The sequence below is a fragment of the Dendrobates tinctorius genome, unplaced genomic scaffold, assembly GCF_039654945.1.
Source record: "Dendrobates tinctorius isolate UK_male_01 unplaced genomic scaffold, ASM3965494v1 ptg000028l, whole genome shotgun sequence".
Lineage (NCBI taxonomy): Eukaryota > Metazoa > Chordata > Amphibia > Anura > Dendrobatidae > Dendrobates > Dendrobates tinctorius.
Genome location: NW_027361696.1, coordinates 66,546,456 through 66,690,634, shown reverse-complemented (window position 1 = coordinate 66,690,634; position 144,179 = coordinate 66,546,456). Strand labels below are relative to the sequence as shown.

Genomic DNA, 144,179 nt, shown 5'->3' with positions numbered 1-144,179 from the left:
AAACCAATCAATTTGAAATACCCCTGTCTGGCATCCAGTTCAATCCTAAATAGCATCTGGACCACTGTTTATTTTTGCACTGGTAATCCTCTGTTTTGTGACTTGGACATGGGTCGCCCTCCCAGGGCCGTGGGGTACTCGGTACCGGGCCGGTAACAGGGGAATGTGTCACAGCCGCCGTGACCCGGTCCGTGGCCCTGGGCGCCCAAGTAATGGAAGTATATGTAGTTAATGGTGAATAGTTCGTGACGCCACCTGTGGTGTTCGGCAAGGGAGATGTTAAGCCGACGCTGCAACAGATCCTCTGGGACTGATGGTGTGATACAGCAATGATGGTATAGCCCTCCACAGGCAGGGCTGTTGTCCCAGGGCAGTGTAGATGTGGGGACACTTTGGTGGTGTAGCGTCCGGCGCAGAGGATGTAGCAGTGTTAGGCAGACGGACGCAGGAAGGAATGGAGGACACCAGGGCATGTAGTTCCAAGGCTTTACTCACAGTCAGTAGTGCCCGCTTCTGTGCCGTGTCCTCCGGGTCAGAGAATCAGCCAACCTCCAGGCAAGATAGAAAGCTCCCCTCCAACACTCCGCCAACTTATGTGCCTTTCCTGAACGTCTCCTCTATAGCGCCTTTTAGTGTGAAGATCTCCAGTACCGTGGTACTCTGAAGTTCCTCTTTACAGATGTTCCTAACAATTCTACTCGTACGGCAGACAGCTGTAGCCTGCTTCGGGGACTCCCTTATCCTGAGTCCCGGCTCTCTATTCAATTGCTGTTGTGCCCCAAGACTTAGATGGGAGTAGTGCATTTACAGCCAACTACTCCACCGGTGTCTGCTGCAGAACCATAAGTGTCCATACAACCTCGGGGACCGGGCCCCGGCCTTGCGCTGAGAACCTATAGGCAGGGTTCCTCTTCTAACCCACATCCTCTCTGTTCTCCTACTCCTTCGTTCCGTGCTTGTCTCTCCTTCATATGGAAGCTTAGGTTTCAGTTCTACATCTTTCTCCTTCTCTTCCTTTCCTGTGCCAGCTGGCTCAGATCACTGAGGCAGCTGCAGCACTCCTTCCTCCATCCCTTCTTCAAAAAGGGGAAGAAGGTGGACCCAGGCAACTATAGGCCGGTGAGTCTGACTTCTATACCAGGAAAGATCTTTGAACAAATTATTAAACAACATGTATGTCAATACCTGGATAAGAATGAAGTGATTAAGCAGAGTCAGCATGGGTTTGTAACTAATAAGTCATGTCAGACTAATTTAATTTCCTTCTATGACGGTATTACTGATTGGGTGGATCAAGGAAATGCTGTAGATATAGTATATCTTGACTTCAGCAAAGCATTTGACAAAGTCTCTCATACAATCCTTATTGAAAAAATCACTAAGTATGGAATGGACAAGGCAACTGTTAGGTGGATTCATAACTGGCTTAGTGATTGGACACAAAGAGTGGTTGTAAATGGCTGCACATCCAGTTGGAAGAATGTCTCAAGTGGGGTACCACAGGGCTCTGTCCTGGGCCCTGTATTGTTCAACATCTTTATCAACGATTTAGATGAAGGAATTGAGGGTAAACTGATTAAATTTGCTGATGACACAAAGCTAGGAGGGATAGCTAATACTAGAGAAGAGAGAGAGAGGATTCAAAAAGATTTAAATAAACTGGAGAAGTGGGCAGCAACTAACAGAATGGTTTTTAACAGGGAGAAATGCAAAGTACTACATCTGGGCAATAAAAATGAAAAAAGCATATATAGAATGGGAGGAATAGGGCTAAGTGACAGCACATGTGAAAAAGACTTGGGTATACTAATAGATCACAGACTGAATATGAGTCAACAGTGTGATGCAGCAGCAAAAAAAGGCAAATGCAATTCTAGGATGTATTAACAGAAGCATACAGTCTAGATCACGTGAAGTCATTATTTCCCTCTACTCCTCTTTGGTCAGACCTCATCTGGAATATTGTGTCCAGTTTTGGGCACCACATTTTAAAAAAGACATCAACAAACTGGAGCAAGTTCAGAAAAGAGCGACCAGAATGGTGACCGGTCTGCAAACCCTGTCTTATGAGGAAAGGTTGCAGGATTTGGGAATGTTTAGTTTGCAAAAGAGATGACTGAGAGGAGACTTAATAGCTGTCTACAAATATCTAAAGGGCTGTCACATTGTAGAAGGATCAACTTTATTCTCATTTGCACAAGGAAAGACTAGAAGCAATGGGATGAAACTGAATGGGAGGAGACACAGATTAGATATTAGAAAAAACTTTTTGACAGATAGAGTGATCAATGAGTGGAACAGGCTGCCACTAGAAGTGGTGAGTTCTCCTTCAATGGAAGTCTTCAAACAGAGGCTGGACAGACATCTGACTGGGACGATTTAGCGAATCCTGCTTTGAGCAGGGGGTTGGACCAGATGGCCCAGGAGGTCCCTTCCAACTCTACGATTCTATGATTCTATGATTCTATGATTCCAGGGATCCTCAATCCTGTCCGAGTGACTTCCTACCTGACTGACCTTCTGTCAGACTGAACCTCACTGACTGAACTCTCATCCTACACTTTCCCACTCTTTTATGTATCTTAACTCCACCCACCTCCCAGCACATCCAGTGTTCCAAGCAGGGAACCACCAAAGGTGCTCTGCTACTCTCTAAGAACTGAGCCGCAATGTGGTTGGGCAGAACTACCCTGTAGTGTGGGGTGCGAGTGTTGGAATGCGGAAAGGAGTTCCCACCTTACCTAGATGGTGGGGCACTACACCTTAGGAGAAGGTGCAGTACCTCTGTGGCGACTGAGCCTAAGGGGTGCCACAGACACATCTGCTGCTCCCGTCATGATGTTGTGGGGGCTGTCGTGCCGCAGTAGCACCGTACGCAGTGAAGAGGCAGTGACCCACAAAGTCTCTTTAATGTGTTTTCTCACAGCATTAAAAGTCCAATCCACATAAGTGCATATAACTTCAGTTCATTTAACTAGTATCCATTTCACATTTTGCAGAATATATTATACGGCATCCTTCATTTTACAGACACTAAACACGCCAGTCTTCCTCTGACTAGTTCCCGTGGGTGTCTATGCACCGTAACCAAGACTCTATTCACACAGCATTACATGTTGCAGGCACTACACACGCTAGTCCTCCTATGAGTAGTTACTGTGGGTGCCCTGCACCGCTGTAACCCAGTCTCTGTTCACACAGCATTTCGTGTTGCAGACACTACACACATGTATAAAATGAAAATATGCCAGCTCACCAGTAACCACCGCAGATCCACGTAGAGACAAATGTAGAGAGTAAACCATGAAAGAGAAATTAGTTCCAGCTGCGTAAAATGAATTTTCTTCTTTATTTCATATGATTAAAATTAGTTTAAAAAAACTCTCCAAGCAATTGCCACAATCACGGACAAGGCAACGCGTTTCGATCAGAGCGATCTTTATCTAAGCCATACAGACATATATCCATTGAAACATTATATAGCACATATTAACCAATGGTATTACTATGTCAAGTCACGTGATGCATCAAAGGTCCTTTCCAATTAAAAACAACGTATATCAGAGTATATGCATAAAAACTTTCTATACATTTAACAATAATGAAGCATTAGATCATTGCGTTTATTCAGGCCATTAGGGAATCTCGTGTTTAAATAATATATCCAAAAAGTTTCCCTGGTAAGGAGACGTCTTTTAGAATCGCCCCCAGGAAAGGATATAGTAACCAGTTCTTTTCCTTGCACCTGGAAGTTAGCGGTATTGCGAGCATGATATGTTATAAAATGTTTAGGAAGCCGCTGATACATTGCGGTTTATATTATTATATTAATTTAGTCCACAATTTTCATATATTAAAAAAATTATAGATAGATATTTACCTATCTTATATGCAGATGCAAAACTGGCTAAATTCTAGCTCCTGGCATTAATGTGGTTTCAAGGAGAGCACCCACATTGGGCAATAAGCTTTTGCCCAATGTATTTTTTCTAGATAAAAAACCCCCCAAAACATGGCTCACATGTGCCGGTTTTTTCAGATGCGGTATCACTAATTGCAAGACTTGTAGACATGCATGTGTTACAAAAAATTTCTCTAATTTCAACCACACAGCCAGCTATAAAATCAAACATTACATTAATTGAAATTCTACCAATGTAGTTTACAAGATAGAGTGTAAAATCTGCAAATTATCATATGTGGGGTGCACCTCAAGAAAGCTGAAAGTGAGAATAAGAGAGCACCTGTATGACATCATCAATAAAAATAATATAAACCGCAATGTATCAGCGGCTTCTAAACATTTTATAACATATCATGCTCGCAATACCACTAACTTCCAGGTGCAAGGAATAGAACTGGTTACTACACCCTTTCGTGGGGGGGATTCTAAAAGACGTCTCCTTACCAGGGAAGCTTTTTGGATTTATTATTTAAACACGAGATTCCCTAATGGCCTGAATAAACGCAATGATCTAATGCTTCATTATTGTTAAATGTATAGAAAGTAGGGATGGGCGAATCCTAAATTACTCGGAATCGCTAGACTCTAACGAGTCCGAGTGCAGGACTCGCTACTCGTTGCGAGTCTAGCGAGTCCAATGTTAATTAATGGGGAAGCGAGTTTGCAGCGATTCCTCTGCTGCTGGACCCGGATTGACTGTCAAAAATGATCCTACAGTGATAGCGAGTTAGCAAAACTCTGAATGCTCTCGGATTTAAACTCTGAAAGCAAAACTCGGATTTAAACTCTGAAAGCAAAACTCTGATTTAAACTCTGAAAGCAAAACTCGGATTTAAACTCTGAAAGCAGAAAGCATTGATCTGAGAATCTGAGTAGAATACAAAACGGACCAAAACTAGGATTGCCATTGATTTACTTTGGACTCGTTACTGTGCGAGTAATCGCTTGGAAACTCGCAGAGTACCGAGTCCTGCGAGTCCCCTACTACTCGCAGAGTAACGAGTCCTAACGAGTAGATTCGCCCATCCCTAATAGAAAGTTTTTATGCATATACTCTGATATACGTTGCTTTTAATTGGAAAGGACCTTTGATGCATCACGTGACTTGACATAGTAATACCATTGGTTAATATGTGCTATATAATGTTTCAATGGATATATGTCTGTATGGCTTAGATAAAGATTGCTCTGATCGAAACGCGTTGCCTTGTCCGTGATTGTGGCATTTGCTTGGATAGTTTTTTTAACCTAATTTTAATCATATGAAATAAAGAAGAAAATTAATTTTACGCAGCTGGAACTAATTTCTCTTTCATGAGACACTACACACACCAGTCTTCCTCTGACTAGTTCCTGTGGGTGTCCTGCACCGCTGCATCACAGTCTCTTTACTCAAACAGCCGTACACAGTCCAGGAAATTATTATTATTATTATTATATCCTCCGGATCGCAGCCGGGCACCATATCCACCTGTTTTGCAATCCTTACACATGCCAGTCTTCTTTTGGGCACAGAACATCCACCTCCGGTTCACCTCCTGGCACAGGACTGTCCACATCTGAGACCAGTTACTGTAGATGACTTGGATCGCTGTGTACTGCTGCGGGTGCCAGGCTATTCAGCTGCACTGGCTGCTGGCTCTGCTGGCCTGCTCTGCTTCACACACAGCCAGCACTCTGCAGGCCTCTGCTCTGCACATCAGCAAACAATATACTATGGGCATCATAGACACCCTTGCCAAAAATTGGACTGCCTATAGCATCACAGAACATGTTAACCCTGGTGATCTTGTGGCAGAAAATGAGGAGACATTGATGAAGGCCTCAATAAAAACTAGGCCCAATATTAAGGAGCGGGTCTTCCAGACTTGTAATGCTCATACACGCAGTGCATGGGCTGACAAACATTTCCCCATGGTGGGTACATTTTGACAAAATATACTATGGGCATCATAGACACCCTTGCCAAAATTTGGACTGCCTGTAGCAGCATAGAACACCTTAACCCTGGTCATCTAGTGGTGGAGAATGAGGAGACATAATGATAAATCATACTGAAATCAAACAACTAAATAAAAAATGTGAATCCACCAATGAAAGAAAATAATAAAAGGGAGGGGTGAACACAGGTTCATACATATGATGCCAGAATGTTTTCAATGAGATGTTTGTCCCTAGCAACAGCTCAGAGACAGGGATATAAATAAAAATATAATATAATAGCATTTCACTATTTTTATAGTGGAGAGGCATACACTAGGTCATAAGAGGATGTTCCACAGATAGGAAAAATGGAAAATATAAGAATAAATGAGAACAATATACGTACATCTCAATTTTATTAGATTTCCACCTGGGGGAGTAACATTTGTTTTGGCTTCAAATTAGTAACAGGCATCATAAAAACAGCCTTGCCAAAAATGGAGTGACTTTTGCATCATGGAATACGTTCACCATGTTGTTCTACTGGTTGTGAATGATGAGGATAAAACCAAACAGACCAAATCAGGAAGCAGATACCCATGTGTGATTGTGAAGAGGTGCATGAGAATCCACCCCCCCCCCAAAAAAAATTATTTGAGGTTATGTTTCGCTGTTTTCATTCGGTGGTGTACAGAAGTCTTGCCCAATCCAGCCCTTGTTCATTTTCATAAGAGTCAGCCTGTCAGCATTGTCAGTTGACAGGCGGATGCGCTTATCTGTTATAATTCCACCAGCGGCACTAAAAACCCACTCTGACAGAAAGCTAGCAGAAGGGCAGGCCAGGACCTGCAAGGCGTAGAGAGCCAGTTCATGCCACGTGTCCAGCTTGGATACTCAATGATTAAAAGGCACAGAGGAATCCCGGAAGACATTTGTACGATCTGCAAGGTACTCCCTCACCATCTTCCCAAACATTGCACTTCTTGTGACACCACCCCTTGCTTTTGTGGTAGCACGATGGGAGGGTCTGGTAAAACTGTCCCAGAACTTTGCCATTGTTCCCCTGCCTGAGCTGGATTGTACTTCTGTCTCTCTTGCTTGGACTTCTTGGCTGTACAACAAACTCTGACGTCTGCTGATAGCATTCTCACATGGGAATTTTTTCAGTAATTCCACTACAAGGGCCTTTTGGTACTGCAACATTTTTGTACACATCTCTGCCACTAGAAGAAGAGATTGAAAGTTCTCCTTATAGTGTGGGTCTAAAAGTGTCACCAACCAGTAATGAGTGTCACCAAAATTTTTTATGATGCGAGTGTCACGGGAAACGCAGCGCAACGTAAAGTCAGCCATGCGTGTCAGACTGCTAACAGGCAAGACTTCCGTGTCCTCACAAACACGATGACTGACCATGCTGTCCTCCTCCTCATAATGCTGTATTTAACCAAAACTGACAGCCAGGCCAAAAAGAGGAAAAAGCCGTAAACTGGCCAAACTTTTAGCAGGCACAGATATGAGCTGCCACGGAGATACAACACCAAAAAATGTGTGGCCTGTATTCCAATTACACCTGGGGCTAGCTATATACAGCTAATATATCCAACAGGTAGCAGCAGCAGCACCACAACACAGGAAGGGAATGGACCCTCTTGATGTATGCAATGCTCTATATACACACATACAGTGCCTGCAGGCCTTGCACTGGTGTGTATACAACGACGTACACTACTCTGCCTGCCTAACACTGGAACCTATATACTCAGGAATTAGTCCTTAGAAGGACTGTTGGTTTAGCTGGATGTGAGTATTTAGAATGGTTGACCCCACACTAACTAAGAAATCTCCAATTCTGCCCCTATCAAGGCAGCCGCACTCCCTCCACTCTCTCAATCCAGAGCTGAATGCGCAGAGCAGGGCGGCGTCCGGACTCTTATACCCCTGATGATGCTGTGCGGCCAGCCAATCACTGCACGACTACAACTACAACCATTCTCTGTAGCCGAGTCTTGGCTGGAGACGTTGTCATTGTTGGTCTGGGCCAGATGGAAAAGACATGAAAAGAGAACGATTCCATCAGAAAGAACATCAGCGGTAAGTCACCAACTATAACTGAGGTCTAAGGGGTAAGGTTTCTCCTTGTGGAGAGTGACATGCCAGCCCTGGCTTGTCAAGGTAAGGAGGCTTATTCGCCATGCAATGCTCCTCTGGGAAAATAATATGCAAATTGCCTCTTCAGAGAAAAAGAGGACTTGAACTCTATAGCACCACCTGTTGGTAGTAGCGAACCTACAAGTCACAATCCACCCTTTAACAAGTCTTGTAATATGACTTAAGATAAAAGACAAATCAGAATCTCAATTTGCAGACACGGTGTTTCGAGCTATTGGCTCTCGTCAGTGCAAAGTATGAGAACTGATTTGGCTAGGTGAGAGGCTCTGGACTGAGGTCTAAGGGGTAAGGTTTCTCCTTATGGAGAGTGACATACCAACTCTGGCTTGTCAAGGTAAGGAGGCTTATACGCCGTGCAATGCTCCTCTGGGAAAATAATATGCAAATTGCAACTTCAGAGAAAAAGAGGACTTGAACTCTATAGCGCCACCTGTTGGTAGTAGCAAACCTACAAGTCACAATCAACCCTTTAACGAGTCTTGTAATATGACTTAGGATAAAAGACAAATCAGAATCTCAATTTGCAGACACGGTGTTTCGAGCTATTGGCTCTCGTCAGTGCAACGTATGAGAACTGATTTGGCTAGGTGAGAGGCTCTGGACTGAGGTCTAAGGGTAAGGTTTCTCCTTGTGGAGAGTGACAAGGTTTCTCCATGTGGAGCATTGCACGGCGAATAAGCCTACTCACCTTGACAAGCCAGAGCTGGCATGTCACTTTCCACAAGGAGAAACCTTACCCCTTAGACGTCAGTCCAGAGCCTCTCACCTGGCCAAATCAGTTCTCATACTTTGCACTGACGAGAGCCAATAGCTCGAACCACCGTGTCTGCAAATTGAGATTCTGATTTGGCTTTTATCCTAAGTCATATTACAAGACTCGTTAAAGGGTTGATTGTGACTTGTACCGTAGGTTTGCTAATACCAACAGGTGGCGCTATAGAGATCAAGTCCTCTTTTTCTTTGAAGAGGCAATTTGCAACTATAAGTGTGCAGTAATCACTTAAATGTTTTGTAGGACTGGAATTTACCACTGACCAGATGGCGGTAATATCCATGTTGGTCTTTATATAGAGATTATTTTCAGTAACAGCGCAGTCATCTCCTACATCCATTATTAGTGCCCACATTGCAGAAATGCTGCGGAAATGTTGGCAGCATTTCCGCAACTCCCTGCTGCGGGTATAACGCATGCGGAATTCGCATGTGTTTTCCTGCAAAACACAAGCGTTTTGCAAGCGTCTTTAGCTTGCAGAATGCTTGCGCTTTTCCAAGCGATTTGAAGCATCGCTTGGAAAAGTGATTGATTGGTGTGACCAACTTTTTACTATTGATGCTGCCTATGTAGCATCAATAGTAAAAGATAGGATGTTAAAAATAATAATAAAAAATATGGTTATTCTCACCTTCTGACAGCCCCCGATGTCCTTAGCAGCGCTCCCGGTACGTTCCGTTTCCAGGGATGCTTTGCCCGAAGGACCTTTGTGACATGACGCTCGCGAGACCGCGACATCATCCCAGGTGATTCACGCAATGCATCTCTGGGAACGGAAGATGCTGGCAGCGTGGCTCAGAGGCGGGAGAACTCCGGGGGCCCTCAGAGTGGTAAGTATATCACTATTTTTTATTTTAATTCTATTTTTTACAGGAATATGGTACCCAGGCCCTGGAGGAGAGTCTCCTCTCCTCCAGACCCTGGTTGCCATTCGCACATGAAGCGCTCACTTTACGCATGGTGGGCATGGCCACATGCGTAAAGTGAGCTTCTCAATGCACTCCTATGGTGGCGGAATCGCCGCGATTCCGCAGTAAGAATGGACATGCTGCGGATCTTACTGCTATGCGATTCCGCAGCGGAAAAATCCGTAGCATGGGCACAGCAACTGCGGAATCCCATAGGATTGCATGGGAATGCAGTTTTTAAGCGTTTTTTAAGCATTTCCGCTGTGGGAAAAACGCGGCGGAAAAGCTTAAAAAACGCAACGTGGGCACAAAGCCTTAGGGTGCGTCACTGAGTTGTAATCAAAGTTACCTGGTTAGGGGCCCACTCAGAAGTTTGCCCTCCCCGAACAAAAACCCTAGCTACGCAGCAGGGATGGAGGCAACATGTATCCCTCTGCTAGTAAAGCCAGAATTGAGCCTTTCTTTTCAACTCCTTTGGCATGGTTAAAAGTTATTTTTTCATTTCTATTACTTTTGGGATATTACTAGCACTTGTTTTGTCATCCAGCTTGTCCTATTGCAAGAGGATTGTGAATACCACAGCAGGGTTTTTTATACTTTCCTTTGTTAAATAAGATTTGGTTCAGGTGATCACCTAATCAGTAGCACATTAAGTAGAATGAGGTGTACTCTGGTTGGAATTCAACAGACACTGGAATGGAATGGCTGTCAGACATGTAGAGCTGATTTTTATAAAACTGTGCAGTGGTCTCTTAGTTTTTGCCAGAGCTGTATCTCTATGCATATAAATGCCTGTTTCCTGTGTAATAAATGTGCAGGTGTAGGTACGTGGGCCGACTGGGGGGTGGTCTACTTTCCGCTGCAAACAGACTGAGACAGAGACTGAAGTGTGTCCAACAGGTCCTCTTTATTGGCCGTCCTCTCGACGACCCGCACCACACAGCAGCTGCACGACACTTCCGCACACAGGCCCGGGTACCTTTCACTTGCTTCCTTTTCCTGATTGACGTCCCTCGCGGCTCTTTCACTGTGGCTGCCCTAGGCCTACCACCACAGCGCTTCACCCGTTTGAGTCTGTCCGTTTGTGGTACCCCAGGCTGTCTCTGTTCTGCTGTTCCTCCTGTCAGGGCCACCCCCTGACTGTCTTCCTCCTCAGTCCCTGCTGGAGCTTGTTCTCTGTCCGACTCCTCCTTCCGCCTCTTCTTCCTCTAAGCTCCTCTCCCTGGACTGGCTTCCTTCTGGAACTTTCTGCAACTATTTATTCCCCTCCCTGGGAATTCCCCCTCTAGAGCTCCTGTAACCCCGCCCCCATGACTCTGCGGTTTCGTAGCCTTAAGCTGCTGTTAAGCCCTATCCTCACTACTCCCTGCTCCCATCTTGTGGACAAACTGCAGTACTACACCTTCTCTGTTTCTGCTGTCCTTGGTCATCCCCTAGTGGCCAAACCCAGTACTTCACCATCCTTCTATTTCTAGCTGTCTCCCACCTTCATATACAGCAGTCCATGTCCAGCATATTGTACATTAGACCTTCTGCTGCAGACAAGTCCATAGGTCAGTACACTTCCCCTACACAGGTGCTGAGTATGTCACCACAGGACGGAGACAGTTAAAGGGTTTATTTACAGGGGTCAAAATCTCACAGGGAGAAAACAGTGGGAGTTAAACTGGAAGGTTATAGCGATGTAGCGGTTTATGTAAACTAGACAAGTTATCAAACAGTCAAGCAGCAGAACGGTAATTAACAGGCATTCTTGCAGCTTCTGAGTCTGAAGAAATCTTGGTCGTCTTCTCCAACGTAGGCGCTGACAGCAGCGACACTTGTAGTCTCTGTAGTCTCTGTAAGTGCTATAGTCTCTGTTAGAGGGTAACCGGGGCCTCCGGGGTTAAGGAGGAAGGCTGGGGGGACACTGGGCCAAACTGGGTCTCCCCTGCTATGAATCTCTGTGTAAGAGGCTGACATTGCTATGGACAGCAGAGACACGCTGCCCCTTTAACAGACAGTACCCCCTTGGCTGATGCGATCGTACATCTTGGGTGGGATTTGCCAGTATCGTTCTCGAATTGGATGAGCGTCCCCGGTCGGTATCTCGTGTCTGATCGCTTCGGTACAGCCAAAATCTTCGGCGTGACGGGCGAATGCGGCCTGATTTTCCCACAGCATAGCTTCTATCGCCCGCACACGCTCAGGACCAAGAGCCTTCACATCCACTTCCATTTGGTCAAGGATGATCCACCCATTCCACTCTGGGGATGGCTTCTCTTTGGGCCCTGCAGCGACTGCCAGGGTCCACCCCACACCTTCGATCGGCAATAAAGATATCTCCTTCTGACTTACCATTCGCCCTTGTGTAGGTACACCCAGGCCAGATCTGTTCCCCATGGCAAGGTGACTTCCCTGGGGCCCATGTTCAAAGCTCTTATGGGGACATGTCCTCGCTGGACCACAGCTATGGTATGAGCTGTCATGACTTCTTGGTCCACTCCTCCGCCTACCACAGGCTGAACTATCACCATCACCTCCAGCCTGTCAAGGTTGCGATGAGTCTCCACTGGAAGGTGTAATATACTTTCCCGCTCGGGAGGCAGGATTACAGACTCCTTCCCAGGGGCCCTGATGACCCCTACCGTCTGATAAAACGGCACACTCTTCTGCCTACCACAGACACAGATCAATCACTGAAGGGCTTCTTGAGTAGGCTTGTGTGTGGCAGCCTTCTTCCAATAACTGGGTCCCCGTTTGGTGAACATTATCTGATCGAGTTCTTGTAGGATATTCATTCCCAGTACTACAGGCACATCTTCTTTGATGGGCTCAGGGACTAGCAGGATCCCTTTCTTTCCTACGTCTTGCCCACAGATTCGAATATTCATCCACACGACCCCTGTGACCGGGATTGGCTGCTGATTGGTAGCAAACAACTCGATCAATTTCTCCTTCTTTGGCTTAGCCAGGGCTTGAAAATGCTGTTTGAAATATGATTCTGGGATCGTTGTCACTTGTAAACCGGTATCTATCAAGCAATCCACTGGAACGCCCTCAAATTCAGCACGCAGGATAGGACTCCCAGCAATCAGGTGTTCATTAAGATAAGGAGCGGCCTCTCTTCTTGCTTCCCCCACAGAGTGCCGTGTTACTGCGGGGTTGGTAGTTTAACGGCGGCTGTTGCTGGCTTTGAGTATTATTCCGACAGTCCCTGGCAAGGTGCCCTTGTCCTTCACATTCCCAGCATTGGATGCCTCCTCTTCGCTGAGGGGCACACCGAGCCTGTCTTCGTGCCTCTGATGCCTGGCAGGGGGAAGCTTGCACCCACTGACCCCGTAAAGGTCGGGCCGAAGGATGGTTATATGAGTGCGTTGAGACAGACTGTTGTTCTCCCATTCTTTGCTCCATCTGGGTTAATTTATCTTGCATACTGACAAGAGACTGCTGCAAGTCGTGCACTACCTGGACCAGCGCCTCCTGATGATTTGGGTCTCCTCTGGTATTGGCACCTTGGACACACATCACACCAGACGCGTTAACTGTCTTCCTTGCTTCTGGCCACTGCTTCTGCCAGGGTTTGATGGAATGAAAGAGTCGGATCTACATGGACCCGTTCTGACAGTGCTCTCCTCAAGGATGTGTTGTGCAGTCCCAGAATGAATTGTTCCTGGAGTATCCGGTCTTTGGAGCTCATGCCACCGAGCCCATCCATCTCTTTCCTTTGCACTTCTGCCAACACTTCTTGCAGTGCTGTCGCATACTGAGAGATCCCTTCTTCTTCTTGCTGCAGTCTAGAGAATAATTTGTCACAGAGGTGTCCCGCGCTAGCAGTCTCGCCGTAGATCTCTTCCAGGAATTTCACTAACTCCTTCAGGGTACTACGGGTGAGTTCCGGCTGTAGACAGACATTTTTACGGGCCTATCCCTCCAAGGCAGTCAACGCAATGTCCACTTCAAGGTCTGTGCTGATGTTATAAATCTTCAGGGTGCTTTGCAGCCGGGACACTCAATCAGACAGGGGCATATTATTGCTATCAAATTTCGGAAGCACACTAAATATGGTGCCCATAGGGAGTGTCCTTGCAGGGGTTCCACCAATGCCCACAGCATCCCCACTAACACTAGCATTCTCGCCGCTGCTGCCTTCTGCCTGCATCTTGGTGATAGTCACCCTGCTCGCAGCACCACTTGAAGCGATGGCCAGGGGACCACCACAATGCAGGGAGACTACGGTACACAAGATGAGGTGCAAGCAACAAAGGGTTAATTTATTTACAGGCAAGGAATGCAGTGTTAGGAAAGTGTAAACAGGGGTATGCAATGACATAAAACAATTTACAAAAGTGATATTCTCTAGCTGGGCTGTACAAATGGCATGGTGCACCAACTATTACAGATCAGTGTATTCTTTCAAAAGGCAAAACAATACAATAAAGCACAGTATGCTGCTACTCTAACGCTAGCCTAACTGGCTACTCCAGCCGCACAGCTACCGTGCTCTGTCTATTGCAGCCTATCCTAAGTCCTAAACTTGTGTGCACACAGGGTTAACACTCACGGTAAAGTTGGTGTCTCGGTTCCTTCCCAGGGGCCCCCTGCAGTTCTCTGCAAGATGATGCGATGTACTCCTTGGAAGCTCTGTGCAACGTGGTCTTGTCCTTGTGTGAAGATCCAGAGCCTGTTCCTAGAAATGATGAACTCCCTCTTCTGAATTCCTTCCTTGTAGATCTTCATGGCTCCTCGCAGTAACACAGGAAAATCACCTTCGTTATCCCCAGAAGGGTATACACAATCCCACAAGTTCAGTCAGTTCTAAGCTGCACGCTTTTCTCCTCACGTCAGTCTTCTGCAGACTCCTAGCTCAGAACACTCACAGGGAAAACAGCCCCTCCCTTCTCCATAGCTGAAAGAGCAAACCAAAGCAGTATTTTGAAGGGTAGAATAGAATGTACCATCACATTAGCCAAGGGGGTGCTCTCTCTTAAAGGGGCAGTGTGTCTCTGCTGTCCATAGCAATGTCAGCCACTTACATCTGCTTTGAAACTAACAGTTTCTCCACCGGAACGATGCTCAGTCTTTTGTTAAGTCTTTCTGCCGGAATCAGGGGCTCAGACCAGTCACCGCGGGCACCGGGGCTGCGTGCGTGGGTCTCCGTCTCTGCACGGTCAGGAGGACGTATTCTTCTAGTCAATGGGGACTCCACGTCCACGTACTCACAGACAGCAGTATCTATGTTACGTCCTCCTGTCTTATCCCTCTGACCAGGAGCTCTCTCTTCTCTCCTGCGTGTGGCTGCGACCTGCTCTCCTTGCTGCATATGCTGCTCTGCCCTGCGTGCGCTCTTTTTTTGCGCCCTCAGCCTGCACTGCTTCCTGTCCAGCACAACTTCCCCTTCCTCACTGCTACTGACAGGCCCATGATGCAGTCGATCCAGGTCCAAAAGTCTTCCACCCGGCAACCCTGCTGCGCAGCTATATGGTTCCGGACACGGAGCAGAGGAGGTAACCCCCTTCTGATTCTTCTTGTGCTTCACCCCATTACACCTGTAAATGATACTGTACAATTTATCTGTGATAATAATCTTTCCCTGTTAAGTGAATAAAGTAGAAGTAGATTGTTAATTCCGACTGTTGTCTCCAGTGTTGCATTCAGATCACCTGCATTACACCACTATTACAAACTCTTTATCAGCTGTTAAGTAGGCGCCAGAATATTTTATCTCCAAATCAGACATTTTATTCAAATTTAATTTGGCTCATTTGGGCTATGTTTACACTTGGGATTTTTTCTTATTTGTTTTCTTTTCTTTTGCAGAAAAGCAGCTGCTTATTACAGTACCAGGAAAAGCTAGGAGATTTCAGTAATCTCCTGCACACACAGCTTTTATTTTCTTGACTGAATTTGAGAACTACACCAATTCTTTCAGCTTTTTTATGACTTTTTGCATCCACAGAAAGCACTTTGTGCTGCATTTTTTCAGAATTTTTGGTGAATAAAATTAACTTTATGTACTAATCAGCAGGAGAGAAATTAAGTTTACAAGTGCTTTATAGTAAAATATATCAAAATTTTATTAAATAGTAGAACAAAACAATCACAAAACAGAACATATTAGAGGTACAAGACAGTAGTGCTATGGGAAAAGGATCACCCTTCCATAGTAAGAAGCTTTGAAAAGAGTCATAATTTAATAACAAGTCTGCAGGCAAGACCTGATCACAAAGATACCCATAAATAGCCAAATCGCATCAATATAATGTAAAGGTGATCAAGCTTACCGGTAAAGTGCCAGAAAGGAAGGGATGACCTCTAAAAAGAGAGCCCCGCATGCGCCGCTATCGTCGCTTCTATTGGACCTGCTGTAACATGTGACTATGCAGCATCCCTATTTTAAGGTCCTCAACCTCCGGCTTCCACTATCCCCTTGAGAAAGCTGTACCCCCGACAGCAAAACGCGCGTCGGGGCTCTCTTTTTAGGGGTCATCCCTTCCTTTCTGACACTTTACCGGTAAGCTTGATCACCTTTACATTATATTGATGCGATTTGGCTATTTAATAAAATTTTGATATATTTTACTATAAAGCACTTGTAAATTTAATTTCTCTACTGCTGATTAGATTATTTGCAAGTGAGTGCAGTTACTGGGGGTATCTCTTTTTGCCACATGGCAAGTTATCCCCCAGTGGTGTTACAATGAGTCTGGATTGGTTTATATTAACTTTATGTACTGTAGACAAATAATTAATGTAATCTGCCAGCAGCAAGAAAAAAAAAATGCCACAAAAACACAGCAAAAATAAAGCTGAGTTGTTACTGTGATATTGAAGGTTTTGGTTGCAGAAAAAAATGCACGCATGATCAGATAATTAAAGTATCAGTTACTTCTCCTTTTAAAAGAATTTACAAGGCTTGAACATTCACAAGAGGTTTAATCTGTGATATTTATAGACTTCTGATTGATACATAACTTGATCACCCACCCAATCTTAGGGCAGGTGCGGACGGACGTAGATTTTCTCATGCGAGGTAATTGAGTCGATTATGCAAATAATACTTTGATCAAACTCTGATCAAAGTGTGATCCCATTCTTCCAGATGAATACTGGATAAAACTCAGGCATGCTGCAATTTTTTAATTGGACAAACTTTGTCCAAGGAAAATATCTGACACGTGCACGGCCCTATAGAATAACATTGCTCCGAGTGCGATGTGTCATTTTGTTGGATCGCACTCAACCAAAAATACAGCGATGTGCATGAGCCCTTACACACGTAATGAAAGAAAAACCCACATTGGTTACAGAAATAACTTGAATCTGAGGCCATGTGCACACGTTGCGGATTCTGCTGCGGATCTGCAGCGTTTTTGGCCCTGAGGAACCGCAGCAGATTTTGCTGCTTTGTACAGTACCATGGTATTCAATGGAAATTGAAAAATGCAGTTCACATGCTGCGGATTTTTCCGCTCGGATTTGCTGCGGTTTCAAATCCGCAGCATGTCAATTCTTTATGCGGAATCCGCATCTTTTAACCTGCGAATTTACCTGCGGATTTTTCCAAATCCGTGCGGATAAATCCGCAGCACCTTCCACTACATGTGCACATGACCTGACAAAAGTAATAATAAATAAAAAATCTATGAAAATGAACAAATGAAAGTCAGACATTGCTTTTCAACCATGCTTCCACAGAATTTTAAAAAATTAAACTCATGAAATAGGCCTGGACAGAAATGATGGTACCTCTGAAAATATTGTGACAAATGGGACTTGTTAAATCAAGGTGTGTCCATTAATTAGCATCACAGGTGTCTACAATCTTGGAATCATTGAGTGGGCCTGTATAGAGGGCTACAGATACTTACTGTGATGTTTGGTGACATGGTGTGCATCACACTCAACATGGACCAGTGTTCTGTCCCCGCATTCACATGAGGCGAATGAAGATGTGGCCGGTGAATGGGGCCTGGGAGAGATTCCTACCTTCGTTTCCTTAATGCAGGGCAGACAGGACCATGTTGCTCAGCGTCCGGAGAGATAATGCACACCAGGGATTGTGAATCCAGACTTGTTTAATTGGAAATCTGGACATACAGCGTATGATTGGTAATACAATAGGTTCTCCAGATGTGCAGAGTGTTAATGAACTGATACAGCAAAGTGGTTAACAAGGTGGTACAGCAAAGTGATAAAGCAAGGTGGTCGAAAAACTCATGCCTTTCACAGCTTGGTACAAACATGTCTCTCCCAGGTGAAAGTGAAACTAACAAATGGCCGCTAGAAGGAAGAGAAGGCGTGACCTCTGAACTGGAAGTGAAAGGCATGTACAAGAATTAATTAGCTGCAGGCTGCCAGAATTAATTAATTAATTAATTAATTAGCTGCAGGCTGACAGAAAAAAGACCAGCAGGTGGCAGCAGAGCAAATGCAAGACAACCATATATGCATAACTTAGACGGAACAGCACACTCCCTGTCTGAAATTCTGTAAGGGATTTCACTATATTAATGTTTTGTTTTTTTTAAATAAAGTTCAGAAACCTAGAAAACAAACACAAATATGCATGCAATGCAATAACTTCAAAACGAGGTAGATGATAGACAGTTCCTGAGTCAATCCAAAGATACCCATCTTCGGATCGGAGGAGCCGCACTAGGCCAAACTATCTCCGACCGAACGATAATCCAATGGACGAAGTACTAGGGCAGTGCTCTGTTCATGGTTCATCCCACCGGAATGTCCTCAATTGGTAGTTTATGGCAGATGTACCAACCGTGACAGTCTTTGTCTCCACATGAGTTGCGATAAGATGCCGCAATGTGGACTAACCTTGCTATAGTCCTGCCAAGTTTTATCCAATTGGAGAAGCGTTCGAAGCGCTGGCAATCGAGGCTGGAGGATGGTTTAGTGTTCGTGGTCAAAGCACTGACTTCTGAGCGGACTTCTGGATCGCCATCCGGATCCTGGATGCTGAAGACTTCCTGGACACGTTCACTTCCCTTCTGTTCCAACAGAAACTTAGGACCTGAAATCCAAGAAGAGTTAGCAAAGGACCTTCTAAACATAGGTCTAGTGGCATGGTCAGCTGGATTAAGTTCAGATGGGATATAGTGCCATTGTTCAGGCTTGGAAGACCTCCTTATTCTCTCGATGCGATTACTGATGTACACGTAGAAGCGCCTTGTTTGGTTGTAGATGTAACCTAAGACAACCTTACTGTCACTGTAGTATTGTACGTCGTCTATGTAGGTGTCCAGCTCATGCTGTATAAAGTCTGCGAGTTCTACTGCAAGTACGGTCCCACAGGGTTCGAGCCTGGGAATAGTGTGGTCAGGCTTGGGAGCCAACTTAGCCTTGCCGAAAACGAACCCAACGTGATCTTGATTGTCGGGTCCCGTCACCTTCAAGTAGGCGACAGCTACAATGGCTTCTGTAGATGCGTCTGAGAACACATTGAGTTCCTTTCTAGTGCTAGCTGCAAGTGAGATTCTGGCATAGCATCTTGGTATATGGATTTCATCCAAAGTACACAAAGACAACTTCCATGTTTCCTATTTTCGTCCCTTATCAGGAGGGAGTGGGGCATCCCAGTCCTTGACAGTTTCGGAATGCTGTCTCAGAAGGGATTTACCTTGTATGGTAATTGGTGCTACGAATCCCAGTGGGTCTATTCACCATTGACAGGACACCACGTTTAGTAAATGGTTTGTCTGCACAGTTGATTTGGAAACTGAAGGTGTCAACTGACAGGTTCCACCTCAAGCCTAAGCTTCTCTGCACAGGCAGACAGTCTGGTCCCAGGTCTATGTCCTTGAATCCTGGTGTGTGGTCACTTGACTCAAAGGCTCTCATGACAGCCAGGCTGTTTGAAGCAATTTTGTGCAGTCTAAGCTTGGCTCGGTACAGCATACCTTGGGTTCTCTTAAGTAGGTCGATCGCGGCTTCTTCTGTGGGTAGAGATTTTACTCCATCATCTACATAGAAGTCTTTCTCTACAAAGTCTCTGGCGTCTGTTCCATATTCGGTCTCTCCTTCTTGTGCGGTTCTCCGCAGGTCATAGGTTGCCACTGCAGGGGAAGGGCTGTTACCGAATACATGCACCCTCATGCGATACTCCACCATCACTTTGCTGAGGTCATTATCCTTGTACCATAGGAACCTGAGGAAATTCCTATGGTCCTCTCTGACTATGAAATAGTGAAACATCTGTTCAATGTTGACGGTGATGGCAATGGGCTCTTTCCGGAACCTCAACAACACTCCTACTAGGTTGTTTGTAAGATTAGGACCCATGAGGAGGACATCATTGAGAGACACACCTTGATGTTTGGCACTTGAATCGAAGACAACTCTAATTTACTTAGGTTTCCATGGGTGATATACTCCGAACAAGGGTAGGTACCAGCACTCCTCATTTCCCTTTAAGGGAGGCGCTGGCTCCGCATGGTTATTATGGAATATCTTGCTCATAAAGGTGACAATGTGTTCTTTCATCTCCGGTTTGTTGCTTAGTGTGCACTGGAGAGAGTTAAATCTGGACAAGACTTGATCACGATTGTTCAGGAGTCTTACCCTGGTAGCTTGGAAGGGTAGGGGAAAACCCAGTGATTAGTCTCGTCCTAAAGGAACTCATTGTCCATTATCCTGACGAATTCCTTGTCTTCCATTGACGGGGCTACTTTGTTGTCATCTTTAGTTGTATGAAACACTGATCTTCCAAAGTCGTCTGCATAGGGAGAAGGAATGACATCAGGCAGCTGTATGGGATCTGGAGGCTTCTCTTTCACCTGATAGTGATGAGGGCATGGTTTGCAGAAAGTAGTTCGTCCATCTCGGCGTACGTAGGTCATAAAAGGAATCGACTCTTGTTCGGTCCAAGCACACATTTCCTATGATTACCCACCCCAAGTCGAGTGTCTGTGCATAGGGGGCGTAGTCAGGACCATTGCACTGTTGACGGACCTTGTGTATCCTTAAATTGTCTCTGCCGAGCGGAAGTAGGATTTCAGCATCTATGTCCATAGGTGGGATAACGCTGACTAGGTGCCTTAGGTGTGGTTGGTGGAACGCAGCTTCTGAAGTAGGAATCTCATCCCTTTGGCTGGGTATTTGATCGCATTCGATTAGCATAGGTAGGGGTATTTCTACGCCTCTGTTGACAGGAGAAGCAATGAAACCTTGTGCCCTCCTGCCGCTAGTCTCTATGCAACCTGAGCAAGTATTCAGAGTATAGGGCATTGCTGGTCCCTTGATTCCAAAGGCTTCAAAGAACTTAGGTCCAGCTAGGGATCGATTGCTCTGATCGTCAATGATGGTATACATTTTTAATGCCTTCGCTGGTTGCTCTTCTGGATAAACTCTGATTAGGCATATCCTGGCACAGCATTTATCACTTTGGCTCTCCCCACATACCTCTGAGCATGAGCAGGAAACAGCCGTGGTAGACTTGGCATTATTCTGTGGCTTCCCGCCATGGCTTGTAGCCGGACTAGAGGTAACTGCGACTGCTGGATCGCTGGTGGCTGAGGTTGGATGAAAAGCTGATGGGTGTTTGTCACTATGACACTCTTCACACTTAATGGCGGAATTGCAGTCCTTGGAAATGTGTTCTAATGAGGCGCAGCACTTGAAACATACCCCAAGTTCGCTGAGTATTTTCTTGCGCTCCTGCATGGTTTTGGACCTAAAGCCTCTACATTTGTACAATGAGTGTGGTTTTTTTGTGAATGGGACACTCACGATTGAAAATCTTATCTCTCGATGGAATAGTGTACTGTTTATCGGAAGTTACTGCAGGTGGTGGCAGGTTAGTCAATCTGACTAAGGGATTCATAACTGGTGGATTCATAACTGGCTTAGTGATCGGACCCAAAGAGTGGTCGTAAATGGCTGCACATCCAGTTGGAAGAATGTCTCAAGTGGGGTACCACAGGGCTCTGTCCTGGGCCCTGTATTGTTCAACATCTTTATCAACGATTTAGATGAAGGAATTAAGGGTAAACTGATTAAATTTGCTGATGACACAAAGCTAGGAGGGATAGCTAATACTAGAGAAGAGAGAGAGAAGATTCAAAAAGATATAAATAAACTGGAGCAGTGGGCAGCAACTAACAGAATGGTTTTTAACAGGGAAAAATGCAAAGTACTACATCTGGGCAATAAAAATGAAAAAAGCATATACAGAATGGGAGGAATAGGGCTAAGCAACAGCACATGTGAAAAAGACTTGGGCATACTAATAGATCACAGACTGAATATGAGTCAACAGTGTGATGCAGCAGCAAAAAAGGCAAATGCAATTCTAGGATGTATTAACAGAAGCATTCAGTCTAGATCACGTGAAGTCATTATTGCCCTCTACTCCTCTTTGGTCAGACCTCATCTGGAATACTGTGTTCAGTTTGGGGCACCACATTTTAAAAAAGACATCAACAAACTGGAGCAAGTTCAGAAAAGAGCGACCAGAATGGTGACTGGTCTGCAAATCCTGTCTTATGAGGAAAGGTTGCAGGATTTGGGAATGTTTAGCCTGCAAAAGAGAAGACTGAGAGGAGACTTAATAACTGTCTACAAATATCTCAAGGGCTGTCACATTGGAGAAGGATTATCTTTATTCTCATTTGCACAAGGAAAGACTAGAAGCAATGGGATGAAACTGAATGGGAGGAGACACAGATTAGATATCAGAAAAAACTTTTTGACAGTTAGAGTGATCAGTGAGTGGGACAGGCTGCCACGAGAGGTGGTGAGTTCTCCTTCAATAGAAGTCTTCAAACAGAGGCTGGACAGATATCTGTCTGGGATGATTTAGCATATCCTGCTTTGAGCAGGGGGTTGGACCAGATGGCCCAGGAGGTCCCTTCCAACTCTACGATTCTATGATTCTATGACGGCTTACACTATTTCTCAAGTCCTTGCGTCTATGTGTGACGCTTTCATACCTTGATGACGGTGTTGCTGGAGCTGTAGTTTTAGACTCCAGGAAGTCTAGGCTAGGATCGTTCCTTACTTGGTCCTGTTCCTCGACAAACTTGCAGAACTGAATGAACGGAGGAAAGGTGATATCATGTGACCTTTTGCACCTGTAAACGCATACTGCCCACTTCTCTTGCAGACTATGTGGCAGCTTTGAGACGATTGGGTTCACCCCATGGGTGGTGTCCAGGTAGAACAATCCAGACAGACAAGGGTCTCTTTTTGCGAGTTCCAGCTCCATAAGCAGATCGCTTAAGTCCAGAAGCTAGTGGGCTTCCTTAAAGTTGATCCTTGGAATGTTCTGCAGTCTCTTGAATAGGGACTTTTCTATGGCTTCAGCGCTGCCATAGGTTCTTTCGAGTCTCAGCCAGGCAGCAGCGAGACCTGCTTCAGCTTGCCCCACGTAGACGGTCCGAAGACTCTTGATACGGTTTCTGGAGTCAGGACTCAATCATTTAACCATGACGTCGAGCTCCTGTTCCGCGGATAGGTTGAGGTCAGCAATGGCGGCCTTGAAGGTTGCTTTCCAGGCTCTGTAGTTCTCTGCACAGTTGTCAAACTTTGAGAGGCTGGTGCTGATTAGCTCTTTGCTCACCATAAACCTGGCAAACTCGGACATGTTACCGTGTTAGCTTGTGGTGCCCCTCGGGCGTATAAACTGTGTGGCGTGGAAGGGTGAATTGTCCCCGGGTAGAATGATGTTGCTGCAGGGTTGAGCTGTGGTTTAACCTCTGGAGATTTCGATGACTGCGGCTTGAACTGTGGAGATGGACTGGAATGCGTCTTGTGGTCGTCTTGTGATGATTGCTGCTCCTGAAGGGACACATTATGGCGCTGGTCTTGGGTCTCTGCAGATGCTGTGGCTAACACTGGCACCATAAGTTGGGCTGACTTGGGCATTTCCACAATGTTGGGTAGAACGTCACTGGAGAAAGTGTGTGCTGCAGATATCTGTTTCTGCACATAATCACTGGTACGGACAGCTGGGTCCTCTTTTTCCAGTGGTGGTAGGCAAATCGGGTCGAGGTTTTGCTTCAATGCTTGCTCGAGTATGTTTACTCTGCTTTCCTGCTTTCTGCCTCTGCCTCTGCTTTCTTGGCTTCTGCCTCTGCTTTCTGCCTCTGCTTTCTTGGCTTCTGCCTCTGCCTCTGCTTTCTTGCTTTCTGCCTCTGCTTTCTTCGTTTCTGCCTCTGCTTCTGCTTTATTTTCTGTGTAGGAGCGTCTTAGTTTGGATCGCTCTGCATTTAAATGGGCCTCTAGGATTCTGTCGCTGAGGGTTGAAGTCCTTGAGCAGGATGATTTGTATAACCGAGAAGAGTTTTCTGGATAAGCCTGACCTGTAGGATCTTGATTCTTGCAGATGAGCAATACGGAACTCTACTTTATCTTTGGCGTCTTGCACAGCGGCGTTACTTTCTCTGTCTGTGAAATACGCTTTGCTTAACTCTGATGAGGCGTCATCAATATTAGAGTCTTTTAGGAAGGCAACGTACCTTGCGGACAGTCTCTTGTATCTTCCGTGGGCCGCGTCTAGCCATTTTATAGTGTCCTGTAGACTCGCTGCATCATTTTTGTGGCGTTGGATGCCTGACACGAGGGAGGTGACTCATTACCATAGGTTGTCCAGGTTGTCATTGAACTCATCCTTCGTGGAACAGTAGTTCTCGAGGACCTTTAACATTAGCTTAAGGGAGCATACTGGTCGTGAGTCTTGGCCTGTTTCTGAAGCTGGCTCTGTTTCCCGCTCTTCATAATGGCAGTATCAGGTTGTATTTGCTCTGTTTCAGCAGTGGGAGACAATGTAGAGTCTTTTTTGGCCATTTTGATTTAAGGTGCGCTGTCTCTTTAAGAAACTGAACTTTTGAATTGGGGGCTGGAAATCGCAGTGCAGCTTAGTTAAGACGTCCTGACGAGATTCCCAAGCTGTTTTTGGAGAATTGTGGGGTTTTGCAGTCCGCCAATCTGCAGCAATGTGGTATAATATACAGAGAATCTCTATGCACAATACGGTCTGGGGTGACGCTGCAGACAGATTCTTAGCAGAGCAGGGCTGCAGTATGTGAGCAGGCAGATGGGTTGGGATATAAGTGTGATGGTCAACACACCGCCTCCAGCAGGGCGAATTTCTATGGCACACGTGACCCTGGATACACTGCCTCTAGTAGGGTGAACTTAAATAATATAACGTGCAGCCGGATACACCGCCTCCAGCAGGCGAATTTCAGAATTACACGTATAACTGGATACACCGCCTCCAGCATGGCGAATTTAAATAATAAAGGGAAACACCAGGGAAACTGATACAATGGAGGGCCCTGCAATAGGGAACGGGGACGTGGAGACCTCCTGTACTCCCCTGGGTCAGTATCTCTACACTCCTAATAATCCCTAGGCTGGTTCCGCACCGGGCGCCGATCAGGAACCTAAAAACCCTAGCTCGCCCTGCACCTAGCCCTTTCTAGTGAAATGGACGGTGCAGAAACTAATCCCACCACTGCACTGAAACACACAAAAGGAAAGTACAAAACAGGGGTAACACCACTTAGCTTTGCTCTGTTGCTCTTGCTCCCAGCAACAGAGTCCACCACCAGAATTCAGTTTCCACCTGAAGCTACTACACCAAAGCTCTGCCTGAGCTTCAAGGATCTCTTTCTGCAGTTCCTTCCTCCACCAGACTTGGTTGGAAATGAGCAATATCACCAACCGCAATTGCAACACCTGACACTCTTTTATAGCAGAGCCAGAGCAATCACACCTGCTTTATAATCACGTGCACTAAACTAAAGTAACCAGAGTGCAAAGACCCTAATGGCCACCGGGGGTAAAACTAGAACTGAAACCACCACAGTGCAATGACCCTAATGGCCACTGGGGGCAAAACTATCTTTAAGCACACAGCTTAAGGAAAAAAAAGGTTACTAGTGCTTTTATCTGTCATGATCCAGCATGGATCATGACAATAAGAGTGATTTTTTTTGCTGGGCGTCAAGGCAGTTTTTCAACTGTTCTGTCCCCACGAGGCGAATGAAGATGTGGTTGGTGAATAGGGGCTGGGAGAGATTCCTACCTTCGTTTCCTTAATGCAGGGCAGACAGGACCAATATGTTGCTCAGCGTCCGGAGAGATGATGCACACCAGGGATTGTAAAGTCCAGACTTGTTTAATTGGAAATCTGGACATACAGCGTATGATTGGTAATACAATAGGTTCTCCAGACGTACAGAGTGTTAACGAACTGATACAGCAAAGTGGTTAACAAGGTGGTACAGCAAACTGATAAAGCAAGGTGGTCGAAAAACTGACGCCTTTCACAGCTCAGTACAAGCATGTCTCTCCCAGGTGAAAGTGAAACTAACAAATGGCTGCTGGAAGGAAGAGAAGGTGTGACCTCTGAACCGGAAGTGAAAGGCATGTACAAGAATTAATTAGCTGCAGGCTGCCATACAGAAAAAAGACCAGCAGGTGGCAGCAGAGCAAATGCAAGACAACCATATAAGCATAACTTAGACGGAACAGCACAACCAGAGGAAGCGAAGGAAAGAGTTGTCTCAGGAGATTAGAAAGAAAATTATAGGCAAATATATTAAAGGTAAAAGTTATAAGACCATCTCCAAGCAGCTTGATGTTCCTGTGACTACAGTTGCACATATTATTCAGAAATTTAACCTCCTTGGACGTGGCCGCAGGAGGAAAATTGATGACAAATAGGGATGAGCGAGTAGTGAAATACTCGGACTCGCTGTACTCGTTACGAGTACCTCCTTATACTCGGGTACTCGTAACGAGTAGCAATTCCAATGTAAGTCAATGGGAAATGCAAGAAATGGGCTGTGTGCTGGGCTGGGTGGGGACTGTGCGAAGACTGTGCCGGGCTATGCGGGACTGTGCTGGCCTGTGCGGGACTGTGCTGGGCTGTGCAGGTACTGTGCGGGGACTATGCAGGGCTGTGCGGGACTATGCTGAGCTGTGTAGATACTGTGCGGGACTGTGCAGGGCTGTGCAGGGCTGTGCAGGACTGTGCAGGGGTGTGCGGGTACTGTGCTGGCCTGTGCGGGACTGTGCTGGGCTGTGCAGGAACTGTGCAGGGACTGTGCAGGGCTGTGCAGGACTATGCAAAGGCTGTGCGGGACTGTGCAGGGCTGTGCAGGTACTGTGCAGGACTGTGCAGGACTGTGCTGAGCTGTGCGGTGACTGTGCGGAGACTGTGTAGGGCTGTGCGGGACTATGCTGGGCTGTGCAGATACTGTGCGGGACTGTGCTGGGCTGTGCGGGGACTGTGCAGGGATGTGCGGGACTATGCTGGGCTGTGCAGATACTGTGCGGGACTGTGCAGGGCTTTGCGGGACTGTGCTGGGGTGTGCGGGTACTGTGCTGGCCAGTGCGGGACTGTGCTGGGCTGTGCAGGTACTGTGCGGGGACTGTGCAGGACTGTGCTGGGCTGTGCGGGAACTGTGCTGGCCTGTGCGGGACTGCGCTGGGCTGTGCAGGTACTGTGCAGGGCTGTGCTGGGCTGTGCGGGGACTGTGTAGGGCTGTGCGGGACTATGCTGGGCTGTGTAGATACTGTGCGGGACTGTGCAGGGCTGTGCGGGACTGTGCTGGGATGTGCGGAGACTGTGCTGGCCTGTTCGGGACTGTGCTGGCCTGTGCAGGTACTGTGTGGGGACTGTGCCGGGCTGTGCGGGACTGTGAAGGGCTGTGCGAGACTGTACTGGCCTGTGCGGGACTGTGCTGGGCTGTGCAGGTACTGTTCAAGACTGTGCAGGACTGTGTTGGGCTGTGCAGGGACTGTGCAGGGCTGTGCGGAACTGGGCTGGGCTGTACGGGACTGTGCTGGGCTGTGCAGGTACTGTGCGGGGACTGTGCCGGGCTGTGCGGGACTGTGCAGGGCTGTGCGGGACTGTGCTGGGCTGTGCAGGGACTCTGTTGGCCTGTGCGGGACTGTGCTGGGCTGTGCAGGTACTGTGCCGGGCTGTGCGGGACTGTGCAGGGCTGTGCGGGACTGTGCTGGGACTGTGCAGGGTTGTGCGGGACTGTGCTGGGCTGTGCGGGGACTGTGCAGGGCTGTGTGGGACTGTGCTGGGCTATGCGGGGACTGTGCAGGGACTGTGCTGGGCTGTGCGGAGACTGTGTGGGCTGTGTCGAATATTGCAAGGCGAGTAGTGAAATAGTCGCCAGGATTCGAGTACCGTGAGTACCGCATTACTCGCCGAGTACCGAATCCTAACGAGTATACTCGCTCATCCCTAATGACAAATCAAAGTGACGGATAATACGAATGGTAACAAAAGAGCCCAGAAAAACTTCTAAACAGATTAAAGGTGAACTTCAAGCTCAAGGAACATCAATGTCAGATTGCACCATCCGTCATTGTATGAGCCAAAGTGGACTTCATGGGAGACGACCAAGGAGGACACCAGTGTTGAAAAAAAATCATAAAAAAGCCAGACTGGAATTTGCTAAACTACATGTTGACAAGCCACAAAGCTTCTGGGAGAATGTCCTATGGACAGCTGAGACAAAAATGGAACTTTTTGGCAAGGCACATCAGCTCTAATGTTCACAGACGGAAAAATGAAGCATATCAAGAAAAGAACACTGTCCCTACTGTGAAACATGGAGGAGGCTCTGTTATCTCAAGACTATCAAGGGATTCTAGAGAGAAATGTGCTGCCCACGGTCAGAAAGCTTGGTCTCAGTCACAGGTCATGGGTCTTGCAACAGGATAATGACTCAAAACACACAGCTAAAAACACCCAAGAATGGCTAAGAGGAAAACATTGGACTATTCTGAAGTGGCCTTCTATGAGCCCTGACCTAAATCCTATTGAGCATCTTTGGAAAGAGCTGAAACATGCCATCTGGAAAAGGCAACTTTCAAACACGCGACATCTGGAGCAGTTTGCTCTTGAGGAGTGGGCCAAAATACATGTCGAGAGGTGCAGAAGTCTCATTGACAGTTACAGGAATCGTTTGACTGCAGTGATTGCCTCAAAAGGTTGTGCAACATAATATTAAGATAAGGGTACCATCATTTCTGTCCAGGCCTATTTCATGAGTTTTATTTTTTTTTTTTAAATCTATGGAAGCATGGTTGAAATGCAATGTCTGACTTTCATTTGTTCATTTTTGTAGATTTATTATTACTTTTGTCAGATTCCATTTATTTCTGTGACCATTGTGGGTTTTTCTGTCATTAAACGAGGGGTACCTACAATTTTGACCACGTGTGTATTTGAATAAATGGGAATCTTTTGTTGGTCTGACTCTGATACATAGTTTTTGGTTTGAAGTCAAAAACCCTTCAATCATCAAATACTAGATATTCAAAGCCTCTCGTATCCAATGTACTTTCTTTTTAATGTAGCCCCTTCCCTGCGGCTTCATTCTCTAACAGCTGCTTGATAGCGAAACAGACTTTCTAACCTTCGTTCTATCAATGTCCAAGTAGAATACATACAGTTGTGGCCAAAAGTATTGACACCCCTGCAATACTGTCAGATAATACTCACTTTCTTCCTATAAATGATTGCAAACACAAATTCTTTGGTATTATTATCTTCATTTAATTTGTCTTAAATGAAAAAACACAAAAAGAATTGTCCTAAAGACAAATTGGATATAATTCCACACCAAACATAAAAAAGAGGGTGGACAAAAGTATTGGCATTCTTCGAAATATCATGTGATGCTTCTCTAATTTGTGTAATTAACAGCACCTGTATCTTACCTGTGGCACCTAACAGGTGTTGGCAATAACTAAATCACACTTGCAGCCAGTTGACATGGATTAAAGTTGACTCAACCTCTGTCCTGTGTCCTTGTGTGTACCACATTGAGCATGGAGAAAAGAAAGAAGACCAAAGAACTGTCTGAGGACTTTAGAAACCAAATTGTGAGGAAGCATGAGAAATCTCAAGGCTACAAGTCCATCTCCAAAGACCTGAATGTTCCTGTGTCTACCGTGCGCAGTGTCATCAAGAAGTTTAAAGCCCATGGCACTGTGGCTAACCTCCCTAGATGTGGACGGAAAAAAAAACTCGACAAGAGATTTCAACGCAGGATTGTGCGGATGTTGGATAAAGAACCTCGACTAACATCCAAACAAATTCAAGCTGCCCTGCAGTCCGAGGGTACAACAGTGTCAACCCGTACTATCCGTCGGCGTCTGAATGAAAAGGGACTGTATGGTAGGAGACCCAGGAAGACCCCACTTCTTACCCCGAAACATAAAAAAGCCAGGCTGGAGTTTGCCAAAACTTACCTGAAAAAGCCTAAAACGTTTTAGAGGAATGTTCTCTGGTCAGATGAGACAAAAGTAGAGCTTTTTGGGCAAAGGCATCAACATAGAGTTTACAGGAGAAAAAAAGAGGCATTCAAAGAAAAGAACACGGTCCCTACAGTCAAACATGGCGGAGGTTCCCTGATGTTTTGGGGTTGCATTGCTGCCTCTGGCACTGGACTGCTTGACCATGTGCATGGCATTATGAAGTCTGAAGACTACCAACAAATTTTGCAGCATAATGTAGGGCCCAGTGTGAGAAAGCTGGGTCTCCCTCAGAGGTCATGGGTCTTCCAGCAGGACAATGACCCAAAACACACTTCAAAAAGCACTAGAAAATGGTTTGAGAGAAAGCACTGGAGACTTCTAAGGTGGCCAGCAATGAGTCCAGACCTGAATCCCATAGAACACCTGTGGAGAGATCTAAAAATGGCAGTTTGGAGAAAGCACCCTTCAAATATCAGGGACCTGGAGCAGTTTGCCAAAGAAGAATGGTCTAAAATTCCAGCAGAGCATTGTAAGAAACTCATTGATGGTTACCGGAAGCGGTTGGTCGCAGTTATTTTGGCTAAAGGTTGTGCAACCAAGTATTAGGCTGAGGGTGCCAATACTTTTGTCTGGCCCATTTTTGGTGTTTTGTGTGAAATGATCAATGTTTTGCTTTTTGCTTCATTCTTTTTTGTGTTTTTTTCATTTAAAACAAATTAAATGAAGATAATAATACCAAAGAATTTGTGTTTGCAATCATTTTCAGGAAGAAACTGAGTATTATCTGACAAAATTGCATGGGGTGTCAATACTTTTGGCCACAACTGTATTGATTAATGAGCAGTGGTAGATGACTAGGTTCACATTTTTCCTCTTCTTCCACATCTGGTCTAAATCTCAAAAAGTGGGATTGGGATGAAAACCATTATGGAGCTCTGCCAGAGACATTCATTATAAAGGGTCAGACAGAGACGGCCTTCTTTTGGAGGATGCAAAGCATGGGAGACTACGCTTTTGTGTCCACCTAAAATGATGGACTGTGCAGCGGAAGCCATATTGAGAACATAGTGACTTTGACTGTGTATTTTTAGTGAATGACATCATCAAGGCTCTATTTGAATCTCTTTTTATCTCTTTTTTGGGTTTTAGAAGGCAGCGCAGTGCTCACCATGGAGCTCAGTAAGGCTAGGGCCCACACGACTGTTTTTCTCTCATCCCAGAAAATTGGTCAGATTATGGTAATCACACTCTGATGAGAGTGTGATACAAGTTTCTCGGGGGTGGAGAAGAAAAAGTTTCTCCATTCAGTTTGTCTATGAATCTTGGACCGCACTTGGATCTCATCCGAGTGAGGTCTAAGGCTACGTGCACACACTGCGGTTTTTGCTGCGGTTCCGCTGCGGTTTTGGCCCTGCGGAACCGCAGCAGTTCCGCAGACATGGTACTTTACCATGTTAGCCTATGGGTTTTCAAAACCGCAGTGCTCACGCTGCGGTTTTTTCCGCGCGGTTTTGCTGCAGTTTTTTTTCTGCAGCATGTCAATTATTTCTGCGGATTCTGCTGCGGTTTCACACCTTTAACATAGTAGAGGTGTGAAACCGCAGGGCAAAACCGCAGGCCAAACCGCAGCAAAACCGCAGGTCACTTTACCTGCGGTTTTACATGCGGTTCCGCAGGAAAAAACCCGCAGCGGAATCCGCAGTGTGTGCACATAGCCTAATGTTTTCCACGAGCCCATAGACATGAATGGCCAAGTGCAATCCAATTAACAGAGGCAAATCATGCACGCAGCAATTTTTTTCCTTGGATCACTTAGTCCAAAAATGTGCATAGCCCCATAGATTAACATGGGGACAAGTGCTATCTGTCAAAACCACGGATGTCTGCACGTGACCTAAGAGTGTGAACCAGCTCTTTTTTATTGTAATTGCACCTTCTGAAATAGTAGAGGCGCGCCATCTAGGCAAAGAAGAGAAACTAACCATGCACGGAAAATATGGTGGAAACCTAGCCTTAAAAGTTGTAGTAAAAGTTACATTTCACTATATTTGCTACCTATTTGGCTATGATTTTTGGAAATGAAAAGGGAGATTAGCAAACCCAGCAAGGAAGGGGTCTGACTGAGCAATCGTAAAAAAATTTTTTTTACCTATGCTATAGCAATCAAAATAAACCAAAATCCTAATTACAGTATATCTTGAGTCTTTTATCGTCTGTTCCCCACCTTTCCTCGTCTGAATATAAACAATACATTCAGGAAGAAGGTTGGAATATGGGACACAGACAGACCGGGAGGATACCGAAAAAAAAATTAATGAGGTCATCATCGATGAATAAACATCTGGGTCACCACCAGACAAACTGCTCAAGAGACGCGACCCCGATGCTGATTGTTGGCAATTACTCTGTACTGGAAGACTGTATCAGTATATACAATTACATTATTGTTATTCTTTCTATAAACTGATGATTTTAATTATAAATTGAATTACTCATAATATTGTAAAATCTGTTGGCGCATACAACAGCTGCAGGCTTATACTGTAGGGCTATCTTGGATAGACAGCAGATGGCGTGGTGTTACCTGCTACTATTTGCTGATATGTATGCAGTTCCTCTCTTAACTGTACAGCGTGACGTCCTTGGCTTGTATGTGTCAGTTTTCTCCTGCAATCCTCCATGTTGGGATGATGTTGATATAATAGAGGCTGCATGTCCCAAGTAAAACAGTCCCATAACGTCTAAATGATTCTGCTGAAAGCTGAAATCTGCAACATGATCTGCACCCTGACTGTAGAATAAATGACAATAATACAAAGAACTATAAGTAAATGTATACACCAGTAACTATGGACAGCACTGACGGAGAATTTTGCTTATTTCCTGTTATGGCCACTAGATGGCAATGCAGTAACCTGTCACTCGCTAGTCGCTAGCAATACAACATTTTTAGGTCTGTGCACATTTCCTGCACACTACTCTGTACTGTTTTCGCCAGGGAAAACGATAACCCGAATATTTAATGGACATGTCCCATAGTAATTGAAAGGGATGGGGAAGGGGTGTCAATATTTCATTGCACTGACGATAACTTAATTCTAGCCATTAGGTGAAAAATATTGGCAACCCCTACATATGTAACTTGAAAAAACATGAACTGCTAAAAAGTGTATGAAACTGGATCTTTTCCTGTAATTATACCATGGTGCCCATCTCTTCTCTATATGTTGTGACTTGCCTGGCTTGGTGCTTGTAACTTTTTTCTTTTTTGGTCACAATGACGTATTTTTAAACTTCTGTTTATGTGCCTATATGTCTTCACAATTCATATAATTATATATCATTACTGTATGATGGAAGGTTTACATACATTCCTGAGCAAAACAAAAAGTTGCAGGAAAGTTCTGCAAAAACTTACTGTAAAGCTTTTTTTTCATGACATTTACTAAACATTATATATGAGTTGCTCTATTTACTGTATGTTTTTTTTTTACATCTACATATGTATCTGATATTGACTATCATAATCCAGTACTTGCTACTGAGGGTTAGATTTATGTTTTGTGTTACCGCATTGTTATTACTTTTCTATTTCTTTCACATATTTGGGATGCTTTAACTAGTTGCTGACATTTCAACAAGCTTTACATAAGTAAATAGTACATTTTTATAATATATCTTATCAAACAAATCTGCTTCTTTTTCGACTTAGGAGCCGTTTCTTTACCTTCTTCTGCGTTTTGAACTCATCTTTCACTCTGAAATACGCCTAAAATCCTTCTCGGCCAAAACAAGACACAGACTGTCGGGTTAGTGAGGTGTCAGATAAATGCTGACTATTCAGGTCTATGGAGAGAGGAAGGTGCTGTTGCTTTACAGTAAGAGTGTCGTTTTTTTATCTCACCCTAGTACTGGATTCACATCAACACTGCTCAGTATTGCTGTATATTGTCATCCGTGCTGCTGCTTCGTATCAAGTGCTGCATAGAATCAGGAGAGTAGGAATCCTTCATATCCATGTGTTCTATGTATGGGAGAAATCATAGCAGCTATTGTCCACCCACTAGCTCAGAGACAACTGAAATGAGCTATGGAGATCGCACATTTGGAAAAGTGGTGAAAATGAAGGATAAAGTGTGTTGTATTCCTTATATATACACACAGGACAGTTGATTCTGGAAAGTCACAAGAGACAGGTACTTGCTTAAATCATGGAGCATCACCTTTGGTGATGTCACTGACGGCTTCCTGATGACATCAGATGTGTACTCCCATTGATGAAGGTCAGAGGTAATAAACATTTTTAACATAAAAAAGGTCATAAGTTTCTTTAACCACTTCGTGCCAGAGCCCATTTTCATTTTTGTGTTTCTGTTTTTGCTCTCCTTCTTCCCAGAGCCATAACTTTTTTATTTTTTAGTCAATATGGCCGTGTGAGGGCTTGTTTTTTGCGGAACGATTTGTACTTTTCAATTGTATTTACCATATTGTGTACTCAAAAAGGGAAAAAAATTCCAAGCGCTGTGAAATTGCAAAAAAAGTGCAATCCCACACTTGTTTTGGGGGTTTTTTCTGCACCATGTTCACTAAATGCTAAAACTGACCTGCCACTATGATTCTCCAGGTCATTACGAGTTCATAGACAGCAAACACGTCTAGGTACTTTTTTATCTAAGTGGTGAAAAAAATTCTAAACTTTGATTAAAAATAAATGATAATTTGCGCCATTTTCTGATACGTGCAGCATCTCCACTTTTCGTGATCTCGGGTTGGGTGAGGGCTTATTTTTTGCACGCCAAGCTGTCGTTTTTAATTATACCATTTTGATGCAGATACTTTTTTTTGATCACCCGTTATTGCATCTTAACGCAATGTCGAGGCGACCAAAAAAACATAATTCTGGCATTTTTAATTTTTTTCTCGCTACACCGTTTAGCGATCAGTTTATTCCTTTTTTTATTGATAGTTTGGCCAATTCTGAACAAGGAAATACCTAATATTTCTATGTTTGATTTTTTTATTGTTTTATTTTGAATGGGATGAAAGAAGGGTGATTTAAACTTTTATTTTTTTAATATTTTTAAAACTATTTTTCCTTAACTTCTGGCATGCTTCAATAGCCTACATGGAAGGTAAGAAGCAGCCACAACTTGATTGGCTCTGCTACATATACTGTAGGCAATGCTCAGATCACCTCTATGTAGCAGAATTACTGCATTGCTTTGAGCGCCGACCACAGGGTGGCGCTCATAGCAATCCAGCATCAACAACCATAGAGGTCTCAAGGAGACCTCTGGTTGGTATGCCGATGAACCGATGACCCCCGATGACGTGACGGGGGTCAGCGGTGCGCGTATTTCCGGCCCCATTGGCCGGAAGCCCATGTTAAACGCCGCTGTCAGAGTTTGACAGTGGCATTTAACTAGTTAATAGCCGAGGGCAGATCGCGATTCCACCAGCGCCTATTGGGGCACATATCAGCTGTTCAATACAGCTGACATGTTCCGGCTTTTAGGTGGGCTTACCAAAAAGCTCTATCTTGGTCTTATCTGTTTACAAAATGCTTTCCCAGAAGGATTTTGGCATACTCTTGCACATTTTGGCAAACTGGAGTCTAGCTTTTTATGTCTCTGTGTCAGCAGTGGGGTCTTCTTGGGTCTTCTGCCATAGAGTTTCATTTCATTCAAATGTCGACAAATCAATCGCACTGACAGGACAGCTTGAATTTTTTGGGATCGTGATTGGGGCTACTTACCCACCTATCCTGCATTGCAACCTTTCATCAATTTGTCTCTGCAATCCATGTCCAGGAAGAATAGCTACAGTGCCATGGGTTGAAAACTTCTTGATTTATGTTGCACACCGTAGACAAAGTAACATGATGATCTCTGGAGATGGACTTTAGATTGTTGATAATTTTCAACAATTTTGGTACACAAGGCCTCAGGTAGTTCTCTCCTCTTGTGTTCTCCATGCTGAGTGTAGCACACACAAACACAAAATGCAAAGATTGAGTCAACTTCTCTCCCCTTTTTATCTGGTTTCAGGTGTGCTTTTCATATTGCCCACACCAGTTACTTGCCACAGGTGGGTTTGAACAAGTGATTTGGAAAGGTGCTGACGATTTTGTCCAGACCATTTATGGGGTTTTATGTGAAATTATGTCCAATTTCCGTTTTCTTCTCATGTTTTTGTGTTGTTCCAAAGTAAGCAGGTTGCTGGATGCAGTTACGGACAAAAGGCAGAGTAAGGGTTAACAATTTGTAATAAACAGGGGAATACTCCACGCAGGGAGGAAAACAGTTAAAAGAGGGAATAAACTCTTCAGTTTGCAAAGGATATTCAGAGTTCAGGAACTTTGAATCAGGTAGCAGCAGTTCTTGTGAAACACTTGTGTCAGAAGTTCCTCAAACTGTGACATTTGCTGGGAAGTCAATAGCGCCGGCAACGGCTGGTGTGGTGTCTTTTCCAATGGGGTCATGTGGGCATCAATGCCCCATCTTCTGGCGGCAGCGGTCAGTCTACGGTATCTTCCGCTGAGCCCCTAGTCCATATGCTGCAGTGGCTGACAAGGGTGCGGCAAAGTCAGGGCCCAGGTGTCCGTCCCGTACCCGGTCACTCTTATGTGGCATGTACACTGTACTCACGGACACGGAGCGTACATAGTAACATAGTATTTAACCTCTTAAGGACAAAAGCCACTTTGTAGGTTAATGACCAGGCCTTAATTTTAAAATCGGACCACTGCCACTTTATGTTGTTATAACTCTGGAACGCTTCAACGAATCCCGCTGATTCTAAGATTTTTTTTCATGACATATTATACTTCATGTTAATGATAACATTTCTTTAGTATAACTTGCGTTTATTTTTGAACATAATGGAAATTGGTCAAAAATTTTGAAAATGTAGCAATTTCCAAACTTTTAATTTTTGTACCCTTAAATCAGAGAGTGATGTCACACAAAATAGTTAATAAATAACATTTCCCACATGTCAACTTTACACCAGCAGTCAGCACAATTTTAGAAACATAATTTTTTGTTTTTAGGATGTTATAAGGGTTAAAAGTTGACCAGCGATTTCTCATTTTTCCAACAAAATTTACACAACCATTTTTTTTAGGGACCACATCACATTTGAAGTGAGTTTGGGGGGGTCAATATAACAGAAAATACCCAAAAGTGACACCATTCTAAAAACTGCACCCCTCAAGGTGTTCAAAACCACATTCAAGAAGTTTATTAACCCTTTAGGTACTTCACAAGAATTGAAGCAATGTAGAAGGAAAAAATGAACATTTAACCTTTTTCCCCAAAATTTTACTTCAGACACAATTTTTTTTATTTTATCAAGGTTATCAGGAGAAAATGAACCACAATTTTTGTTGTGCAATTTCTCCTGAGTACACTTTTTCCCCATTTGTCCCTTCGCTGTAGGGCCTGGGCTGGTTGATGTCTCCAGTCACTTTCACCAGTGTGCCACCCAACAAGTGACTAATCCTCCCAGTTTGAACCTTCCCCTATTTCAGCACTAGTGACACAGATGAATTGTGTATTTAACCCGATATGAAACTGTGCCATGCGGCCTGGACATTCTTATTGTGGGACAGTAGTCAAATTGATATGTTACTCTTGGGGTGGAGACATTATACCAGAAAGTCAGTATGCCCTTCTCATGAGTGACTACCCCTTGGTGACTGACTACCCCTTGAGCTAGGAAAAGGATAAGTGCCAGATGGATGAAGAGTGGCAGCCGCTACTGGACTCTGGATCCGGCATCTCCTTGCAGTGGGAAGCGAGGACCCATGGACTGCTGTGATAGTTGACAGGACTTGGAACAGGCTGTCATCTCTAGGTTCAAGGGTACGTCTGTTGAACCTCTTTGTGATGAGGACTCAGTCACCGGGCAGGATCTGGTGGGCTCCTATGTCCTCAGGATCTGGGATGGAAGAAAAGACTCGAAAATGCATTTTAGTCACGTTTTTAAACTTAGTCTACATATAGGCAATTATAAAGAACAAAATATAATCCTAAACTGTGAATATTTACAAGTAGGATCTTATAGGGCTGAGTTTTGTTGGACCTGCTATTATGTGTGTGTATTTGTGCATGTATGTGACCCAAGGGAAAGACTAAACTCTTATGCTATGACTCCCCTGTTTCCTGTATAGCATCAAGTATGTAGAGTTTTGTTTGAGGCCTTAAATTTTCCTTGTTCATCCTTAGGCGTATTTCATCCTGTATAACTTCATCTTAGGTCCATTTCTTCTTTTCTTCCTTGGATACTTGTTTCTGGAGTGTCAGCTAATCTTTTTCCAGGGTTATCCCTTTTCATCTGTTTCCGTGTCAACCGGTATTACTGCTGCTTCTTTTGCTGTTACTTCAGCTAATCTTTTGCCCACTGCTTCCCTTGAAGTGTCTCCAGTGTGTGTGCTTTTACTTTTACCACCGCAACTCTTCCTGGCATCAACAAGGACTCCATTAATTCTTGTATGGCTTTGTGGTGTCTGACCGGCGTTCTGTTAGCCGTGATGAAGTCTCTTTCCCTCCAGATTGATCTTGATAGCTTCATGTTGAGTGGACCTCTCGTATGCTTCAGTCAAGGCCTGCGGTCCTGCCTTTGGGTGTAGGCAGTGGCTTTGCTGGCAGCATGTATCTTCTGTAGCTACTGCTATACCAGTGTGCAAACTGCCTTCTTGGTCTGCATACCTTGGTCTATACAGAAAGAGCGTCAGGTCAGGATCTTCCAGGTGTTCTCTTGCTTCATGACAGCAAGACAATTGCGTTCAGCCATTTCAGAGTCGACTACCTCTTCCACTAATGTGTCAGAGATGTGGTTTTCATCCTCCATCTTCCTCCCCCCTTTGGCAGAGGTAGAAGAGTAGCTGGATAATGGACAGCACATCTGGAGATGGTGACGTTGTCCGGGAGCAGAGTAGGGCATTGCAGACAGGTGCTTTGGGCCAGGATCATCAACTGGTGACCCATAAAAATATCAGAAGCTTTGTCCAGCACAGGTGGGTTGCAAACACAGTTCTCATGCAGGTTTGGACTTCACGAGCCACTTGGTCAAGTCTTGGAGAGGAGACGCCAGGAGGGCATTGTCTTCCTCCGTGAAGCTGTGTTAGGACTCCATTTACATGGTTGGTCAGGCTTCTTCATGACAAACAGACAAAACAGTTCGGTATAGCCTTAGAGCTGTGAAAATGTGATTGCAATTTAGTATATAAAACGCATTGATGCCTTCTTTGGTTAACCTTAAAATAGTTATAAAAAGGTTGCATGTGTAGAAGAGCAGTATTGTCTTGGCTGTCTTCAGTCAGGGTCAGAGGTCATCCATATGTATTGTAAAAAAAGTGACTGTGGGATATATCCTCTTCCAGGGCTCCAGGACCGTGGTCATGGCTCGGGTCAACATAGAGAGGCTATACTGTGCCCCTTGAGGCATCATAGTCCAAATATATTGCTGGCACCATATGTAAAAACAAACAGGTACTGGCTTGCAGCATGTAGAAATAAACTGAAGAAAGCATTGGCCAGGTCAATCACCGTGAACCATAGAAAAATAAATAGAATTGATAAAAACAAAACATAGTGTGTGGGTTTCGCACCATAGATGTGTTCAGTACTATAACTTCACTGACAGCACACAAGTTATGTATCATCTATTACTTGATAAAAATAATTACAAATTATGAAATGGAGGGTGAATATTGCAATTTCCTTGGTAGCAGGGCTACTGGCTTTGGCCCCACCTTTACAAACTGGATTTTCAGCGTGCCAATATTGAGTCTGGGATCAGTGCCATTAGTTCAACGCCCACATGATCTACAGATGTGTCCTGTAAAAAAAGAAAAGACTACATACTTCTTCAGCAAGTAGATCAATATCCCTGATTACTCTTCTGATTGCATCGGGACCCACCAGGAATTTGAGAGGAGTATCCTCAACCTCTGTCTGGGTGGAGATGTTGTTTCTCTATTGTATTTTTGTGGGGGGGGGCTGTAAGAGTATACGTACTTTCATGGGTTGTGGAATCAGTATGCCAATACCCTATTAAAATCTGGAGCTCGATGTTGGTGGGTGTCAAGCTTCTTCCAACTGGGAACTAATTTGCATTTCAAATCTGAGATCCAGAAACTTTTTGTTACATTGGTGGAAGAAATTATCCACAGGTTCTCCTTTTCCCTGCATGACATCCTGGAGAATGGGGGTCTGGCAAGCTGCTTACTAGGGTATCTGTCTCCTGGTATTTCCAGGAGTCCTTGCGTGGAGTAGATTGTGTACAAAAGTATGAGCTTTGAGGCTTAAAAGATGATGATGATAATTATGTCCCCCCCACCATATAAGGAAAAATACTGTAGATTATCAGTCTGAGCTATTTATTTCCTGTCTTCTCCTGTTCTGTTTAATTATATACCTCCATGTCATATTCATCTTTTTCTTCATTATTCTTTTCATAAACTACATTAATTAATGGAACTATAATGGATGCTGGACAGGATGTAGCATAAGGCGTGCCGTCTATATAAATAGTTGGAAAGAAAGTATGACTCTTTGGGTTGGTCATCTGACAGTCAGAACAAGTTTCACGATATTCTGCATTCTGTGTTTGACAGCTGGCACACGTCCAGTCATTGGGAATGTATAAATGAATGTAATGCAGATATTGCAACTGACATCTTCCTGTGTAAATATTTGTTTTGCACAAAATTCAGCAATCTTGTTATAATCCTCTCCTCATGCCTTTTTTTTTCCTAACTTCCTCTGCCATCTTATCAAATGCTTCAGGGTCCTGTAACACCTCATAATACCTGAGGCTGGGACGCTGCTCTCTACTCATTAACACATTCTTCTATCCCTTCTTATCTAATGCTCCTCCCCTCGGGATCGGAGGGTTTCTTAATGTACATTTTCTTTCCTCACTCCACTATGGGTCATATCTGTCTTATAGATATCGACTGACTGCTCCCACCCATTGTATCATCTGAATTCTGAGTATATCTGAAAAACATACTGTATGTATGTGTGCGTCTTGAAACAAATTCTCACGGGGTTATAAACAGTGGGATATGTGACTGTAAAGCTGTATGTACTCCTTATGTCCGAGTAAAGGGGTCTTCAGTGAACATAGTGATGTCTAGCTATCTTGAACACAGTAATATAGGGAATTAACCAACAACTAACACCAGAGTATTTCACAAATCTTGTGTATCCAGAAACTGCGTAGTATAAAAATACCTAATAAATTGTTAAAATTTCTGTTTCCTCAAAACTTTCGCTTTAAAACATTTCAAGGAAAACATCTCACAGAGAAATGTAGTGACATTAGTAAAACAATAATAACTAAAAAGTAACAATAGACCTCGGATCTCACAGAGATACCTGTACAAATCAAAGCAATTACCATTCAAGCAATTCTCTTTCTACCTGAACAAATTTTAACAACTAACCTTATAATTATAGTATGCAGAACAAAACTAGTTTAACCAATTCTCTAATTTCACAACATATATATATATGTATACACACATAGAATGCATTCAAAAAATTTTAACCACATGCTAGTACGCCTCCTGCCGGCAAATCATACACACTACAAAAGAGAAAAGAAAATGAATTTAAAACTGGCACTGACATCAAATACTGCGAATCCTTGAACCAAAACAAATCACAATTTACCTATCCATATGCCAGCCTGATTTGTAGAGGTGAAAAATCTACACCTGGGCAAACACTTTTCAGGGAGAGCGCAATCATTCAGTCACATCAACACATTAATTGAAATTACCCTTCCACACATATAACTTATGAACCTATGCTGCAGCTAAAACACCATCACCTTAGCCAGGTGATGTCCGGTGGGAACCCAGCAAGAAGTCACCAACCACTTAAAGGTTGGAAAATCACTCAGAGTAATCAAGCCCCTACTCCCACTTGCCCACTGGGAGAGACACAGTTCAGACTTCTGCAATCATCGGTCAAGCCGAGAGCAGGACCGGAACCAGAGTGACAGTGAATTTGCTCAGTACGTCTCCCTATCTATATTTTTTCCTTTTCAGGCTGGCTGAGGTAACAATCATGTATGCAAACAACCAAAACAGCAAAGCAGAGAGGCAAAGCAGATGAGGCAGACAATTAAGGAAATCGTGACTAGGGTGGGTTTTTGGTGATAGGACTTGTAGTAAATAGTGGTAATCACCTCTAGATAGGTGGTTGATATTTCAGCAGAGGGGGAAAAATAGTAATCACCTTTTTCCTTAAAAATATATATATGCCGTGTCATTCACGTCACCGGGCCCAGTTTATACCTGGGCGTATGGCCGGACGTGAGCACCTATATGTGTATACAGTGGGGCAAATAAGTATTTAGTCAGTCAGCAATAGTGCAAGTTCCACCACTTAAAAAGATGAGAGGCGTCTGTAATTTACATCATAGGTAGACCTCAACTATGGGAGACAAACTGAGAAAAAAAAATCCAGAAAATCACATTGTCTGTTTTTGTTTCATTTTATTTGCATATTATGGTGGAAAATAAGTATTTGGTCAGAAACAAAATTTCATCTCAATACTTTGTGATATATCCTTTGTTGGCAATGACAGAGGTCAAACGTTTTCTGTAAGTCTTCACAAGGTTGCCACACACTGTTGTTGGTATGTTGGCCCATTCCTCCATGCAGATCTGCTCTAGAGCAGTGATGTTTTTGGCTTTTCGCTTGGCAACACGGACTTTCAACTCCCTCCAAAGGTTTTCTATAGGGTTGAGATCTGGAGACTGGCTAGGCCACTCCAGGACCTTGAAGTGCTTCTTACGAAGCCACTCCTTCGTTGCCCTGGCGGTGTGCTTTGGATCATTGTCATGTTGAAAGACCCAGCCACGTTTCATCTTCAATGCCCTTGCTGATGGAAGGAGGTTTGCACTCAAAATCTCACGATACATGGCCCCATTCATTCTTTCATGTACCCGGATCAGTTGTCCTGGCCCCTTTGCAGAGAAACAGCCCCAAAGCATGATGTTTCCACCACCATGCTTTACAGTAGGTATGGTGTTTGATGGATGCAACTCAGTATTCTTTTTCCTCCAAACACGACAAGTTGTGTTTCTACCAAACAGTTCCAGTTTGGTTTCATCAGACCATAGGACATTCTCCCAAAACTCCTCTGGATCATCCAAATGCTCTCTAGCAAACTTCAGACGGGCCCGGACATGTACAGGCTTAAGCAGTGGGACACGTCTGGCACTGCAGGATCTGAGTCCATGGTGGCGTAGTGTGTTACTTATGGTAGGCCTTGTTACATTGGTCCCAGCTCTCTGCAGTTCATTCACTAGGTCCCCCCGCATGGTTCTGGGATTTTTGCTCACCGTTCTTGTGATCATTCTGACCCCACGGGGTGGGATTTTGCGTGGAGCACCAGATCGAGGGAGATTATCAGTGGTCTTGTATGTCTTCCATTTTCTAATTATTGCTCCCACAGTTGATTTCTTCACTCCAAGCTGGTTGGCTATTGCAGATTCAGTCTTCCCAGCTTGGTGCAGGGCTACAATTTTGTTTCTGGTGTCCTTTGACTGCTCTTTGGTCTTCACCATAGTGGAGTTTGGAGTCAGACTGTTTGAGGGTGTGCACAGGTGTCTTTTTATACTGATAACAAGTTTAAACAGGTGCCATTACTACAGGTAATGAGTGGAGGAAAGAGGAGACTCTTAAAGAAGAAGTTACAGGTCTGTGAGAGCCAGAAATCTTGATTGCTTGTTTCTGACCAAATACTTATTTTCCACCATAATATGCAAATAAAATGAAACAAAAACAGACAATGTGATTTTCTGGATTTTTTTTTCTCAGTTTGTCTCCCATAGTTGAGGTCTATCTATGATGTAAATTACAGACGCCTCTCATCTTTTTAAGTGGTGGAACTTGCACTATTGCTGACTGACTAAATACTTTTTTGCCCCACTGTATATATAATATATATATAACTTCTTCGACCGTCTAAGGTCAGAACCAGGGTGATAACCCAGTGGAAACAGCCCCTTTGTACTCTGCTCTGTATGCTTCTAGTAGCCCTAGTGCAGTATGAAATAGTTTTTTAACAGATACTAGACAGATTCTAGACACACCCTCCGAATTGGTTAGACCGGACAATACACACAGACAATTAAGGAATTATATATCTGACCAGGTCCGTAGGCTCAGGACTTTCAAAGGTGGTCAGTTTAAGGGTTCAGAGAAGACAGCCAACTATCTCCTCCCAGCTGGACGTGAATACAGAAGGGTAGGTAAGATAATATATTTTCTCACCTGGTCTCGAGCTGCAGCCTCGTCCTGCTGGAAAGACGTCCGTCCTGGGGGAGATTTTGTTGCGGCTGTGATCATCTGGTATCGTCCTGAGCCCCACTGTTTGAGCTCCAACTGTTCATTTCTATGGATTCTGCCACACTAGGGTGTGGCCCGTCTTAATTGTCTGTGGCCGAATTGGATCTCTGGCAGAGATTTTACGTGCACGGAGAAAAGAATACACAAGACAAGGTGTATCATGTCAATATGATTCTTCTCTATCTTTAATCCAAGGTGTACAGTTTTTATAACAGAAATTGCGCTATCTCATTGTGTTACATCATGGGTGCATTTCCAAATTACTGTTTACCCCAAATAGCAAATTAGTATTGATCTCATATGATCTCATATGTTCCCATATCGCTACATAATCATTATGTACATAATTATAGTCTTCTAGCCCGATCCACCCTAGTCCACCCAGTATTACATGAAGCCTAGATGGGTTATACAATATAGAAACAATTCTCAGAAAATCAGAAGTATCTTAAAGCAACATGATCCCAATATTCAGCAAAGCGTCTATATAGTGGTACAGTTTTGATTCTTGTATATATTCATATGCTATATATTTTCCCCTTAACAGTCCCTCCTTTGGAAATATGCAAAATCAAAATCCTAATCTCTTCGAACCTATCGATCTGTCCTCCCGGCCTACCTATCTCAACAATGCTGGAACCTAACTAACTAATCTTCACCGTGTATACGAGACAACCGATCTCTAGTAGATGGACCCCCTCCTAACGGACTTTGCACAGGAGGAAGTCAGATCCTGGACTCTCCCTCGTTGGTTTGCTTCAGGCAGGCATAGTCCGGAGGTGGGACTTGCATGGTTTCATTGGGACATCTTTCATACAGGGGATCTTCAAAATCGGCATGCATAGTCATTACTGTGGTTTCCATGGTCATCGTCATCATTTTCTTAAGGCATGGAGCTATGCAGCATAGAATTAAGGAAAATATGATCAAAGGACATAAAATAACTATTGTAAGCTTCATGGGTCAATAATTGCCTTTATGACATCCCCAAGGTATTTTATAAACCGTTGTTGATTATTGTATAAATAGTTTATCCTCTTTGCATTCTTATTTACGGTGATGGTACATTTAAACACAACTCTTGTTTCGTTCTCGACTTTGAATTTGTCATGTGCTCCCTGTATGCCCCCACTGGTATCTATGCTTCTTAGCCAAAATTTACCTTTTGTGTCACCATTTTCCCTCCCAAGTTTAGTACTTGAGCCTAGTACATATAACCCTTGCTCATTCTCTGAGGGGTTCTCAATGGTGAGGTACAGAACTATGCATCCCTCCTTGGGGCAGTGAGCAGCATTGACAGGGAGTATTGAATCTGGAAGGCCACTCTGACCCTTAAAATGGGCTTTGGACAGGGTCATGCGACTTAATAGGCTTATTCACCATTTGTCCCTTCGCTGTAGGGCCTGGGCTGGTTGATATCTCCAGTCACTTTCACCAGTGTGCCACCCAACAAGTGACTAATCCTCCCAGTTTGAACCTTCCCCTATTTCAGCACTAGTGACACAGATGAATTGTGTATTTAGCCTGATATGAAACTGTGCCATGGGGCCTGGACATTCTTATTGTGGGACAGTAGTCAAATTTATATGTTACTCTTGGGGTGGAGACATTATACCAGAAAGTCAGTATGCCCTTCTCATGAGTGACTACCCCTTGGTGACTGACTACCCCTTGAGCTAGGAAAAGGATAAGTGCCAGATGGATGAAGAGTGGCAGCCGCTACTGGACTCTGGATCCGGCATCTCCTTGCAGTGGGAAGCGAGGACCCATGGACTGCTGCGATAGTTGACAGGACTTGGAACAGGCTGTCATCTCTAGGTTTAAGGGTACGTCTGTTGAACCTCTTGGTGATGAGGACTCAGTCACCGGGCAGGATCTGGTGGGCTCCTATGTCCTCAGGATCTGGGATGGATGAAAAGACTCGAAAATGCATTTTAGTCACGTTTTTAAACTTAGTCTACATATAGGCAATTATAAAGAACAAAATATAATCCTAAACTGTGAATATTTACAAGTAGGATCTTATAGGGCTGAGTTTTGTTGGACCTGCTATTATGTGTGTGTATTTGTGCGTGTATATGACCCAAGGGAAAGACTAAACTCTTATGCTATGACTCCCCTGTTTCCTGTATAGCATCAAGTATGTAGAGTTTTGTTTGAGGCCTTAAATTTTCCTTGTTCATCCTTAGGCGTATTTCATCCTGTATAACTTCATCTTAGGTCCATTTCTTCTTTTCTTCCTTGGATACTTGTTTCTGGAGTGTCAGAACATCTTTTTCCAGGGTTATCCCTTTTCATCTGTTTCCGTGTCAACCGGTATTACTGCTGCTTCTTTTGCTGTTACTTCAGCTAATCTTTTGCCCACTGCTTCCCTTGAAGTGTCTCCAGTGTGTGTGCTTTTACTTTTACCACCGCAACTCTTCCTGGCATCAACAAGGACTCCATTAATTCTTGTATGGCTTTGTGGTGTCTGACCGGCGTTCTGTTAGCCGTGATGAAGTCTCTTTCCCTCCAGATTGATCTTGATAGCTTCATGTTGAGTGGACCTCTCGTATGCTTCAGTCAAGGCCTGCGGTCCTGCCTTTGGGTGTAGGCAGTGGCTTTGCTGGCAGCATGTATCTTCTGTAGCTACTGCTATACCAGTGTGCAAACTGCCTTCTTGGTCTGCATACCTTGGTCTATACAGTAAGAGCGTCAGGTCAGGATCTTCCAGGTGTTCTCTTGCCTCATGACAGCAAGAAAATCGCGTTCAGCCATTTCAGAGTCGACTACCTCTTCCACTAATGTGTCAGAGATGTGGTTTTCATCCTCCATCTTCCTCCCCCCTTTGGCAGAGGTAGAAGAGTAGCTGGATTATGGACAGCACATCTGGAGATGGTGACGTTGTCCGGGAGCAGAGTAGGGCATTGCAGACAGGTGCTTTGGGCCAGGATCATCAACTGGTGACCCATAAAAATATCAGAAGCTTTGTCCAGCACAGGTGGGTTGCAAACACAGTTCTCATGCAGGTTTGGACTTCACGAGCCACTTGGTCAAGTCTTGGAGAGGAGACGCCAGGAGGGCATTGTCTTCCTCCGTGAAGCTGTGTTAGGACTCCATTTACATGGTTGGTCAGACTTCTTCATGACAAACGGACAAAACAGTTCGGTATAGCCTTAGAGCTGTGAAAATGTGATTGCAATTTAGTATATAAAACGCATTGATGCCTTCTTTGGTTAACCTTAAAATAGTTATAAAAAGGTTGCATGTGTAGAAGAGCAGTATTGTCTTGGCTGTCTTCAGTCAGGGTCAGAGGTCATCCATATGTATTGTAAAAAAAGTGACTGTGGGATGTATCCTCTTCCAGGGCTCCAGGACCGTGGTCATGGCTCGGGTCAACATAGAGAGGCTATACTGTGCCCCTTGAGGCATCATAGTCCAAATATATTGCTGGCACCATATGTAAAAACAAACAGGTACTGGCTTGCAGCATGTAGAAATAAACTGAAGAAAGCATTGGCCAGGTCAATCACCGTGAACCATAGAAAAATAAATAGAATTGATAAAAACAAAACATAGTGTGTAGGTTTCGCACCATAGATGTGTTCAGTACTATAACTTCACTGACAGCACACAAGTTATGTATCATCTATTACTTGATAAAAATAATTACAAATTATGAAATGGAGGGTGAATATTGCAATTTCCTTGGTAGCAGGGCTACTGGCTTTGGCCCCACCTTTACAAACTGGATTTTCAGTGTGCCAATATTGAGTCTGGGATCAGTGCCATTAGTTCAACGCCCACATGATCTACAGATGTGTCCTGTAAAAAAAGAAAAGACTACATACTTCTTCAGCAAGTAGATCAATATCCCTGATTACTCTTCTGATTGCATCGGGACCCACCAGGAATTTGAGAGGAGTATCCTCAACCTCTGTCTGGGTGGAGATGTTGTTTCTCTATTGTATTTTTGTGGGGGGGGGCTGTAAGAGTATACGTACTTTCATGGGTTGTGGAATCAGTATGCCAATACCCTATTAAAATCTGGAGCTCGATGTTGGTGGGTGTCAAGCTTCTTCCAACTGGGAACTAATTTGCATTTCAAATCTGAGATCCAGAAACTTTTTGTTACATTGGTGGAAGAAATTATCCACAGGTTCTCCTTTTCCCTGCATGACATCCTGGAGAATGGGGGTCTGGCAAGCTGCTTACTAGGGTATCTGTCTCCTGGTATTTCCAGGAGTCCTTGCGTGGAGTAGATTGTGTACAAAAGTATGAGCTTTGAGGCTTAAAGATGATGATGATAATTATGTCCCCCCACCATATAAGGAAAAATACTGTAGATTATCAATCTGAGCTATTTATTTCCTGTCTTCTCCTGTTCTGTTTAATTATATACCTCCATGTCATATTCATCTTTTTCTTCATTATTCTTTTCATAAACTACATTAATTAATGGAACTATAATGGATGCTGGACAGGATGTAGCATAAGGCGTGCCGTCTATATAAATAGTTGGAAAGAAAGTATGACTCTTTGGGTTGGTCATCTGACAGTCAGAACAAGTTTCACGATATTCTGCATTCTGCGTTTGACAGCTGGCACACGTCCAGTCATCGGGAATGTATAAATGAATGTAATGCAGATATTGCAACTGACATCTTCCTGTGTAAATATTTGTTTTGCACAAAATTCAGCAATCTTGTTATAATCCTCTCCTCATGCCTTTTTTTTTCCTAACTTCCTCTGCCATCTTATCAAATGCCTCAGGGTCCTGTAACACCTCATAATACCTGAGGCTGGTATGCTGCTCTCTACTCATTAACACATTCTTCTATCCCTTCTTATCTAATGCTCCTCCCCTCGGGATCGGAGGGTTTCTTAATGTACATTTTCTTTCCTCACTCCACTATGGGTCATATCTGTCTTATAGATATCGACTGACTGCTCCCACCCATTGTATCATCTGAATTCTGAGTATATCTGAAAAACATATGTATGTGTGCGTCTTGAAACAAATTCTCACAGGATTATAAACAGTTGGATATGTGACAGTAAAGGCTGTATGTATGTACAGTGGGGCAAATAAGTATTTAGTCAGTCAGCAATAGTGCAAGTTCCACCACTTAAAAAGATGAGAGGCATCTGTAATTTACATCATAGGTAGACCTCAACTATGGGAGACAAACTGAGAAAAAAAAATCCAGAAAATCATATTGTCTGTTTTTGTTTCATTTTATTTGCATATTATGGTGGAAAATAAGTATTTGTTCAGAAACAAAATTTCATCTCAATACTTTGTGATATATCCTTTGTTGGCAATGACAGAGGTCAAACGTTTTCTGTAAGTCTTCACAAGGTTGCCACACACTGTTGGTATGTTGGCCCATTCCTCCATGCAGATCTCCTCTAGAGCAGTGATGTTTTTGGCTTTTCGCTTGGCAACACGGACTTTCAACTCCCTCCAAAGGTTTTCTATAGGGTTGAGATCTGGAGACTGGCTAGGCCACTCCAGGACCTTGAAATGCTTCTTACGAAGCCACTCCTTCGTTGCCCTGGCGGTGTGCTTTGGATCATTGTCATGTTGAAAGACCCAGCCACGTTTCATCTTCAATGCCCTTGCTGATGGAAGGAGGTTTGCACTCAAAATCTCACGATACATGGCCCCATTCATTCTTTCATGTACCCGGATCAGTCGTCCTGGCCCCTTTGCAGAGAAACAGCCCCAAAGCATGTTTCCACCACCATGCTTTACAGTAGGTATGGTGTTTGATGGATGCAACTCAGTATTCTTTTTCCTCCAAACACGACAAGTTGTGTTTCTACCAAACAGTTCCAGTTTGGTTTCATCAGACCATAGGACATTCTCCCAAAACTCATCTGGATCATCCAAATGCTCTCTAGCAAACTTCAGACGGGCCCGGACATGTACAGGCTTAAGCAGTGGGACACGTCTGGCACTGCAGGATCTGAGTCCATGGTGGCGTAGTGTGTTACTTATGGTAGGCCTTGTTACATTGGTCCCAGCTCTCTGAAGTTCATTCACTAGGTCCCCCCGCGTGGTTCTGGGATTTTTGCTCACCGTTCTTGTGATGATTCTGACCCCACGGGGTGGGATTTTGCGTGGAGCACCAGATCGAGGGAGATTATCAGTGGTCTTGTATGTCTTCCATTTTCTAATTATTGCTCCCACAGTTGATTTCTTCACTCCAAGCTGGTTGGCTATTGCAGATTCAGTCTTCCCAGCCTGGTGCAGGGCTACAATTTTGTTTCTGGTGTCCTTTGACAGCTCTTTGGTCTTCACCATAGTGGAGTTTGGAGTCAGACTGTTTGAGGGTGTGCACAGGTGTCTTTTTATACTGATAACAAGTTTAAACAGGTGCCATTACTACAGGTAATGAGTGGAGGAAAGAGGAGACACTTAAAGAAGTTACAGGTCTGTGAGAGCCAGAAATCTTGATTGCTTGTTTCTGACGAAATACTTATTTTCCACCATAATATGCAAATAAAATGAAACAAAAACAGACAATGTGATTTTCTGGATTTTTTTTTCTCAGTTTGTCTCCCATAGTTGAGGTCTATCTATGATGTAAATTACAGATGCCTCTCATCTTTTTAAGTGGTGGAACTTGCACTATTGCTGACTGACTAAATACTTTTTTGCCCCACTGTATATACTCCTTATGTCCGAGTAAAGGGGTCTTCAGTGAACATAGTGATGTCTAGCTATCTTGAACACAGTAATATAGGGAATTAACCAACAACTAACACCAGAGTATTTCACAAATCTTGTGTATCCAGAAACTGCGTAGTATAAAAATACCTTATAAATTGTTAAAATTTCTGTTTCCTCAAAACTTTCGCTTTAAAACATTTCAAGGAAAACATCTCACAGTACTCAGTACGTCTCCCTATCTATATTTTTTCCTTTTCAGGCTGGCTGAGGTAACAATCATGTATGCAAACAACCAAAACAGCAAAGCAGAGAGGCAAAGCAGATAAGGCAGACAATTAAGGAAATCGTGACCAGGGTGGGTTTTTGGTGCTAGGACTTGTAGTAAATAGTGGTAATCACCTCTAGATAGGTGGTTGATATTTCAGCAGAGGGGGAAAAATAGTAATCACCTTTTTCCTTAAAAATATATATATGCCGTGTCATTCACGTCACCGGGCCCAGTTTATACCGTGGGCGTATGGCCGGACGTGAGCACCTATATGTGTATACAGTATATATAATATATATATAACTTCTTCGACCGTCTAAGGTCGGAACCAGGGTGATAACCCAGTGGAAACAGCCCCTTTGTACTCTGCTCTGTATGCTTCTAGTAGCCCTAGTGCAGTATGAAATAGTTTTTTAACAGATACTAGACAGATTCTAGACACACCCTCCGAATTGGTTAGACCGGACAATACACACAGACAATTAAGGAATTATATATCTGACCAGGTCCGTAGGCTCAGGACTTTCAAAGGTGGTCAGTTTAAGGGTTCAGAGAAGACAGCCAACTATCTCCTCCCAGCTGGACGTGAATACAGAAGGGTAGGTAAGATAATATATTTTCTCACCTGGTCTCGAGCTGCAGCCTCGTCCTGCTGGAAAGACGTCCGTCCTGGGGGAGATTTTGTTGCGGCTGTGATCATCTGGTATCGTCCTGAGCCCCACTGTTTGAGCGCCAACTGTTAATTTCTATGGATTCTGCCACACTAGGGTGTGGCCCGTCTTAATTGTCTGTGGCCGAATTGGATCTCTGGCAGAGATTTTACGTGCACGGAGAAAAGAATACACAAGACAAGGTGTATCATGTCAATATGATTCTTCTCTATCTTTAATCCAAGGTGTACAGTTTTTATAACAGAAATTGCGCTATCTCATTGTGTTACATCATGGGTGCATTTCCAAATTACTGTTTACCCCAAATAGCAAATTAGTATTGATCTCATATGCTCTCATATGTTCCCATATCGCTACATAATCATTATGTACATAATTATAGTCTTCTAGCCCGATCCACCCTAGTCCACCCAGTATTACATGAAGCCTAGATGGGTTATACAATATAGAAACAATTCTCAGAAAATCAGAAGTATCTTAAAGCAACATGATCCCAATATTCAGCAAAGCATCTATATAGTGGTACAGTTTTGATTCTTGTATATATTCATATGCTATATATTTTCCCCTTAACAGTCCCTCCTTTGGAAATATGCAAAATCAAAATCCTAATCTCTTCGAACCTATCGATCTGTCCTCCCGGCCTACCTATCTCAACAATGCTGGAACCTAACTAACTAATCTTCACCGTGTATACGAGACAACCCATCTCTAGTAGATGGACCCCCTCCTAACGGACTTTGCACAGGAGGAAGTCAGATCCTGGACTCTCCCTCGTTGGTTTGCTTCAGGCAGGCATATTCCGGAGGTGGGACTTGCATGGTTTCATTGGGACATCTTTCATACAGGGGATCTTCAAAATCGGCATGCATAGTCATTACTGTGGTTTCCATGGTCATCGTCATCATTTTCTTAAGGCATGGAGCTATGCAGCATAGAATTAAGGAAAATATGATCAAAGGACATAAAATAACTATTGTAAGCTTCATGGGTCAATAATTGCCTTTATGACATCCCCAAGGTATTTTATAAACCGTTGTTGATTATTGTATAAATAGTTTATCCTCTTTGCATTCTTATTTACGGTGATGGTACATTTAAACACAACTCTTGTTTCGTTCTCGACTTTGAATTTGTCATGTGCTCCCTGTATGCCCCCACTGGTATCTATGCTTCTTAGCCAAAATTTACCTTTTGTGTCACCATTTTCCCTCCCAAGTTTAGTACTTGAGCCTAGTACATATAACCCTTGCTCATTCTCTGAGGGGTTCTCAATGGTGAGGTACAGAACTATGCATCCCTCCTTGGGGCAGTGAGCAGCATTGACAGGGAGTATTGAATCTGGAAGGCCACTCTGACCCTTAAAATGGGCTTTGGACAGGGTCATGCGACTTAATAGGCTTATTCACCATTTGTCCCTTCGCTGTAGGGCCTGGGCTGGTTGATGTCTCCAGTCACTTTCACCAGTGTGCCACCCAACAAGTGACTAATCCTCCCAGTTTGAACCTTCCCCTATTTCAGCACTAGTGACACAGATGAATTGTGTATTTAGCCCGATATGAAACTGTGCCATGGGGCCTGGACATTCTTATTGTGGGACAGTAGTCAAATTGATATGTTACTCTTGGGGTGGAGACATTATACCAGAAAGTCAGTATGCCCTTCTCATGAGTGACTACCCCTTGGTGACTGACTACCCCTTGAGCTAGGAAAAGGATAAGTGCCAGATGGATGAAGAGTGGCAGCCGCTACTGGACTCTGGATCCGGCATCTCCTTGCAGTGGGAAGCGAGGACCCATGGACTGCTGCGATAGTTGACAGGACTTGGAACAGGCTGTCATCTCTAGGTTTAAGGGTACGTCTGTTGAACCTCTTGGTGATGAGGACTCAGTCACCGGGCAGGATCTGGTGGGCTCCTATGTCCTCAGGATCTGGGATGGATGAAAAGACTCGAAAATGCATTTTAGTCACATGTTTTTAAACTTAGTCTACATATAGGCAATTATAAAGAACAAAATATAATCCTAAACTGTTAATATTTACAAGTAGGATCTTATAGGGCTGAGTTTTATTGGACCTGCTATTATGTGTGTGTATTTGTGCGTGTATATGACCCAAGGGAAAGACTAAACTCTTATGCTATGACTCCCCTGTTTCCTGTATAGCATCAAGTATGTAGAGTTTTGTTTGAGGCCTTAAATTTTCCTTGTTCATCCTTAGGCGTATTTCATCCTGTATAACTTCATCTTAGGTCCATTTCTTCTTTTCTTCCTTGGATACTTGTTTCTGGAGTGTCAGAACATCTTTTTCCAGGGTTATCCCTTTTCATCTGTTTCCGTGTCAACCGGTATTACTGCTGCTTCTTTTGCTGTTTCTTCAGCTAATCTTTTGCCCACTGCTTCCCTTGAAGTGTCTCCAGTGTGTGTGCTTTTACTTTTACCACCGCAACTCTTCCTGGCATCAACAAGGACTCCATTAATTCTTGTATGGCTTTGTGGTGTCTGACCGGCGTTCTGTTAGCCGTGATGAAGTCTCTTTCCCTCCAGATTGATCTTGATAGCTTCATGTTGAGTGGACCTCTCGTATGCTTCAGTCAAGGCCTGCGGTCCTGCCTTTGGGTGTATGCAGTGGCTTTGCTGGCAGCATGTATCTTCTGTAGCTACTGCTATACCAGTGTGCAAACTGCCTTCTTGGTCTGCATACCTTGGTCTATACAGAAAGAGCGTCAGGTCAGGATCTTCCAGGTGTTCTCTTGCCTCATGACAGCAAGACAATCGCGTTCAGCCATTTCAGAGTCGACTACCTCTTCCACTAATGTGTCAGAGATGTGGTTTTCATCCTCCATCTTCCTCCCCCCTTTGGCAGAGGTAGAAGAGTAGCTGGATTATGGACAGCACATCTGGAGATGGTGACGTTGTCCGGGAGCAGAGTAGGGCATTGCAGACAGGTGCTTTGGGCCAGGATCATCAACTGGTGACCCATAAAAATATCAGAAGCTTTGTCCAGCACAGGTGGGTTGCAAACACAGTTCTCATGCAGGTTTGGACTTCACGAGCCACTTGGTCAAGTCTTGGAGAGGAGACGCCAGGAGGGCATTGTCTTCCTCCGTGAAGCTGTGTTAGGACTCCATTTACATGGTTGGTCAGACTTCTTCATGACAAACAGACAAAACAGTTCGGTATAGCCTTAGAGTTCTGAAAATGTGATTGCAATTTAGTATATAAAATGCATTGATGCCTTCTTTGGTTAACCTTAAAATAGTTATAAAAAGGTTGCATGTGTAGAAGAGCAGTATTGTCTTGGCTGTCTTCAGTCAGGGTCAGAGGTCATCCATATGTATTGTAAAAAAAGTGACTGTGGGATGTATCCTCTTCCAGGGCTCCAGGACCGTGGTCATGGCTCGGGTCAACATAGAGAGGCTATACTGTGCCCCTTGAGGCATCATAGTCCAAATATATTGCTGGCACCATATGTAAAAACAAACAGGTACTGGCTTGCAGCATGTAGAAATAAACTGAAGAAAGCATTGGCCAGGTAAATCACCGTGAACCATAGAAAAATAAATAGAATTGATAAAAACAAAACATAGTGTGTGGGTTTCGCACCATAGATGTGTTCAGTACTATAACTTCACTGACAGCACACAAGTTATGTATCATCTATTACTTGATAAAAATAATTACAAATTATGAAATGGAGGGTGAATATTGCAATTTCCTTGGTAGCAGGGCTACTGGCTTTGGCCCCACCTTTACAAACTGGATTTTCAGCGTGCCAATATTGAGTCTGGGATCAGTGCCATTAGTTCAACGCCCACATGATCTACAGATGTGTCCTGTAAAAAAAGAAAAGACTACATACTTCTTCAGCAAGTAGATCAATATCCCTGATTACTCTTCTGATTGCATCGGGACCCACCAGGAATTTGAGAGGAGTATCCTCAACCTCTGTCTGGGTGGAGATGTTGTTTCTCTATTGTAATTTTGTGGGGGGGGCTGTAAGAGTATACGTACTTTCATGGGTTGTGGAATCAGTATGCCAATACCCTATTAAAATCTGGAGCTCGATGTTGGTGGGTGTCAAGCTTCTTCCAACTGGGAACTAATTTGCATTTCAAATCTGAGATCCAGAAACTTTTTGTTACATTGGTGGAAGAAATTATCCACAGGTTCTCCTTTTTCCTGCATGACATCCTGGAGAATGGGGGTCTGGCAAGCTGCTTACTAGGGTATCTGTCTCCTGGTATTTCCAGGAGTCCTTGCGTGGAGTAGATTGTGTACAAAAGTATGAGCTTTGAGGCTTAAAAGATGATGATGATAATTATGTCCCCCCACCATATAAGGAAAAATACTGTAGATTATCAGTCTGAGCTATTTATTTCCTGTCTTCTCCTGTTCTGTTTAATTATATACCTCCATGTCATATTCATCTTTTTCTTCATTATTCTTTTCATAAACTACATTAATTAATGGAACTATAATGGATGCTGGACAGGATGTAGCATAAGGCGTGCCGTCTATATAAATAGTTGGAAAGAAAGTATGACTCTTTGGGTTGGTCATCTGACAGTCAGAACAAGTTTCACGATATTCTGCATTCTGCGTTTGACAGCTGGCACACGTCCAGTCATCGGGAATGTATAAATGAATGTAATGCAGATATTGCAACTGACATCTTCCTGTGTAAATATTTGTTTTGCACAAAATTCAGCAATCTTGTTATAATCCTCTCCTCATGCCTTTTTTTTTCCTAACTTCCTCTGCCATCTTATCAAATGCTTCAGGGTCCTGTAACACCTCATAATACCTGAGGCTGGTATGCTGCTCTCTACTCATTAACACATTCTTCTATCCCTTGTTATCTAATGCTCCTCCCCTCGGGATCGGAGGGTTTCTTAATGTACATTTTCTTTCCTCACTCCACTATGGGTCATATCTGTCTTATAGTTATCGACTGACTGCTCCCACCCATTGTATCATCTGAATTCTGAGTATATCTGAAAAACATATGTATGTGTGCGTCTTGAAACAAATTCTCATGGGGTTATAAACAGTGGGATATGTGACTGTAAAGCTGTATGTACTCCTTATGTCCGAGTAAAGGGGTCTTCAGTGAACATAGTGATGTCTAGCTATCTTGAACACAGTAATATAGGGAATTAACCAACAACTAACACCAGAGTATTTCACAAATCTTGTGTATCCAGAAACTGCGTAGTATAAAAATACCTGATAAATTGTTAAAATTTCTGTTTCCTCAAAATTTCGCTTTAAAACATTTCAAGGAAAACATCTCACAGAGAAATGTAGTGACATTAGTAAAACAATAAAAACTAAAAAGTAACAATAGACCTCGGATCTCACAGAGATACCTGTACAAATCAAAGCGATTACCATTCAAGCAATTCTCTTTCTACCTGAACAAATTTTAACAACTAACCTTATAATTATTGTATGCAGAACTAAACTAGTTTAACCAATTCTCTAATTTCACAACATATATATATATATGTATACACACATAGAATGCATTCAAAAAATTTTAACCACATGCTAGTACGCCTCCTGCCGGCAAATCATACACACTACAAAATAGAAAAGAAAATGAATTTAAAACTGGCACTGACATCAAATACTGCGAATCCTTGAACCAAAACAATTCACAATTTACCTATCCATATGCCAGCCTGATTTGTAGAGGTGAAAAATCTACACCTGGGCAAACCATACTTTTCAGGGAGAGCGCAATCACTCAGTCACATCAACACGGTAATTGAAATTACCCTTCCACCCGTATAACTTATGAACCTATGCTGCAGCTAAAACACCATCACCTTAGCCAGGTGATGTCCGGTGGGAACCCAGCAAGAAGTCACCAACCACTTAGAGGTTGGAAAATCACTCAGAGTAATCAAGCCCCTACTCCCACTTGCCCACTGGGAGAGACACAGTTCAGACTTCTGCAATCATCGGTCAAGCCGAGAGGAGGACCGGAACCAGAGTGACAGTGAATTTGCTCAGTACGTCTCCCTATCTATATTTTTTCCTTTTCAGGCTGGCTGAGGTAACAATCATGTATGCAAACAACCAAAACAGCAAAGCAGAGAGGCAAAGCAGATAAGGCAGACAATTAAGGAAATCGTGACCAGGGTGGGTTTTTGGTGCTAGGACTTGTAGTAAATAGTGGTAATCACCTCTAGATAGGTGGTTGATATTTCAGCAGAGGGGGAAAAATAGTAATCACCTTTTTCCTTAAAAATATATATATGCCGTGTCATTCACGTCACTGGGCCCAGTTTATACCGTGGGCGTATGGCCGGATGTGAGCACCTATATGTGTATATATATAATATATATATAACTTCTTCGACCGTCTAAGGTCGGAACCAGGGTGATAACCCAGTGGAAACAGCCCCTTTGTACTCTGCTCTGTATGCTTCTAGTAGCCCTAGTGCAGTATGAAATAGTTTTTTAACAGATACTAGACAGATTCTAGACACACCCTCCGAATTGGTTAGACCGGACAATACACACAGACAATTAAGGAATTATATATCTGACCAGGTCCGTAGGCTCAGGACTTTCAAACGTGGTCAGTTTAAGGGTTCAGAGAAGACAGCCAACTATCTCCTCCCAGCTGGACGTGAATACAAAATCATAGTTTTTCCACAAAAATGATCTTCTCACCCCCTATTTTTAATTTCCCAAGGGTAACAGGACCCCAAAATTGATTGTGCAATTTTTCCTGAGTACGCTGATACCCCACATGTGGAGGTAAATCACTGTTTGGGTGCATGGCAGAGCTCGGAAGGGAAGGAGCGCCATTTGACTTTTTTGGCTGGAATTGAGATCGGACACCATGTCGCATTTGGAGAGCCCCTGATGTGCCTAAACAGTGGAAACCTCCCACAAGTAACCCCATTTTGGAAACTAGACCCCACAAGGAACTTATCTAGATGTGTGGTGAGCACTTTGAACCCCCAAGGGCTTCACAGAAGTTTATAACGTAGAGCCGTGAAATTAAAAAATCATATTTTTTTCAAGAAAAATGATATTTTCATCCCCAATTTTTATTTTCCCAAGGGTAACAGGACCCCAAAAGTTATTGTGCAATTTGTTCTGAGTATGCTGATACCCCATATGTGGGGGTCAACCACTGTTTGGGCGCAAGGCAGAGCTCGGAATGCATCTGTGCAAGGCACAGCATGATCGGGCATCTCCTGCCCGATCATGCTGTGATCAGTCAGTCAGATTGACTGACTGATCACAGCGTTGTGGGTGTGGGGACCATGGGCACGGGTCCCCGCACCTATTCCCGTGCTGATAAGCTGTCTATGACAGCTGGCGGCATGGAAGTGTCACTGCATGTTTGCACGCAGTGACAGTTTAAATGCAGGACGTACATAGTCCGTCATGGTGCGGGAACTGACATCCTGTCATGACGGACTATGTCCATCCATGGACGTTAAGGAGTTAAGGTTGAAGGGAGACTTTAAGTCCATCTAGTTCAACCCATAGCCTAACATGTTGATGCAGAGGAAGGCAAAAAAAAACCCGGCAAATACTAAGCTCCACATTGGGGAAAAAAATTTATTCCCGAGCCCACATACGGCAATCAGACTAGCTCTCTGGATCAACGCCCTATCAAGGAAACTAATGTATATAAACCTGTAATATTATACTTTTCAAGAAAGGCATCCAGTCCCTTCTTAAATTTTAGTAGGGAATCACTCATGACAACATCATATGGCAGAGAGTTCCATAGTGTCACTGGCTGCTCTTACAGTAAAGAATCTGCATCTGTGGTTATGATTAAACATTCTTTGCTCCAGACATAGAGGATGCCCCCTTATCCCCATCAGAGGTCTAAGAGTAAAAAGATCATTAGAAAGGTCTTTGTATTGTCCCCGCATATATTTATACATTGTAATAGGATCACCCCTATGCCTTCATTCTTCCAAATTAAATAACCCCAAGTGTAATAACCTGTCTTGGTATTGCAGACCCCCAAGTGCTCTAATAACCTTGGTTGCTCTTCTCTGCACCCACCGTACACCGGAGACCAGAACTGTACACAGTATTCTAAGTGTGGTCGCACTAGTGACTTATATAGAGGTAAAATTATGTTCTCCTCATGAGCATCTATGCCTCTTTTAATGCCTCCCAATATTTTATTTGCCTTTGCAGCAGCTGCCTGACACTGGCCACTATATGTGAGTTTGTCGTCCACCCATACACATAGGTCTTTTTCAGTGACAGTTTTGCCCAGTGTTTTACAATTAAGCACATAACTATACATCTTGTTTGTTCTACCCAAGTGCATGACCTTACATTTATCCCCATTAAATCTCATTTGCCATTTATCAGCCCAAGCTTCTAGTTTACATAAATCTTCCTGTTACATTAAATTGTCCTCCTCTGTATTGATTGCCCTGCAGAGTTAAGTGTTATCTGCAAATATTGTAATTCTTCTCTCTATGCCCCCTACAAGGTCATTAATAAATATGTTAAAAAGAAGCGGTCCCAATACAGACCCCTGTGGTACCCCACTACTAACCATGACCCAGTCCGAGTGTGCTCCATTAATAACCACCCTTTGTTTCCTATCCCTGAGCTAGCTCTTAGTCCACTTACACATATTTTCCCCTATCCCCATTGTTCTCATTTTGTGTATCAACCTTTTGTGTGGCCCCGTATCAAAAGCTTTTGAAAAGTCCATATACACCACGTCCACTGCATTCCCTTGGTGCAGTCCAGAACTTACCTCTTCATAGAAGCTTATCAGATTAGTCTGACACGAATGGTCCCTCATAAACCCATGCTGATATTGGGTCATGAGGTTATTCTTCTTCAGATACTCCAGTATAGTATCTCTTGGAAAACCCTCCAAGGTTTTACTCACAGTAGAGGTTAAGCTCACTGGCCTATAATTTCCAAGTTCAGTTTTTGTCCCCTTTTTGAATATTGACCCGACATTTGCTATACGCCAGTTCTGTGGTACAGACCCTGTTATTATGGAATCTTTGAAGATTAAATATAATGGTCTATCAAAGACTGTACTTAATTCCTGCAGTACTCGGGGGTGTATCTCATCCGGGCCCGGGGATTTATCAACTTTAGTTATTTTTAGATGTCGCCGTACTTCCTGCTGGGTTAAGCAGGTGACATTTAATGAAGAATTTTTGCTATACTGATCATGTGATCCGTCATGGGATTTTCTTGTGTAAATACTGTAGAAAAAAAGTCATATAGTATATTGGCTATTTCCTCATCCTCATCCACCATTTCACCCAGACTATTTTTAAGGGGGCCAACACTATCATTTTTTAGTTTTTTATTATTTATGTAGTCAAACAATACTTTGGGATCATTTTTACTTTCTCTGGCAATGTGTCTCTCTATCTCAGTCTTTGCTGTCTTTATTTGCATTTTACAGAATTTATTTAATTTTCTGCATTTATTTAATGCCTCATCACTACCTACTTGCTTTAATTCTCTAAATGCTTTCTTTGTCACTTATTGCGCCCCTTACAGCTCTATTTAGCCATAGTGGTTTCCTCCTATTTCTAGCATGTTTATTCCCATACGGTATATACAGTGGTGGATTATAATGAGGTCAATCTGGGCGGTATCCCAGGGCCCAATGGTGTGGGGGGGCCCACCAGCCCAAGGAAAATTGCCCCATTATAATCTGCCATCATAGCACCACGCCCCCCATGTACCGACCCCTTCCTCCCCCTCCCAGACCCACCGGCCACCGCAACGCCAGCTAATCACTAATGAATCCCTGCTCTGTGCGCACAGGACCTGTGATGAGGTCACAGGAGGGGAGGAGTCAGGGGTTACATGATCAGGGGCCTTTCAGTGGAAGCCCCTGATCATGTGACAACTGACTCCTCCCCTCCTGTGACCTCATCACAGGTCCTGTGCACGCAGCCCTCAATGTATTGTATGTGGGACTGCTGTTCTGGTTGTCAAGGTGCTGGATGAGGGAATTATGTATGGGGTCAGGAGGGGTTTACAGGGTGAATGTAGCTGTGTGTGTGTGCGAGGTGTACAGAGCAGAGCCGCAAATGTGCGAGGTGTACGGAGCGGAGCTGAGCGTGTGCGACGTGTACGGAGCAGAGCCGCGAATGTGCGAGGTGTATGGATCAGAGCTGCGCACGTGCGATGTGTTCGGAGCAGAGCCGCGAATGTGCGAGGTGTATGGAGCAGAGCTGCGCACGTGCGACGTGTATGGAGCGGAGCCGTGTGTGTACGAGGTGTACGGAGCGGAGCTGTGCGAGTGCGAGGTGTACGGAGCGGAGCCGCGTGTGTGCGAGGTGTACGGAGCGGAGCCGTGTGTGTGCGATGTGTACGGAGCGGAGCCGTGTGTGTGCGAGGTGTACAGAGTGGAGCCACGTGTGTACGGAGCGGAGCCGCGTGTGTGTACGAGGTGTACGGAGCGAAGCTGTGTGTGTATGAGGTGTACGGAGCGAAGCCGCATGTGTGTACGAGGTGTACAGAGCAAAGCCGCGTGTGTGTACGTGGTGTACGGAGCGGAGCCGCATGTGTACGAGGTGTACGGAACGGAGCCCTGTGTGTACAAAGTGTACAGAGCTGAGCCGTGTGTTTACGGAGCGGAGCCGTGTGTGCACGAGGTGTATGGAGCAAAGCTGCATGTGTACAAGGTTTATGGAGCAGAGCCATGTGTGTACAAGGTGTACAGAGCGTGGCAGCGTGTGTATAAGGTGTACGGAGCAGAGCCGCATGTGTACAAGGTTTACGGAGTGGAACCATGTGTGTACTGAGTGGAGCCGTGTGTGTGAGGTGTACGGAGCGAAGCCGTGTGTACGAGGCATACAAAGCGGAACCGTGTGTGTATGAGGTGTGCGGAGCTATGCGTGTACAAGGTGTATGATGTGGAGCATTCATACCGCCCAACAGTCCCAGACTTTGAAAGTCTGCCCCACTGCCCCGACCGGGAGCTTACATTTCCCGCGGACACAGGAGCATACGGCAGAGCCCCGAGGAGCACTTGAAAACTCACACGTGACATTCCATCGGAAGTGACGTGCTGGAAGCTGACCAGAGGAGATTGTGACGGAACCATGGAGGCACTTCAGGGAATGCTTCAGATCATCACCATGTCCTATGTCCTCTTCCGACAGCGCGGACAGTGGGATCACCTTGGACTCGGGGATGTCGGCCATATGAGTGGATCATGATATGTCCTGCACCAGGAGGCTCAGGTGGGCACTACAATGTGAGCCGGGCTGGTATAGTATCTTTATAGAATCTTTCTTTCTTTCCCCTCTTTCCTTGTCTTTCTTTCTCTCTGTTCTTTCTTTCTTTCTTTCTTTCACTTTCTATTCTTTCTTTCCCCTCTTTCTTTCTCTCTCCCTCTCTGTTCTTTATTTCCCCTATGAGGTGTACTTTATTCCTGCCACATTTCTTTCTTGGCTGACTGAGAGAAATGTTTTGACCAGTTGAAAGTTATACAACCTGAGGATTGTGCATGTGTGCGCTGCCCGCATATATATATATATTTACTTACTCCGACCCCTATATAAACCCTGCCCCTCCGACCTCTGTCCTCTTTCCCATGCTCCTGTTCCAATCCTGGGGTCTTTTTTGGTCCCCCTTGGTCCTCCATATGCTGAACATCTGGGACATGACAAACATTGCGCAATGGGCGCTTGTTCATCACCAGATGCAGCGTCATGTCCAGTGTGTGAGGAGACAGCGACTTGTCTGTGGCATTAACCCCTCTGCTGACATGCTGGGCACAGCCTGTGATGAGGAGCGTCTCTTCCTGTGTATCCGGCCACAGGCTGCACATTGTAGGCTGCTTCTTCTATCTGGGGAAGTTCATGAAGCAGAAGCCTCTGTGTGACTCATGTGAAGTAACTTGTCTGACAGGTCATGGGTCCAGGTCAGCAGGTGATTCCAGACTATTAGCTGGTTTCGATGTTAGGTACAGGTGAGTCAGGACTAGATGTTAGATGGAAACCTTCCAGTATTTGTAAGGCCTCGTGCACACGCTGAGTATTTGGTGAGTTTTTCACTCAGTATTTGTAAGACCTCATGGACACGCTGAGCATTTGGTGTTTTTTACCTCAGTATTTGTGAGGCCTCGTGCACATGTTGCGTATTTGCTGAGTTTTTTCACCTCAGTATTTAACCCCTTCCCACCCCTTAACGCACCATATGCGTCATGAAAACTAGTGACTTCCTGACCCCGTCACATGACCGGGGGGCCCACAGAGTCTGAACAACCCGGGGCCCTGGCTACCCTTAATCCACCCCTGTGTATATACTGTGCACAGGTCCTATTCAGGATGCTAATAAGAGTCTCCCATTTTCCTTGTTTTCCTTGTGTACTTTTATCTCTCAGGATATCATCCCAGTTTATTGCACTAAGATCATCTCTCATCTGTTGGAAATTTGCCTTCCTGAAGTTTAGTGTCCTTGTAACCCCTCTACTACACATCTTATTAAAGGATACATGAAAACTTATTATCTTGTGATCACTATTAACTAAATCACCTCCAACCCTTATATTTGATATGCGGTCTGGCCTGTTGGTTAATATTAGGTCTAGCAGTGCCCCCCCTCTTGTTGAGTCCTGAACCAGTTGTGAAAGGTAATTGACTCTCATAGCTGTCAAAAACCTATTACCTTTGCTGCAACTGCAGGTTCGGTTCCCAAGTGTATTTCGGGGTAGTTGAAGTCCCCCATAATAATGACTTCTCCTTGCGTCACTGCTTCATCTATTTGCTTTACGAGGATATTCTCCGCTGCTTCCATTATTTTTGTAGATTTATAAGAAACCCCTATCAGTAATTTATTATTTTTCCCCCTCCCCTTATCTCCACCCACAGGGACTCTACATTTTCATTAGATTCACATATATTATCACGCAGGATTGGTTTTAAGTATGATTTTCATATAAACACATGCCTCCCCCTCGCTTATTTGTTCGGTCATTTCTGAACAGACTACAGCCCTGTACATTAACCGCCCAGTCGTGGCTCTCGTCCAGCCATGTCTCAGATATCCCCACCATGTCATAATTATGTTCCAACAAAGTAAATTCTAATTCATTCATTTTGTTGGTGAGGCTTCTGGCATTAGTATACATGCACTTTATGTATCTCTCTGTACCTCTATTCTTCTCTAAAATCTTAACTGTTCTAACCCCCACCCCACATGCCACCCCCACCCCCAATTTCTTTATTTGTTTCCAGGTCTCTATCTGCACTGTCTTCCCCTCCTATAAAATGAATACCCTCCCCACCAATCCCTAGTTTAAACACTCCTCCAACCTTCTAGCCATTTTCTCCCCCAGCACAGCTGCACCCTCCCCAATGAGTTGCAGCCCATCCCTAGCATAGAACCTGTAGCCAACAGAGAAGTCGGCCCAGTTCTCCAGGAACCCAAACCCCTCCTTCCTACACCAATTCCTGAGCCACTTATTTACCTCCCTAATCTCCCGTTGCCTCTCTGGCGTGTCACGTGCTACAGGCAGTATTTCAGAGAATATCACCTTGGAGGTCCTTGCTTTAAGCTTGTGGCCTAATTCCCTGAAATCATCTTTACGGACCTTCCACCTACCTCTAACATTGTCATTTGTGCCAATGTACACCATGACCGCTGAATCTTCATCAGCACCTCCCAATAATCTGTCAACCCGATCAGCGATGTGTCGGACTCGAGCGCCAGGTAGGCAGCACACTGTTCGACGATCCCTGTATTTGTGACAGATTGTTCCCCTAATAATTGAGTCCCCCAATACCAGCACCTGTCTGGCCTACCCTGCTCTCCTATTTCCCCCCTTACTGGAGCAGACACTCCTTTGGCTTTCAGAAGACATGCCTTGCTGCAGCAGCGCTACCCCTCTACTGACACTCCCCTCAGCTGCCAACTTAGCAAACTTATTGGGGTGTGCCAGATCAGGACAAGCCTCCCTGGTGCTCTTCCCTCTACCCTGCCTTCTAACTGTCACCCAGCTAGCTGCCTCACTGTCCTGCAGCTCCATACTACCGTCCTCCCCCACATCTATCCCATTGAGCATTTGCTCAGTGAGCAGAAGACTCCTTTCCATATTGTCTATGGATCTCAGTGTTGCCAGCTGCACATTTAGATCCAGTATCTGGGCTTCCAAATGCACAACATGCTCACATCTCGCACAGCATTATACACCCTCAACTGACTGTTCAAGGACTTCATACATGAGGCAAGATGTACACTGGATGGCATTGCCAATAGTGGAGCACATTTCCTAATGGGGATTGCACCAGACAGAAAAGTTAAATAAAAATAAATAAAAAGTATTAATAGAATATAACAGAAATTCAGTAACACCTACCTTGGAAACTCCCTGAATCCAAGTCACACACTTACCACCATTCGCACTTACGCTCCAGTCACATTCAGCTTGCTTACACTCGCTCAGGCAAAAGATGTAAAGAGATTTTTTTTCCCTTCAACAGGAAACACTGCAGAGAGGACACATTTCTGTCCAAAGCTTTGCCAGCTTTTGTACGCGTGGTGATTCCGCATGTGTTCTCTGAACCACGTAGAATCACCGTATCCTAGTAGAATCATAGAATCGTAGAGTTGGAAGGGACCTCCTGGGCCATCTGGTCCAACCCCCTGCTCAAAGCAGGATTCGCTAAATCATCCCAGTCAGAAGTCTGTCCAGCCTCTGTTTGAAGACTTCCATTGAAGGAGAACTCACCACTTCTCGTGGCAGCTTGTTCCACTCATTGATCACTCTAACTGTCAAAAAGTTTTTTCTAATATCTAATCTTTGTCTCCTCCCATTCAGTTTCATCCCATTGCTTCTAGTCTTTCCTTGTGCAAATGAGAATAAAGTTGATCCTTCTACAATGTGACAGCCCTTTAGATATTTGTAGACAGCTATTAAGTCTCCTCTCAGTCTTCTCTTTTGCAAACTAAACATTCCCAAATCCTGCAACCTTTCCTCATAAGACAGGGTTTGCAGACCAGTCACCATACTTGTCGCTCTTTTCTGAACTTGCTCCAGTTTGTTGATGTCTTTTTTAAAATGTGGTGCCCAAAACTGGACACAATATTCCAGATGAGGTCTGACCAAAGAGGAGTAGAGGGAAATAATGACTTCACGTGATCTAGACTGTATGCTTCTGTTAATACATCCTAGAATTGCATTTGCCTTTTTTGCTGCTGCATCACACTGTTGACTCATATTCAGTCTGTGATCTATTAGTATACCCAAGTCTTTTTCACATGTGCTGTTGCTTAGCCCTATTCCTCCCATTCTGTATCTTTTTTTTTTCATTTTTATTGCCCAGATGTAGTACTTTGCATTTTTCCCTGTTAAAAACCATTCTGTTAGTTGCTGCCCACTTCTCCAGTTTATTTAGTATAGAACTGTATTATTTATCTTGCGGAGACTGAGCGTCTCCGCGAGATTAATAGACATGCTGCGGTCTAGAATGATGTGCCACATGTGCGTACACGTGGATCTGCCACCTGCGTGTTTGAACACATAGTGGAGACGGGATTTCATAAAATCCCCTCCACTATACTGTAACATCTGGACGTACTGGACATATGAAAAAGGCCTTAGTCAGAGACTGGGCAGTAACAGAATAATAAAATCCATCTAGTAATCCTCCAATGTCTTCTGGACATGGGATGGGGAGAGTTTATAGTTCAGTTAGTACACAGACACCATACTTCTTGCTGTTAACCAGTTATTGCTTTTTTGTCCACCACACTGCAGTGTCAACAGAGGAAGACAGCGAGACAGGCAGCAACATCGCATCAGAGAGCTCTTGACTTCGAAACAGAACATCCTCAGATCCTGGTATTGTGACATAATATTAAGAATAATATTTATTCATTGATATATTGCGCTATTAACTCCACAGCACTTTACATACATCATCAACACTGTCCCCATTGGGGCTCACAATCTAAACATCCTATTAGAAGGTCTTGTGAGTGTGGTAGGAAACCCACATAAACACGGGGAGAACATACAAACTCTTTGCAGATGTCATGCTCTGTGGGATTTGAACCCCAGACCCCAGTGCTAGAAAGCTGTTGTGCTGACTACTGAGCCACCATATATAGTGCTAAGCACTAAGCCACCATATACAGTGCTAACCACAGAGCCACCGCGTACAGTGCTAACCACTGAGCCATCGTGCTGCCATAATAGCTATGCAAGAATATTTTTGCTGGCAGCATTGAGTATTAGCTCTTTCTATGCTCATCATATTCACTAAACATCTGTTTCTATTGATTTATTTGAGGAATTAATATTGATATTCTATCCTTATAATAGGCCATTAATATTGACACCAGCCCTGATCAGTTGACTGAAGGAGTTGTAGCGCTTCATGGAATAATGACTGCTATCTTACCATACTTATACACTATGTTCCAATGGTCATTTGTTGATTTTGCAGCATTAAGGCTGGAAACACGGATCGAGAGGCATACGAGATACTCGCATGACTCACCCGGGACAGCTGCAGGCTCTCTGGATGTGAGTGCGTCAGCTGCATAGAAACACATACAGCTGACATGCTCCCTCCTGCAACCGTCCTGGGCAGAGGTCGCATTAACGCTTGTCTGGGCGTCTATGACGCCCAGACAGGCGAAAAAACGCCTTCAGATTAGTACGATACGTCCACGGGACGCATCGTTCTAAGCTACAGTGGCAGCGAGTTGGACGGAGCTGGGGAAAGGGCAGTATCAGATGTTGCGGAGCGACTCGCGTCAGTAGGCGGGGTTTGGATAGTGATTCCCCGCCTCGTTTTCGGATTGGTGGAGTCTCGCAGATTACGTCACGGGTGCTGTGTTAGCCCCTCCCACTCAGCGTTGTGTGTGCGGCAAGAGCTGAGGAGTGAGGACAGTGATGGAGATTACCGAGGGGAGGACGCTGACCGGCTGCACCGTTATCATCCTTCTGTGAGGCGGGAGAGCGCGGCCGGGGACCGCAGCTGCGTGCACGGTGCGTGGTAGGTGTACTGCATGGGAACATTGGGAAAGTGGTCACGCAGGGCGCCCTCCATCCATAGCAAGGTCGCCTGTACATTACTAATCCCCGGGGACTCGCAGGGGGAGGGGGGCTGTTATTGCCGCTGTGCTGAGGCTTGTGGCCAGTGACCTGTATGTGCATGCTGTCATCTGCCGGACTGCTATAGGGAGAGCCGACCACCGGTGTCTGGGGGCACTGATTTGTTTCCATTGTTATCATGGACGATGTGTACAATTGGCTCCTGAGCGTCAGCAATCATATGTGTAACAAATGGATTATGTCACTGAGGGGGCTGTGCAATGGTGTGTGTGTGTGTGGGGTGGTCTGTGCAATGGTGTGTGTGTGTGGGGTGGGCTGTGCAATGGTGTGTGTGTGTGTACTCCTCCGTGGTGAAAAATAGTCCTCAAAAATATTGGGAGGAGTATTTTTACTCCTCTGAAAAATATGTAGCGCAACCTCTGGTCCCGGGTGAGTCATGTAAGACTGGTACAAGTATCTCGATGCATCTCACACCTTGTGTCTCCAGTCTAAGAAGCCACATTTACTGAATTCAAATGCTTTTTCAATCCAAAATATCTTAGGTGCTTTCACACTGCTACATTTCTGATCCGTGTCTATTCTTTTTTATTCGTTTTATTCTATTCGTTTTGTCACTGATCTATTTGTGTCAGTTTTTTTCATGCACCCACAATCGGAGACTGCTCTGGTTTCGGGCTGCCTTGAAAAACGCTGACACAAACGGACAGACATGGATCCGTAGCTTTCTGAGTCAAATAACATGGATGTCTATGGAGACGGATCTGTAGAGATCCGTGAAAAAACAGATATATGAAACAGATCCGTTTTGCTGTACTGAAAAATCAGCATTTCAATTGATATATAAATAATGCCTAACGACTATGGTGGATCTTATCCCTCTGTCACTCCAGCTCTATTTCCCACAGAGTGCCACCTCCTTCACTGACAGCCTCTATGATGTGTTTCCTTCTGGAAAAAAGAGCTGAAATCGATCAGGAAGAGGTGGCACAGAGCGGGTATAGAGCTGGAGTAACAGATCTACTCCCTCATCTGAATATGTATGCAAACCGATTTCAGATGAATAGACTGAACATGTAAAAATATTGCTGGAATTGTCTTTGAATGAGCTACATGGGCATACACATAGATTTGGACCCCTTACTCATTCCCTATGGGACTTGCGAACATGTTCGGTACTTGCGGTTTTGCACTTGCGGTGAGACAAAAAAAAACACAGCTAGCAGCGTTTTTTTCCATTGCTGCAAGTACCGCATTTGCGAGATCGCGGCAAAACCGCAAGTGCCGCACATGTCCGCAAGTCACATGGGGAATGAATGAGGCCGAATACAGTGTTGCCATTAGTGATCCGTTACGTGGCAGATGCGGAAAAACTGCCGGATCTGCCGCGAATGGCGAAAATCGCTGATGTGAATGTAGCCTAAGTCACTGCCAACAGTGTCTGCGTTAGTCATATTCGCCAATGGGGGGAGGCAGCACGAAAAGTGCCTAGGGCAGCACAAACTCTAAATACTGCTCTGCCTGTGTGGATGATGCAGGTACGCATCATCCACATGAAGCAAGAAGGAGAACGGCATTGCAAGAAGATGGGAGGGGCCGGACGAAGACCCGTGACACCCATCAGACCGGACCGACATGCAGGTGGACTATAATAAATGTTATTTTTCTTCTCTTGCAGGTCGAATCGGGGGCTTATCTACAGCATTATAGAATACTGTAGATAAGCCCTGAAAGGCAGTGGCCGTAACTTGTATCCGCCAAACATGGTAACAGGTTCCCTTTAAGTTGTTGCAGTGCATCTCCAGTGACATATTAGCAAGCTACTTATCTTAGGAAGCAAGTGCACAACATTGAAAATAAAGCTCAGGTATACAAACTGGTCTTGTCAAAAAGAATTAAATGGTCAAATCCAGAGGAGTCAAGGTAGATGCAGCCAAATCGGACTTCCAGAGTTTTCCGCTAGAGAGTATTCTGGAATAACTAGAATCCAATAAAAATATATAAAAGTTTGGGTCATGACAAAGCCTAAAGAGTGAAAGGTAGCCAGCAGTGTCAACCGGCTACAAACAGAATTGGAAGTGTCCAGAGGGCACCTGGTGTACCGATAGTTCAACAAACATTCATGGCAGTGTTGTCCCTGTGAAGCCACAGGTTGCTAAAGACTTTCATAAAGCTCCATTTGTTAAATATTCCACCATAAAAGGAGAACAACTAAATATATTGCAAACCATTTGTTAACATACAGTGACTTTGATGAATCAAAAATGGGTGATTATTACATATTTCAACCAGAGTACAAATTTGCTTTCCAACTGAGTGTTCAGTCTACATTGTGGCATTCCTAACATGACAAAGACACGACAAATAGAAGTGTTTGCTCACTTGACGAGATATCAGAGAAGCTATTATATGTCTTCAATCACGAGAGTACTGACCGTTGGGGGTTTCCAAACACAGTTCTTAAAATACTGTATATTTCAGAATTAAAGACACCCTTTTTTCCCAAAAATTTTTTGGGGAAAATGGGGGTGCGTCTTATAGTCGGAATATACTTACAAATACTTTGGCGGCAGCAGGAATCGGCGATTCTGTGGCGGTCCCGGCCCGACGCTGCCGGACGATGATCACACTCCCTTCCCAGACTGGTGTGGCTAGTGCAGCATGTGCGGCAGGTTTGGCGGTGGTGCTCTGTGGTGCGGTGGAGCTCTGCTTGCATTTTGTGAAAATCTGGAGGTCCCGCACATCCATTGCTGTGATGCGGTGGCCTCTGGGAAAATGGCCGCTGGGGGGCAGTGCATGCTCAGATTGAGATCTCGGCAACGAGATCTCATCCCAAGATTTCGTCTCCTGAGTTTTCGGGATGAGATCTCGTTGCCGCGATCTCAGTCTGCTGAGATGCAGTGACTTGCGGGAAAATAGCCACCAGGAGCAGCCCATCTGAGCATGCGCCACACCCGGCGGCCATTTTCCCGGAGGCCACCACATCTCAGCAGACTGAGATCGCGGCAAAGAGAGATTGAGATCTCGGCAACGAGATCTCATTGCCGATATCTCAATCTGAGCATGCGCCACCTCCAGCGGCCATTTTCACGGAGGCCACAGCTTCGCAACAATGGATATGAGGGCTTTCACAAGATGCCAGTGGAGCCACCAGCACCACAGAGCACTATCGCCGAACCTGCCACACCAGCCTGGGATGGGATTTCCCGGAGGCCACCTCATCGCAGAAATGGATATGTGGGGCCTCCAGTCTTTCACAACATGCTGGCAGAGCCCCGAGCACCACCGCCGAACCTGCCGCACCAGCCTGGGATGGGATTTCCCGGAGGCCACCACACCTGCCGCACCAGCTAGGGATGGGAGTCATATCGCAGGACCACGAAACATCTCCTGTGACCCCACTCCACCAGTGCTGATGATCCCCCCTGGGTAAGCTGAATACAGACTGTAAGACAGACCCCCATTTGACACATTAATTTTTTTTCCCTATTTTCCTTCTGAATATTTGGGGTGCGTCTTATGGTCTGGTGCATCTTATAGTCCGAAAAATACGGTAATACATGGGGAATGTAGGCAGTCATTGATCCACCTGATGAAAGTCCATTCCCGTAGTTACATAGTTGTTGATATTTTCAATTCTTTCACACCCAGCTGTATTTAATAAGGAGAAATCCTTACCACCACCTGAGACACAAATTGTTCTATCTCATGTAACCTTACCCAGCCATGAAAATTAAAGGTACTGTCACACTTAGCGATGTACCAGCGATCCCGACCAGCGATATGACGCAGTCAGGATCGCTGGTACATCGCTTAGTAGTCGCTAGTGAGCTGCCACACAGGCAGATCTCACCAGCGACATCGCTGGGGATGGGGGTCGCTACTTACCTGTCACACTAGGCGATCCTGCGTCCTCCCGCCCGGCTCCACGCTCGTCGCTCGTCTCTCCACAGGAAGCGCCGCATGAAGCTGACGACGAGAAGCGGTCTAGGACGTTCTCGCGTGATCAGCGATAACCAGCGGGGCAGCGGGTCGTAGGTAAGTATCAGACACAGTGATATCGCTAGCAATATCGCTATAACGTCACAAGTCATAGCGATATTGCTAGCGATATCGCTTAGTGTGACAGTACCTTTAAGTATCTCAATGAGGACCACACCAGGTATCAGATCTCAAGACGTAGGTCAGCTCCCAACTTGGCTTTATAGTTTTCCTTCGGATCCCTGTTGAAACCTGATGGCTACTTCAATTGATGCTGTAATGCCTCAGTAGAGAATACTTGACCCGTTATCACAGCGTGATGCAAACTGAACGGCGCTCTAAATGCCCCTTTACATTTAGCGATGCATCAGCGATCCGACCAGCGATCCGACCCGGTGCATCACTAAATGATCGCTAGTGAGCTGTCACACAGGCAGACCTCACAGCGATGCAGCAGCGACACAGCGCACGATACTCACCTTTCACACACAGCGATCCTGATGTCCTCCCGCCCGCTTCCACGCGCCGCTCGTCGGCGCCAGCAGGAAGCCCAGCAGGAAGCTGACGACGAGAAATGGAGCCGGACATTGTCGCGCGATCAGCGATGGACAGCGGTGGAGCCGGTCGGAGGTAAGTATCACACATAGCAATATCGCTAGCGATATCGCTATAATGTCTCAAAATTGGTGACGTTATAGCATATCGCTAGCGATATCGCTATGTGTAAAACCCTCTTAACTCTGTGGCCTTCTGTGGTGGGAATACTCTTACACCCATTCTAACTATGGCACACTATCAGCACCACCATCACCATATCAGTGTCCCTTTCTATCCAGGGTCGACAGGTTGGAAGGAGATGATGAGTCATTTCTTAAACTGCTCTGGTAGAATGAAAGCCAAACTCTGATTGCTTGCTAGGGGCTACAATATCAGATTTACTGTAAGACAATTCTGATAAATGATGTCCGAGAAATGTCATCCTCTTCTGACCATAGAAAGGAAACAGAACATGGGGTGTAATTTCATGGTCCACCCTGTATAGTATTATACATTGGGAAGAAAAGCAGACAACCTAATCAGATTGTTTAGCTAAGTTCCTCATAAAATGTAAGGTGCCCATTAGATGTGTAGAGGTGGCTCTTAGTTTTTGGTGACATGGCCTCTACTTTTTTGTATGATGACCCCTAATTTTTGGTGAGCTTCACCCTCATTTTTCGTTAGGTGCCTTCCTAGTTTTTGGCAAGGTGGCTTCTAGTTTTTGAAAAGGTGGCTCTAAGTTTTTGGTGAGGTGGTTTTAAGTGTAAGGCACTGAAAGTATAGGCACCGTTGAAATTGTTCCAGAAAATTAAGTATTTCTCCCACAAAATTATTGCAAATAAACATTTTGTTATACTCATACTTATTTAATTTGTTTGTATTGAAACAATACAAAAAATAGAAAAAAAGCCAAATTGGAGATAATTTCACACAAAACCCCAAAAATGAGCTGGAGAGGATTGTTGCCACTTTTCCAAAATTATAGGTAAACAACTTTGTTTAAAGCATATGATGCTCATTCAATCTCACCGGTGGCAAGTAACAGGTGTTGGCAATATAAAAATCCCACCTGAAACCAGATAAAAAGGAGAGATGTGGACAGTCTTTGCATTGTGTGTCTGTGTGTGCCACATAAGGCATGGAGAACAGAAAGAGGAGAGAACTGTCTTTGGACCTGTCTTTGAACTGTCTTTGGATTACAAGTTCGTCTCCAGAGATCTTGATGTTCCTTTGTCCACAGTGCGCTAGATAATCAAGAAGTTTAGAACTCATTGCACTGTAGTTAATCTCCCTGGATATGGACGGCAGAGAAAAATTGATGAAAGTTTGCAACGCAGAATAGTTCGGATGGTGGAAGAACAGATCCAATCAAAATCCAAAGAAATTTAAGCTGTCCTGCAGGCTCAGAGTGCATCAGTGTCAGCATAACTATCGGTTGATACTTGAATGAAATTAAATGTTTTGGCATCAGACCCAGGAGGATATAAAAAAGCTATACTGCAGTTTGCCAAAATGTTTGTGAGTTAGTGCAACGGGCTGGGTGGAGAAGCCACTGTGCCAAAGCAATAGGAAGACCTGGAGGGGCATGGCTAGGAGCCTCACCCAATCTGACTACAGATATGCAGCAGTGTATGATACTGTGATCCAAGGAAAGACAAGGAAGGTGGTCCATGTGCTTCTGTAGGACTGACCTTGGCTAGATGGCAGCTGACCCCCTAGGAACGGGTAGCTTGGGTGGCCTGAGGGAATGTCCAACAGATGCAGGCAGGCAGAGTAAGATGACAGGTACAACAGATGCAGAAGGGTCTGGCTGACGGAGAGATGAGCACTGGCAAGTGCAACTGGCAGGTGATGTAGAGATGAGCACTGGCAGGTGCAACGGAACATCTGACATTGAGATGAGTACTGGCAGGTGCAGCAGGACCAACTGATCTTGAGATGAGCACTGGCAGGTGCAACTGGACCGGCTGACATTGAGATGAGTAATGGCAGGTGCAGCAGGACCAACTGATCTTGAGACAAGCGTTGACAAGAGCAACTGGAGCAGGTGACGCAGAGATGAGCATAGACAGGTGCAACAGGACTGGCTGACATTGAAATGAGCACTGGAAGGTACAGCGGGACCGGTTGACGTCGAGATGAGCACTGGCAGATGCAGCGGGACCGGCTTCCATTGTGATGAACACTGGCAGCTGCAGTGGGACCGGCTGACATAGAGATAGACACTGGCAAGTGCAGCTTTCTGGGATATGAGCACTGAGAACTCACAAGAGTGATAGGAAACAAACTTACAACATTGCACAGGCACCTCCATGTTGAAGGAGGTGCTTTAAATAGTAAGTGTCCTCCAGCTATTGGCTGGGGACACTTTTGAGGAATACATGATTGTACGCTCCTTAAGCACAGTGCCCAATGACCTGTGTGGTGCACGCACCCCAGGCAGCAGCAAACATGGAAGGAGCAAGACAGGAGCCGTGGAAGTGGGTACGCTTGCGTCTCAGCAGGGAGAGAGGGACTGCAGGCAGAGACAAAAAATCCTTCTAATGAAGTGTCTTGTGGAAAGATTAGTCCAAGATAGAGGTTTTTAGTAAAGCACATCCTTATACTATTTACAGAAAACGGAATGAGGCATACAAAGAAACAAACACAGTACCTACAGTCAAATATGGTGAAAGTTTAAAGATGTTTTGGGGTTGTTTTGCTGCCTCTGGCACTAGGTGCCTTCACTGTGTGCAAGGCATCATGAAATTTGAAGATTAGCAATGGATTTTGAGTTGCAATGTAGCGCCCAGTGTCAAAAGCTGGGTTTACGTCCTAGGTTATGGGTCTTCCAGCAGGACAATGATCCCAACCTCCTTTAATGTATTGTATGCACCTACACTATGTGGAATTGACTCAGAGCCTCACCTTGCGCCAAAAATCCTTTCCCCAGCGTGTTATGCACGTGTTTGGAAGTGGTTAAAGTCCAATTCCCAGTATGCTACCACTTTGAGGTCATGTTTTTACTGTCCATTTTCACTCTCATTTATTCTCTTGTCCTGTTGAAGAGTAAACAAAGTATTACTTTCAGCTTGCCATTATATTCCTGGAATAAAACAGATTAAAGCAACGTATCATTATCACGGTAAACATAAATGGCTACGCATTAGTCTCCCATTAGGGTTAGCATGAGACTCATCCGACATTTGGCTACTGTAAGGCAGATCTCTTAATGCTCAGCCAAGAACGCTGCCCAAGAATAAAAAAATATATATAATCATAAAATTAAACCAGATTAGAAAAAATGTTTACATGTCGCTATCAGATTTATAAAAAAAAAGAGGTGTTACGTTCCCATTAATTGCACGTAGCCTGGGGAGAATAAGCTAAAATCCCTTATGAGCCCTATATCACAGGAAGAAGCATCATGGCGGCATCTATCCCTGACTCTCGAGATCATGTAACATGAACCTGAGCAATGCATTACCCCTACGCCAATCAATGTTTGCATAGGACTGCGTTAAAGCCTTTTTGCATTGTCCTAACCTATTCCTATTTTTCCGGCATTCATTAAAGCCAATCCCCTTGTACTCTTTGATTTCAGACAAAGCCAGGAATAATTCACCACACCCTGAGTGACTCCATCTCATAGTCAGGTTACCCGTGTCTGCTCAGTTCACACCCTGTACATTACCTGGAAAGGTGACAGGTGACGATGGTGAAGGTGCTCGCCTCTCGCTCTCTGGATGATATAACATTATAGGAGGCAGAAAGGACTGAAGGGAAAAATGAAGCAACCTACGCCGACAGGTAAGGAGGACCTTTATCCCCTAAGATCAGTCCATGGACTGTTACATAATCTTCCAAAAATTCAGTAAGTACATGTTATAACATTTAGAATCAGACATGGTACACAGATGTAGCAAAGCTGAATTGTTAAATGGAAGCCCCAGGGACTCGAGCATTTTTTTCTAGCACTCCGAAAATATTTGCAGCCTGCGCACAAACAATATTATGAAAAACAGCAAATGTGGGTTTAATTCTGCATAAAGTCTGAATTAGCACATGAGTTTCCTCTGCTTTGGAACTTTTAGAAAAAGGGTCTCTTCCTCTAGTCTAGAGGATCAGGTACATTCATATCTTACAAGTACAGCCCCTTCAATAATAACAAGTGAGTAGGGAAAAGATAGTGGATTGTTCGAAAGCTCAATTATTATTAAGTAAAAAAGAATATGAAACAAAAAGTTACAATTTAAAAGGAAAATCCAACCTAAAACATCCATCTAATGCACCATGGGTGTTCATCAACTGCAACCCATGATCTTAGCCCCTCATTTCTAAACGAAAAAGATCACAATTCATTGCAAGATATCAAAATCCTGAAAGTTGTAGATTTACCAGCTTGATAACAGTGCATTGGAATTCCTGGCAAAAGTTCTCTGCCAAACTTTTAATAGGCAGTATTAATTACTGTCTAGATGGAGGAGTGATGATATGTCAGTCATGGTAACCCCTTCCTGACATCCGACGTACTATCCCGTCCACGGTACCCGGGCCCGTATGACCGTGGACGGGATAGTACGTCTACCGCGATCAGCGGCGCCCACGTGGTGAGCGCCGCTGATCGCGGCCGGGTGTCAGCTGATTATCACAGCTGACACCCGGCACTATGTGTCAGGGGCGGTCACGGACCGCCCCCGACACGTTAACCCCTTGCACACCGCGATCAAACATGATCGCGGTGTACCGGGAGTTAAAGGGAAGCATCGGCAGGGAGGGGGCTCCCTCCGTGCTTCCCTGAGCCCCCCACGGCAGCGCAATGTGCAGCGCTGCTGCGGGGGGCTCCTATCCTCCAGGCCCCCGAATCCAAGATGGCGACGGGGGCCTTCGGGGACCTGAGGAAGCTGGCTTCCTCAGTGCCTGCAAAGCGCAGGCAAGAGGAAGTCTGCTTCAATGCCTGTGACAGATTGCTGATCTGTCACAGTGATCTGTGATGTGACAGATCAGCGATCTGTCACAGGACAGTGATGTCCCACCTGGGACTATGTAATAAAGTAAAAAAAAAATTAAAAAAAAATGTAAAAATAAATTTAAAAAAATCGCCAAATAAATTAGTAAAAAAAAAAAAAAATATTCCCCAATAAATTCATTTTTTGAAAATAATTAAAAAAAAAAACAATAAAAGTACACATATTAGGTATCGCCGCGTCCGTAATGACCCGCCCTATAAAACTGTCCCATTAGTTAACCCTTTTAGCGAACCCCTTAAAAAATAAAAATAAAAAACGAAGCAAAAAATAATGATTTATTATCATACCGCCAAACAAAAAGTGTAATAACGCGCGATCAAAAAGACGCATATAAATATCCATGGTACCGCTGAAAATGTCATCTTGTCCCGCAAAAAACGAGCTGCCACACAGCATCATCAGCGAAAAAATAAAAAAGTTATAGCTCACAGAATAAAGCGATGCAAAAATAATTATTTTTTATATAAAATAGTTTTCATTGCATAAAACCGACAAAAACATAAAAAAACGACCTAAATGAGGTATCGCTGTAACTGTACTGACCCGAAGAATAAAACCGTTTTATCAATTTTACCGCACGCGGAACGGTGTAAACGCACCCCCCCAAAAGAAATTCATGAAACGCTGGTTTTTGTTCATTCTGCGTCCCAAAAATAGGAATAAAAAGCGATCAAAAAATGTCACGTGCCCGAAAATGGTACCAATAAAAACGTCAACTCATCCCGCAAAAAATAAGACCTCACATGACTCAGTGGGTCAAAATACGGAAAAATTATAGCTCTCAAAATGTGGTGATGCAAAAACTATTTTACAATAAAAAGCGTCTTTTAGCGTGTGACAGCCGCCAAACATAAAAACCGCCATAAATAGTAAGTCAAACCCCCCTTTATCACCCCCTTAGTTAGGGAAAAATAATAAAACTAAAAAAAGTATTTATCTCCATTTTCCCGTTAGGGTAAGGCTGTGTGCACACGCTGCGGATTAGGTGCGGATTCATCCGAGCGGATTTTGTAAAATCCGCAGGCGAAACCGCAGGTCAAAAGACCTGCGGTTTTACCTGCAGATTGCGCTGCGGTTTTGTCCTGCGGTTTTTCATCTCCTCAATAGAGGAGATGGCAAACCGCAGGAGAATCCGCAGAAAGAATTGACATGTCAATTCTTTCTGCGGATTGAAAACCGCAGATAATCCGCGCGGAAAATTCCGCACCGTCTGCACTGCGGTTTTTGATTCCCATAGGGAATCATGGTACTGGGGTCCGCAGCAGCCAAAACCGCTGCGGAACCGCAGCAAAATCCGCAGCGTGTGCACACAGCCTTAGGGTTAGGGCTAGGGTTAGGGCTAGGGTTAGGGCTAGGGTTAGGGCTAGGGTTAGGGTTAGGGCTAGGGTTAGGGCTAGGGCTAGGGTTAGGGCTAGGGTTAGGGCTCAGATTAGGGTTAGGGGTGTGTTGGGGTTAGGGTTGGAGTTATAATTGGGGGTTTCCACTGTTTGGGCACATCAGGGGCTCTCCAAATGCAACATGGCGTCTGATCTCAATTCCAGCCAATTCTGAGTTGAAAAAGTCAAATGGTGCTCCTTCCCTTCCAAGCTCTGCCATGCGCCCAAACAGTGTTTTACCCCCACATGTAGGGTATCAGCCTACTCAGGACAAATTGCAAAACAATTTTTGGGGTCCAATTTCTCCTGTTACCCTTAGGAAAATAAAAAATTGGGGGCAAAAATATCATTTTTGTGGAAAAAAATGATTTTTTTATTTTCACGTCCGAGTGTTATAAACTTCTGTGAAGCACTTGGGGGTTCAAAGTGCTCACCACACATCTAGATAAGTTCCGTGGGGGGTCTAGTGTCCAAAATGGGGTCACTTGTGGGGAGTTTCAATAGTTTAGGTACATCAGGGGCTCTCCAAACGCACATGACACCCGCAGACCATTCCATCAAAGTCTGCATTCCAAAACATCACTGCTTCCCTTCCGAGCCCCGACGTGTGTCCATACAGTAGTTTTCTCCCACATATGGGGTGTCAGCGTACTCAGGCCAAATTGGACAACAACTTTTGGGGTCCAATTTCTCTTGTTACCCTTGGGAAAATGAAAAAATTGGGGACTAATTGACCATGTTTCTGGAAAAAATACGATTTTTTTATTTTCATGCCCTGGCATTATAAACTTCTGTGAAGCCCTTGGGGGTTCAAAGTGCTCACCTCACATCTAGATAAGTTCCTTAGTGAGTCTAGTTTTCAAAATGGGGTGATTTGTGGGGGGTTTCCACTGTTTAGGTACATTAGGGGCTCTCCAAAGGCAACATGACACCCGCAGACCATTCCATCAAAGTCTGCATACCAAAACGTCACTACTTCCCTTCCGAGCCCCGACGTGTGCCCATACAGTAGTTTTCACCCACATATGGGGTATCAGCAAACTCAGGACAAATTGGACAACAACTTTTGGGGTCCAATTTCTCCTGGTACCCTTGTGAAAATAAAAAAATGGTGACTAAAAGATCATGTTTGTGGAAAAAATACGAATTTTTTATTTTCACACCCGGGCGTTATAAACTTCTGTGAAGCACTGGGGGGTTCAAAGTGCTCACCACACATCTAGATAAGTTCCTTGGGGGGTCTAGTTTACAAAATGGTGTCATTTGTGGGGGGTTTCCACTGTTTAGGTACATTAGGGGCTCTCCAAAGGCAACATGACACCCGCAGACCATTCCATCAAAGTCTGCATTCCAAAACGTCACTACTTCCCTTCCGAGCCCCGACGTGTGCCCATACAGTAGTTTTCTCCCACATATGGGGTATCAGCATACTCAGGACAAATTGGACAACAACTTTTGGGGTCCAATTTCTCCTGGTACCCTTGGGAAAATAAAAAAATGGTGACTAAAAGATCATGTTTGTGGAAAAAATACGAATTATTTATTTTCACGCCCGGGCATTATAAACTTCTGTGAAGCACTGGGGGGGTCAAAGTGCTCACCACACATCTAGATAAGTTCCTTAGGGGGTCTAGTTTCCAAAATGGTGTCATTTGTGGGGGGTTTCCACTGTTTTGGTACATCAGGAGTTTTCCAAACGCGACATGGTGTCCGATCTCAATTCCAGCCAAAAACGTCAAATGGCGCTGCTTCCCTTCCGAGCTCTGCCATGCGCCCAAATAGTGGTTTACCCCCACATGTGGGGTATCAGCGTACTCAGAACAAATTGCACAATAACTTTTAGGGTCCTGTTACCCTTGGAAAAATAAGAATTGAGGGTGAAAAAATCATTTTTGTGGAAAAAATATGATTTTTTAATTGTATGGCTTTATGTTATAAACTTCTGTGAAGCCCATGGGGGTTCAAAGTTCTCACCACACATCTAGATAAGTTCCTTAGGGGGTCTAGTTTCCAAAATGGTGTCATTTGTGGGGGATTTCCACTGTTTTGGTACATCAGGGGTTTTCCAAACGCGACATGGTGTCCGATCTCAATTCCAGCCAAAAACGTCAAATGGCGCTGCTTCCCTTCCGAGCTCTGCCATGCGCCCAAATAGTGGTTTACCCCCACATGTGGGGTATCAGCGTACTCAGGACAAATTGCACAATAACTTTTAGGGTCCTGTTACCCTTGGAAAAATAAGAATTGAGGGTGAAAAGATCATTTTTGTGGAAAAAATATGATTTTTTAATTGTATGGCTGTATGTTATAAACTTCTGTGAAGCCCATGGGGGTTCAAAGTTCTCACCACACATCTAGATAAGTTCCTTAGGGGGTCTAGTTTCCAAAATGGTGTCATTTGTGGGGGTTTCCACTGTTTTGGTACATCAGGGGTTTTCCAAACGCGACATGGTGTCCGATCTCAATTCCAGCCAAAAACGTCAAATGGCATTGCTTCCCTTCCGAGCTCTGCCATGCGCCCAAATAGTGGTTTACCCCCACATGTGGGGTATCAGCGTACTCAGCACAAATTGCACAATAACTTTTAGGGTCCTGTTACCCTTGGGAAAATAAAAATTGGGGTGAAAAGATCATTTTTGTGGAAAAAATATGATTTTTTAATAGTACCGCTGTACGTTATAAACTTCTGTAAAGCCCTTGTGGGTTCAAAGTTCTCACCACATATCTAGATAAGTTCCTTGGGGGGTCTAGTTTCCAAAATGGGGTCACTTGTAGGGGGTTTCCACTGTTTAGGTACATCAGGGACTCTCCAAACGTGACATGGCGTCCGTTCTGAATTCCAGCCAATTTTGCATTGAAAAAGTAAAACGGCGCTCCTTCCATTCTGAGCTCTGCCATGCGCCGAAACAGTCGTTCCCCCCCACAAATCAGGTATCAGCGTACTCAGGACAAATTGCACAATAACTTTTGCAGTCCAATTTCTCCTGTTACCCTTGGTAAAATAAAAAAAATTGAACCTGAAGTATTTTTTTTGTGAAAAAAAGTTAGATGTTCATTTCTTTTTAAATATTCAAAAAAATTCCTGTGACGCACCTAATGGGTTAATAAACTTCTTGAATGTGGTTTTGAGCACCTTAAGGGGTTCAGTTTTTAGAATGGTGTCACTTTTGGGTATTTTCTATCATATAGACCCCTCAAAGTGGCTTCAAATGTGATGTGGTCCTAAAAATAAAATGGTGTTGTAAAAATGAGAAATCGCTGGTCAACTTTTAACCCTTATAACTTCCTAACAAAAAAAAATTTTGGTTCCAAAATTGTGCTGATGTAAAGTAAACATGTGGGAAATGTTACTTATCAAGTTTTTTGTGTGCCGTATCTCTGTGATTTAAGGGCATAAAAATTCAAAGTTGGAAAATTGCGAAATTTTCAAAATTTTTGCCAAATTTCCATTTTTTTCACAAATAAACGCAAGTTATTTGAATGAAATTTTACCACTAACATGAAGTACAATATGTCACGAGAAAACATTGTCAGAATCACCGGGATCAATGGAAGCGTTCCAGAGTTATGACCTCATAAAAGTACAGTGGTCAGAATTGTAAAAAATGGCCCGGTCATGAACGTGCAAACCACCCTTGGGGGTGAAGGGGTTAAAGATATTTCCCGTGCCATATCACCATAAGGGATCATCACCCTCAAGATTTGGCAGCTGGTTTTTCCATCCTTTACGGAGTACAAAGATAATATTATATCTACCTGAGCTGCTGTGCCTCTCATCAAAATATTTTACCTTCAGTGCCAATATCGGAAAATTATTATTCTGTATTTGCATTCATGGTAAGTTATCAAATTCATTTGACTAGACTTAATGATATTTAAGGAACTTAAGTGTACGGAGGAATCAGAAGTAAGTGCACCCCTGTATGCTCACTGTAATAGATGGGAATTTATTTTGGGGGCTGTGTAGTTTGCGTGAAGTAGTCTTGCAAAATTATTGTTATATCACTATGAATGAAATAAAAGATAAATAATAAACCAGATTACATCTGACAAACTCAGCTCTGCTGCACAGATGTGTATGATGCAAAGTAACATAGTTTTGAAGGCTGAAGGAAGACCTTATGTCCATCTAGTTCAGCCTATTTTTAGTGCAGCTGTTCTGCATTGTTGATCCTGGGGAAGGCAAAAAACCCACAGAGTAGAAGCCAATTTTCTCCATAGGGAAAAAAATTCCTTCCCCTAAGCTGGGTCAACTATCTACCTATAATATTGTTATTCGTAACCTTCTATACTGTTACTCACAAGAAAAGCATCCATTCCTTTCTTAAATTCATTCAGTGAGTTGGCCATCACCACTTCCTCAGGAAGAGAATTCCAGAGCCTCACTGCTCTTACCGTGAAGAACCCTCTTCTATGCTGGTGCAGAAATTGTCTTTCCTCCAAACGAAGAGAATGCCCCCTTGTTCTTGTCACAGTCCTTGGTACAAACAGTTCATTGGAGAGATCTCTGTATTGCCCTCTGATATACTTGTACATATATATTAAGTCTCCCCTAAGTCTTCTCTTTTCTAGAGTAAATAGACCTAATTTTGATAACCTTTCTGGGTATTGTAGTGAACCAACTCCATTTATCATTTTAGTAGCCCGCCTTTGAACCCTTTCAAGTTCAGTAATGTCTTTCTTGACCACCGGCATCCAAAATTGCACACAATACTCCAAGTGTGGTCTGACGAGTGATTTGTACAGAGGGAGAATTATGTTTTCATCTCGTGTCCCCAGACCTCTTCTAATGCATCCCATGACCCTATTTGCTTTGGTGGCAGCTGCCTGACACTGGGCACTCCAATTTAGCTTCTTATTGACTAAGATGCCTAAGTCTTTTCCATGTCTGATTTCCCCAGCAGTTTCCCATTTAGTAAGTAATTGTAGCATCTGTTTCTCCTTCCCATGTGCATAACCTTACACTTATCTGTGTTAAACCTCATTTGCCATTTTTCAGCCCAATTCTCCAATTTACTCAAATCTGTCTGTAGTTGCAAACTGTCCTCCTTTGTGTTAACTACCTTACATAGTTTTGTATCATCTGCAAATACTGATATTTTACTGTGTAAGCCATCCACTAGATCATTAATAAATATATTAAATAGTAGGGGGCCCAATACAGAACCCTGTGGTACCCCACTAGTAACCCTGGCCCAATCTGAGTATGCCCCATTAATAACCACTCTTTGTTTTCTATCACTAAGCCAGCTACCTACCCATCTACACACATTTTCCCCTAGCCCAAGCTTTCTCATCTTACTTACCAATCTTTTATGTGGGACAGTGTCAAATGCTTTAGAGAAGTCGAGATAAATGACATCCAATGATTCTCCTTGGTCCATTTGAGAGCTTACATCCTCATAGAAGCTGATCAGGTTAGTTTGACAGGAGCGATCCTTCATAAATCCATGTTGATATGGAGTTAAACATTTATTAACATTGAGATATTCCATAATGGTATCCCTTAGAAACCCTTCAAAAATTTTACCCACAACAAATGTTAAGCTTACCGGCCTATAGTTTCCAGGTTCCCTTTTACACCCCTTTTTGAATATTGGTACCACATTTGCTTGCCGCCAATCAAAAGGAACAGACCCTGTTTCTATAGAGTCTTTAAATATAAGGAATAGAGGCCTGTCTATCACATTACTTAACTCCCTTAATACCCGAGGGTGAATGCCATCAGGGCCTGGTGATTTGTCAATTTTAATCTTACTAAGGCGGTTCTGCACTTCTTCCTGGGTTAGGCAGGTAATACTTAATGGGGAGTTTACATTATCACTCTGCATTTCCCCTGGCAAATCCTTTTCCTGTGTGAACACTGTTGAGAAAAAAGTATTTAAAACATTTGCTTTTCCCACATCGCTCTCTATGATTTCACCCTCATTGTTCTTTAAAGGGCCGACACCATCAATTTTAATCTTTTTACTGTTTATATAATTAAAGAATAGTTTGGGGTTTGTTTTACTTTCCTTAGCAATGAGTCTCTCAGTTTCCACTTTTGCTAAATGTATTTGTTTTTTACACATTTTATTTTTTTCTCTATAACTTTTTAATGCTTCTTCATTGCCTTCTTGTTTTAGCTTCCTAAATGCCTTGTTCTTGTTATTTATTGCCCTTTTTACATCCTTATTTAGCCACATTGGTGTTCTCCTGTTCCTAGCCCTTTTATTTCTGTACGGTATGGCTAGCTCGCAGTGGGTGTGTAAAACTGATTTAAATATTTCCCATTTATTTTCTGTGCTCCTATTTTTGAGGACATTGTCCCAATCAATTCGGCGAAGGTCCTCTCTAAGCTGATCAAACTTTGCTTTCCTGAAATTCAGCGTTTTCATAACCTCCTTCCAGGGCACCTTACTGAAGGACAAGTGGAATTGTATTATATTGTGGTCACTGTTCCCTAGGTGCCCATTGACTCGTACTTCTGTTATTCTAGCTGGCCTGTTGCTTAAAATTAAGTCCAGAAGGGCTGTCCCTCTAGTTGGGCCCAGCACAAATTTGTGACAGATAATTATCCTTGGTCACTGACAGAAATTGGTTTCCTTTCTGAGATACGCAGGTTTCAGTTTCCCAGTCTATGTCGGGGTAGTTGAAGTCCCCCATAATAATCACCTCATTGTGATTTGCTGCTTTGTCTATTTGTTTCAATAATACATTTTCAGTGGTTTCTGTTATATTTGGTGGCTTATAACAAACCCCTATGAGGATTTTATTACTTTTCTCTCCTTGTATCTCCACCCATAGAGACTCCACCTCTTCATTTCCCTCTTGTATATCTTCTCTTAGTGTGGGCTTTAAAGTGGACTTTATATATAGACAGACTCCACCCCCTTTCCTTTTTTTACGATCCCTCCTAAACAAATCATATCCTTGCAAGTTAGCCGCCCAGTCATAGCTGTCGTCTAACCATGTCTCAGTTATTCCTACTATGTCGTATTTTTCCTCTTACATTACCAACTCCAGATCTTCAATCTAATTGTTCAGGTTTCTTGCGTTGGTCAGCATGCAGGAAAGAAGTTTTGCTTCCTTTTTCTTAGCTTCCTTCTGAGTACCCTGTCTTGGGTCCTCTTTACCACATCTAGTATCCTTGATTAGTTTGTCCTTCTGCTGTATGTTCTTGTCTGCTGTTTTTCCTCCCATCCCCTCTTCTTCTAGTTTAAAGCCCTCCTGATGAGTGTGGCAAGTCTTCTGGCGAATGTGTGTTTCCCAGGTTTTGTAAGGTGTATCCCATCTCTTGCGAGAAGTCCATCGTAGAGGTAATTCCTGCCATGGTCCAAGAATCTAAATCCTTGCTGCCTGCACCACCGTCGTAGCCAGTTGTTCACCTCTAGAATCCTATTCCATCTTCTGATGCCATGGCCATCGACTGGGAGGATTGATGAGAAAACAACCTGTACGTTCCGTTCCTTTATTTTCTTCCCCAGAATTTCAAAGTCTTCGCCGATAGTTGGTAGGTCATTTCTTGCCGTGTCATTTGTGCCTACATGTATCAGTAGGAAAGGGTAGTCGTCCTTGGATTTTAGGATAGTTGGTATCCTGTTGGCCACATCCTTGATTTTTGCTCCTGGGAGGCAGCATACTTCTCATGCGGTTATGTCCGGCCTGCAGATAGTTGCCTCCGTGCCTCTTAGTAGTGAGTCGCCCACAACTACCACTCTTCTTTTCTTTCCAGACGCACTGCTTGTTGCTCGTGAGTGTTTTTGAGTGTCATTTGTTTCCGCTTTTGTTGACAGAGTAACTTTTGTTGATAGTGTGTCTTCTCTTGTAGATACGGTATCATCCTGAGCTGTGCCATTTTCGTCACATGGCTCCACTTCTCAGCCTCTGTATGTGCTCTGAAGCTTTTCTCAGTTTCCAAATCCTGAATGGTTGCTTCTGCTTCATCCAAGAAGTCCTCATGTTCTTTAATTACCTTCAATGTTGCTATTCTTTCTTCCCGTCCCTGCACCTTTTCCTCTAAGAGGGCAACAAGTTTGCACTTCTGACAGGTAAAGTTGAGTTTTTGGGCCGGAAGATCCGTAAACATGTAGCATGTGTTGCAGGTGACCATGTGGATTTTCTACTCTTCCATATTGCTGATGCAGGCTATGATGGGTGGTTTTGCGATGTCCTCAAACAGCGAGACCCGGCAAGTCCCAGCGATCGATCAGCTTATGGCAACTCTTTTCCTCTTCCCAGAATGCACCGGAAATATGCAGATGAGCTTCCTGCTTCTCCAATCCCTGGTTTTGCAATGTCCTCAAGCAGCGAGACCCGGCAAGTCCCGGCGATCGATCAGCTTAAGGCGACTCTTCTCCTTTTCCCAGAATGCACCGGAAATATGCAGATGAGCTTCCTGCTTCTCCAATCCCAAAAGATCTTAATATGCCATTATTTTTCTATGACTTTATAGACAATTTATTTGTTAATTCTTGTAATCATGAACCCTTACATTTTTTAGCTTTGAACTCTTTTTGTAAACTTGACTGCAAGATGAAGCAGCACTAGTAGTAGTTTACCAAGTCCATGCCTTCAAAGGATTACCTAAATTAGAATATCATCAAAAATTTATTTCAGTTCTTCAATACAAAAAGTGATACCCATATATTATATAGAGTCATTACAAACAGAGTGATCTGTTTCACATGTTTATATTTGTTAATGTTGATGATTATGGTTTACAGCCAATGAAAACCCAAAAGTCATTATCTCAGTAAATTAGAATACTTTATAACACCAGCTTGAAAAATGATTTTAAAATCCAAAATGTTGGCCTCCTGAAATGTATGTTCAGTAAATGCACTCATACTTGGTTGAGGCTCCTTTTGCATCAATTACTGCATCAATGCGGCGTGGCATGGAGGTGATCAGCCGGTGGCACTGCTGAGGTGTTATGGAAGCCCAGGTTGCTTTGATAGCAGCCTTCAGCTCATCTGCATTGTTGGGTTTGATGTCTCTCATCTTCCTCTTGACAATACTCCATAGATTCTCTGTGTGGTTAAGGTCAGGCGATTTTGCTGGCCAATCAAGCACGGTGATACTGTTGTTTTTAAATTAGGTCTTGGTACTTTTGGCAGTATGGACAGGTGCCAAGTCCTGCTGGAGAATTAAATTTCCATCTCTTAAAAAGCTTGTCAGCAGGTGGAAGCATGTAGTGCTCTAACATTTCCTGGTAGATGGCTGCGCTGACTGTGGTCTTGATAAAACATATTGGATCTACACCAGCAGATGACATGGCTCCTCAAACCATCACTGATTATGGATTCTTCACACTAGACCTCAAGCAGCTTGGATTGTGGCCTCTCCACTCTTCCTCCAGACTCTGGGACCTTGAATTTCCTAATTAAATTTACTTTTATCTGAAAACAACACTTGGAAACACTGAGCAACAGTCCAGGTCTTTTTCTCCTTGGCCCAGGTAAGATGCTTCTGGTGTTTTCTATTGGTCATGAGTGGCTAGACAAGGATTGCGACACTTGTAGCCCATGTCCTGTGTGTGGTGGCTCTTGAAGCAATGACTCCAGCAGCAGTCCACTCCTTGTGAATCTCCCCCAAATTTTTGAATCGCCTTTTCTTAACAATCCTTTCAAGGCTGCGGTTATCCGAGTTGCTTATGCACCTTTTTCTACCACACTTTTTTCTTCCACTCAACTTTCCATTAATATGCTTGGATACAGCACTCTGTGAACAGCCAGCTTCTTTAGCAATGACCTTTTGTGGCTTACAATCCTTGTGGAGTGCGTCAATGACTGCCTTCTGGACATCTGTCACGTCAGCAGTCTTCCCCATGATTGTGGAGCATACTGAAACAGACTATGGGACCTTTATAAATGCTTAGTAAGTCTTTGCAGGTGCTTTTTTTTAATTATTCTAATTTACTATGATAATGACTTTTGGATTTTCACTGGCTGTAAGCCATAATCATCAACATAAACAAAAATAAAAACTTGACATAGATAACTTTGTATGTAATGACTCTATATAATATATGAGTTTCACTTTTTGCATTGAAGAACTGAAATAAATTGACTTTTTTAATGATTTTCTAATTTAGTGAGAAGCACTTGCAACTGACCTGCAAAAAAGGAGGGCAGGATTTGTATAGCTCACAAGGTGAAATGCAACATTTCAGCTCAAAACATTGAGACTTTGAATATCTATTAATTTATCAATTTCTTATATTCTGAGCTGAATAATTTCTGTTTCATAATATCATTAAAAGTTTAAAGAAAAACATTGATGGGGTGGCATAAAACCCATAGTGGTCCCTTATGTACAGTGTCCATTTTAGGACATGATCATATATCAAAATCAAACATCAGAAATACTCTGTCTGATACCTGATTCTCATACCTGATACCTGATAACTGATACCTGATAACTGATAACTGATACCTGATAACTGATACCTGATAACTGATACCTGATTCTCATACCTGATACCTGATGACTGATACCTGATAACTGATACCTGATAACTGATACCTGATAACTGATACCTGATACCTGATAACTGATACCTGATAATTGATACCTGATGACTGATACCTGATGACTGATACCTGATGACTGATACCTGATACCTGATGACTGATACCTGATAACTGATACCTGATAACTGATACCTGATAACTGATACCTGATTCTCATACCTGATACCTGATGACTGATACCTGATAACTGATACCTGATAACTGATAACTGATACCTGATAACTGATACCTGATAACTGATACCTGATAATTGATACCTGATGACTGATACCTGATGACTGATACCTGATGACTGATACCTGATAACTGATACCTGATAACTGATACCTGATACCTGATAACTGATACCTGATAACTGATGACTGATACCTGATGACTGATACCTGATACCTGATAACTGATACCTGATAACTGATACCTGATAACTGATGACTGATACCTGATGACTGATACCTGATACCTGATAACTGATACCTGATAACTGATACCTGATAACTGATACCTGATAACTGATAACTGATACCTGATAACTGATAACTGATAACTGATACCTGATACCTGATAACTGATAACTGATAACTGATAACTGATACCTGATAACTGATACCTGATAACTGATACCTGATAACTGATACCTGATGACTGATACCTGATGACTGATACCTGATACCTGATAACTGATACCTGATACCTGATACCTGATGACTGATACCTGATGACTGATACCTGATGACTGATACCTGATACCTGATACCTGATAACTGATACCTGATGACTGATACCTGATACCTGATACCTGATACCTGATAACTGATACCTGATGACTGATACCTGATACCTGATACCTGATACCTGATACCTGATGACTGATGACTGATACCTGATACCTGATACCTGATACCTGATACCTGATGACTGATGACTGATGACTGATGACTGATGACTGATACCTGATACCTGATACCTGATGACTGATGACTGATACCTGATACCTGATACCTGATGACTGATGACTGATGACTGATGACTGATGACTGATACCTGATAACTGATAACTGATACCTGATGACTGATACCTGATACCTGATAACTGATAACTGATAACTGATACCTGATACCTGATAACTGATAACTGATACCTGATACCTGATACCTGATGACTGATACCTGATGACTGATACCTGATGACTGATACCTGATAACTGATACCTGATACCTGATACCTGATGACTGATACCTGATGACTGATACCTGATGACTGATACCTGATACCTGATACCTGATGACTGATGACTGATACCTGATACCTGATACCTGATACCTGATACCTGATGACTGATGACTGATGACTGATACCTGATAACTGATACCTGATAACTGATACCTGATGACTGATACCTGATGACTGATACCTGATACCTGATAACTGATACCTGATACCTGATACCTGATGACTGATACCTGATGACTGATACCTGATGACTGATACCTGATACCTGATACCTGATAACTGATACCTGATGACTGATACCTGATACCTGATACCTGATACCTGATAACTGATACCTGATGACTGATACCTGATACCTGATACCTGATACCTGATACCTGATGACTGATACCTGATACCTGATACCTGATACCTGATGACTGATGACTGATGACTGATGACTGATGACTGATGACTGATGACTGATACCTGATACCTGATACCTGATACCTGATGACTGATGACTGATGACTGATGACTGATGACTGATACCTGATACCTGATACCTGATACCTGATGACTGATGACTGATGACTGATACCTGATACCTGATACCTGATACCTGATGACTGATGACTGATGACTGATGACTGATGACTGATGACTGATACCTGATACCTGATACCTGATGACTGATGACTGATGACTGATACCTGATACCTGATACCTGATACCTGATACCTGATGACTGATGACTGATGACTGATACCTGATACCTGATGACTGATGACTGATGACTGATGACTGATGACTGATGACTGATACCTGATACCTGATACCTGATACCTGATGACTGATGACTGATGACTGATACCTGATACCTGATACCTGATACCTGATGACTGATGACTGATGACTGATACCTGATACCTGATACCTGATACCTGATGACTGATGACTGATGACTGATGACTGATGACTGATGACTGATACCTGATACCTGATACCTGATGACTGATGACTGATGACTGATACCTGATACCTGATACCTGATACCTGATACCTGATGACTGATGACTGATGACTGATACCTGATACCTGATACCTGATGACTGATGACTGATGACTGATGACTGATGACTGATACCTGATACCTGATACCTGATACCTGATGACTGATGACTGATGACTGATGACTGATGACTGATGACTGATGACTGATACCTGATACCTGATGACTGATGACTGATGACTGATGACTGATACCTGATACCTGATACCTGATGACTGATGACTGATGACTGATGACTGATGACTGATACCTGATACCTGATACCTGATACCTGATGACTGATGACTGATGACTGATGACTGATGACTGATGACTGATACCTGATACCTGATGACTGATACCTGATGACTGATGACTGATGACTGATGACTGATGACTGATGACTGATGACTGATGACTGATGACTGATGACTGATACCTGATGACTGATGACTGATACCTGATACCTGATGACTGATGACTGATGACTGATGACTGATGACTGATGACTGATACCTGATACCTGATGACTGATGACTGATGACTGATGACTGATGACTGATACCTGATACCTGATACCTGATACCTGATGACTGATGACTGATGACTGATGACTGATGACTGATGACTGATACCTGATACCTGATACCTGATGACTGATGACTGATGACTGATGACTGATACCTGATGACTGATGACTGATGACTGATGACTGATACCTGATACCTGATACCTGATGACTGATGACTGATGACTGATGACTGATGACTGATGACTGATGACTGATGACTGATACCTGATACCTGATGACTGATGACTGATACCTGATGACTGATGACTGATGACTGATGACTGATACCTGATACCTGATGACTGATGACTGATGACTGATGACTGATGACTGATACCTGATACCTGATACCTGATGACTGATGACTGATGACTGATGACTGATGACTGATGACTGATGACTGATGACTGATACCTGATGACTGATGACTGATACCTGATACCTGATGACTGATGACTGATGACTGATGACTGATGACTGATACCTGATACCTGATACCTGATGACTGATGACTGATGACTGATGACTGATGACTGATGACTGATGACTGATGACTGATACCTGATGACTGATGACTGATACCTGATACCTGATGACTGATGACTGATGACTGATGACTGATGACTGATACCTGATACCTGATACCTGATGACTGATGACTGATGACTGATGACTGATGACTGATACCTGATACCTGATACCTGATGACTGATGACTGATGACTGATGACTGATGACTGATGACTGATGACTGATACCTGATACCTGATGACTGATGACTGATACCTGATACCTGATACCTGATGACTGATGACTGATGACTGATGACTGATGACTGATGACTGATGACTGATACCTGATACCTGATACCTGATACCTGATGACTGATGACTGATGACTGATGACTGATGACTGATGACTGATGACTGATACCTGATACCTGATGACTGATGACTGATGACTGATACCTGATGACTGATGACTGATGACTGATGACTGATGACTGATGACTGATGACTGATGACTGATACCTGATACCTGATGACTGATGACTGATGACTGATGACTGATACCTGATACCTGATGACTGATGACTGATGACTGATGACTGATGACTGATAACTGATACCTGATGACTGATACCTGATGACTGATACCTGATAACTGATAACTGATAACTGATGTCTGATACCTGATACCTGATGTCTGAGACTTGATTGCTATCAAAAATCAAGCATCAAAATGCTTTTCAGATACAGTACTTGAGTGGATCATTTCATAATGGAAGAAAAAGGATTCTTAAGCAGGCTGGTGAGCTGTTGGCTGACTGGTTAAGCAACTCATTCATGGAATATGAAATTTGTGGGTTCTAATCCCACATCAGATTTGAAATTATTTACATATATATAGTATAGTAATTATTTACATATATATATATATATAGTAAGAATGTCAGATATTAAAAGTGAAGCACGATAGGATTTTGTGTGGTAATCTGCTAGTTAAAAATATATATATATATATAAGTGTGCAGCTTACTGTACTTGTTTTTAATTAATAAAAGATTATTTTTCTAGCAAAAAATATATATATTTATATATATATATTTTTAACTAGCAGATTACCACACAAAATCCTATCATGCTTCACTTTTAATATCTGACATTCTTACTATCTTCCTCTCTTGTAATAAAATAATCTATAGTCTAAGGGTGAACCATCTGCATTCCACTTTTAATATCTGACATTCTTGTTATCCTCCTGATTTCTAGTTAAATAATCTTCTATAGCCTAAGGGTGAAGTATCTGGATGAAAAATAGTTTTGGTGTAAAATAATAAGAAAAATTATAAAAATAAAAATTTAAGTTCCACTGCTAGAATTTGAACTCACAACCCCATGTTTATAATCCTATACACAGTACATTACCACTACACTATAGTGGCAACTGCAAACTTGTTCAGGATGAGTCTGATACTTGACTTAATTGTTTCAAATCTCAAACATCGAAATATTTTCGTCTGATACCTGATACTTGATACTTTATCAAACATCAAACATCAGAATGTTTTTGTCTGAGACCTGACACTTGACCAGTCAAAGATCAAAATCAAAATGTTTTTCAAATACACCTTACTATAGTACTTGCATGGTTCATCTCATAATGGAAGAAATAGCATTCCTGTTAAGCTGGTGGCTGAGTGGTTAAGCAACTGATTTTTGGAATGGGAAACAAGGGTTCGAATTCCACATGTTGTTTTTTTGTTTTTATACAGCAGATTACCACATAAAATCCAATCGTGCTTCACTTTTAACTTTTTACCACACAAAATCCTATCTTGCTTCACTTTTAATATCTGTCATTCTTACTATCTTCCTCTCTTGTATATTATATAATATATATATATATATTAGATAGATAGAAGAAAAGCCGGTAATGCAGCAGTCACGGCAGAGTGACATCACAGCAGGAGCCGCCAGGATAGAAGAGATGGATTACATACAGTAAATACACACAGGATAGGCAGATGTATGGATGTATGTGACATATACAATTAGGACAGCGTGTGTGCAGCTTACTGTACTTGTTTTTAATTAATAAAAGATTATTTTTCTAGCAAAAGTGGCGTGAGCTCCCGTGCAATTTTTGTAACCAGCAGAAGGAAAGCTGATGACTGAGGGCTGTTTTTTATAGCCTGTCAGTGATCTGACATTACATAGTGATGTCCCATACTGGGACAATGTAAAAAAGCAAAAAAAAAAGTGCAATAAAAAGCGATTAAAAGGACAGATGTAAAAAAAAAATGGTACCGCTGAAAACATCATCTTGTCCTGCAAAAGACAAGCCGCCATACAGCTCGATCAGCAGAAAAATATTAAAGTTATAGCTTTCAGAATAAAGTGATGCAAAAATAATTTTTTTTCCTATAATTTTTTTTTTTATTTGTGTAAAAGCGCCAAAACATAAAAAAACATAAATGAGTTATCGTTGTAATCGCACTGACCTGAAGATTAACCCCTTCACCCCCAAGGGTGGTTTGCACGTTCATGACCGAGCCAATTTTTACAATTCTGACCACTGTCCCTTTATGAGGTTATAACTCTGGAACGCTTCAACGGATGTAGGCGATTCTGAGATTGTTTTCTCGTGACATATTGTACTTCACTTTAGTGGTAAAAATTTTTCGCTATAACTTGCGTTTATTTATGAAAAAAACAGAAATATGGCGAAAATTTTGAAAATTTTGCAATTTTCAAACTTTGAATTTGTATGCCCTTAAAACAGAGAAATATGTGACACAAAATAGTTACTAAATAAAATTTCCCACATGTCTACTTTACATCAGCACAATTTGGGAAACAACTTTTTTTTGTTAGGAAGTTATAAGGGTTAAAATTTGACCAGCGATTTCTAATTTTTACAACAAAACTTACAAAACGATTTTTTTTTAGGGACCACCTCACATTTGAAGTCACTTTGAGGGGTCTATATGGCAGAAAATACCCAAAAGTGACACCATTCTAAAAACTGCACCCCTTAAGCTACTCAAAACTACATTCAAGAAGATTATTAACCCTTCAGGTGATTCACAGGAGCAGAAGCAACATGGAAGGAAAAAATGAATATTTAACTTTTTAGTCACAAAAATAATATTTTAGCAACAATTTTTTTATTTTCCCAAGGGTAACAGGAGAAATTGGACCCCAAAAGTTGTTGTCAAATTTGTCCTGAGTACGCTGATACCCAATATGTGGGGGGGAACCACTGTTTGGGCACATGGCAGGGCTCAGAAGGGAAGGAGCCCTGTTTGACTTTTTCAACCTAAAATTGGCTGGAATTGAGATTGGACGCCATGTCACGTTTGACGAGAGTCTGATGTGCCTAAACAGTGGAAACCCCCCACAAGTGACCCCATTTTGGAAACTAGACCCCCTAAGGAACTTATCTAGATGTGTGGTGAGTAGAGTTGAGCGAAACGGGTCGAAAAATTTCAAAAGTCGCCGACTTTTGGCAAAGTCGGGTTTCATGAAGCGAAACCCGACCCTAGTATGAGGTCGGCCACGAGGTCGGCGACTTACGCGCCAAAGTCGCGTTTCAAAAGTTTGTTTTGCGCTCTTTTTCAGCCAACCAAGATCCATGGACACTGTGGGCAATGTGATGACATAGGCAGGGGTTACCACCATCTTTCAGAAGGGCATGCAAGTGATTGGCTTGCTTTGGTGGGCATCACAGGGGGTATAAAAGGGCGTGCACGCCGACCGCCATCTTACTTCTGCCGATCTTAGCATAGGGAGAGGTTGCTGCTGCTGATTCTGTAGGGAGAGCGTTAGGCAGGGAAGAAGAAAAAAAAACTGCTTCTGCTGCTAGCGATTTTGCCTGTACAACACACCAGTCACTGTGTGTGCAGTGCAAGGGGAGGCTATATTGTGGTGTATCAGCGGTGTTGGTTGTTAGGCTGCCTTCTAAGGCTTCCTGACAGCTGCATTGCTGTTTACCCACTGCTCTGCAAACTGCTTTTTAAAAGCAATCCCAATTTTTTTTTTTGTCCTGCTGAGGTACTGAGCTTGCATTTTTTCACACCATACAGCGGTGTACGCTCCTCTCAGTACCGTGTAACGGCTGTTATCACGGCCACAGTGAAGCTATCTGTGTGTCACTCTGTGAAAATAAGTCGAGGACATGTTCCGTTCTTACAGACCTGTACCTACTAGTTTTGTCTAGCTTTCAAACAGTTAAATATATTTGCTGTTTGATCACATTCAAAACTATAGAGAGACAGCGTGTGTCAGTCCGTTTACTTAAAAAACACGGAGCTTGACAATTTTACGTACACCGGACAGCCGTGTACGTGCACGCTCCTCTCAGTACCGTGTAACACCTGTTATCACGGCCACAGTGAAGCTATCTGTGTGTCACTGTGGAAGGATAAGTGGAGGACTTGTTCCATTCTTACAGACCTACACTCTAGGGAGATTCCTATTCTGCCCAATTCTACATACACCTTGTAGTTTGTGATACACTAGCCAATTTCTGCCTGTGACATAGCGCTCTGATATTCAGTGGGCCTCACACAATCCATAAGTGTCCAGTGTCTACTAGTGTGTGCAGAAATTCAAAATCTCTGTGATCCTGTAGTCACTTTTTTCACACCTGTGCCATCGAGCCTGTGACATAGCGCTCTGATATTCAGTGGGCCTCACACAATCCAAAAGTGTCCAGTGTCCACTAGTGTGTGCAGAAATTCAAAATCTCCCTTATCCTGTTAGTCACTTTTTTCACACCTGTGCCATCGAGCCTGTGACATAGCGCTTTGATATTCAGTGGGCCTCACACAATCCATAAGTGTCCAGTGTCCACTAGTGTGTGCAGAAATTCAAAATCTCTGTGATCCTGTAGTCACTTTTTTCACACCTGTGCCATCGAGCCTGTGACATAGCGCTCTGATATTCAGTGGGCCTCACACAATCCAAAAGTGTCCAGTGTCCACTAGTGTGTGCAGAAATTCAAAATCTCCCTTATCCTGTTAGTCACTTTTTTCACACCTGTGCCATCGAGCCTGTGACATAGCGCTTTGATATTCAGTGGGCCTCACACAATCCATAAGTGTCCAGTGTCCACTAGTGTGTGCAGAAATTCAAAATCTCTGTGATCCTGTAGTCACTTTTTTCACACCTGTGCCATCGAGCCTGTGACATAGCGCTTTGATATTCAGTGGGCACCACATTTTAAAAAAGACATCAACAAACTGGAGCAAGTTCAGAAAAGAGCGACCAGAATGGTGACCGGTCTGCAAACCCTGTCTTATGAGGAAAGGTTGCAGGATTTGGGAATGTTTAGTTTGCAAAAGAGAAGACTGAGAGGAGACTTAATAGCTGTCTACAAATATCTAAAGGGCTGTCACATTGTAGAAGGATCAACTTTATTCTCATTTGCACAAGGAAAGACTAGAAGCAATGGGATGAAACTGAATGGGAGGAGACACAGATTAGATATTAGAAAAAACTTTTTGACAGTTAGAGTGATCAATGAGTGGAACAGGCTGCCACGAGAAGTGGTGAGTTCTCCTTCAATGGAAGTCTTCAAACAGAGGCTGGACAGACATCTGACTGGGATGATTTAGCGAATCCTGCTTTGAGCATGGGGTTGGACCAGATGGCCCAGGAGGTCCCTTCCAACTCTACGATTCTATGATTCAATCCATAAGTGTCCAGTGTCCACTAGTGTGTGCAGAAATTCAAAATCTCTGTGATCCTGTAGTCACTTTTTCACACCTGTGCCATCGAGCCTGTGACATAGCGCTTTGATATTCAGTGGGCCTCACACAATCCAAAAGTGTCCAGTGTCCACAAGTTTGTGCAGAAATTCAAAATCTCTGTGATCCTGTAGTCACTTTTTTCACACCTGTGCCATCGAGCCTGTGACATAGCGCTCTGATATTCAGTGGGCCTCACACAATCCATAAGTGTCCAGTGTCCACAAGTGTGTGCAGAAATTCAAAATCTCCCCTGTCCTATAGACACCTTGTACCTTGTTTTACATAACTATATAGTTTGTTGGATTTTGTCTACATTTCTACAAAAAATGAGGAAGGCTGGTGGAAGAGGCCGTGGAATTGGGCGGGGGTTGGCAGCTGGTAATGATGGAGTTGGTGGTGGATCTGATGGTAGTGGCAAGAGCAAAATAGGACCGAATGCAGGAGGTGTTGAGCCTGCGTCATCGTCTGGCTCCACAAGGCCTCGAAGGCTTAGTTTTCTAGGAGTTGGCAAACCGCTTTTAAAGGCAGAGCATCAGGAAAAAGTTTTGTCTTACATTGCTGACTCAGCCTCCAGCTCTATCGCCTCCTCTTCTGAAGTTGTAAAAAGTAAAAGCACTGAGTCGTCATTGGAGGCTCATGTTCATGAACCACACCTTTCCTTGTGTCCTTCACCCCAACCAAGATTGAAGGATGACACAGGCCATACTACTGATTACTCCATGGAGCTGTTTTCACATACCATGCCTGGATTATCAAGTGAAATGGTGAATTACCCAGGCCAAGATGAATCTGACATGGAGTGCACTGATGCACAGTCGCTGATAGATGATTCTGCTGGTACATTCACTCAGAGCACTACATTGTCCTCGCAGTGTACAGAGCCAGATTCTGACCCTGATGAGACTCAGGTGCCCCTTCCCACACACTATACCACCATACACGGTGACACAGAGGAAGGTGCACATGACATTGAAGAGGAGGTGATGGATGACCCAGTTGTTGACCCAGATTGGCATCCATTGGGGGAAGAGGGTGCTGCTTCCAATAGCTCAGATGAGGAGCATCCACAGCAGACATCGACATCGCAACAGCTGTTATTTGGCAGGCCCGGAGCACTCCAAAGACAGGTTCCAAAAATCAAAAGAGTTGCTGGACAGCTTGTCCAGAGGGTCAAAAGATCACAGCGTGCTAGGCCGCAAAATTTCTGCCAAAGTAGGAAGAGTGCAGTGTGGCACTTTTTTGAACAAAATCCTCATGATCAGGCCAAGGTTATCTGTAAGAAGTGCGCAAAGACCTTTAGCTGAGGGAAAAATCTGAAAAATTTGAATACCAGTTGCATGCTTAGACATTTAACCACCATGCACTTGCAAGCGTGGACACAACACCAAACCTCAAGTGCTACATGTGCAACTGATCACAAAGAAGGTAGTCAGCAACGCTACATTGTTTCCCCCACTGTAAGCCCACCAGTTAGCACAGCAGCAAATGTTGAGGTGTCGTTGCAAGGCCACAGCAGTCAGGGAATCCCACTGTTATATCAACGAAAGACTGATTCTAGGCCATCAGAAAGAACACCAACTCCATCACCATCATCAACCCTCTCTCAGTCCGCCCTGTCCACCGCTACTTACACCATATGCAGCTCTCAAGTCCAGCTCACCCTCCCAGACACTATGAGTAGGTCAAGAAAGTACTCAGTCTCTCATCCGTGTACACTGGGTTTGAACGCCCACATTGCCAAACTAATCTCGTTTGAGATGATGCCCTATCGGTTGGTGGAAAGCGCAGCTTTCCGCGAACTCATGGCCTATGCAGTACCATGCTATGACCTACCCAGTCACCACTTCTTCTCTCGCAAAGCCATCCCAGCCCTCCACCATCATGTGAAAGACCGCATTGTCCATGCACTCAAGCAGTCAGTGAGCGGAAAGGTGCACCTCACAACTGATGTATGGTCCAGTCGGCATGGCCAGGGCCATTACGTGTCCATCACTGCACACTGGGTTAATGTGGTGGATGCAGGGACCACAGGGGACAGCGGTGGTGGGACAGTGCTGCCTAGCCCACGGTATAGGAAACAGTTGGCTGTAGGCGTTCGACCCTCCTCCTCCTCCAGAAGCGAAAGCTCGTCCACAGAGTGCAGTCGTACAAGCACTCCATCTGCAGCTGCCACTGTTGTTCACGAGGTGTCCCCCTATCGAGCAGCTAGAGGAAAGCGTCAGCAGGCTGTGTTGCAGATGATGTGTTTGGGCGACAGACACACCGCCGAGGTGCTGGCCGAGTACTTGAAGCGACAAACTGAGTCATGGCTGGGCAGTGTACATCTTGAGGCAGGCAAGGTAGTTAGTGATAACGGCCGTAATTTTGTGGCAGCCATAGCCCTTTCAAAACTCAGCCACATAACTTGCTTGGCTCACACCTTGAACCTGGTGGTGCAGTGCTTCCTCAATAATTATCCGGAGTTAACAGCCCTGCTCCAGAAGGTGCGAAGACTGTGCGCGCACATCCGCCGGTCGCCTGTACACTCCATTCGTATGCAGAAGCTGCAGCGATTGCTCCACCTTCCCAACCACCGCCTCATTATCGACATTGCAACAAGGTGGAACTCCACCCTGCACATGGTTGAGCGGCTGTGCGAGCAGAGGCAGGCCATAATGCATTTGTGGGAGGATACACGGACCGTCACTTTGAGAGCAGACATGGAGTTAACAGGTGTGCAGTGGTCGAAGCTGAAAGACCTCTGTAAAGTCCTTCAGTGTTTAGAGGAATGCACACGGCTGGTAAGCGCAGACGACGCCATCCTAAGAATGAGCATCCCACTTATGCGTCTGCTCATGCAAACTTTGACGCACCTTAAGGAGTCGGCGTCTGCAGCCAATGTTGACGAGGAGGGAATCCTTGATGACATTCAGCCATTGTCTGCTCAGGGACCTCTCCTGGACGAGGTGGAGGAAGAAGAGGAGGAGGAGGAGGATGATGGGGATGATTACTTAGGGGAGGAGGATGCATCTCGTGGGGCAAGTGAAAATGTTGGCGTGGCAAGGTCTGGTACAGGGTTTGTGCGTGACTGGAGGGATGTGGATTTGCCAGAAAGTGCTCCTCCAACCAGTGCATCATTGACACCGGGAACATTGGCCCACATGTCAGATTATGCCTTGCAGATCCTAAAAAGGGACCCCCACATTGCCAAAATGATGAACGATGACGACTACTGGTTGGCCAGCATCCTGGATCCACGCTGTAAAGGCAAATTACAAAACATCATGCCACAGGAGAACCTTGACCTAATATTGGCTAATAAACAAGCAACTCTGGTAAATCGGTTGCTTGAGGCATTCCCAGCACACAGCAGCGGTGATGGTTCTCACACGAGCCGTACGGGCCGGGGGCAGCTTGGCAGAGGTGTTCGTGGTGCACACAGCAGAAGTGGCGTTGGAGACAGGGGTTTCATGACAATGTTGTGGACTGATTTTTCAAGTACCGCTCATACAACTGGTAATACTGCATCGATGGAAAGTGACAGGAGACAGCAGTTGTCAACTATGGTTACAAAGTACTTTTCCTCCCATATCGATGTTCTCCCACACAGGTCATTCCCCTTTGACTATTGGGCCGCTAAACTGGACACCTGGCCTGAATTGGCACAATATGCCTTACAGGAGCTCACTTGCCCAGCTGCAAGTTTGATATCGGAAAGAGTCTTCAGTGCAGCTGGATCAATCCTGACAGAAAAAAGGACCCGTCTGTCAACCCAAAATGTGGATGATCTAACCTTCATTAAAATGAACCATGCATGGGTTTCCAAGGATTTTGTCCCACCTTCCCCTGATGACACATAGGGTGACAGAAAAATGGCTTGCTTTGGTCCACCTCTTCCTGGGACTTCACCTATTTCGCCTTTTGCATCAGCTGAATGTCCAACATCAACATATGCCACTTTCTAAAACTCCCTAACTGTGCTGCCTCCCCCCCCATGGCCGTGGTCACCACCTAGCGCACGACACCGTGCGAGTGCCGTTGCCCTGGACAGGTGGGTAGGCAGACTCTTGGGCGCGGGCACTGGCACAGGGTCCCTCATAGTGCAATCAAGTGTCTCTGACGGTGGTGGTGCACACCCGCCGTCAGACACACCGCCGTACTATGAGGGGCCCAGTGCCAGTACTGACGCCCACGAGTGGGCCCCCCTTGCTTGGGCAGGGCCCCAGCATTTGCAATCTTTACCTCTCCCTTCTCCTCCGCTGTGTAGTCTGGGCCGTCAAATCCATACTGTGCCTGACACCGTTTGAGCCTGCCTCCTGATGTATAGACATATATTTTGAATGTGTACACTATGCTATCCATACATGTTATCCGGGGATACGGTACCCTTTCTCACCTTTGTGCAATCACGTGCAATCCATACTGGGCCTAACACCGTCTGAGCCTGCCTCCTGATGTATAGACATATATTTTGAATGTGTACACTATGCTATCCATACATGTTATCCGGGGATACGGTACCCTTTCTCACCTTTGTGCAATCACGTGTAATCCATACTGGGCCTGAGAACGGCTGGCGAGCTGTTAAGCAAGCTACAGCACCTGTGGTTTGCACACGTAAGTTTTTCATTTTTTCAGGAATGACGGTTAGGCCTAATTCTGGAACTGCGGTTGACCTGCACTTACTGGGAAATCATCGTTCGCAGGTAATAATTGTAATCACAGATCCCCATCACTAACGTTGTTCAGCGGGTTATCTGCACCTGTAAACGACAAACGCTGGCCTTTTCAGTGTAGCGCACATGCAGCCACGGACATGTAAGGGCATGACACACCAGTTATTGGCCAATCTCATGTGCCAGAGCCTCACGTGTCCCTCTAGTAAGCCGGACTCGGACCGCGGGGCATGATGGAGTCTCGTTCGTTAACGGAATTAAGCTTGCAATGTGTGCATCTTTTCTGTAGCTGGCATGGTTGAGGTTTCCCAGGTGGAGTCGAATTAAACCGTAGGCTCCACTCCTGGTGGTGCCCTTCTGGACATTCCTTTAAGGTTCAGCTTTGCAACCATACTGCCCACGTAAAACAAACACTTTGCCTTCATGAACGCTGTTTGGAGGGTCATGACTCGTGGGAATAACGCTGCCCAATCAGTTAACCTGCTAGAGAGATCCTTCGTTGCTCCCAAGCATGACATCACACTCCCTAGGAGGAAGGTAATGCCACTGTGGCGACCGTACTCCTGGGGGCGACACAAGTGCACTGATGCCCAGCCACTGCTCGATGAATCTGCTGGTACATTGACCCAGACCACTACATTCCCCTCGCACGCTACATGGCCTGAATCTGACCCTGATGAAATTCAGGTTACCCTTCCCATATACAGTTCCATCTTACACGGTGACAAAGAGGAAGCTGCAGATGAAAGTGCAGGTTCAGCCCACCCGCCATCAGACACACCACCGTACTATCAGGGGCCCTGTGCCAGTGCCGTCGCCAACGAGTGGGCCCCCCCTGCTTCCTCAGGATCACAGCACTTGCAAGGTTGAAATACTGTGCAGTGAGATGGAAGATGGGGACGACGAGGAGTCCAGACTAGTACAGGGATTCCCTAGCGAGGAGACTTATTTCATTGTTTTCAATGTTGGGACAGCAATTTTTGGGGAGCACTATACTCTGGAGAATGATAGATGGGGCCCACCATATACTGGAACATTCCAAAGGTGGACATCAGACACTGGAGCAGCATTTACAGGGCCCATTATACACTAGAGCATTAGAAATGGGGCCCATTATGTTTGGAGCATTATTTGGGCCCATAAGACAGTGGAGCTTCATCCATGGGGACCAACATATACTGTAGCATTATGTGGAGCTCATCATATACTGTTTCAAACATTATATGGGACCAATGATTCTGTATGGAGAAATAGATGGGCCTTGTCATGAGATGTAAAAAGTGAAGTATTTTTCATTGTACTATACCGCTATTTCTCTGCCGTATCGGAGCATGATGAGTTGTGGTATGTGTTAAAGGGGCGCTCTTTCGCCCAGGGCACATGAAAACCTGGAGCCAGCCCTACCCCCCCACAACTTTAGCCAAATAACCCCCATTTTTCAGTGCGTAACTTGTATTATGAAGTTAATTAAGGTTGACAAGCTTAAGTAAGAAGAATTGATGCTTTTGGCATTCAAATGGGCACTGTAGGTGTGTTTCCTGTCCTCCTCTCACTGCCGACTTTTATTCCCCATTGACTTACATTGGGTTTCGTGTTTCGGGACGACCCCGACTCTTCTCTATAATCGGCCGATCTTGCTCGACCCGACTTTTGGAAAAGTCGGGTTTCACGAAACGAAACTCGACCCTAAAAAAACAAAAGTCGCTCAACTCTAGCCCGACGTACTATCCCGTCCACGGTCATACGGGCCCGGGTACCGTGGACGGGATAGTACGTTGGATGTCAGGAAGGGGTTAAAGCTGTCTTACCAATTATACTACACGTGGAATGGTTTAAAAAAACAAAAACAAAACGCAATTCCTGAATTGCTGGTTTTTGTTCATTCTGTCTCCCAAAAATCAGAATATAAAGCGATCAAAAAATGTCATGTGCCCGAAAATGATACCAATAAAAACATCAGCTCATCCTGCAAAAAACAAGCCCTCAAACGACTGTCAGTCGAAATACGAAAAAATTATGGCTCTCAAAATATAGTGATGCAAAAAATATTTTTTGCAATAAAAAGCGTCTTTTAGTGTGCGACAGCAGCCAAACATAAAAACCCAAGATAAATCTGGCATTGCTGTAGTCGCACTGACCTGAAGAATAAAGTCGCCTAATCACTTATACCGCTCGAGGAACGGCGTAAAAAGTAAATAAAACCAATTCTTCACCTACTGTTGATTTTTTCATTCTGCCTCCCAAAGATCACAGTAAGGCTCGGTGCACATTTATCCTGCGCTCTGCGCTTACACTGGGGTTTCAATGTAAATCTCTGAAACAAGTGATTCAAACAGAACCCCCGGCGGAAAATTCCCTATAATGAGGCAGATGTAGTCACTCTGGACACCATAGGACCAGTGATCCGGGGGTGTCCGTCTTTTTAGGATTGCAAAGTTTTGTGCACTTCTGAAAAGGACACCGCTGAACAAAGGCCAGACAGAGTCCAGAGTAACTCTGATGCCTCATTATAGTGAATAGATTAATTAGGGGCTTCATCTGAATCATGTCACTCGGAGATTTAGAGGGAAACCTCAAAGTAAGTGCTCAGCGTAGAGCGCCAGGTAAAAAGTGATCCCAAATGTTATGTAAAATGTTCCCAATAAAAGCTTCCACTCAATCCACAAAAAAATCAAGTCCCCACTCAGGTCCATCATCTGTAAACAGAAATATAGGGGGCTTCAACGTTACTGGAACAGCTGTTTGTATGTGTGTGTGTGTATATATATATATATAGTGAAACACACAGTACGAGCACAGCCCCCTGTGGAAGCCAACGCAAAACGCGCGTTGGGGCTGCTGTGTGCATGGTACACTGGGACTTATATGGGTAAGAACTCCCCCTTTTGATGGCACTTTATTGATTTGGAGTGATTTATATTGTTTACATTTGGTTAAATTACCAATGGTGACCTCTATTTAATGTGTTACATTTAACTGATAGAGTCCTTATTATTACTTTTTTACGGTGTGCAGTTAGGAGGTTATCTAGTGGGACTGTTTTATAGAGTGGATTGTTACGGACGTGGCGATACCAAATATGCGTACTTTTATTTACTTTTTATTATTTACATAAATAAATGTATTTATTGGAAACTTTTTTTCTTTATTTAGGCTGTGAGTCCATGATGCGATTTTTAAGCGTTTCCGCGGCGTTTTTAAACGTGCGATTCTGCCGCGGAAACGCTTAAAAAAAGCATTACATGCATTTGTAATAGAAAACGCACATGTTGTTCCAATGGTGCGTTTTTTACCGCTGCGGAATCGCTTAGCTGTAAAAAACGCAGCATGTTCATTAATTTTGCGGAATCACCAGCAATTCCGCATACCATCAATTATATGGGCAAGAACGCATGGGAAAACGCATGTCAAAACACTTGACAATCGCGTCAAAAACGCGTGTCAAAAAGCGTATGTATTTTCCCTGGCAAGGGCATGCATTTCTGCTCAGGAAAAAAATCGCATGAAAAACCCTACGTGGGCACATAGCCTTAAGGATTTGTAAAAAAAAAATTTTATGCTTTGTAATTTTTTTTAACTTTTTTACATTGTCCCAGTATGGGACATCACTATGTAATGTCAGATCACTGACAGGCTATAAAAAACAGCCCTCAGTCATCAGCTTTCCTTCTGCTGGTTACAAAAATTGCACGGGAGCTCACGCCACTTTTGCTAGAAAAATAATCTTTTATTAATTAAAAACAAGTACAGTAAGCTGCACACACGCTGTCCTAATTGTATATGTCACATACATCCATACATCTGCCTATCCTGTGTGTATTTACTGTATGTAATCCATCTCTTCTATCCTGGCGGCTCCTGCTGTGATGTCACTCTGCCGTGACTGCTGCATTACCGGCTTTTCTTCTATCTATCTAATATATATATATATATTATATAATATACAAGAGAGGAAGATAGTAAGAATGACAGATATTAAAAGTGAAGCAAGATAGGATTTTGTGTGGTAAAAAGTTAAAAGTGAAGCACGATTGGATTTTATGTGGTAATCTGCTGTATAAAAACAAAAAAACAACATGTGGGATTCGAACCCTTGTTTCCCATTCCAAAAATTAGTTGCTTAACCACTCAGCCACCAGCTTAACAGGTTGTGATAGAATGCTATTTCTTCCATTATGAGATGAACCATGCAAGTACTATAGTGAGGTGTATTTGAAAAACATTTTGATTTTGATCTTTGACTGGTCAAGTGTCAGGTCTCAGACAAAAACATTCTGATGTTTGATGTTTGATAAAGTATCAAGTATCATATCAGACGAAAATATTTCGATGTTTGAGATTTGAAACAATTAAGTCAAGTATCAGACTCATCCTGAACAAGTTTGCAGTTGCCACTATAGTGTAGTGGTAATGTACTGTGTATAGGATTATAAACATGGGGTTGTGAGTTCAAATTCTAGCAGTGGAACTTAAATTTTTATTTTTATAATTTTTCTTATTATTTTACACCAAAACTATTTTTCATCCAGATACTTCACCCTTAGGCTATAGAAGATTATTTAACTAGAAATCAGGAGGATAACAAGAATGTCAGATATTAAAAGTGGAATGCAGATGGTTCACCCTTAGACTATAGATTATTTTATTACAAGAGAGGAAGATAGTAAGAATGTCAGATATTATAAATAATTACTATACTATATATATGTAAATAATTACTATACTATATATATGTAAATAATTAAAAATCTGATGTGGGATTAGAACCCACAAATTTCATATTCCATGAACGAGTTGCTTAACCAGTCAGCCAACAGCTCACCAGCCTGCTTAAGAATCCTTTTTCTTCCATTATGAAATGATCCACTCAAGTACTGTATCTGAAAAGCATTTTGATGCTTGATTTTTGATAGCAAACAAGTCTCAGACATCAGGTATCAGGTATCAGACATCAGTTATCAGTTATCAGTCATCAGTCATCAGGTATCAGTCATCAGGTATCAGGTATCAGTTATCAGTCATCAGGTATCAGTCATCAGGTATCAGTCATCAGGTATCAGGTATCAGTTATCAGGTATCAGTTATCAGGTATCAGTCATCAGGTATCAGTTATCAGTTATCAGGTATCAGGTATCAGGTATCAGGTATCAGGTATCAGTCATCAGTCATCAGGTATCAGTTATCAGGTATCAGTCATCAGGTATCAGGTATCAGTCATCAGGTATCAGTTATCAGGTATCAGTCATCAGGTATCAGTTATCAGGTATCAGTCATCAGGTATCAGTTATCAGGTATCAGTCATCAGGTATCAGGTATCAGTCATCAGTTATCAGTTATCAGGTATCAGTTATCAGTTATCAGGTATCAGTTATCAGGTATCAGTTATCAGGTATCAGTCATCAGGTATCAGGTATCAGGTATCAGTCATCAGGTATCAGTCATCAGGTATCAGTCATCAGGTATCAGGTATCAGGTATCAGTCATCAGTCATCAGGTATCAGTTATCAGGTATCAGTCATCAGGTATCAGGTATCAGTCATCAGGTATCAGTTATCAGGTATCAGTCATCAGGTATCAGTTATCAGGTATCAGTCATCAGGTATCAGTTATCAGGTATCAGTCATCAGGTATCAGGTATCAGTCATCAGGTATCAGTTATCAGGTATCAGTCATCAGGTATCAGTTATCAGGTATCAGTCATCAGGTATCAGTCATCAGGTATCAGTTATCAGGTATCAGTCATCAGGTATCAGTCATCAGGTATCAGGTATCAGTCATCAGGTATCAGTTATCAGGTATCAGGTATCAGGTATCAGTCATCAGGTATCAGTTATCAGGTATCAGTCATCAGGTATCAGTCATCAGGTATCAGTTATCAGGTATCAGTCATCAGGTATCAGGTATCAGTCATCAGGTATCAGTCATCAGGTATCAGTCATCAGGTATCAGTTATCAGGTATCAGGTATCAGTCATCAGGTATCAGTCATCAGGTATCAGTCATCAGGTATCAGTTATCAGGTATCAGTCATCAGGTATCAGTCATCAGGTATCAGTCATCAGGTATCAGGTATCAGTCATCAGGTATCAGTCATCAGGTATCAGTTATCAGTTATCAGTCATCAGGTATCAGTCATCAGGTATCAGTCATCAGGTATCAGTCATCAGGTATCAGTTATCAGTCATCAGGTATCAGTCATCAGGTATCAGTCATCAGGTATCAGTCATCAGGTATCAGTTATCAGGTATCAGGTATCAGTCATCAGGTATCAGTCATCAGGTATCAGTTATCAGGTATCAGGTATCAGTCATCAGGTATCAGTCATCAGGTATCAGTTATCAGTTATCAGGTATCAGTTATCAGTTATCAGTTATCAGTCATCAGGTATCAGTCATCAGGTATCAGTTATCAGGTATCAGGTATCAGTTATCAGTTATCAGGTATCAGTTATCAGGTATCAGTTATCAGGTATCAGTTATCAGGTATCAGTTATCAGGTATCAGTCATCAGGTATCAGGTATCAGTTATCAGGTATCAGTTATCAGGTATCAGTTATCAGGTATCAGTTATCAGGTATCAGTTATCAGGTATCAGTTATCAGGTATCAGGTATCAGTTATCAGGTATCAGGTATCAGGTATCAGGTATCAGTTATCAGGTATCAGGTATCACTTATCAGGTATCACTTATCAGTTATCAGGTATCAGTTATCAGGTATCAGTTATCAGGTATCACTCATCAGTTATCAGTTATCAGGTATCAGTTATCAGTTATCAGTTATCAGTTATCAGGTATCAGTTATCAGGTATCAGTTATCAGGTATCAGGTATCAGTTATCAGGTATCAGGTATCAGTTATCAGGTATCAGTTATCAGTTATCAGGTATCAGGTATCAGTTATCAGGTATCAGTTATCAGGTATCAGTTATCAGTTATCAGGTATCAGTTATCAGGTATCAGTTATCAGGTATCAGTCATCAGGTATCAGGTATCAGGTATCAGTCATCAGGTATCAGTCATCAGGTATCAGTCATCAGGTATCAGTTATCAGGTATCAGTCATCAGGTATCAGTCATCAGGTATCAGTTATCAGTTATCAGGTATCAGGTATCAGTCATCAGGTATCAGTCATCAGGTATCAGTCATCAGGTATCAGTCATCAGGTATCAGTTATCAGTCATCAGGTATCAGTCATCAGGTATCAGTCATCAGGTATCAGTCATCAGGTATCAGTTATCAGGTATCAGTCATCAGGTATCAGTCATCAGGTATCAGTTATCAGGTATCAGGTATCAGGTATCAGTTATCAGGTATCAGGTATCAGTTATCAGGTATCAGTTATCAGGTATCAGGTATCAGTTATCAGGTATCAGGTATCAGTTATCAGGTATCAGGTATCACTTATCAGGTATCACTTATCAGTTATCAGGTATCAGTTATCAGGTATCAGTTATCAGGTATCACTCATCAGTTATCAGGTATCAGTTATCAGTTATCAGGTATCAGTTATCAGGTATCAGTTATCAGGTATCAGGTATCAGGTATCAGGTATCAGGTATCAGTTATCAGGTATCAGGTATCAGTTATCAGGTATCAGTTATCAGTTATCAGGTATCAGTTATCAGGTATCAGGTATCAGTTATCAGGTATCAGTTATCAGGTATCAGTTATCAGGTATCAGTTATCAGGTATCAGTTATCAGGTATCAGGTATCAGTTATCAGTTATCAGGTATCAGTTATCAGGTATCAGTTATCAGGTATCAGTTATCAGGTATCAGGTATCAGTTATCAGGTATCAGTTATCAGTTATCAGGTATCAGTTATCAGGTATCAGGTATCAGTTATCAGGTATCAGTTATCAGGTATCAGTTATCAGTTATCAGGTATCAGTTATCAGGTATCAGTCATCAGGTATCAGTCATCAGTCATCAGGTATCAGGTATCAGTTATCAGGTATCAGGTATCAGTTATCAGGTATCAGTCATCAGTCATCAGGTATCAGGTATCAGTTATCAGGTATCAGGTATCAGTTATCAGGTATCAGGTATCAGTCATCAGGTATCAGTTATCAGGTATCAGTCATCAGGTATCAGTCATCAGGTATCAGTTATCAGGTATCAGTCATCAGGTATCAGTTATCAGGTATCAGTCATCAGGTATCAGTCATCAGGTATCAGTTATCAGTCATCAGGTATCAGTCATCAGGTATCAGTCATCAGGTATCAGTCATCAGGTATCAGTCATCAGGTATCAGTTATCAGGTATCAGGTATCAGTCATCAGGTATCAGTTATCAGTTATCAGGTATCAGGTATCAGTCATCAGGTATCAGTCATCAGGTATCAGTTATAAGTTATCAGGTATCAGTTATCAGTTATCAGTTATCAGGTATCAGTCATCAGGTATCAGTCATCAGGTATCAGTTATCAGGTATCAGGTATCAGTCATCAGGTATCAGTTATCAGGTATCAGTATCAGTCATCAGGTATCAGTCATCAGGTATCAGTTATCAGTCATCAGGTATCAGTCATCAGGTATCAGTCATCAGGTATCAGTCATCAGGTATCAGTTATCAGGTATCAGGTATCAGTCATCAGGTATCAGTCATCAGGTATCAGTTATCAGGTATCAGGTATCAGGTATCAGTCATCAGGTATCAGTCATCAGGTATCAGTTATCAGTTATCAGTTATCAGTTATCAGTTATCAGTCATCAGTTATCAGTCATCAGTTATCAGTCATCAGGTATCAGTCATCAGGTATCAGTTATCAGGTATCAGGTATCAGTTATCAGGTATCAGTTATCAGTTATCAGTTATCAGGTATCAGTTATCAGGTATCAGTTATCAGTTATCAGTCATCAGTTATCAGTCATCAGGTATCAGTCATCAGGTATCAGTTATCAGGTATCAGGTATCAGGTATCAGTTATCAGGTATCAGTTATCAGTTATCAGGTATCAGTTATCAGTTATCAGGTATCAGGTATCAGGTATCAGGTATCAGTTATCAGGTATCAGTTATCAGTTATCAGGTATCAGTTATCAGGTATCAGTTATCAGGTATCAGTCATCAGGTATCAGTTATCAGGTATCAGTTATCAGGTATCAGGTATCAGTTATCAGGTATCAGTTATCAGGTATCAGTCATCAGGTATCAGTTATCAGGTATCAGGTATCAGTTATCAGTTATCAGGTATCAGTTATCAGGTATCAGGTATCAGTTATCAGGTATCAGTTATCAGGTATCAGGTATCAGTTATCAGGTATCAGGTATCAGTTATCAGGTATCAGGTATCACTTATCAGGTATCACTTATCAGTTATCAGGTATCAGTTATCAGGTATCAGTTATCAGGTATCACTCATCAGTTATCAGTTATCAGGTATCAGTTATCAGGTATCAGTTATCAGGTATCAGGTATCAGTTATCAGGTATCAGGTATCAGGTATCAGTTATCAGGTATCAGTTATCAGTTATCAGGTATCAGGTATCAGTTATCAGGTATCAGTTATCAGGTATCAGTTATCAGGTATCAGTTATCAGTTATCAGGTATCAGTTATCAGGTATCAGTCATCAGTCATCAGGTATCAGGTATCAGGTATCAGTTATCAGGTATCAGGTATCAGTTATCAGGTATCAGTCATCAGTCATCAGGTATCAGGTATCAGTTATCAGGTATCAGGTATCAGTTATCAGGTATCAGTTATCAGGTATCAGGTATCACTTATCAGGTATCACTTATCAATTATCAGGTATCAGTTATCAGGTATCAGTTATCAGGTATCACTCATCAGTTATCAGGTATCAGTTATCAGTTATCAGGTATCAGTTATCAGGTATCAGTTATCAGGTATCAGGTATCAGTTATCAGGTATCAGTTATCAGTTATCAGGTATCAGTTATCAGGTATCAGGTATCAGTTATCAGGTATCAGGTATCAGTTATCAGGTATCAGGTATCAGTTATCAGGTATCAGTTATCAGGTATCAGTTATCAGGTATCAGTTATCAGTTATCAGGTATCAGTCATCAGTCATCAGGTATCAGGTATCAGGTATCAGTTATAAGGTATCAGTTATCAGTTATCAGGTATCAGTTATCAGGTATCAGTTATCAGGTATCAGTTATCAGGTATCAGTTATCAGTTATCAGGTATCAGTCATCAGTCATCAGGTATCAGGTATCAGTTATCAGGTATCAGGTATCAGTTATCAGGTATCAGTTATCAGTTATCAGGTATCAGTTATCAGTTATCAGGTATCAGTTATTAGGTATCAGGTATCAGTTATCAGGTATCAGTTATCAGGTATCAGGTATCACTTATCAGGTATCACTTATCAATTATCAGGTATCAGTTATCAGGTATCAGTTATCAGGTATCACTCATCAGTTATCAGTTATCAGGTATCAGGTATCAGGTATCAGTTATCAGTTATCAGGTATCAGTCATCAGTCATCAGGTATCAGGTATCAGTTATCAGGTATCAGGTATCAGTTATCAGGTATCAGTTATCAGTTATCAGGTATCAGTTATCAGTTATCAGGTATCAGTTATTAGGTATCAGGTATCAGTTATCAGGTATCAGTTATCAGGTATCACTTATCAGGTATCACTTATCAATTATCAGGTATCAGTTATCAGGTATCAGTTATCAGGTATCACTCATCAGTTATCAGTTATCAGGTATCAGGTATCAGTTATCAGGTATCAGGTATCAGTTATCAGGTATCAGGTATCAGTTATCAGGTATCAGTTATCAGTTATCAGGTATCAGTTATCAGGTATCAGGTATCAGTTATCAGGTATCAGGTATCAGTTATCAGGTATCAGTTATCAGGTATCAGTTATCAGGTATCAGTTATCAGTTATCAGGTATCAGTTATCAGGTATCAGTTATCAGTTATCAGGTATCAGTTATCAGGTATCAGTTATCAGTTATCAGGTATCAGTTATCAGGTATCAGGTATCAGTTATCAGGTATCAGTTATCAGGTATCAGGTATCAGTTATCAGGTATCAGGTATCAGTTATCAGGTATCAGTTATCAGGTATCAGTTATCAGGTATCAGTTATCAGTTATCAGGTATCAGTTATCAGTCATCAGTCATCAGGTATCAGTTATCAGGTATCAGGTATCAGTTATCAGTTATCAGGTATCAGTTATCAGTTATCAGTTATCAGGTATCAGTTATTAGGTATCAGGTATCAGGTATCAGTTATCAGGTATCAGTTATCAGGTATCAGTCATCAGGTATCAGTCATCAGTTATCAGGTATCAGGTATCAGTTATCAGGTATCAGTTATCAGGTATCAGTTATCAGTTATCAGGTATCAGTTATCAGGTATCAGTTATCAGGTATCAGGTATCAGGTATCAGTTATCAGGTATCAGTTATCAGTTATCAGGTATCAGTTATTAGGTATCAGTTATTAGGTATCAGGTATCAGTTATCAGGTATCAGTTATCAGGTATCAGTTATCAGGTATCAGTTATCAGGTATCAGTTATCAGGTATCAGGTATCAGGTATCAGTTATCAGGTATCAGTTATCAGGTATCAGTTATCAGTTATCAGGTATGTTATCAGGTATCAGGTATCAGGTATCAGTTATCAGGTATCAGGTATCAGTTATCAGGTATCAGGTATCAGTTATCAGGTATCAGTTATCAGTTATCAGGTATGTTATCAGGTATCAGGTATCAGTTATCAGTTATCAGGTATCAGTTATCAGGTATCAGTCATCAGGTATCAGGTATGAGAATCAGGTATCAGTTATCAGGTATCAGTTATCAGGTATCAGTTATCAGGTATCAGTTATCAGGTATCAGGTATGAGAATCAGGTATCAGACAGAGTATTTCTGATGTTTGATTTTGATATATGATCATGTCCTAAAATGGACACTGTACTTATGAACTTCCTTTAAATATCAAAGTAAAGTAATGCTGGTTGAATTGTTGTCATATTGTCCCATGCATCTTTTATAGGAGTGTAGGGAGGCACAAATGTCGTACCCTCATTTTTTAATAGGTTTGCAGTGATAGTGGGAACTCTTTAAAGCTTGACTTTAAAGATTGCATTTAACCTGTTAGCTACTGTTAACCTGTTAGTTACTTTTTATGTATATCTATCTATCTATCTATATATCTATCTATCTAGGTATCTATATAATTGTCTATCTAATATCTGCAATAAAAGAAAACTTTCACTTTAAGCAATGTAAAAGTTATGCAATATCGCATGAAATTGAGGAACTGGTTTTCGTCTAAGTATTACAAATTTTTACGACATTGTAAAACCATAATAATAGCACAGCTTGATTGCTTTCAGCAGTTTAGTGCATAAATAACATCTATATTTAATTCATGCTCTTTAATGTGCCATCAATATTAAATAATCCAGTGTTCACTCAAGGACCCTATACACCTTCCATTTTAATAAATAATTAGCCTTGAGTATAATGTGAACCAATCTCATAATTGTCATTCATTTTAGGTACTAATAAGGGGCAAGAAACTGTAAAAGTGATGCCTACATATGTGAGTCTTTTCCTTTTGTAGAAGACTCTACTTTGGGTAAATATTCCAAGACTTGTTGAATGATCAACTTTGACTTATAGGGTAGCTACTTCCAATAGGTGGCACTAGTGAGATAGTTTACTTTCTATTGGTGGAGGGATTTTTTTGTATACACATGTTAAACTGACCCATGGTCTTTGCCAAATGTAGATGTGTACTGATTTAAGTATCATATTGCAATTAACCCCTTCATGACCCAGCCTATTTTGACCTTAATGACCTGGCCATTTTTTGCAATTCTGACCAGTGTCCCTTTATGAGGTAATAACTCTGGAACGCTTCAATGCATCCTAGCGATTCTGAGATTGTTTTTCGTGACACATTGGGCTTCATGTTAGTGGTAAATTTAGGTTGATAATTTTTGCATTTATTTGTGAAAAAATCAGAAATTTGGCGAAAATTTTGAAAATTTCGCAATTTTCAAATTTTTATTCTGTTAAACTAGAGAGTTATGTGACACAAAATAGTTACTAAATAACATTTCCCACATGTCTACTTTGCATCAGCACAATTTTGGAAACAAACTTTTTTTTGTTAGGAAGTAATAAGGGTTAAATAATTTTTTTCCTAAAATTTGTTGGGAAATTTCTCCTGAGTACACCGATACCGCGGCGCACGTCAGGGCTCAGAAGGGAAGGAGCACATTTGACTTTTTGAATGGAAAATATGCTGGAATATTTAGCGCTTGCCATGTCACGTTTGGAGAGTCGCTGTGTGCTTAAACACTGGAGCTTCCCCACAAGTGACCCCATTTTGGAAACTAGACCCCCTAAGGAACTAGATGCATAGTGATCACTTTGAACCCACAGGTGCTTCACAAATTGATCTGTAAAAAAAGGACTTTTTTTCACAAAAATTATCTTTTAGCCTCAATTTTTTCATTTTCACATGGGCAACTGGAAAAATGGATCCTAAAATTTGTTGGGCAATTTCTCCTGAGTACATCAATACCAAATATGTGGTCATAAACCACTGTTTGCGCGTACGGCAGGGTCCGGAAGGGAAGGAGCACCATTTGACTTTTTGAATGGAAAATTAGCTCTAATCGTTATTGGACACCATGTCTCGTTTGGAGAGCCCCTGTGTACCTAAACATTGGAGCTCCCCCACAAGTGACACCATTTTGTAAACTAGACCCCTTAAGGAACTTATCTAGATGTGTAGTGAGCACTTTGAACCCCCAAGCGCTTCACAAAAGTTTATAACGCAGAGCAGTGAAAATAAAAAATCATTTTTTTCCCTCAAAAATGATTTTTTAGCATGCTATTTTTTATTTTCACAAGGGTAACAGGAGAATTTGGACCACAAAAGTTGTTGTCCAGTTTGTCCTGAGTACGCTGGTACCCCATATGTGGGGGGGAACCACTGTTTGGGCGCACGGCAGGGCTCAGAAGGGAAAGAGCGCCATTTGACTTTTTGAAATTAAAATTAGCTCCAATCGTTAGCGGACACCATGTCGTGTTTGGAGATCCCCTGTGTGCCTAAACTTTGGAGCTCCCCCACAAATGACCCCATTTAGGAAACTAGACCCCCTAAGGAACTTATCTCGATGCATAGTGAGCACTTTGAACCCCCAGGTGCTTCACAGAAGTTTATAACGCAGAGCCGTGAAAAAAAAAATATTTTTTTTTCCTAAAAAAAATATATTTTAGTCCGCAATTTTTTATTTTAACAAGGGTAACAGGAGAAATTGGACCCCAAAAGTTGTTGTACAGTTTGTCCTGAGTACGCTGGTACCCCATATGTGGGGGGAACCACTGTTTGGGCACACGTCGGGGCTCGGAAGGGAAGTAGTGACATTTTGAAATGCTGACTTTGATGGCATGGTCTGCGGGCGTCATGTTACATTTGCAGAGCCCCTGTGTGCCTAAACAGTATAAACCCCCCACATTTGACCTCATTTTGGAAACTAGACCCGCCAAGGAACTTATCTCGATGTGTGGTAAGCACCTCGAAGCCCCAAGTGCTTCACAGAAGTTTATAACGCAGAGCCGTGAAAATAAAAAATAATTTTTTTCCTCAAAAAAATGATTTTTAGCCTGCAATTTTTTTTTCACATGGGTAACAGGATAAATTGGACCCCAAAAGTTGTTGTCCAGTTTGTCCTGAGTACGCTGATACCCCATATGTGGGGGATGACCACTGTTTGGGCACACGTCAGGGCTCGGAAGTGAAGTAGTGACATTTTGAAATGCTGACTTTGATGGAATGGTCTGCGGGCATCATGTTACATTTGCAGAGCCCCTGATGTACCTAAGCTGTGGAAACCCCCCACAATTGACCCCATTTTGGAAACTAGACCCCATAAAGAACTTGCCTAGATGTGTGGTGAGCACCTTGAACCTCCAAGTGCTTCACAGAAGATTATAACGCAGAGCCATGAAAATAAAAAATCATTTTTTTCCTCCAAAAATGATTTTTTAGCTCGCAATTTTTTATTTTCACAAGGGTAACAGGAGAAATTGGACCCCAAAGGTTGCTGCCCAGTTTGTCCTGAGTATGCTGGTACCCCATATGTGGGGGGAACCATTGTTTGGGCACACGTCAGGGCTCGGAATGGAAGTAGTGACGTTTTGAAATGCATACTTTGATGGAATAGTCTGCGGTCGTCATTACGTTTGCAGAGCCCCTGATGTGCCTAAACCCCCCACAAGTGACCCCATTTTGGAAACTAGACCTTCCAATGAACTTATGTAGATGTGTTGTGAGCACCTTGAACCCCCAAGTGCTTCACAGAAGTTTATAATGCAGAGACGTAAAAATGAAAAAATCATTTTTTTTCCACAAAAATAATTTTTTTAGCCCCCAATTTTTTATTTTCCCAAGGGTAACAGGAGAAATTAGTCCCCCAAAATTGTTGTGCAATTTTTCCTGAGTACGCTGATACCCCATATGTTGGGGTAAACCACAGTTTGGGCACACGTTGGGGCTTGGAAGGGAGAGAGCACCGCTTGACTTTTTGAATGCAAAATTGGCTGGAATCAATGGTTGCACAGTGGAAACCCATCAATTCTAACTTCAACCCTAACCCCAACACACCCCTAACCACAGCCCTAACCCCAACACACCCCTAACCCTAATCCCAACCCTAACCATAACTGAATGGGTCACCGAGGAGAAAAAACAAAACAAGCTAAGTCACAGAAAACCAGAGAGGTTGGTGACTATGCAGATTGCAGATCCCTGATCTTACCACACAACTAGCATTAGCCGTGGAGCGTGCCTACGATGTTCCTAGATGCCTCGTCACAGCCGGAGGACTAAATAAGCCTAAAGCAAGAAAAGGGAAAACTAACTGCCCCAGAGCAGACCCCAAAGGAATAGATAGCCCCCACACATGTATTGATGGTGAAACAAGATGAAGGCACAAACACAGGCAGGAAAATAGGCTGAGCAAATGATGGGGCCCAAACTAACTAGACAGAAAAGGAAAGGAGAGACACTGTCTGCAACCTGCAAAAAACCCTACAAAAATCATGTCCAACACTTCTGATAGCAAAATTAACCCTGAAGTCACTAGACTTCTCCCACTATATCAGCACTCTGAAATATTCTGAGACAGAGCAAAAAGAGCCCGAACTAGTAAGGGACAAAAAGCCAATTGGCAAAATACTGATAAATAAGAGTGGAAATTCAGCACAGCCCCCAGCAGGGGCTGGCTGACCACACCAAAAAACTGACTAGACCAACAAAATCAAGTATGAACATTAGCAGAAAAACTTAGCTTTAGATGACTGGAACAGAGCTGAAAACCAAGAGCTGACAAGCCAGAAGGAATCACCAGCAACTGAATAGGGCGTCGGCTGTCTTAAATCCAATCTGAGACTCCTGAGATCCAATCGTCATCCTCATTCTCAGGTGGCAGATCTCCACTGATCAAATCAGCCTCTCTACCTCCTGTTACCACCAGAGGGAGTCTGGAAGGAGAACTCACAACACATAACCCTAACCACAACCCTAACCCTAATTCCAACCCTAACCCTAATTCCAACCCTAATCCTAATTCTAACCCTAATTCCAACCCTAACCCTAATTCCAACCCTAACCCTAATTCCACCCTAACCCTAATTCCACCCTAACCCTAATTCCAACCCGAACCCTATTTCCAACCCTAACCCTAATGGAAAAATAAAAATATTTTCTTTATTTTATTAGTTGTGCCTACCTATGGGGGTGATAATCGTGGGGTTTATTTACTTTTTATTTCATTTTGATCACTGTGAGAGTGATCAAAATGAAAGAATGGAATCTGCAGCCGGCAGATTCGGGCGGGCGCACTGCGCATGCGCCCGCCATTTTCCAAGATGGCGGCGCCCATGAGCTGGACCTGCGGGACACCGGGAGCGACAGGGGGACTCAGAAGGTACCGGGAGTGATGGGGGATCAGAAGCTGGCGGGGAGCGGAGGGAATGGGAGGGGGGGCAGATGATGACAGTGGCGGCAGATCGCCGCTGTCATTCAGTGGCGGGGGGGCGATCGCCGGTGGGGGGTTGAATCGGTGTCTCCAGCCATGTCCGATGCTACTGCAGCATCGGCCATGGCTGGATTGCAATATTTCATCAATTTTCATTGATGAAATATTACTATCGCTCTGATTGGCTGTTTCACTTTTAACAGCCAATCAGAGCGATCCTAACCACGTAGGTGCAAAGCCACCCCCCCGAGCTTAACTGCATATTGTCCTGTATCTGCGGGCCGGGTGACATTTCAATGACCCCGGTCACCCGACCCGCAGGAACGCTATTTATAGCATGACGCCTACGGGGGCGTCATGGGTCGTTTGGGCAAGACTTTTCATGACGCCTACATAGGCGTCATGGGTCATGAAGGGGTTAAGCATTTTCAGCCCATTAAATGAGTTCTTGACATTAGATAATCTGACATGATAATTTGACAAATTGGATTTCCAATGGATGTTCCTTTTGTACTCCCTTGAGATTAGTTGCTGAAAGAGGAGTTTGTGCACGTGTTTTCTAAACCAGACAGCCTATGTAATATGTTTTTATGATTAAGTTAGTGTTGTTGCTTCAAGTCCCCAAACTTAGCATACATTCGCCTCCTACAAGGGGTGGTTTTCAACCAAGGTCACTAATGGACTTCTTCAGAATAAATATGGAGTTCCGTTTACTATGCCTATTTCTATGCAACTATAACCTTTGCTCATATAGAGTTGTGCACTTGTATGACATTTTTCACTACACCATTATATACTTATGTGTTTTTTTTTCTCTCTTTCAGTTGTAGCGGGGACCTCTGCAAGAATGGCCAAGCGTGTTTTTTGGTCTATTGGCCTAATCTTTGTTATCTTTGTTGTTGTGAAGTTTTCTTATATTTACCACACGAACCTGACTATTAATTCATTCATGACAATGGTGAGAGAGAAGGCCCTGCACAACACAACAGTAAAAACTGTTATCCTGCCAACAGTAATAAGCAAACCCAAACCACTGACGGGTATGTGGACTGTCAACGCCATTGGACGTTTGGGCAACCTGATGGGCGAGTATGCAACCCTCTATGCTCTTGCCAAGATGAATGGTCATCAAGCTTACATTTTGCCACAGATGCACAGCCAGCTGTCAAAGATCTTTAAAATTAGATTACCTGTTCTTCACCAAGAGGTCATTGGACGTATCAAGTGGAGACGTTATGGACTTCACGACTGGATGTCTGAAGAGTACAGACATATCGACGGAGAGTATGTAAGTCTTGGTGGTTACCCTTGTTCATTTACTTTTTATGACCATATAAAGGAGGAGATTCTTCGAGAGTTTACTTTCCATGATTTCATCAAAGAGGAGTCCAACGCTTATCTCGAGAAGGTCAGAGGTGACAAGAAGAACGTTACCTTTGTTGGGATTCACGTACGGAGAGGTGACTATGTGCACGTGATGCCAAACACATGGAAAGGAGTGGTAGCTGATAATGGATACTTGCAAAAAGCTATGGATTACTTTAGACAGAAATATGAAAACCCTCTCTTTATTGTGACCAGTAATGGGATGGATTGGTGTAAAGAGAATATGAACAATTCGATGAATGATATCCACTTTGCTGGAGATGGCCAAGAAGGCTCACCCGGTCGGGATTTTGCCTTACTCTCACATTGTAACCACACCATCATGACCATAGGAACGTTTGGTATTTGGGTTGGTTACTTGGTAGGAGGAGAAACTATCTACCTATCCAACTACACATTACCCGACTCTCCTTTCCTTAAACTTTTCAAATATGAAGCTGCTTTTCTTCCAGAATGGATTGGGATTCCAGCAGACCTTTCACCCCTCCTTAAGAAAAAAGAGCCATGAATGAAAGCTCATATGGTTCTTTGGGTAAGGCCATGAAGGCATTAGTTGTTACCAAGACTTTTGCTGTGTTGCTGGGCCCACTATTGTGTTACAAACCTTAAGGTCGATTTATTTTTTGGTTTTGTTACACTTTTTTTAGTTTTTACATTGTTTTTCTAATTTTTACTTCTTGTCCAATGCTTCAAAGATCATCATGATTTTATTATAAAAAGATTTCAAAACAAAAATAAGAAATAATTAAGATAAAATTCTCAAGAATCTCTAAAAATTCCTTGAATAAATAATAATTTGCACATTTTATAATACATATAAAGAAAATTAAAACTACATTTTTGACAATGTAAATTTTAATAATATTTAATATTCCCGATTATTGTCAGGTATAAAAAAAGAAAAAGCAAAAATGATGCTAACACTGTTAAAATACTTTGTATTATATAGATTAATATATAATAATTATTTTTCAAAGCTAAAGAAAATTTACAAATTCAGTACAATATACAGTATATTTATGTTTGTTATAAGGTCACAAAATATTTAAATATTTCCTCTTAGCGATATTATTTATTCTTTGTTAATTTTTACATTTATTTTAAAAAAAATTAAAGCTACTCTACTAAGGTTAGTTTTGTTTCAGAATTGGGAACATAATTTAATATAAAGGTAAAAGATGAATAGTTTTTAGGTAATGATTGCTATCAGGAGAAATATTTTGAAAAAATAATTTTAAAGATGATTAGACAAAAGTAATGACGCATCTACATTACTTATCAAACCACCCACTAAAGTGATAAGCGATGTCACATCGCTTTTTGATAACTCTAAGGGAAGAGTCAGACAGCCGTATAACTCAGATGGGGATTGCAATGCAATGCTCGGACTGGTTGTCGGCTCTTCCGACCTGAGCATGACAGCTGCATAGAAATACATGCTTGGGTCAGTTGAGCCAAAGGACAGTCCGAACATTGCATTGCGATCCTTGTCCAAATTATACATCCACCTGACTGTACCCTAATTCTGAGACATATATTGTGTTATGTGTGCCTCTTGTCTGTTTAAATAGGAGATGGAGACACGGAAGAGATATCACATGTGTATTTAGGATGACATATGGGTGTTTTGACATATAAGAAGTGCAGTGATGGATTGCACTGTCAATGGTCCTGTTGATTACATACACTGTCAATTAGCCGGAAGTGGGTGGTTTGAAGAGTAATAAAAACGCTTCACTACTGGTAAATTTCTTAGAATTTGGTGAAACTGATATTAGTTTATATTATTTTATTTGCACCATTTTACACAATTTTTTTTTCATAAGGTCTTACGTCTGTCCCCCTTGCAACCTACAGTACCGACGAGAAACTCATACATATAAAAATATTTGTTACATTCTTATTAATAAGTTTATTATAAACAGGTATTGGTTTATGTCACACAAGGTCTACCTCCGATCAGTGGGCAATACTGTAATGAAACATACAGACATTTTTCGCTCAATATTTATATGCAGAAATATATCTCAGTGGTGATTATTCACATCATCTAATATCATCTGCTACCATCCTTTTATCTTGTTTCAAGGGAAATCTTTGGCTCTAGCCCAAAATGGTTATCTCCCCTGTTAGCAGCTACAGGATTGATAAATAAACTGTTATCCAAGTTCAACTACTGTATACACTACCGTATCTTTTAGTAACACCTACGACGAGTGCCTTAATTGCCATTTATAGACTGAATATGCTGATTTATATGAGACTCATGGAGTTCTGTACAGGCTTTTTTATGTACAGACATAGCTGGAGGACTTTAATTAACAAACTAGCTGATCTTCACAGATGGTGGCATTAACTTGACATGATGGGTGTTCATTACCGGTGGTAGAGTTATGACATGGTAGATGGCAATCAAGAGTGGTGGCATTAGTTAACTTGACATCATAAGTAATCTGTGACCTGATATAGTAATGGATTGTCACTGGTTGTGGAGTTTACTTGACATGACAGATATCCATTCAGATTGGCAGTGTTAGTGAACTTGATATGGTAGGTGTATCTGTGCCAACTGGCACAGCGTAGTTGGAGAACTGGTGGTGGAGTTATTCCAGTTACTATGACATATTAGATGATCATCTGCTACCATCCTTTTATTTTGTTTTGAGGGAAATCTTTGGCCCTGGTGGTGGAGTTAACTTGCCATGGTCCATTACTGGTGTTCCAGCTACCACGACATATTAGATGTCCTTCACTGGTGGTGGAGTTAGCTTAACATGGTAGGTGATCGGTGACACAACATAGTTATGGAACTTCACTGGTGGTTGGGTTAGTTAACATGACAAAGTAAATGTCCATCACTGGTGGTTGAGTTAACATGATATAGAAGGAGACCTTCATAGGTAATAGAGTTAACATGACATGATGACACAGAAATCTCATGCTGTAGGGAGGTCATTTGACATTTCTCTGGTCTATCCTCCCTACATAGTGAATTTAATATGGTTTGGAAAATTTCCATTACCAAATAAGTGGTTAACATGGTAGTTAAATTAACGTGGTAGAAGACTTTCGTTAGGGATGGTGCTAACATGACATGGTATGCGTCCATCACTGGTAGCGGAGTTGACATGACATGGTGGGTGTCCCTTACTGGTAATGGTGTTACCATAACTGCTTGGTCTATGTCACGGGAGTTTGAGCTGACATGGCATGGTAGGTGTCCCTTACTGGTAATGGTGTCAACATAACTGCTAGGTATCTGTCACTGGTGCTGGAGTTGACATGGCATGGTAGATGTTCCTTACTGATACTGGTGTTGACATCACTGCTAGTGGTCTGTCACTGATGTTGGAGCTGACATGGTATGGTAACTTATCACTGGTGCTGGAGTTAACCTGGCATGGTGGATTAATATCACTATTGGTAGTATTAACATAACATAGTACGTGTCCATCACTGGTTATGCAGTTGATCTGGCCTAATTGGTGATTTTCACTGGTGGCAAAGTTAACGTGGCATGGTAGGTCATCTATGACATTAGTTGGAGAACTTCACTGGTGATGGCTTTAACATGACATGTAGTTAAAACGACATATTAGTTGATGTTCAAAGGTTGCATTTAGCATAACATGGTAGCAGACCTTTAGTGGAGGTGGAGAACTTTATGTAGCATGCAATAGGGCTAAAATATGAGGATACAACAGGGCAATCCTTCTAGCCCATCATGAAATGACATGCAACTTGCTACTTAAGTGCATCATATCCATCATAGAGCCATTTTGTAGCACAGTCTAGCTGCTACCCAAAGCTTCTAGGTGCACACAGGAGTTTCTGTATTGGGTATCAGCTGACTCTCACCAGGATTACCATTCTTCACTTTCTCATTGGCTTATTCTTTATGGTAAATGTCTCGTCAACCTGCTAACGCCATTTCCCAGCAATTCTTTGAAGTGCTTGCTAATAAGACACTGCAGTCAGTGATTTTAGCTTCCAGGAAATTATAAAGGCCTCTATTGTTTGGTAAATCCTGTTATCTTAGTTTGTACAGAATGAATTCTGTCTAACAGTACTTTAAATAACGTTGAACAATTGCGCCATTGTCATGTTAGAGCCTTCATCCGCTTCTGTGGTGTACATAGGACATAAATTCCAAGAAAGCAACAGAATTTGTAACGCCCCAGGTTTGCATGTCAAAAAGAGAACACATTCCTTTATAAATAGAGCAATATTCAGTTATATGTGCTATTATTTTCTATGTTCCAACCTGAAGGTCTGTGGCTTATAGCAGGTGGGATATGGGAAACTGCGGAGGAGGATTCAAAATGTCATCAGTAAAGGTGCAGTAAATCTGATCATCTCCACCAAGACAATTTTATACCCATTGTAACCAGTCAATAGAAATTTTTGTTTCCATCTTAAAATCCTATTATGGCTTGAACAGGGGTTGTACATTTTTTAGCACACATTGTGCCATCTGGTAGCTACTTATAAACTTTTTATATAAACTTTTATTATGACCTTGATCTTGATAATCCTCTATTTTTATTGACGTTCTGTTGCTGGCAGTAAACATGATTGTAAGTGTTATATTAGTTCGAGATCACAATGTTTACAGATTACAAGATTAAAATCTTCCATGCATCACTAGGGCAGAGTTCACACATTGCATTTTTTTCTGCACCAAAAAACAGAGTGATGGCAGGAAAAAATGCTGCATACAATACGTGGATTGCAGATTTTGCAGCATTTTTGAAAGTGTGAAAAGCACTGAAAAAACACGGGAAGAATTGACTGGATCCATCTTGGCAAAAATGCAGAAGGGCTCAAAATACAATCAGAAAAAAAAAGAGTGTATGTGAGATTTCAGAAATCACAATTATTATGCTGGTTCTGTAAAACGCTGTGTATTTTGTGAACCAAATGCACTGCATTAAAAAACGCCACTTGTGAACGTATCCTTAAAATGCGTTTTCTCCTAAAGATTATCTCAAACGAGCGTTCCTAGTAACACTTGCTTCACAATAATATTCGAGTGTAAACAGGCTGCCGATTACCCAATGAGCGAGGAAAACTCCATTTATTGAGTAAAATGATCTTTTGTGCTGCACAAAACATTGTTCTCGGCAGCACATTGCTCTGAAAAAAGAGGAATCGTGCTGCCGAGAAGAATGACGACAGTCTATTAGCACAGAATGATTAATTACAGATCGTGCAATGCACTTTGTTAAGATTAGAGATGAGCAAATAAGTTCAGGTTCCCTCTTATCTGGCAAGTTATAGCGCTTGCCGAATAACCTGGCTTCCTGGATTGTGCCGGCTGAACAGCTGATCGGCGCCGCAGCTGCATGTCTCGCGGCTGTGTTACAGTCACAGCACATGCATGGAGAGCCTGTGTGTTTGGCACTCCATGCATGTGCTGTGACTGCGACACAGCCGCGACACATGCAGCTGCAGCGCCGAACAGCTGATCAGCCGGCACAATCCAGAAAGCCGGGTTCCCTCTGCAGCTTATTCAGCAAGCGCTATGGCTTGCCAAATAAGAGAGAACACAAACATATTCGCTCATCTCTAGTTAAGGTTGGTCTGTCTAAATAGGCTACTAAACGACTGCTGATCAGCAAATTTTTACCGAATAGCGGTCATTTAATTGCGCCAATCGGTTAATGTAAACTCGCCTTCAAATGGCTGCTAATCTTAAATGGTGCATATATCGTATTCCACAACAAACACCTGACCCCTTTTCTTTATAGCATATAATGCCGTTCCTCAGGGCAGGGGTTCCTGCTCATGATATCCAATAGGAAAATGGATGCAAACAATCAGGACTCTGAAGAACCCTTGGTTGATATCTTTTCTGTCTTTTACTGTTTGGTATGTACGCCGTTGTATGTAGCAATAGATATATAATACTCTGTGCCTACAACTTTTATGTGTCAAGTTCTCTTTAAGGCATCAAGTTACTTCGTATTAGTCACTTTATAGTTTTGCTTAAATGTCAAGAATGGCGAAAGTTTGAAAAGAACAAGTGAACAATATGGAGGGCTGGCAGGGACCACAGGAGTGGCACTAGGAAGGTAAAATGGATTTCACATTTAAGAAATATTTTTTTCTTAATTTTCTAGTCTTCTCTACTCTAGGACAATTTTCTTACAATCCCAAAATCCCTTTTTAAAGAAAAGAATTGGTGTTATTTATTATATAAAAGTAAATTACGTTAGGATTCTTTTCCCAATTAATTACGGTAGTACTTTATACACATGTTAATTAGTATATGTCATTAAATGTTTTTTTTTTCTGTTTCTACATTTGGAGGAGGTTGAATAAATGGAGGCATTTGTAAATTTCAGCTTCTTTCTGCAAAAGGTGTCAGTAAATTATTCTATTATTACTACAGAAGGTGTAATGTGTTTACAGGAGATTTGCATTGTGTTTTTTTTATGAAAAGGTCTTAAAAATGCCAATAAAATGTTTTGTTTCTTCTTATCTCAATGCTGAAAGGTTGTCCTGCTGTGGGACTAATTGCCAGATTTTGTTTTATTTCCATGTTTATTGTTCTTCTTCATTTTTTTTGACAATCAGAATAAATATCTTTATTTTCTTAATAAATTTTAGTCTGTGGGTTTATTTAAAAAAAGATGGAAATCTGTAGAATCATATACGTGGTAAAGGGGAAATTGTTTTCTCCTAAATTACTGTATTACCTGTTTCCTTCCTCATTTTTTTTATTTGACGTTTAATTATCCCAAGGAAGTTATTGCATAAAAGGATATAATAAATGTATAATTAAAGTTAAAGTTTTTTTTTTTAAGAAAGTCCTTTTTAAATCAATTTCCCAAGATTAATTTTGAACATTAAATAGACTATTTTTTACAAATAATTTTTAGTTTTAGAAAAAAAGTAATCATTTTTGAAAAATATAATTTTTATTACTTAATCCCCCTATTAGTGATAAGCGAGCATGCTCCGGTGCTAACCGAGTGTCTTCGGCATGCTCGAAAAATATGTTTTAGTCCTTACGGATGCATGTCTCATGCGGGAATTGCACCTAACAAAGAAAAATTGAAAAAACACACACCATAAGGATAGAACCTTACCAAGACCTGTTAGATGACAAATACACTAGCAGGATGCAGCAGGCCCCCACTGATAAAGGCAAGGGAAGCACAGGTGCAGCTACTGATAAAAACAGCCACCCACACACCTAACAGATTATGGAGTGGTCAGCTGCCTAGCAGAAATGCACACAAATGAGGCTTGCATAGAACACCAGTCACACATGTGTTTTTCTCAATTTTCCTATGCATTTTTTTAATCTTTTATTGCAGCCAGGCCTCTTTTTGTTGGCTTGGTACATTGGGGCATCTGTCACTGTAGGGTGCATATATATAGTGCTGGGCAGCCCGCTTTATATTGAGGGTGTCATTAATACATACCTCACAACTTTTGAAGAAGGGAAAGAGGGACAAAGGCTGAGGCATACACAGCGTGCAGGGTCAAACCCATTTCACAACTAGTCACACCAATGTCCATGCCCCAACCACTCCCATTTAGCACTGCTGATCACACTGACTGGTACTGAAGGCACAGTGGCTGGCATTATGGGCACAGTGGCTGGTACTGAGGAAAGGAAAGAACAGAGAGAGAGAAAAAAGAAAACAGAGAGAGAAAGAAAGGGAGTAAAGAAAGAACAGAGAGAGAGAAAGAAAAAGTAACAAAGATAGAAAGAGGGGAAAGAAAGAAAGAAGAAAGAAACAGAGAAAGAACAGAGAGAGAAAGAAAGAGGGGACAGAAAAAAGAACAGAGAGAGAGAAAAAAGAGGGGGAAGAAAGAACAGAGAGGGAGAAAGAAAGAACAGAGAGAAAGAAAGAAAGCATGAAAGAAAGAAAGAGGGGAAAGAAAGAACAGAGAGCTAGAGAGAAAGAAAGATGGGAAAGAAAGAACAGAGAGAGAACTTAAGAAAGAAAGAGGGGAAAGAAAGAGAACAGAGAAAGGAAGAACAGAGAGAAAGAAAGAACAGAGAGAGAAAGAAAGAACAGAGAAAGAAAGATTAGTGAGAGAAAGGGGAAAGAAAGAACAGAGAAAGAAAAAGGGAAAGAAAGAAAGAAGAGAGAGAGGAAGAAAGAGGGCAAAGAACAGAAAGAAACAGAGAGAGAAAGAAAGAACAGAGAGAAAGAGGGGACAGAAAAAAAGAACAGAGAGAGAAAAAAAGAAAGAGGGGAAAGAAAGAACAGAGAGGGAAAGAAAGAAGGAAAGAAAGAAAAAGAAAGGAAGAACGAACAGAGAGAAAGAAAGAACAGAGAGAGAGAAAGTGAGGAAAGAAAGAACAGAGAGAGAGAGAAGAAAGAGGGGAAAGAAAGAGAACAGAGAGAAATAAAGCAGAGAGAGAGAAATAAAGAACAGAGAGCATGAAAGACTAGAGAGAGAAAGAAAGAGGGGAAGAAAGAAAGAACAGAGAGAGAGAACGGAAGAGGGGAAAGAAAGAACAGAGAGAGAAAGAAAGGAAAGAAAAAGAACAGAGAGAGAGAAAGAAAAAAAGATAGAACAGAGAGAGAAAGAAACAGAGAGAAAGAAAGAACAGAGAAAGAAAGAAGAGAGAAATAAACAGAGAGAAAGAAAGATTCTATAAAGATACTATAGCAGCCTGGCTCTCATTGTAGTGTCCACCTGAGCCACCCAGTGAAGGACATATCATGATCCGCTCACATGGCCAACATCCCCGAGTCCAAGGCAATCTCGCTGTCCATGCTGTCGGAGGAGGACACGGTGATGGATCTGAAGCATTCCCTGAAGTGCCTCCATGGTTCCGTCACAATCTCCTCCCGAAATTACCTCATTTGCAGTCAGCTTCTAGCACCTCACTTCCGGTGGTACATCACGTGCGAATTGACAGTGGGGAAGACCCTCAAATTCGGGACTATCCCGCTGGAACCGGGATGGTTGGGAGGTATGAATACTCCCCACCATACACCTTGTACACGTACAGCTCTGCACACCTTATACAAACACAGTTCCACTTTGTATGCCTTGTACACACACGGCTCCGCTCCGTACACCTCGCACACACACGGTTCCACTCAGTACACACATGGCTCCACTCCGTAAACCTTGTACACATGTGGCTCTCCTCCACACACCTTGTACACACACAGCTCTGCTTTGCTCCGTACACACACACGGCTCAGCTCCGTACACTTCGTACACACAGGGCTCCATTTTGTACTCCCCGTACACACTCGGCTCCGCTCCATACACCTTGTACACATGCGGCTCCGCTCCATACACCTCTTACACACGTGGTTACGCTCCGCACACCTCATACACACCCGGCTCCGCTCCGCACACCTCGTACACACATCTTCTCTCCGTACACCTTGTACACACATGGCTCCGCTCCGCACACCCCTTACATACTCGGCTCCGCTTGATACACTTCGTACACACAAGGCTCCGCTCCATACACCTCGTACACACGCGGCTCCGCTCCATACACGTCGTACACATGCGACTCCGCTCCATACACATCGTACACATGCGGCTATACTCCGTTCACCTCATACACACACGGCTCTGCTCCGTACAACTTGTACACACACAGCTCTGCTACATCCACCCTGTAAACCCCTCCTGACCCCACATAAACTTCCTCCATCCAGCACCATGACGACCAGCACAGCAGAGTCCTGCATACACAGAGGCCCCTGATCATGTGACCCCTGACTCCTCCCTCCTGTGACCTCATCACAGGTTCTGTGCATGCAGAACAGAACAGGCAAGCGACGTCATTGCTGGCTGTGAGGGGCTGCGGTGGGTGTCTCTGGGAGGGAGAGGATGGGGTGCATGGGGGGGCGTGCGGCTTATCTCAGTGTAGTGCGGGAAAAATCAGGACTGTCCCACTGGATCCGGGACAGTTGGGAGACTTGTTAACAGGCCGTAAGCCATACACTTTGCATCTCACATACTGGTGTTCTACGCCTTATTTGTGTGCATTTGTTCTAGGCTGCCACCCCCTCCATAATCTTGTAGATGTGTGTTTTTATCAGTAGTTTGCACCTGTGCTGCCCCTGCCTTTATTGTGAGTGCTTGGTGCATTCTGCTAGTGTATTTGTCATCTGACAGGTTTGGTAAGGCGGTTTCCTTATGGTATGTGTTTTTCTCATGCGGGAATTACCTGTTTGTCATAGTCTCCCTGGCAATGGGAGCTTTACAGATTACTGTGACTGATCTATTATTATTCCCCCCCCCCACTTTTTGCTATACTTACCTAAATAGGATACATGGATTCAAATACATGAGATATAGAGGCTTTTTTTTGTGGATGAATAAGCTACTTAATCAATTTTTCATTGTACTGTCAAATTGGCTTTGCCACCATATTCTGGAATCTATTCCCTATTACCAAGGGCTGAATCAAAGTAATCGATCTTTGATGGTGGACAGTATAGATCTGGCCTTGTATATGTATCCACATATAGATGCGCGATATCGCATTATGAATGATCGGATGTATGAATGGGCACATTATCATTTTACAGATCCCGTATTGATGCTCTCCAAGACGGTGGTGCGCTTCAGTTTGAGCTTGCGCACAAATGTATTATCTTGTTGCGTTCCACCGCCGTGATTTATGGCAGGTGGCGGATGATAGGATAAGTGTCGGTCTGCTTTTTGCTGGATGTGACTATGCAGTGTTCCCTTATACATGGATTGATTTGATCCTGAGATATGTAAATATGTCCCCAGCAGTACGGGCATAATCCTGGGAGTATATATCATAGTGCAGTTTGCACATTGTTGAATGAAAAGGATAAATGCTGGTATTTTCTTTGCTTCTGGGGATCATAGTATCCTTATATAATACGAGATCAATCACCACATTTAACTCACTGGCTTGTGATATTAATTTAGTGCCGGTTGCACTGTGGCAAACAAAGGGATCCAGAGTCAGTGCTGTTTTGACTATATTGGGAACATTGCTATATACAGTATGTATGACCTTTTTCATTGCGAGAGCCACTATTAGTGTGAATATACCCCTTTCTTTCTACGACGGTCGAACAGCCACAAGACATGCAGCCGCAGGGACTCAAAAGCATTATTTGAGCACGTCGAAGACACTAGGTTTGCACCCGAGCATGCTCAGATAACACCTTATCCACACATGTTCGCTCATCACTGCCGTCTACCAGAGGCAAACGACAATGGTGGCCTGAGTCTACTAGTACTGGCAGGACGGCTGGTGGAGACAGTGCTGATGTTGCAGCTACTTGCAGCTGACTTACTAAATTATCATAGACTGTGCAATAATAAATGGAGGTATGATGGTGAAATGCTAATAGTTTGATGCAGAAAAAAATTACAATATTCCGTACATCAAAAGCAGAAAATGCAAAGGTGCAAAACTGAGTACTATGCCTCATTAAAGAGGTTGTCCTCTACTAGGACAACCCCTTCTTAAACTAAATATTTGGTCCTAATAAAATAATAAGGCCTATACTCACCTTTCCTGCCGACAGTATTCCAGTCGTATCGGCACTCGTGTACCGGGACTGTGATGCGGTTTAATGACAGGTGACGCCGGAGCCCAGTCAGCACTGCCGCAACTGTCTCCGCCTTCCGACAAACTGAACAAGAAGACGAAGTCTGAGATCAGCTGTAGCCCGGACTTCCTCTTCATGTCCAGTTTATCCAAAGGTGGAGACAGTGATGCCAGCGCTGAATGGGCGCCAGCGTCACATGTCATTCCACCACATCACAGCACCGGGGAGAGTGATTGCCAACAATGCTGTGCCTCACTTATTTGTCACAAACTGAACTAATATAAATGGTTCTGGTGATTAAGGCTGGATTATTATTATTATTTATTGTTATAGCGCCATTTATTCCATGGCGCATTAAATGTAAGGAGGGGTATACATAATAAAAACAAGTACAATAATGTTAAACAATGCAAGTCATAACTGGTACAGGAGGAGAGAGGACCCTGCCCGCGAAGGCTCACAATCTACAAGGGATGGGTGAGAATACAGTAGGCGAGGGTAGAGCTGGTCATGCAGCGGTTTGGTCGATCGGTGGTTACTGCAGGTTATAGGCTTGTTGGAAGAGGTGGGTCTTCAGGCTCTTTTTGAAGGTTTCGATGGTAGGTGAGAGTCTGATATGTTGTGGTAGAGAGTTCCAGAGTAGGGGTGAGGAGATAAGAGGGGAGTAGAGAAGGAGATCTTGTGAGGATCGGAGGTTGCGTGCAGGAAAGTACCGGGAGACGAGGTCACAGATGTATGGAGGAGACAGGTTGTGGATGGCTTTGTATGTCATGGTTAGGGTTTTGTACTGGAGTCTCTGGGCAATAGGGAGCCAGTGAAGGGATTGACAGAGGGAAGAAGCTGGGGAATAGCGGGGGGACAGGTGGATTGGTCGGGCAGCAGAGTTTAGAATAGATTGGAGGGGTGCGAGAGTGTTCAAGGGGAGGCCACAGAGCAGGAGGTTGCAGTAGTCAAGGCGAGAGATGATGAGGGCATGGACTAGGGTTTTTGCAGATTTTTGGTTGAGGAATGAACGGGTTCACACGTGGCGGAATTCCCGCGGAAGTTACCGCGAGAATTCCGGAATTCCATTCCGTGGGAAAATCGCATTTTAAATTCCCGCGATTTTCCCGCGGAAAAACTAGCGATTTGCAAGTGTAATTAGCTTGCAGAATGCTAGCGTTTTCCAAGCCATCTGGAGCATCGCTTGGAGAATTGATTGTTTGACAAGTGTGACCAACCTGTCATAGTGTTTGACGACTGTCACCAACTTTTTACTATTGAGACTGCCTATGCAGCATCAGTAGTAAAAGATAAAATGTAAAAAATAATAAAAAAATAAAAAATATTGTTATTCTCACCTTCCGACGGCCGGCAATCTTCTTCCCGCCTCTCTCCACACTCCCAGCATCTTCCGGTCCCAATAATCCTTTGTGCGAATGACCGCGAGACGTTGCGCTCCCGCGCCATCATCGCGAATGACCGTGAGATGTCACGCCCCTGCGAGACCGCGATGTCATAGTGGTCATTCGCGCAAAGGATTACTGGGACCGGAAGATGCCGGGAGCGTGATGAGAGACGGGAAGATGGCCGGCAGTCGGAAGGTGAGAATAACAATATTTTTTATTTTAATTCTGTTTTTTACAGGGATATGGTACCCACAGCCCAGAGGACAGTCTCCTCTCCTCCGGACCGTGGGTACCATCCGCAAATGTTCTGCTTACTTTTCGCATGGTGGGCACAGCCACATGCAGAAAGTAAGCTGAACAATGCATTCCTATGTATGCGGGATTGCCGTGATTCCGCAAAATTAATGAGCATGCTGCGTATTTTACCGCGATGCGATACCGCCGCGGGAAAATCCGCAGCATTAGCACAGCATAGCGGAATCCCATAGGATTGCATGGGAAGCTGTTTTTTTGCGTTTTCGCAGCAAAATCACGCGTTTAAAATCGCTGCGAAGAACCCAGCCTAAATGATAGCAGTTTGAAAAAAGAAAGTCTAGCAATTTTTGGTGCGGTAAAAGCAGACAATGCAAGATGCAAATATGAGTTCAGTATCTCTCTAAATTGACTCATACTGTACTAGATCAAATGGTAATGTGGGGTTAAAAGGTTGGTGAAAAAATGCAGCAATATTGGGTGCGACAAGAAAACACTGCACATGAGCATAAAATGAGTATAGCAGCAGCTCAGTGCCAAACATACCTTCAATGACTCATATTTCTTTCCCTTTCTCTCTATCATTGTCTTGTAATTAAATCTTTCTATCCTCTGCTCCATTGACATTACTCTTCACAATGTGTATTAGGTCTCTCAAACGGAGCTCTTTGGTCCTTTCTCAGATCTCAATTCCCTACAAAATGGCAGCAGCATCTCCTACTTGGGTTTTTCTAGTGTCTACTGTATGTCTCATCTGACCTATAATATCTCATGATTGGCTATAGGGTGGGGAAGGCCCAAGTCATTATGGATAAATATAAGCATGATTACTATGTGATGCTTCATCTCTGTTACGGTATATACCATCTATAACATGACAGCATCTGGATTTTTAATCAAATTTGGAGACTGACAAATTTAGAGAAAAAAATGTACCAAAATTGATTCATGCTGTATTAGTTCACTCATTTCTACTTTATATACATCTTACAAGGAAATTTAGGGAATTAAAAAGAACTTTTAATAATTAGCCAAAGAAGATACAAGGAATGAGTTATTCTCTTTCCAGACAACATCCACAGTCTGTAGCCTTATAAATGAGCACAGTGTAATACGTCACTTCTCCTCTGGGGGCACTGCAGGGAAATTGAACACTTAGATTACCATTCCCCTTGGCGCTGATCATGCACCATTCAAACAGCAGAAAAATTAGAGCTCAGCATTTTTTATGGAAAACCCTTATAAGAAGGAATTTTTAGGATAAGACATGACATGATGTCACATTTCAGTCTTCAAATTTGAGCAAATGATCTTGTTAAAGAGCGTAATAAACTTTCCATTATTCACTGTGCTGAGTTGACCTCATGGATCATTCATGACCACTGGGGCATGACTGCTTGGTCATTTCTAACATGTTTATACTTTGTATAGACCAATGTGTATACATTTGGACAGTTCTCCAAGCAGTTCTCTGTCCCCAAAATTATAAGTATAAGGGTATGTGCACATGCTGCGGATTCTGCTGCGGATCCGCTGCGGATTTGGCCCTGCGGATCGGCAGCAGTTTCTGCTGCGTTGTACAGTACCATTATAATCTATGAAAAACAAAAACCGCTGTGCACATGCTGCGGATTTTTCCGCGCGGATTTGCTGCGGGTTCAAATCCGCAGCATGTCAATTCTTTGTGCGGATTCCGTGGGCTAAACCGCAGGCTAATCCGCAAGTAAACCGCAGGTCTTTTGACCTGCGCATTTACCTGCGGATTTTGCAAAATCCACGCGGAAATATCCACAGACCAATCCGCAGCATGTGCACATAGCCTCAGGAGAGGAGATGTGGGGAGCTGTCAGCCATGCTGTGAACTTTGTGGTCCATACTTATCAATGATGATGACAGCTGTATAAGTTTCTGACTGCATTCCTCCATGCTCAGGCTGAAAGTTAACAGCCGGGGCATCGAGATGTCAGCGCCACTCATCGAAAAAATTGCATGCAACCTCAGTGCATGATGACACAGATCTACAAAGAGGCAAGGTTTCAATAACCAAAGACCAAAGTGTGCCTTCAACAGACTGCTATGAAGAGGAACAAACCATGCAAGTATCTTTGCAGCGTCTGAGATGGCAAAAAAATTCAATTCAACTTGGAGGAAGGAGAAAGTCATAAAGAAGTTGTCCACTCCTTGGACAACTTCTTCTCATATCCCTCGCTTGACCCCCATAAAGTAAACCTACATTTGGAGGAAATAAGTATTTGATCCCCTGCTGAGATTGCAAGTTTGCCCACTGACAAAGACATGAACAGTCTATAATTTTAAGGGTAGGTTAATTTTAATATTGAGAGAATATCAAAAATAAAATCCAGAAAATCACATTGTATAAATTATATAAATTTATTTGCATTTTTTCAGTGAGAAATAAGTATTTGATCCCCTACCAACCATTAAAAGTTCTGGCTCCTACAGACCAGTTATACGCTCCTAATCAACTTGTTACCTGCATTAACATTAACCTCTACAACATGGGCAAGACAAAAGAGCTTTCTAAGGATGTCAGGGATAAGATGAGGGATAAGAATGGGCTACAAAACCATAATTAAGATGCTGAGTGAGAAGGAAACAACTGTTGGTGCAATAGTAAGAGAAAAAAAGAAATACAAAATGACTGTTAATCGACATCGATCTGGGGCACCATGCAAAATCTCACCTTGTGAGGTATACTTGATCATGAGGAAGGTGAGAGATCAGCCTAAAACTACACGGGGGGAACTTGCTAATGATCTCAAGGCAGCTGGGACCACAGTCACCAAGAAAACCATTGCTAACACATTGCGCTGTAAAGGTTTAAAATCCTGCAGTGCCCACAAGGTCCCCCTGCTCAAGAAGGCACATGTGCAGGCCCGTCTGAAGTTTGTCACTGAACTCCTGGATGATTCTGTGAGTGATTGGGAGAAGGTGCTGTGGTCAGATGAGACACAAATTGAGGTCTTTCGCATTAACTCATAGTAACATAGTATTTAACCCCTTCACCCCCAAGGGTGGTTTGCACGTTCATGACTGGGCCAATTTTTACAATTCTGACCACTGTACCTTTATGAGGTCATAACTCTGGAACGCTTCCATGGATCCCGGTGATTCTGACACTGTTTTCTCGTGACATATTGTACTTCATGTTAGTGGTAAAATTTCATTCAAATAACTTGCGTTTATTTGTGAGAAAAACGGAAATTTGGCGAAAATTTTGAAAATTTCGCAATTTTCCAACTTTGAATTTTTATGCCCTTAAATCACAGAGATACGGCACACAAAAAACTTGATAACTAACATTTCCCACATGTTTACTTTACATCAGCACAATTTTGGAACCAAAATTTTTTTTTGTTAGGAAGTTATAAGGATTAAAAGTTGACCAGCGATTTTTCATTTTTACACCACCATTTTATTTTTAGGACCACATCACATTTGAAGCGACTTTGAGGGGTCTATATGATAGAAAATACCCAAAAGTGACACACTGTGCCAGGTGTCAGCTGTGATAATCAGCTAACACCCGGCCGCGATCAGCGGCGCTCACCACGTGGGCGCCGCTGATCGCGGTAGACGTACTATCCCGTCCATGGGCATAGGGGCCCGGGTCCCATGGACGGGATAGTACGTCGGATGTCAGGAAGGGGTTAAGGTTGAAGGAAGACTTTAAGTCCATCTAGTTCAACCCATAACCTAACATGTTGATCCAGAGGAAGGCAAAAAAAAAACCCATGCGGCAAACACTAAGCTCCACATTGGGGAAAAAATTCCTTCCCGACTCCACATACGGCAATCAGACTAGCTCCCTGGATCAACGCCCTATCAAGGAATCTAGTATATATAACCTGTAATGTTATACTTTTTAAGAAAGGCATCCAGTCCCTTTTTAAATTTTAGTAGGGAATCACTCATTACAACATCATATGGCAGAGAGTTCCATAGTCTCACTACTCTTACAGTAAAGAATCCGCGTCTGTGAGTATGCTTAAACCTTCTTTACTCCAGACGTAGAGGATGCCCCCTTGTCCCCGTCACAGGTCTAAGAGTAAAAAGATCATTAGAAAGGTCTTTGTACTGTCCCCGCATATATTTATACATTGTAATAAGATCACCCCTAAGCCTTCGATTTTCCAGACTAAATAACCCCAAGTGTAATAACCTGTCTTGGTATTGCAGACCCCCCAGTTCCCTAATAACCTTGGTCGCTCTTCTCTGCACCCGCTCCAGTTCAGCTATGCCATTCTTATACACCGGAGACCAGAACTGTACACAGTATTCTAAGTGTGGTCGCACTAGTGACTTATATAGAGGTAAAATTATGTTCTCCTCATGAGCATCTATGCCTCTTTTAATGCCTCCCATTATTTTATTTGCCTTTGCAGCAGCTGCCTGACACTGGCCACTAAATGTGAGTTTGTCGTCCACTCATACACCCAGGCCTTTTTCAGTGACAGTTTTGCCCAGTGTTTTACAATTAAGCACATAATTATACATCTTGCTTGTTCTACCCAAGTGCATGACCTTACATTTATCCCCATTAAAGCTCATTTGCCATTTATCAGCCCAAGCTTCTAGTTTACATAAATCCTCCTGTAATATGAAATTGTCCTCCTCTGTATTGATTACCTGCAGATTTTAGTGTCATCTGCAAATATTGAAATTCTACTCTCTATGCCCCCTACAAGGTCATTAATAAATATGTTAAAAAGAAGCGGGCCCAATACTGACCCCTGCGGTACCCCACTGCTAACCATGACCCAGTCCGAGTGTGCTCCATTAATAACCACCCTTTGTTTCCTATCTCTGAGACAGCACTTAACCCACATTTTCCCCTATCCCCATTGTTCTCATTTTATGCATCAACCTTTTCTGTGGCACCGTATCAAAAGCTTTGGAAAAGTCTATATACACCACGTCCACTGCATTCCCTTTGTCCAGTCTGGAAATTACCTCTTCATAGAAACTGATCAGATTAGTCTGACAGGAACCCATGTTGATATTGGGTCATGAGGTTGTTCTTCTTCAGATACTCCAGTATAGTATCTCTTAGAAAACCCTCCAGGATTTTAACCACAGTAGAGGTTAAGCTCACTGGACTATAAATTCCAAGTTCGGTTTTTGTCCCCTTTTTGAATATTGGCACCACATTTGCTATACGCCAGTCCTGTGGTACAGACCCTGTTATTATGGAATCCTTAAAGATTAAAAATAATGGTATGTCATTGACTGTACTTAATTCCTGCAGTACTTGGGAGTGTATCTCATCCGAGCCCGGGGATTTCTCAACTTTAGTTATTTTTAGACGCCGCTGTACTTCCTGCTGGGTTAAGCAGGTGACATTTAATGGAGAATTTTTTCTATCACTGATCATGTGATCCGTCATGGGATTTTCTTGAGCAAATACTGTAGAAAAAAAGTCATTTAACATATTGGCTTTTTCCTCATCCACCATTTCACCCAGACTATTTTAAGGCGGCCAACACTATCATTTTTTATTTTTTTATTATTTATGTATTTAAAGAATATTTTGGGATTTTTTTTACTTTCTATGGCAATGAGTCTCTCTGTCTCAATCTCTGCTGCCTTGATTTGCATTTTACAGAATGTATTTAATTTTCTGTATTTATTTAATGCCTCATCACTACCTACTTGCTTTAATTATTTAAATGCTTTCTTTTTGTCACTTATTGCTCCCCTTACAGCTCTATTTAGCCATAGTGGTTTCCTCCTATTTCTAGCATGTTTATTCCCATACGGTATATACTGTGCACAGGTCCTATTCAGGATGCTAATAAAAGTCTCCCATTTTCCTTCTGTACTTTTATGTCTCAGGATATCGTCCCAGTTTATTGCCATGCTTGGAGGAAGAGAAATGCTGCCTATGACCCAAAGAACACCGTCCCCACTGTCAAGCATGGAGGTGCAAACATTATGTTTTGGGGGTGTTTCTATGCTAAGGGCACAGGACTACTTCACCACATCAATGGGAGAATGGATGGAGCCATGTACCGTAAAGTCCTGAGTGACAACCTCCTTCCCTCCACCAGGACATTAAAAATGGGTTGTGGTTGGGTCGTCCAGCAAGACAATGACCCAAAACATACAGCCAAGGCAACAAAGGAGTGGCTCAAAAAGAAGCACATTAAGGTCATGGAGTGGCCTAGCCAGTTTCCAGACCTTAATCCCATAGAAAACTTATGGAGGGAGTTGAAGCTCTGAGTTGCCAAGCAACAGCCTCAAAATCTTAGTGATTTAGAGATGATCTGCAAAGAGGAGTGGACCAAAATTTCTCCTGACATGTGTGCAAGCCTCATCATCATCTACAAAAAACATCTGACTGCTGTGCTTGCCTACAAGGGTTATGCCACCAAGTATTAAGTATTGTTTGAGAGAGGGATCAAATACTTATTTCTCACTGTAAAATGAAAATTAATTAATAAAATTTATACAATGTGATTTTCTGGATTTTATTTTTGATATTCTATCTTTCAATGTTAAAATGAACCTACCCTTAAAATTATAGACTGTTCATGTCATTGTCAGTGGACAAACTTACAAAATCAGCTGGGATCAAATACTTATTTCCCTCACTGTATACTCAACTCCCATTATGGCACCATTCCTGTGGTGTTAACACAGTCTCTTCGGAAAAGATGTGGCGTTGTGACACGTGATGCCGGAGCCCAATCAGCGCTGGACTCACTGTCCCCACCTCCTGTCGAATTGAGCAAGGAGAGGAAGTCCGAGATCAGCTTTAGCTGCAACCCGGACTTCCTATTCAAGTTCAATTTGTCCGAAGGTGGAGACAGTGACGTCAGCGCTGATTGGGCGCCAGGGTCAGGTGTCACCACAACCACACGAGAGCCCCGGGAGAGCGAGTGCCGACACTGTGGGAAAGACGCCGGCACGGGAGATGAGTATAAGCTCAATTATTTTATGGGGGTCAAACATTTTGATCAAGACGGGGTTGTCCTAGTAGTGGACAACTACTTTAAGCTGCTGCATTATTAATATTAGGTCTCATTCAATCATCCGCTTTTCTCACGTACGAGAAAAATGGACCAATTATTTTGACCAGACTCTAATCAGAGTTTGATCAGAGTGTGGTGTGAGTGTCATCCATTGGAGAGAAAAATAAGTTTCTCCGCCTTCTATGTAATAGGCTGTGAAAAGCAGACTTCACTCGGATGTCATCTCAGTACGGTCCGATTTTTTCACATACTATCTAATCAAAGCAGTATAAAAGTAATAAAGTAATAAAGAATGAAAGAAACATAGAACAAGTATAGAACAAGTACAGCAGAGCAGGATCAAGACAGTTTAATTACAATAGTTACAGTATTAACAACTGACAGTTACAAACAGACAGAAACACTTGTTATAGATACAGACAAAACAAATGAAAAATCATCGCACTTCATAATAAAACAAGAACAATTGTTAACAGCACTTAAACAAACAACAGACAAAAAAGAGATAAATAACAGATACTTTCTTTTACCTATTATATTATAGGTAGATGGTTGACCCAACTTAGGGGAAGGAATTTCTTCTTTAGCATAAGGCAACATGACCTCTTCCAGTATTTAGATACAGTGGGGAAAAAAAGTATTTAGTCAGTCAGCAATAGTGCAAGTTCCACCACTTAAAAAGATGAGAGGCGTCTGTAATTTACATCATAGGTAGACCTCAACTATGGGAGACAAACTGAGAAAAAAAAATCCAGAAAATCACATTGTCTGTTTTTTTTTCATTTTATTTGCATATTATGGTGGAAAATAAGTATTTGGTCAGAAACAAGCAATCAAGATTTCTGGCTCTCACAGACCTGTAACTTCTTCTTTAAGAGTCTCCTCTTTCCTCCACTCATTACCTGTAGTAATGGCACCTGTTTAAACTTGTTATCAGTATAAAAAGACACCTGTGCACACCCTCAAACAGTCTGACTCCAAACTCCACTATGGTGAAGACCAAAGAGCTGTCAAAGGACACCAGAAACAAAATTGTAGCCCTGCACCAGGCTGGGAAGACTGAATCTGCAATAGCCAACCAGCTTGGAGTGAAGAAATCAACTGTGGGAGCAATAATTAGAAAATGGAAGACATACAAGACCACTGATAATCTCCCTCGATCTGGTGCTCCACGCAAAATCCCACCCCTTGGGGTCAGAATGATCACAAGAACGGTGAGCAAAAATCCCAGAACCACGCGGGGGGACCTAGTGAATGAACTGCAGAGAGCTGGGACCAATGTAACAAGGCCTACCATAAGTAACACACTACGCCACCATGGACTCAGATCCTGCAGTGCCAGACGTGTCCCACTGCTTAAGCCTGTACATGTCCGGGCCCGTCTGAAGTTTGCTAGAGAGCATTTGGATGATCCAGAGGAGTTTTGGGAGAATGTCCTATGGTCTGATGAAACCAAACTGGAACTGTTTGGTAGAAACACAACTTGT

At 43.0% G+C, this 144,179-nt stretch overlaps 1 protein-coding gene across 1 annotated transcript; it reads left to right on the top strand.

The window, feature by feature from the left end:
- Positions 1 to 77,185: 77,185 nt before the first annotated feature.
- On the top strand, positions 77,186 to 123,387 carry LOC141085488 (galactoside alpha-(1,2)-fucosyltransferase 2-like). The gene is made up of 2 exons (XM_073570887.1): positions 77,186 to 77,296; positions 121,959 to 123,387. Exons 1-2 carry the CDS (start codon positions 77,275 to 77,277, stop codon positions 123,026 to 123,028), a joined length of 1,092 nt encoding a protein of 363 aa, XP_073426988.1. The 5' UTR covers positions 77,186 to 77,274; the 3' UTR covers positions 123,029 to 123,387.
- Positions 123,388 to 144,179: the final 20,792 nt, after the last annotated feature.

Coding starts and splice junctions, on each gene's coding strand:
- LOC141085488 (XM_073570887.1), top strand. CDS start 77,275: ATGAAGCAACCTACGCCGACAG. Junction 77,297..121,958: donor GAAGCAACCTACGCCGACAG/GTAAGGAGGACC, acceptor TCTCTCTTTCAG/TTGTAGCGGGGACCTCTGCA.